Consider the following 139,702-nt stretch of genomic DNA (forward strand, 5'->3'; position numbering starts at 1 on the left):
AGTCAAACTTTATTTGTTGATCAAGGAATGGGGAAGGGGAGCTCCTGCTCAAAGCACCTTCTCCCTAAGGCATAGGGCAAAGGGGGATTTTAAGGGCTTTTAGGGCAGGTAAGTGGAGACTGGGCCAGGGATTCCTGGAGAAAGGTGGGTTCTTCCAGCGGGGGCTGGACCCTGCACAGTCTTGTCTTTTGCACCCAGCACTTTTTGTGCCTAGCAAGGTGCATTGCTCCCCCTGGGTGGAGATTTTCGCAGGGTAACGAGGCAAGATTCAGTCAAGGCAGCACTGCTCGGTTCAGCTCATCCTGTGGCTGGTTCGTGGTTACTGGCTTCCAGCCTTCGCTTCTGCAAGCACAGCTGCGAGCACAGGTTAATTTTGCGGGCTGTGGGGCTTTCTGAAGGAATTAAGACCATGCTGCTGTGACACTTTCACTATGTTTCTCACACACTCTAGATCTGGTGAGTTGTAGGCACTTAAATAATTGTAAGGTCTGAGTCTCATCTCCTACCCTGACTTCAGCCAACCCTGGAGATTTGCCTCAGGTACCAGAGCCCACAGACCGTCCCTCCCTGCAGCAGGTGTCCAAGATGCAGCCGTCACAGGCCGGGCATCACAGGCAGGGTTGAGCTCCAATAGCCAGTGAGCAGCCGTGTCTGCCCTGCTGCCCACACCCAGCCTCTGCCACCCAGGCCCTACCTGGGATGCCAGTTAGATCATTCCAGAATGCTAGAGTCAGAAGGAGCTTAGAACCCAGATGGGGAAACGAAGCCAACGTCCTCCAGGAGCCGGCACGAGGAAGCTGGATTGAGGCCCTGCCTCCTGGTCGCTGGTCACCCCGGTGCCTCCTCGAGTGCCCTAGCCCTCCTCGCCTGCTCTCTGCTTTTTGGACCAATGGCGTAAACCCCACTTGGATTTAGCTCTTTTCTGATTCTAAAAGTAGCACAGACTGGGTATAGAACTTTAGAAAAACAGAGAAAAGCATCAACGTCAATAAAAACCGTCTGGACTCTATCACCCAGAGATCATTTTGGTGCAATTTTCTTCCAGATTTCTTACCCCCGCAAAAAAAAAACCAGGGTTCATTTGCCTGGCGAGCCATAAACAGCTCTCTGCGAGCGCTCGGGCTTTGGTCAGTAGGGCTTCATTCCTTGGCACAAGTAAGGAGGGTGCTGGGTGTATTCTCCAAAGCATGGTCTCCCTGAGGGAAAGTGACGGGGGGATTCTGGATGATGGAGAGGGGAGAGGGTGCGCCACAGCACATAGAGGAGCGGTCCCAGTGGCACAGACACAGTGAGTCATCATGCGGCACACAGGTCTCACATGCTGGTGATGAGGCTACAGCTCCTTCCGGGCAGGAGGCTTCAGCACGGTCGTGAGAAAGTTCACTGGGGTCCATCTGTAAGTTGCCGGTGTCTGTGTGGTGCCCGTTTTAACCACCTAGGCGACTGCATCCCACATAGGGTTTTTTTTTTTTTTTTTTTTTAGAGATAGAGTCTCACTCTTGTCACCCAGGCTGAAGTGCAATGGCATGATCTCAGCTCACTGCAACCTCTGCCTCCTGGGTCCAAGCGATTCTCCTGCCTCAGCCTCCTGAGTAGCTGGGACTACAGGCGTAAGTCACCACGCCTGGCTAATTTTTGTTAGAGATGGGGTTTCACCATGTTGGCCACGTTGGTCTCGAACTCCTGATCTTGGGTGATCCACCCACCTCGGCCTCCCAAAGTGCTGAGATGACAGGAATGAGCCACCACACCCGGTCCCACAGAGGGTTTAGGAGGACATAGGCTGCGGAGTGGGAGGCTGTCCAACAGGTTGAAGGCCAAGTTGATCATGAAATTCCTATTGTCCCTGGAACTCTCCCTGTCTGTGTACAGAGACTTTTCTGTTTTTATGTGAATTTGTGCACACACCCACATACACACCCATGCATACCCTTACACTCACACACACGCACACTCAGACTCACACACACTCATTCACTCACTAAGATACTCACACACATGCACGACTCATAATCTTCAAACACATCATTCTTCATGTGATGAGTAAATGCCTCAGTGCTGCAATTCCTGGAGGCCTCGCCCACGATGGCTGCTCCTTGGGGGCTGAACCTTCTCCAGGATCTAGAGCCACTGCCCAGCTACTCTTGAAAGGAGCAGGAAGACATGCATGAGGGCATCCTGCCTGCCCCTAACAATGTACTTCTGCCACCAGACAAAGGAATGCGCAGCCATCTCCCTGCACTGGAGCAGAACTGTCTCCCCAGGCCCAGCTGGGCTGAGGGGTCATGACCACAGGCTGGAAGCCCAAGGACGGGAGTCCCTCCATCAGGACATGGGACATGAGGGCACTGAGAAGAGTGTGAGGACAGCTTTGTCCTCAGAAAGAAGCCACCCTTGACCTCATTTTCTGGTACCACTTCCAAATTTCACATGTGCTCAAGTCTTGTTAAGCATCTACTGTGTGCGGGGCACTGGGGACACCAGAGTGAGGAAGACCCCGCCCTTTCCTGTTGGGACACGGATTATTCCTCTACAGCATGGATGCAGCTTCTTGTTAGCTTATCCAGCAGATTATCTGTCCTGAACGCAAGCCCAGTCTTCTGTGCCGGCCAGGCAAATCTCACGGGAGAGTGGGCAGACGTGGGAGAAGCAATCCAAGACGGCTTCCTGGAGGAGGGGGTCTATAAGCCCAGGGCCAATCAGGACCTTTGTGTTTGGAGAACAGGACCCTATTCTCTGCCTGAAAAGGCCTTCCCCCAGATGGAACGGCCTCTCCCTCAGGCTCTGCTTAGATATCCCCTCAGATACCCTGTCACCCCTGGCCTACTTTATCCTCTGATAAGCCCTGACTTTAGGGAGGATGGGGGTGGGGGAGGGAAGGTGGCTCATGAAGGTGCCTGGGCACACAGGAAGTTCTCACCAGTTGCCGACAGTCCATGGGATAGGTCAGCTAGAAGCCTGGCATTGCCTGTAACCCACAGAAAGCAGTGGCAAGGCAGGGGGCGGCCGGCTGACTCAGCCTATGCCGTCTCACGGCAGTTTCCTGGCCACGCATGTCCAAATCCTGGTCTCCAAAAGCATGCGGGAGCTGCGATCCTGCCTGGTGAGCCCTGGGGCCCTTGCAATTCCACTCATTCCCCTTGAGCCCGGAAAGGCTGAGCCATGGCCAGGAGTCATAGAGCACACTGGAGAGTGTCCAGCAGGCCACCATGACCAGGGACACACTCCTACTTTGCCCCGGCTGGTGGTGCCGCTTGTGGGAAGAGAAACATCCCAGGACCCAGAAACTGCTCAAGGCACCCAGAGGCTGTGCTCAGTCCCCCAGAATACTGCAAGGAAGGAGGAGAATAATGCAATAGGCTGAGCTGCACCTATTATTCAGATGAGGAAACTGAGGCTCAGGAGGTGATGAGGACCAGGTGGTCTTGGGACATGGATATTTTGGAAAGTAGGGAAGCTGAGCAGACCCAGGGGCCCAGGGACGTAGGCACAACTCTTGCTCACTTGCCCGATTCTCAGGTGGGAAGAGAGCTGCGCTTTGTGTTGGTGGCGTGGCCTAGCACCCTAACCCCGTTTCCTCAGAGTTCACAGCAACACTGCAGGTCAGGGCAGTGGCCCAGAGATGGAATGGGACCAGGCAGGGGCCACACAACGAATCAATGGCAGGGCCGGGTCCGGGTCTCAGCCCCATCCTGGCTCCCTCCTTCAGACCCCAGCCCTGTCTCCGGCCTCCTGAGCCCCTGGCTTGAGGCTGGGTTGGGGAGGCTTGGGGGTGGGATTCCTCTTCCACAGTGGGCTTGTCTGGGTCTGGGTGGGGCTAAAGTGCTGAGCCGCAGGGTCCAGGGGACACCAAGCCCCCTTTCCACTCTCTGGTTTTCTTGTCAGTCTTGGGGAAAGAGCTTGGGATCTGGGGCTAGCAAGGCTGAGTTCCAGTCCTGGTTGTGTGACCTCAGGTCAGAGATAGCTCCTTGCTGAGCCTCATCTGCAAAACCAGGGTGACAATACTGCCTGTCTCATGCCCGTTATGCCTGGGCACGCTGCCTGGCACACAGCAGCTGCTGGGGAGAGGCCATTATGCCCGGGCATGCCACCTGGCACACAGCAGCTGCTGGGGAAGGGCTGTGAGGTGCTTTCCCTTCCTCCCAGTGCCATGGGCAGCACGGAGTGGGCCCAGCTGTGGGCTCCAGCTCCCGCTTTGAGGTGCTGTGGGACCCCTGTGAGGCTCTTCCCTCCCTGAACCTGTCTCCCTAGATGGGGTACCGGCAGGCGGGGGCCTCTGTGCTCAACCGTGAACCAACATGAGCATGGGGTGGGGGTGGGAGGCAAGGTGGGGGGCCCAGGGCGGGAGGTGGGGGGCTGAGGGTTCAGCTGGGACAGGGAGGCAGTCACAGGGTCTTTGGATTGCCCCCAGTGAGCAGGAAAATAGGGTCTGGAGGCAGAGAACATAAGGCCAATTCCCACTTCAGCTAGGACAGGAAATATCCTCTCCATGGGGTGTAGGCCAAGTAAATAGCTTTGTAATTTTACTTCATCCTCTCCGTTTACATAGGGTGTACCTCAGGTAACCAATGGAATGCTCTAGAGGGTATTTAAACTCCCAAAAATTCTGTAACGGGGCCCTTGAGCCCCTATGCTCGGGCTCCTCCCACACTGTGGAGTGTACTTTGATTTTCAATAAATCTCTTCATTCCTTCCTTGCTTTGTTTGTGTGTTTTGTCCAATTCTTCGTTCAAGATGCCAAGAACCTGGACACCCTCCACCATGAACGCCATCTCCCTGTCCCATTCCACTTCCTGCCTCTCTTTCCCCCGTCTCTGTGTCTCTAGCTGTGACTGTGTCTTCCTGTTTCTCCGTCCATTCTCTTTCTGCTTCAGTCTCACTGCCTCCTGTCTTTGGCCTTGTGTTTTCTCTGTCTCCACCTCTCTGCTCTCTCAGGCGCTGCTTCTCACCCTTATTCTCTCTCCTCTCAGGCATCCCGAGGTTCTAGTGTTATCGGCGCCCTGGGTTCTTGTAATCTGCCAGGATAGAAATCAAGAGCAATCACCAGACATAGCAGCAAAGAGAAAGAGCTTTGTTTAGCTTGTGCACGAGGGAAGTCAGCAACGTGAAAGGAAAAGGGCGGGCTGCTCCCCAGGGGAGTGTGTGAGTTAGATTTCTAGGGCCTTTCTATAGGGAAGGGTTTCGCCAGGGCATGGACAGGAGGAGGGGTTTCTCTAGCATTTGCACAGTGGCTCAACACGTTTTTTCAAACATTGCATGTAACATCAGCATTTTTAATCTCCACCCTTGTGTGTGATTTGCAGCATTAAATGAAGAAGTTAAGTCTAACTGCACATGCGGAGCCCCAGGGAAGTCCCTAGCCCGCTAAAGCAGAGACTCGTGGTTAATAGCTTCCTGTGTCTTTGGCTGCTGACTGGTTGGAAGTTAGGTGAGCTACAGCCTGATAAGGGGTTTTCGTACTTTTTCTTTAAACCACATCAAAACCAGGAAACCAGTCAGCCTACTTGTGTCACTAGCCCTTATTTCCTGTTGTAGATGGTGACCAGCTTGTCCTGGTGACCAGCTTGTCCTGGTTTGCTTGGAACTGTCCTGGTTTTCAAACGTAAGGTCCCACATCCTGGACACCCCCGAGTCCTGGGCAAACCAGAATGGTCGGCCAGACGGTTGCTGTGACTGGGGTGGGGCATATCCTGCCTGCTTTTCTCTGGGCCTTGCCCGCTAAGTGGTGTCTAAGGAGAGGCCCTGGGGGTCCAGCTGTGGGATGGGCTTGTGACTCGTCCCTCCCTGCCCTTCCCACCCACTCTTGCCCTTAGTGCTGGTGCCCCTGGGCACCTGGGCATCCCGGACACTGTCCAGGGCATCCTGGCTGGATGGTCCATTTTCATGGGCCATGGTGCAGGGCTCAGGCTAGAGGCGAGTGGGGGATGGGGGGTCCGAAGCCCCTGCTGTGCCTGATGTGCCTTCGGTGTATCCCCTGTCCCCAGGTGGCTCTGCACTTGATGTCAAGGAACACAGCCATTGCCCCACAGCTTGGTCCTCTGACAGTGGCCCAGCCATGGCTCCAAGGGTATGCGCCCTCCCTGGGCATTCCCAGGCCTTCCCGTTGGCTTTGTTCTCTGTCCTGATCAACGTCCCCCCCGCAGACCCCTCCCTTCACGCAGAAGTTGGTGGTGAGGGGATGGCCCTGTGCTTCGGCCCCTAGATTCTCCGTGCAGCAATCACAGCCCAACGAGAAACTCCTCACTCATCAGGAGCTCACAATTACCGCAACCTCAGGCTTCTAGACTTTGGCTCGGGCCACGGATCACGGCCTCGGAATTCCACAGGTCCTCATGCATGATGTAGGTGAGACGTGTTTTAAGTCCTCTCTCGGTGCCAATTTGTTCAATATGTTCACCGAGTTCTAACCACCTTGGATACAGGTTTTTCAAAGCTCAGAGCATGTTAGGCTGGTGATGTAGTATAGCTGTTAAGGGCATGGACCCAGATGGCCTGAAACTGAATTCGAATTCTGCCCTGTATTAGACCTTTTTTTTCTAAGCCTCAGTTTTCTCATCTATAAAATGGGTTCAATGGTATTACCTACCCCATGAGGTGTTGTGAGTATTCAATGAGATCATCATAGTGCCTGGCATGGAAAAATAACAATTTTTTATTGAGTAGTTATTTTATGCAAGGCATGACTACATTTAACCCCTGCACCCATGGGATTCAGAGAGGTCAGGTAATTGGTCCAAGGTCACACAGTTAGGAGGAAGCTATATCCCTAACCAGCAGGCTGTCCTGCCTCTGCAGTAGTAATGACTAACATTTACAGAGCACTTGTTATGCACCAAGCACTATTCAAAAGGCTTGATATGTTCTAAAGATTTTACTTTTAATCCTCACAATTCTAAGAGGTAGCTACTAATATTATTCCAGTCAGTTAGATTAGGAAACTGAGGCACGGGTAGGTAAAGTCTCTTGCCAAAGGGTCACCTAGCTGGTTAGTGGTGAAGCTGGGATTTGAACCCAGGAAGAAGTCTAGCTGCAGAGATTGTTCTTCTTTTTCCTTTTTTTAGGTGATGCTTTTAACCACACTGTTTTTTCTTTTAAAACAGCCTGTGTCTTTATCTTGATCCTCTGAGGGTGCCTAATGCCCTATAATTATGAGCTGTGATTATTATTATCATTATGATAGACAAGAAGCTGGAGGAAGGTGCAGGAGGCTTTGAGGGGAGGGGCATGCTGACCGCAGAGCGTGGAAAACTAAGAGCAGAATTCAGGTGCGTAGGCTGGACATGGCCCCACGGCTCAGCAGGTGAAGGGGTTAACAGCTCTTCTTCATGGCTGAAGGAGCTACGTCCTTTCTGGAAAGACTTCCATCAAGACAGGGAGAACAAACAGAGATGTGACACCATCAGAGTGGGCCCGTGAGGACAAGAAATTGACACAGGGGACGTAGCCATGAAGTAGTGACTGCCAGCGCCCCTCTGATGTTTGCTGAGAACTTTGTTCCTCTTTCCATAGCCTCATGGCCGCAGTCCCATTTGATTCTCAGAATGGTCCCTGTCAGGCAAAATGACTGCTCTGTTTTATAGATTAGCAAACTGAGGCTCAGAGGGGAGCTGTGACTTGCTCAGTGTCACACTGGCTCCTGTGCTGAGTCCAGCCCCAGGCTGGAATGCTCACACACCCAAAAGTGGGCACTGCGGTCCTGGTTTCACAGGCCTGGGGTGTAGAGAGAAGTCAAACACGGCTTCCCGTGTAAACTGCAAGTATTGAGGCCGAAACAGGGTTTAACTATCAGGGCCTGGCAAGTTCAGTTTTCAGAGCTGCTGAATCTTTATCCCAGTGGTAGAATTACAGGAAGAAAAGGCCCATGGAGGCTTGCACTTACGCCCATTTTTACCAGAGACACGCTGTGTACCCTTAGGCGAGACCTTGCTCCTCTCTGGGCCTCTGTTTGCCACGTGGGGCTTGAATTAGATCAGTGTTTCTCAACGTGAGGACTCATTTTCTCAGCATGAGATGTCAGGATGGGGAGGACCCTAGAACAGGTAGTGTCTCAGGGTTGAGCTGATGCTCTGCAGAACGTGGGCTCTGGACTTGAACTGACTGGCTTGGGTTCAAATCCCAGCTTCTCTACTCACTCCTGGTGTGACCCTGAGGAAGTGTCTACACCTCTTAGAGCCTCAGTTTCCACATTCATAAAATGGGGATGCATGATTGGCAGCTGAATTCCCTGGTGAGGAGAAGACATGGGCTGGCGGCAGGGCTCTTGGGCTCTCATAGGGCCGAGGACAGTCGCAGGTATCCCACAGTGCTTCTTACACTTGCCAGCAGTGACCTTCGGGCTAAAGCTGACTTGGGCGCCCCCATGGTGCTGTTGGAGGAGGGCCGGTGGGTGGTAGAGATGTGCGCCCACGTGGAGCTGCTGCTGTGTGGACCCCACGGCTTGACTCGCTGCCGTTCCTGCTGCTTGGACTCAAAGAGGTGAGTGCTGCATGAGGCACCCTCACCCTCCAGTTCCTCCCCTCACTGTCCCTGTGCCATAGGCCCTGCCGGACTCCTCCCCACTGAGGGGTGAGTGACCGAGAGCAGCACAGACAGGGACAAAGCTTCAGGCCAAAGGCTCGTGATGGGAATGGAATTATCTCAGCAGCAGGCCCACAGGGAGCTGCACTTCCATGCACAGATCACCGGTGCCGGGTGGGGGTGGGGGCCAGGGAGGGTCCTGAGGGGTGGGGTGACTCATGGGTGTCACCTGCATGAACCTTGGGGGACTGAACAAAGGATGACAAACATGGTAATAAAGATAAAGACAAAAGAGTATATTTGGAAGAAGGGGTCAGGGGCCTCCTTGCTTCTAGTGAACAAGGGCCCTGAGCTTTAGAGCCCTTTGCATTTTATTGGGTAAAGGAGATAGGGAGAAGGCGGGGTGGTTGTCGGTCAGTGACTTGATTTACAGCAGGCTTTCAAGACTGCATTCTTCGAATAATAGGCTCTAGATGTCCCAGTAGATAACCTCAAGGAGCATGGCGCCAGGACCCTCAGCAAATCTTCTGGCAGTAGGCGCAGTCGTGAGTTTGCCCACATCCTGCATTCATGATAAACAGTTTGCTGTTCAATCGTATAGCCTTCAGTGGAATGCTGAGTTGGTCTCGATTCCTTTGGCCTTTTTAGCTCCCAACACTTGGGAGCTCCTCTTTGCCTCAGTCCCGATCCCCTTTGCAGGATCTGGTCCTCACAGCCATGCTTGTGGTTGATGGACGCAAACTCACAGTCTCTGTGGACGTGAAGAGATGAGCAGGATGGCTGCAGGCGCGGCCCAGACTTCCTGGGGAGCAGAGGTTAGGCAGCGGGCAGGCTCCGCAGTCACAGCTGCTCAGGGAGTCCTCTCATTGCAGTTGCTCCCAGGAGGCTACCTCTCTTTCTATCCCTCTTTCCCTGTGGATCCAAGGACTGGCTCCCAACCTTGCAGGGCCAGAGCTCACTCCCTCCTTGCTCCCAGGGAGTCTGGTCACATTGGCGGAAACAGAGGCTCAGAGAGGTTGAGACTTGCCCTCAGCCACACAGCGAGTGAGCAGGGCTGAGTGCTGTATTCCTGTCCCAGGCTGTTCCAACGCAGTCCCTCTTGGGAAGAGCCTCAGAGACGCCCTTTCTCTGCTGTGCCTCCCTCACCAGGTCCTCACTTTTCAGGAGGAATGTTCTTGTAAGTGAGGCCCTTGGGGATTCAGGCACATTCCCTCTGAAGGATGAAGGGTTGGTGGTGGAGGGAGATCCCCTCTGATGCCTCCTCCTTCACCAGCCCAGGTGTCAGACCTCAGCCTATGAATTGTCAATGGGATTCCAGTGGGATTCCAGTGTGACCTCCTGGTGCCCAGCACTGATGGTCAGCTCCAACCCTGGCCTTCCTGGTGGGGTTGTGGTCGATAGCACTGCCCTGCCTGCCTGAGCCCCATGGCCGACCCCTGAGCTAGCTCCACTGGCTTCAGGACCCCACACAGTGCCCAGCAGGCCACTCAGTCATCCACACCTGAACGGAAGGGGAGGCGTTGGTCTAGTCCTTCCTGAATGAACAAAGGCCCTGCGAGGGGTAGGGACTGGTGAGTGGTCACATAGCTGGGAGGTGGCCGAGCTGAGGTGTTACTTACCCAGCTTCCCCCGGCAGTGCCGGAGTGCTCATGTCCTGCAGTCCAGCAGCCTGCACGTGGCAGGGCTCTTGTGATCACCAGATCCTGCAGAGACCTTTGGACTTGGGAAAGGGGGAATGAGCTAGCCTTGCCTGGTGTGGACACCGAAGGCAGAACCTGGACTCAGTGCCTCAGATACTGGCTGAGGCCCCCCAGCTCATGAGGGCAAGGGAGAGGTATTTGGAGGGTGATGAGAAGGTTGGCCAGTGTGGGTCTGATCTCAGTCTCTCTGAAGGCAGCTGGCCGGGAACCCACTGGAGACATAGCCCAAAAGAGTGCAGCAGAAGGCTCTGATTATTTTACATAGATTAGCCTGATTTTGGCCTTCTATCCCATAACATAATTTAATATGAAAACACTGCTTAACAGCTGGGCGTGGTGGCTCATGCCTGTAATCCCAGCACTTTGAGAGGCTGGGGGCAGGCAGATCGCTTGAGGTCAGGAATTCCAGACCAGCCTGTCCAACATGGTGAAATCCCGTTTCCACTAAAAAATAAAAATTAGCCAGGTGTGTTGGTGCATACTTGTAATCCCAACTACTTGGGAGGCTGAGGCAGGAGGATTGCTGGAACCCAGGAGGCAGAGGTTGCAGTGAGAAGAGATCGCACCACTGCACTCCAGCCTGGGCGACAGAGTGAGCCTCCATCTAAAAAAAAAAAAAAAAAAGAAAGAAAGAAAACACTGCTTAAGTACTTACAGGTAAATTTCTTTACCTTTCTCTGCATGGGATTGACACCCCGTGTCTTCCCAACTTGCTGGCTTGGCCAGGGCATTCCTAGATGTTTTGGGGGCCAGTGGGTGTCATGGTTTATGGGGGTAGGTTCTAAGTCTTGATGACTTTACTTTTTTTTTTCCCCCCCAAAATGGAGTCTCGCTCTGACACTTGGGCAGGAGTGCCGTGGCACAATGTCGGTTCACTGCAACCTCTGCTTCTCAGGTTCAAGCGATTCTCCTGCCTTAGCCTTTTGAGTAGCTAGGATTACAGGTGTGCACCACCATGCCCAGCTAATTTTTTGTGTTTTTAACAGAGACAGGGTTTTGCCATCTTGGCCAGGCTAGTCTCAAACTCCTGGCCTCAAGTGATCTGCCTGCCTCTGTCTCCCAAACTGCTGGGATTACAGGTATGAACCACTGTGCTGGCCGACTTTACACTTTCTAACTCTGGTCAGGATTAATAGGGTTGGTCTGGTCTTGTCCTTCCTTTCTTTCTTTCCTTTCTTTCCTTCCTTTCCTTCCTTTCCTTCCTTCCTTCCTTCCTTCCTTTCTCTCTCTGTCTCTCTCTTTCTTTCTTTCTTTCTTTCTTTCTTTCTTTCTTTCTTTCTTTCTTTCTTTCTTTCTTTCTTTCTTTCTCTCTCTCTCTCTGTCTCTCTTTCCTTTCTTTCTTTCTCTTTCTCTCTTTCTTTCTCTTTCTTTTCTATCTTCTTTTCCTTTCTTTTTTTCCCCTCTCTCTGCCCAGCATCCTGGGTGTCAGCTGGTGGGCACCATTGTGAGGCTGATAGAGTAGGAAGTGGTGTGCCCATTGTGTAGATGGGGAAACTGAGGCCCAGAGAGGGCTTTGGCTGGACCCCAGGCCTCCCACTTCTCAGCCCTTGCTTTCCTCCCCACCCATTTGTGGATGAACCACCATGAGATTGTCACCCTGAGATTGTCTTGTCCAGGGAATGCTGCTGGTGTGCTTGTGATCCTGAACCTAGCCTCAGTGAGGACTCTCAAGGAGTGTCCCCTGGGGACTTGGGCGAGGGCAGGCCATGCCAGCCCCCTGCCCATCCACAGCGGGCCTTATGCTGCAGATAAACGTCGCTGTTTGCTCCGGTTCCCAGAGTCTGAAGCTGTGCCATCTCCCCCGCTGGCAGCTCCGGTTCCCAGAGTCTGAAGCTCTGCCATCTCCCCTGCTGGCAGCTCCCGGTGTCGAAAGCCCTCCTGTTCACTCATCCGCTTCTATTTATGGAGCAGCTCTTGCGTGACAGGCTCTGTGCTAGGCTGTGGGGACCCCACTTATCATACAGCCAGCAAGAGCCTTTCACACCGCATCCTGGGGGCCTCAGGCCATCTCTGGCAGGGAGGGAGAAGGTGAGGACAGGCATCTCCTGGTGCAGATGAGGAAAGTGAGGCTTAAAGACCGACTCCCTTGGGTACTCGGTGAAGGGGCACAGGCCAGGGGAAGGGCCTAGGCCCTGTCTCATCACTGGGGCCCTTGCCATCGTCTGTCCAGGGGTCTCATGCAGGGGTCTCTGAGTCTCATCACTGGGCCCTTGCCACCATCTGTATGGGGTCTCATCGCTGAGGCCCTCACCACCGTCTGTCCAGGGGTCTCTGAGTCTCAGAGAAGCAGCCTGCCCCAGCCATGCCTGGTCTAGTCTCCAGGGATTAGCGGATTAGCTAAAACCTTAGGGCTTGAACTGGGCTTAACGGAGGCGCCACTCTGGGGCCCTGTGGGTGCTTGGCACTCTGCACCTCTGATTCTTGTCTTGGTTGCCTTGGATCCCACCCTGGCTGGCGGCCGACTCCTCTGCTGTAGTCCAGTGGGTGGGCTGAGTGGCGGGCAGGCGGCCAGCCTTGTGCATTGTGGACCTGGACTGGGGGTAGGTGGGAGAGAGACCTTTGTTCTGCTGCTGCCCCAGAAACGAGTCCCTGTCCCTGCTGGGCTGAATCAAGGTCCTGTTGTGGGACTTGGGTGAGACCGGGTCCCTCGCAGGGCCTCAGCCTCTTTGTCCACACAGAGGGGCTATTCGACTGCACTGTGAACTGTAATGCTCCATCCAGGGACTGCTGACCTTGGAGGACGGGAGGGATGTGGGGAAGGGGTGGGTGGATAAAGGGGACCTAATCATTTGGGCAGGGGGCTGAGCTGCACGCAGTGGGGCTCCTCGGACGTATGACAGAACTCCCATTCATCGAGCACCTGTACATTGTTTGTGTGACGGTCTCAGCCATCTGGGTTGGTGGGGGCACCATCTGCTCCCTGGGACATCACTGTAAGAATCACGGTTCAACCTTCTACTCACGACTCCACAGAGTTGGCTCAGCCAAACCCACTGGGACCTGAATGGCTGTAGGAAGGGTTGGGCGGGGACCAAGCATTCTGGGGCCTGGCAGGTCTGGACCGAGGGTCAGAGCATCACTGTGACTCACTGTGTGACCTTGGGAAGCTGCCACATCTTTCTGTGTCTTGGTTTCCTTGTTTAGGGGAATGTTGAGTCCCCGTGGTGGGGCGGGAGGGGGGGAGATGTGGTGACAGGTGTGACACACTGTGGATTACGTAGTGTTTGTGGACCGGGTGTCCTTCTGGGAGAATTACGTGAACTCTCAGGAGGGTGACATGGGGTTGGGGCGAGTGCCACATGAGTGTCAGGCAGCAGGAGCTTCCTCCACCACAGCCCTGACCATAGAGAATGTCACCAAGGCTAAGGATCCCATTCATCACAACCCTAAAACTGGTAAAGTATCTAGGATTAAATCTGGCAAGAAAAGTACAGAATTCATATGAAAAAAGTGAGGACACCTGACTGAAGGATGTTGAAGGAAAATCATAAGAAATGGGAGAAGAGTCCATGTTTTGAGAAGAGCTAACATGGCCAAGAGATTTGTTCTTCATACATAAAACCAGTGTCAATTCAGCAGCATTTTAAAAATGTAAGTTGACAAGCTGATCCTCAGTTTGCCTGGAAAAGAAAGTGGAGGAGAATGGCCAAGAAAGTTTTGAAACAGGAAGAAAGATGGGGTGCTGGCACGTACCAAATGTATTCCAAAGCTGGAGTCACAGAGCATGGTGCTGATGCAGGACCAGGTGGGGCTCAATGAAACAAAAAAGAGGCCAGGCACTGCATGGAGAGTGTTTCCAAGCTCTGGGAAAAGACAAACCATTCAATGATGATCCCATATTGTGGTCTTTGGGTAGTAACACACAAAAATTAAATTAGATTCCCTACCTCACACCATGCAAAAATAAATTCCAAATGCGTTAAGGAGGTTTTATACATTTATATCTTGTGTGGGTTTATGCACTAACAAGTGTATATATATTCATATATATGTATGTATAAAATATGTGTATAATCAAATTAATAGAAGACAAGCCTGGCCAACATTGTGAAACCCCGTCTCTACCAAAAAGTACAAAAATTAGCTGGGTGTGGTGGTGAGCACCTGTAGTCCCAGCTACTTAGGAGTCTGAGGCAGGAGAATTGCTTGAACCTGGAAGGTGGAGGTTGCAGGGAGCTGAGATCACACCACTGCACTCCAGCTTGGATGATAGAGTGAGATCCTGTTTCCAAAAAAAAAAAAAAAAAAAGATTAGTAGAAGAAAATACAGGAGTATATGTTTATAAACTTGGAACTGGGGATGTCCTTCCCAACAATGCACACAACTTAGATGCCATAAAGAAAAACATTGAGTTGATAATATTTTCGAGAAAATCTGTTGAACAAAAGACACTTAAAAGACAAGTGATTGGGAAAAAACACACACCAGCTAGAGGAGTGAGCCTGGGAGGGGCATGAGGGGGTGGGGGAAGTGGGGTTTTTCAATGGATTCGCTTTTTAGCAAACCTCAATTTTATTTGGCTTTTTAAAAACAAGAATGGTTTACGGAAAAACTGCCCTAATGATGCCAGGCTGGATGTGTGTGGCTTCCAGGTCCCCTGATTGCTGGGAGGAGCAGGGAGCAGCAGGGATATGAGGTGACCCCTTGAAGCCCATTCCACTGTGAGGTCCATCAGAGATGGGCTTGGGCCAGGTGCTGGAGGAGCCTTGGGTGCTGGTGTGGAGGCCTGGCAGATGGCCAGAGTGGCAGATTCTGCAGCAGGGCAGGCTGATGCAGGGTGCCCTCCCTGGAGACAAGCATACTTCTGATCTGTCCACCCTTCTAATGCCCAGCTGGCCCTGTGCCAGCATCTCCACTTCCCTGCCCCTGCCTGCCAGGAATTCCCTCCTTTGAAGGCTCCAATTCCTGCTGCCATTCCGGCTGGGCCAGTCTGCCCTATTCTGGAGCTCAGCCCCTCCCAGAGGACTAGGCCTCCTATCACTTGTCTGGGGCCAGAGGTTGACAATAACCTCGAGGATCATTTACCCAGCACCCATCGTATGTCATGCTCTGTGCTGAGAGCCTTGTGCACACAGCTGCTGTAGGTACCAGGAATAGGCACTGTTTGTAGCACCTCTATAAGCTCTCAAGACAATGCTAGAGCAGGAGGGACCTCAGCTATGGCAAAGATTACACGGACAAAATATGAGTGACTGAAGTTTGCGAAACAATACTTACATACCTGGAAAAACTGAAGTCCAGAGAGGGTGTCTGACTTGCGCAATGTCACACAGTAAATTGTCAGTATGATGTTGAAACACTCCACGGTGGGTAGGGTTGGGACGTCTGATCTATCACCTTGTGTGACACAATAACCATAATCCTGTCCGTATTTTATGGCTAGGGAGACCAAGGCTCCTAGAGGATAGGGTGCTGACCGATGTCACACATAGTTTGGGGACAGAGCTTAACTTGAAGCAAGAAAGACTTCTCATGTACAGGAGTCAGACTGCTTGGGTTTGAATCCTGGAGCTGCCATTTGTTGGCTGTCACCTGCAGCAAGTCAGTTTGCTGCTTGGAGCCTTCACTGTCCCCATCTGTGAATGGGGTCTCCTGGGGCTGTTGAGAAGGTGCCTGGGCACCCGGCATGGGATTAACCATTGCTAACCATCAAATGCTCAGAGGTCAAAGGCTAGCCCACTCTCTCTCTTTGGGGCCAAAAGACACTCAGCCTTGGTCTGGGGGTGAAGATAAAATTTTAATCTGTCTCAGGGTAGGGGTTCTGGTGAGGCTTGCTCTCCGGGCGGGGCCACAGAGCCATGCACTCGCACGCGGTACAGGCAAGTGAAGGCTGGGTTCCCCCAGTTGCTTGAGATCTTCACCTTGACTGCACCGAAAGCCCGGGCCGGCTGGTTCTGGAAGAGAATCAGTCACAGAGGCAGCTCACCCATAGACTCCCACCCTGCCTGTCCAAAGGTGGGAACTTTCCCATTTCATAGGTGGGAAAACTAAGGCCCAGAGAGGAGGATGGACCGTCCCAAGGCCTCACAACAAGTCGATATTCAGGAGTTCTTACTGAAGATGCTGAGGTCAGAAGGACGGACACGCTATGGGTGAGGAAATGTCCCGGCCTTGGTGCTGTGGGATCTTGGGCAAACCTCCACCCTTTCTGGGCCTCAGTCCTCCACTCCTGCCCTGCCCCCCCGCCCATAAGATGGGAGTGGTAATATCTGCTTCCCAGGATTGCCGTGGGCATGAAATGAGATTTGGGGGCCAGGTGGCCTCTGGAAGCGAATCAGTCACAGAGGCGGCTCACCCATAGACTCCTGGTACATAGTAAGTGCTCTGTAAGTGAGGCCCCTCCCCGTTTTTGCCAAGCAAGAGGGGGTGGAGCCTGTGTTTATTACTCTCCCTATCTAGTGCAAAAAGTGGGGCAGGCTTGGCCTTCACTGGATGGTTTCAACCTCCCAGGGAAAGACAGAAGGGGAAACTGAGGCTCCAGAGAAGCAGGGCTTGGTCCAAGCTCACACATAATTTGTGGTTGGGCCGAGATTCAGGCCAGTATGAGTTTGATTCCTAAGCCTGAACATTCGCCCTGTCAAGCCCCAGGGCCATTCCAGTGGTCACTCCTCCGGACCTGCTTCTGTCTCCAAACCCCTCTCCTTCAGGCCTCAGTTTCCCCACCTGTGGTTGGATCAGGTGCTGATTATGGGGTCACCCACTAGGGAGACTCTGCCTTTGGAACCAGCAGCCCCTGCCCAGTGGGAACCTCTTGCTCAACGTCTGCTGTCCCTGGGAAGAAACGCAGCAAGACGGCTCCCGGGCGCATCAGGGGAAAGGGGACACAGCCACAGGCGGTGGGATCTCCCTGGAGTCCCACTTGGTCCTGGGTAGCGGCTCCCACTCTCTGAGTCTCAGTTTCCCTGTCTGTCAAACAGGTTAGTCATGACTGGGCACCTCCTGGCGATACTGGGGGATGAAGAGGGGGCCCTGGGTACAGACTACACACTGTGCATTCAGCAGGTGCTCAGCACAGGCGGCTCTTCGCGGGTACCTGGAGTGGGAACATCTGGATGATGCTTTCTGGCTGAAACTGAAATGCCCCCAGGAACACCTCCTCCTTGGGGGAGCCCTCCATGCCCTGTGGAACCAGAACCAAGGTGATGGTGTCAGATACAAGCAGGGCCTTCAGAGGGTGTCTCCCCTCTCCAGTGGAGACTTGCACATTCCCCAGGATGGGAGCTCACTACCTCTTTGGGCACCGTTTCACTGCAGCACAGTGTAATGAACAGGAAAGAGCATTGGCCTGGGAGTCAGAGGCTGAGGGTCTATTTCTAGCTCTGTCATTGACTTGTAGGATTTCCCTGATCCTTCTCTGGACCTTATTTTACTAAGATAGTTCAGATGATGCTTCTGACCTTCTTAGCAAAATGGGGGCTCCATGGTCTCTGAAGATTATCTTGGCTCTGAAAAGCTGGGTTTGAAATAGAGTAGCTGTTTATCCCCTACCCCTGAAGGCTAAAATCAGACCCCAGCCCTGGCCACTTCCAGCCTTAACCAAGCTGCATCCAGCCCCTCCAGCCTGCATGCGTTGTGCAGATACTGCTTACCCCAGGCCTGGAATACCACTGTTGGAAGGTTGTTCCCTTAGCTAAGCATAGCTCCCTACAGGGCAGTGCTCACGTAGATGACGAAGTCCTTGGGGGCAGTGTCCAGGCTGCCTGATGGCGAGATGGTCTTGGGGATGTGCTGCAGTGTGAGGTTGGACAGGTAGACCTTCTGAGCCAATTGGATGGTCACCTGGCCGCGGTTACCCTCAAAGGCCCAGCAATTGCCAGGTGTCACGTTGGGCTAGAAGAGGCAAGTACAATAAGGGATATGCTGGGTGGGTAGGGGGGTCATCCCACCTTTGATCCCCTGCACTTCCTGGGCCCTCCTGGGTAGGCCAGTCCTTTCTTGTCTCCAAAGCTTGGCTCAAGTGCCACCTCCTCCAGGAAGCTCTTCTGACTGCCCATGCAGGGGTAAGCCTTACCTCAGTTCAATGCAGTAAGGGAGGGGCCTGCTTGGGGCCTCCCAGCCTCCACCCGCTCCCCATTGGCACCCATTCATTCATTAATTTACTCATTCATTCATTCATTCATTCATTCATTCATTCATTCATCCCTCCCATTATTCTTTACATGGTCTCACAATCACCCCATGACTTAGGCACCATCACTATCCCCATTTTGAAGGTGAGGAAACTGAGTTGGGGGAGCAGGACAATGACTGGTCCAGGGCCATGCAGAGCTGGAAGTGCAGCCCAGGGAATCTGACCTTGGAACATGCCATTAACTACCACAATCTCCTGCCCCACAGGAGGGGAAACAGGCCCAGGGAGAGAAAGAGGTTTGACGGAAATCACCCAGGAAAGGCGATTACTCGGTGGGTTCTGAACCTTTGGAGCTGTGGCACGGACAGTCCTTATCTGAACAGTAGATGCTAGCCCAGGGGTGCAGGGGGCTGTGGGCGTCAGGGAAGGCCTCCTGAGGAGCTGGGGCCAAGGGAGTTGAGGAGCCAGCTGGGAAAGGGAGCTGAGGGAACAGCACGGGAAAGGAGCAGGGGCGAACCAGGCTCGATGCTGTGGGGACCTGGAGAGCTCAGTCAGGCCGGAGCTGGGAGAGGGCCCAGGAGGAGCAGAGTCTTGCCTGGGCTGCCTTTCACTACTGCTCCAAACCTGACGGTAGCCAGCGCTTTGCAACCCAATCACTGCCCCCCATACCCCTGCCCCACCTGGATGTGGGCACCACCCTGCACTCCCGGGCCCTGTGCTTGGCCTGTGCCCCTGGGTTCTCTCTGCCTGCAGATCTGCTAGTCCTTGGCTGCCTCCACCAGGAAGCCCTTCGCCCCGTCCGAGCTGAGCAAGGTCAACACCCCAGCTTGACCTCGAGTGCCAAGATCTTGGAGCTCCTTAAGGTAGAACCCGCGGATGAGTGGCTTGTGACCTTCTGGCATCACCCAGGGTCGGCCACTGGGATGAGACTCTCAGCTGGTGTTCACTGAATGAAGGCACCTGCTTTGTGACCAGGACAAGCCCTTTCCTTCTCTGGGCCTCATTTTCCTCATCTGTGAGGCAGGATCCTAGAAGGGTGAGGAGTTCAGGTTTGAACTCTGGCTCTGCTACATACTAGTGACCAGCTGTGTGGCTGCAGTCAAGTGACCTGGCTCTTTGAGCCTCAGTTTCCTCTTCTGCAAAATGGGTCTATGATGGGTCCATGCCCAGTGTAGTCCTGAGGTTTCTCTGACCCTCAAGTCTTAAGGGCTGAGTGGTGGGGTCTCATCCAATGCCAAAGCAAGCTGTCCCTCTGCTTCACTCCTACCCTAGCCCCAGCAGCCCCTGCTGTCTGTTCTCACCTCCTGCCCCCTGCCTTCTTCCCAGCCCCTGCCTAGTCAATAGCCCCCTCCTTCTGTTCCCTGCCTTTGCCCCTGCATGTCTCCTGCTCCTACCTCTAACCCCGCCCCTGCCCCCACTCCCTTTGCTCCCACCCCCTACCTCTTCTGCCAGCTCCTGTCCCCAAACCCTGCCCAGACCACTCCCCTGCCGCTGTCCCATCTCCCGCCATCCCTCCTGCCTCGAGGATCACGTCTGGGGGCTGTGCGTAGTTCCACAGCTGGATCCAGTTCCAGTAGGAGTGGGCCTTCTCATGGTTATAGGTGGCTGATGTGTGCTCAAAGTCAATGCTGGCCCCTGTATAGGAGAAGAGGGTCTCAGTCAAGCAGCCGGGCTTCTGCCTGGTGGAGGGGCCCACTGACGGGCCCTCACTATGTGCCGGGTGAGCACTTTGGATGAGTCACTGGTCCTGTTCTCCTCTAGGAAATGGGATTACAGCCATGTTAATAATGGTAATCATGGTGGCTATTTATTTATTTATTTATTTATTTTGAGACAGAGTCTTGCTCTGTCCCCAGGCTGGAGTGCAGTGGCGTGATCTCGGCTCACTGTAACCTCTGCCTCCCAGGTTCAAGCAATTCTCATGGTGGCTATTATTAGCAGAGCCATGGTGGTGGCAATGGCCCCCACGTCATAGGGCTGCTGTGGCGCTGAGATGAGCCATCAGAGCACATTTCCCAAAGTGCCTGGCACAGGGTGAGCGCTCCCCATGTAACAGTCTTGTGATGACGACCGATACCCATTGTGCGGAGGAGGAAATTCCAGCTCTGGGAGGCTAAGTGAGGCCCCGCATCACTCGGGGGCTGGGCTGACACTATCTGACCCCACGTCTCACTGATCCTGGGGTGCCCGAGTTGGCGGTGCTGCCTGGTAGGGGTCTGCGCCCGAAGCCTGCAGCCCATACTTCGCCTCCTCCCGGCTGTCCCTGAATGGCTCTCACCCGCCTTCTCACAGCCTCCCTTGGTCTGGAATACCTTCTCTCCTCAGCAAGTCTCAGCCCAAATGTTCTCCCGAGTGGGAGGCCTCTCGGCCCAGGTCCCCTCCCTCCTCGCCACCTGCCTTATTCTTCCGGAAGCACTGATTCTTTTTTTTTTTTTATTGAGACAGTCTGGCTCTGTTGCCCAGGCTGGAGTGCAGTGGTGCAATCTCGGCTCACGGCAACCTCCGCCCCCTGGGTTCAAGCGATTTTCCTGCCTCAGCCTCCCGAGTAGCTGGGATAACAGGTGCCCACAGCCACGCCTGGCTAACTTTTTTATTTTTCGTAGAGATGGGGTTTTACCATGTTGGCCAGGGTGGTTTTGAACTCCTGATCTCAGGTGATCCACCTGCCTCGGCCTCCCAAAGTGCTGGGATTACAGGCGTGAGCCACCGCACCCAGCCAAAGCACTGATTCTTGACTGCGGGGTGGGGATGGCTCTGTCCTGCTGACCTGTGTGCCCAGCACCGGGTTTGGAGAAGAGTGGTGGGTGGGGGCGGTGGAGAGCTGAGAACAGCCCGAGCACATAGTAGGGGCTTTATAGATCTTCTGTAACGTGGGGGGGTCTATGGATTCCTGTGCTCTCTCCCACCCCACCCCGTCCCCCATACCCCACCCTGTCCCCCATACCCCACCCCTATCCCCCATACACCACCCTATCCCCATACCCCACCCCGTCCCCCATACCCCACCCTGTCCCACCACCCCACCTCTACCCCCATACCCCACCCCGTCCCCCATACCCCACCCCTATCCCCCAGACCCCACCCTGTCCCCCAGACCCCACCCCTATCCCCCATACCCCACCCCTATCCCCCATACCCACCCTATCCCCCATACCCCACCCTATCCCCTATACCCCACCCTGTCCCCCATACCCCACCCCTATCCCTCATACCCCACCCCTATCCCCCATACCCCACCCCTATCCCCCATACCCACCCTATCCCCCATACCCCACCCCTATCCCCCATACCCCACCCTATCCCCTATACCCCACCCTGTCCCCCATACCCCACCCCTATCCCTCATACCCCACCCCTATCCCCCATACCCCACCCCTATCCCCCATACCCACCCTATCCCCCATACCCACCCCGTCCCCCATACCCCACCCTATCCCCCATACCCCACCCTATCCCCCAGACCCCACCCCGTCCCCCAGACTCCACCCCTATCCCCCATACCCCACCCTATCCCCCATACCCCACCCCGTCCCCCATACCCCACCCCTATCCCCCATACCCCACCCCTATCCCTCATACCCCACCCCTATCCCCCATACCCCACCCCTATCCCCCATACCCCACCCTATCCCCCATATCCCACCCTATCCCCTATACCCCACCCTGTCCCCCATACCCCACCCCTATCCCCCATACCCCACCCCTATCCCCCATACCCACCCTATCCCCCATACCCCACCCCTATCCCCCATACCCACCCTATCCCCCATATCCCACCCTGTCCCCCATACCCCACCCCTATCCCCCATACCCCACCCTGTCCCCCATACCCCACCCTATCCCCCATACCCACCCTGTCCCCCATACCCCACCCCTATCCCCCATACCCCACCCCGTCCCAGACCCCCTTGAGAAAAAACAAACTTGTAGCAAGAAAACCAGCTTGGAGCCGAGGTCAGCTCTGAGGATGAACTTCCCAGTGGCAGATGGAGTAGCACACCAGAACTGAAACCCACCGTTTGTAGAGCTTCTGAGGATGCTTGAGGCAGTCAGATGGTGGGGAAGAGGGTCACCTACCTGTAGACTTCAGGGCAAAGTCTGGCTTTTCGATGTAATCGCCATGTATCATCTTCATTATTTTCTGGGCCACTTTTTGCTGAGAAGGCAGAAAACACAAGTTGTCCCCTGGTGTGTTGTCACGGACTGTGATCTCCACGTGTCCACGGGAGGTAACAGGGGGCTGCAGGATGCTGTCCTCTCCCTAACAGCCTGCCCCTGCCTGTGGAAGCCTGTGGCTCTGTGAAAGCCCAGGAGACACAAAGCCATCCTGACCCCACCCGTGGGTTCACTGGGTGCTTTCAAGTCCATGTGACCGGATGTCATACGAGGGTCCCGGAGTCTCAGTGCGGTTCAGACAGAGGCTCCGACGTCAGGCCAACCTTTACTGTTGTGGGGCCTTGGGCAAGTTACTGCCCCTCTGAGACTCGATTTTCTCGCCTGTAAGATGGGGACAATAATCGTGGCTCCCTCCCACTGTAGGTCCATAAAGCCCCTACTATGTGCCAGGGCTGTTCTCGGCTTCACATATGCTCACCCTTTCCCCTCCTAGCACCCCTAAGAAGTATCACTATTATCATCCTTGTATTAAAGATGAGAATACTGAGGCACAAAGGTGTGGCTTGTTCAAGATCACCCAGCTGGTATGAGGCAGAGCGATCACTGTGGTTCCAGAGTTCAGGCCCTTCACCATTCCACTCTGCTGCCGGATGCAGATGGCAAAGCACTTAGCACAGTAGGTGCACAATAAATACCAGCTGTTCTTTTTATTAGACTCTTCCCAGTGGTGGAAGATTCTGTTTTCCAAAAACGACTGCAACAGGGTCTCCCATTCCAGGCTCTTCTTTCACGGTGACCTCCCACTGAGAGTTGGGGTCTCAGCCCACCAGTCTGGGCTTATGACTACGGCAGAAGTGATGCTGTGTGACTTCTGGGGCTAAGTGCTAAAAAACGATACAGCACTGCTTGGTTCTCTGGGCACACTCACTCCTGGAGGCCAGCCGCCATGTTGAGAGGAAGCCCAGGTCACACGGAGAGGCCACAGATGGGTGCTTTGATCAACAGCCCTGAGTCCCAGTTGACAGCCGGCATCAATCTCCAGTCACGTGAGTGAATCCAGATGATTCCAGCCCCCGATGTAGAGTCACCTCCAGCTTTCAAGTCTTCCCAGCTGAGGCCCCAGATACCATGGAACACAGACAAGCCATCTCCACTGTGTCCTGTCTGAATTCCTAACCCACAGAATCTCTGAGCACAAGTGGTTGTTTTATACCACTACGTTTTGGGATGGTTTGCTACGCGGCAATGGTAACTAGAACAATAGCCAGGGTGTTACAAGGCAGTGATTATGATTCTATTTTGTTGATGTGCAAACTGGAGGCTCAGAGAGGTTGATGACCTGCCTGAGGTTACACAGCTCCAAAAGGCAAAAAATCCCCAACTCCTCCCTTCGTTGGCTGGAGACAATAATCTCACCTATTACTTTTCAAAACTGGGTCGCCAACCCCAAGGAATTTCCCTGATGGCCCCCACCCTCTCTCTGCCCCAAGGCTGGGCGCAGTCTTCTTCTCTGGGATCCACAGGTTCTGGACTCTGCCTTGAGGGCAAGGACAAGCTCTAGTTGATCCCCGATCCTGGATTCCCAGCACGCTGCAGGCACTTAATGATTGCGCATCGATTAGTGCATGCCTTTGGATTCTACCTTTATTTAAAGGCAACAGACATTTAGGGAGCACTTACCATATGACAGACATTAGTCTAAGTTTACATGAATGACCACGTCTAATCCTTACAACTCATCTTCTAGATGAAGAAACTGAGGCACAAAGATGGTAAGTAAATTGATCAGAGTCACACAGCTTATAGGTGGTAGGGATGAAATTCAAAGCCCAGCAACCTGACTCTAGAGCCAGTCCTTTTAATCGCTATACCTTACTGCCTTTGTAAGTCGTAGCGGGGCCTCCCTCCCCACTGCAGACGAAACACCTGGCAAGAGCCTCACTTGATAGTGAGTGACTGACACGGTCCCTCCTCCTCAGTCTGTCTGAACAGAGCTTAGAGGGGAGATTCAGGGGCACTGGAGACCTAGGACTCTGGGACAATAAAAGATAAAGATGAGTTTTAGCAAAGTTTTCCTGAATCTTCCACAATGGGATCCTTTGTGAACTCTTTTAAAAATTCAGCTTCTGGGTAAAGATGATGGATTGAAGACATCATCTAATTTTACTTTCTCCCAACGCCCCATTACAGCTTCAGTAAAAGGATTTAAAAAGACCAAACCCATATGAACAGGAAGCATAGGAGAGGAGAAAACCAGCCTGCGGCGTATGGTTGTGCATGTTGCGCACTGCAGAAAGGTTCCCAGTTAAGGGGCCCTGTGTGGGGGCTGAAACCCAGCTCTTCAACTGTTCTTTGATTTGGAGGAAGGTGCATTTTGCAATTCATTTGCCCAGCACAGGTAGCTTTTTCCAGGCTGCAAAAAGGCACAGTGTGTCCCAGCAGTGGCCCTGGAGACAGCAGTAATATTCTAGAAGTTGTCCTACACATTGTAGGATGTTTAGCAGCATCCCTGGCTACCCACTAGGTGCCAGTAGCATCTCCTCCTCACATTGTAACAACCCAAAATATCTCCAGACATTGCTAACTGTTCCCCAGGGGGCAAAATACTCCCCAATTGAGAACCACTGATTTAGCAAAAATGAGAAATCTGAATCTGAAACTGGCCATCCTCAAAAAGCTCAGGATTTGTGGCCTTGGGTGCCTCTGAAATTGGGGTGGAGGATTGGGTGTTAAGCCATTTAAGAGGAATCTCCAGATTCCCTGGGGACTCCCTCTTACTCTGAGAAGCTGAGTGACTTCTCTGCTCCCCAGCAGAAGACTAGAAGTTATTCTGGAGAGGGTAAAACAGAGGGCTTCTGTTGGGACAGGTGAAGGTTTCTTAAATAGGACACCCAAAGCACTGCACATAAAAGGTAGATGCACTTGACTTAATTAAAATTAGACATTTTTGTCACCATTGAGAGTGAAAAGCTACACTATAGCCTGGGAGAAGATATTTGCAATATATACATCCAATAAAATATGTTTACCCAGAACACATAAGAACTCCTACATATCAATAAGAAACGGCACTCTCCCCCAAAAGGCAACAGACAAAATCCAAATGGCCACTGGATACATGAAAAGACACTCCACATTATTAACAACCAGAAATGCAAATTAAAGCCATAGTGAGATACCACTTCTCACCCTGCAGAATAAAGTAAAAAAGACTTGGCCGGGCGCGGTGGCTCACGCCTGTAATCCCAGCACTGTGGGAGGCCGAGGCAGGTGGATCATGAGGTCAGGAAATCGAGACCACAGTCTCTACTAAAGACCGAAACCCCGTCTCTACTAAAAATGCAAAAAAAATTAGCTGGGGCCGGGCGCGGTGGCTCAAGCCTGTAATCCCAGCACTTTGGGAGGCCGAGACGGGCGGATCACGAGGTCAGGAGATCGAGACCATCCTGGCTAACAAGGTGAAACCCCATCTCTACTAAAAAAAAAAATACAAAAAACTAGCCGGGCGAGGTGGCGGGCACCTGTAGTCCAAGTCACTCGGGAGGCTGAGGCAGGAGAATGGCGTAAACCCGGGAGGCGGAGCTTGCAGTGAGCTGAGATCTGGCCACTGCACTCCAGCCTGGGTGACAGAGCGAGACTCCGTCTCAATAAAATAAAATAAAATAAATAAAGTAAAAAAGACTTATGATACCAATTGGTGAGGATGTGGGACAACTGGAATTTGCATATACTTTTCACAGGAGTGTAAATTGAAAAACTATTTGGCAGCATCTAATAACATGAACACACTCATACCATATGATCCAGCAATTCCACTCCTAGTTATATCTACTCCCAAGATCGATAAGTATATATGTTCACCCAGTGATAGGAAAAAAAATTAGAATTGTTCAGGAGCTGACATTCAAATAACAGGAGCTTCAAAAATGAGAATAGAGCAAATGGTGCTGGGGGAAATCACCAATTTAGTCACATGAATAAATAACATTTCTTAGGCCCGAAGGCCAGGAGTTTCCAGATTGACAGGTTCCAAAGGGTGGCCAGCCCATAGGCACATCTGTGGAAGCAACAAGGACCAGATGAACTAAAATTCTACAGAGCAGAACTTTATTCTTACAATCAGCAGAGTGATTATAAGGACTGGCTCATTTTTTTGTCTGTTTGTTTTAAATTTTGACAATTCTAGGCATGGGCTAAGGATCTGGGCTTAGGCCAGACACTGGGCTGCTGCTACTAGTGAAAGAGAAAGAAGCAAAGTTTTTAATGGTGACAAAGAGCTAAAGTAACAAAATTGGGGACTTGAGGAGCCTTAAATATGGCCAGTTTTTTTCACAAGGTCTTAACTGAATTTCAAGACTATAGGAGGCTATAGGCCACTTCAAGTGTTTCTGAAAGGCAGAATAAAACTTCACATCTTCACAGTGCTTTGGAAATGAAGTCCCTTTGAGGGAGGGCACCTCAAAACACAACAAGCAAGAGATCAAAGTCTTAGAATAGTGATTCTCTCTGGTATGTGTCAGAACCACCTGGAAGGCTTGCTGGGACACAGATGATTGGTTCTCGTCTTCAGAGCCTCTGATTCAGAAGGTCTGAGTGAGGCCTATTAACTGGAATTGCTAACATTTTCCCAGGTGATACTCGTGATGCAGGCACGTGGGCTGTACTTGGAGCTCCATTGCCCTAGAAGGGGTGGTGGTGAGTCAATACCGTGCTTCAGCTGCATTTCACCTGGGGGCACTAAACCAATTCTGGGCACAATTAGCAGCCAAGAATCCACGTTTGCCACTGGCAGAGAAGGCTGCCACCAGGTCCAGAGATTTTTGCGTTCATGCAGGGGTGAGAGACAGATTTGGAGACTTGTGAGGCCTCAAACATATGGTAAGTCTTTGCCACTAAGACAGTTGCCAAATTTTTGAAGTTGCATGGGAAGGAGTCTAAAGAATGAAGCTTAAAACCTCTGGATAAATCTTTTAAAAATTGTGATCCAGGTCTGTCTGAACTAGCTTAACACATGTCTAGATAGAAGTGACCAGTCTATTTCATCTTCCTTATAAAGAAAAGGGGAACTTTCTCTAGTGGAATTATAATTATTTGGAACAGCTACAGTTCTTTCATATACAATATTCAGAAACCACTAAAAGTTACTAGACTTGAAGAGGCAAGACCATATGATTGATACCCAAGATAAAAAGCAGAAAACAGAGGGAGGCCACAGATGATCCAGATATTAGAGTTAGCAGACAAGGATTTTTAAAATAACTGTTGTTAACGTGTTAATTAAAATAAAGGAAAAGATGGACAACATAGGTTAAATGTTGGAGAATTTCACCACAGAATTAAAGTCTGGAAAAAAATCAAGTGTATATCCTAGAACTAAACAATGCAGTATCTGAAATTAATAACTAAGGCTGGAAGCGGTGGCTCAAGCTGTAATCTCAGCACTTTAGGAGGCTGAGGCAGGTGGATCACTTGAGGTCAGGAGTTCAAGACCAGCCAAGTCGACAGGTGAAACCCTGTCTCCACTAAAAATACAAAAATTAGCTGAGTGTGGTAACACGCACCTGTAATCCCAGCTACTCAGGAGGCCGAGGCATAGGATTCACTTGAACCCAGGAGGCAGAGTTTGCAGTGAGCCAAGATTGCGCCACTGCACTCCAGCCTGGGTGACACAGGGAGACTCTATTAAGAAAAAAAAAAAAAAAGAAAAGAAAAGAAAGAACTAAATGCATAGATTTAATAGTAAATTGGAGAGACAGAATGATGCAAGATTATTAGTAAACCTGAAGAAAGGTTAATAGGAAAATATCAAAACATAAGCACATACAGAAAAATAATGAAAAACAAACCAGGTAATAGCATAGGAATCACATGAAGCATTCTAAAGGCCTTCAAAGCATAGGCCTAGCATAGGTGTAATTAGAATCCAAGGAAAGGAGACAGATAATGGAAAGAAGAAATATTTTAAGAGATAAAAGGTAAAAGTTTCCCAAAACTATTGAAAAATATCAACCCACAGATTCAGTAAGCTCAGTAAACCCCAAACCAGTTTATATGAGGAACATTAGAGACAAAAAAGAGTGTTCTACAAGCTCCCAGGGATAAAAAATAGATCAGACTCAAAGGATCAATAATAAGACTGACATTAGACTTCTCAATAGCAACAGTATAAACTATAATACAGTGGTGGGCTTCCTTCAAAATTCTCAGGAGAAATTATTTCATATTTAGAATTCTATACCCAGCCAAACTATCAACCAAGTGCAAGGATAGAAAAAGATGCTTTTAAAAATATAAGCACTAAAAAATATACTTCTTTCACTCTTTTCCTGGAAGTCACTGGGGGGTGTGCTCCATCAAAATGAGAGATAAAACCAAGAAAGAAGACTTGAGGTATAGGAAACAGGACATCAAACAGAGAGAAATTAGATGTTTGGGGCAGAATGGCCAGTGTCTCACCTCATCAGACATGGCTTCCATCTCCTGGAGCTTGGCAATGAGCAGGTTCATGCTACCTCGGAGGTCCTGGATTTCCCCACTGTGATGTCTCACCTTCTCCTGGTACAACCTTATCAGGAAGGAGTGATAACAAGAACGGGTTGATTTGTGATGCTGTTGTTGTTACCCTCAGATTTTCCCTTTGCTAGTTGGCTCTCAAAGAATGAGTTTCAGATTTTCCTACTCTCTTGGTCCCATCCCTCGACCCATTCACCAGGTTATTATCTCTAAAACATTACTTATTCTCTTTTTTTCTGCTTGGAATATCCTTATGCCCAGCTCATTCCTTCCAAATATTCCTATTTTGTCTGCAATTAAGGATGCTGCCATCATGTGGTGTCTTGGTTAAAATTTCTTCTCAGCTACCATTTGCCGAGTACTGACTATGGGTCAGGAACTATTCAAGACACTTCACATCTTCTTTAATGCCCATAGTTGCCAAGAGCAAGATGGGTGTTATGCTTCATCTCATAAATGAGGAGTCAAAGGCCCAGAGAGAAGAGGTGACTTGCCTAAGGTCAGCCATGTAGAAGGTATGGGAGTTAGGATTTAAACCCAGGTTGGTCTGACTGCAGAACCTACATTTGTAGCCAATACACCTCAGATTCTGGCTATAGCTCTGCTTTTAGGTAATAATATGGTTACTCAGAAGATTCCTCTTACCTCAAGCTCTGCAGTGGACCATTTATGCTGTCATCCTGGTGGAGTATTGAGAAAAGTAAGGGATCTCCTTCAGATGGCTTAATCTGGCCCCAGGAGAACTTCATCCATCTATTTTCCCACAATTATAAACCCATACATTCATCCACTTTCCTGTTGACTCTTCCATCCATCCACCTACCTATCATTTATCCAAACTCTAATTTACTGTCCTTTTTATTCATCTATCCACATTTTTATCCATCCAACCACACCTTCATCCATCCACCCTTCTACCCAAGCACCCTCCCTTATCAATCTCTTCTTCCAACTCCCCAACCTCCCCGATCTGTTTACACTCCAACCCATATACCACTATCCATCTACCCACTCTTTCATCCATCCATCTATCCACCAACCTACCCATCCACTCATCTATCCCATCTGCTCTTCCATCTACCCATCATTTCATCCATCTATTCACCTATTCATGTATTCATCTAGCCTCCTATCTCTTTCCTCCAGTCCTACATCCATCAAATCCAACCTTCCATCTGTCCATCCTCCCATCCATTCTCTCTCCATGCACACTCCCATCTGGCCATCCAGTCATCCAACACTGACAGTGGCAACCCTCTTGCTGGCACCAAACTAAACATTGCTGGGGTGAATAGGACCTGGCTCCTTCTTTCAAGAAGCTGCCAGTACAGTTGGAGAGACAGTCATGACCACAGAAAATTATAGGAGGAAAGAGGAATGTGACCACTTCTGCCTGGGTGTTTCTAGAGGAGGTGACATTTTAGCTGGACCTTGATGGATATGAAGGGGTTTAGAAGGAGGAAAAGAGGAGAGGGAGGTACAGGCCTTTTGGATCCCCTTTCTGAGGTCCTCTGAGACTTTTTGCGGACCTCAAGTAGGAGTTTCGCCACTTATTTCCTCCTCCTTCCTCCTCAGAAACCCGAAAGCAAATGAGTATCATTGCTGTTAAGCAGAATGACAAGCTGCCTTAAGTACAGAAATGTGTTCCCTGTTATCACCACCCCACTTTAAGTGGGGCCTTGAGAAAGGAGAGATGGGTCATCTTTGAGAGTAAAAGACAGGAGAGCCATCTTGGAGGAGGGACTATTGCATCCAATCTTTGAAAGTCACCTCTGGCAGAAGAGATGGGTTCTAGGTGGGTGGCACGATGAAGACAGAGATTTGGATCTGGATCTGGGTTAAGTCAGGAACTGATTAGGGGCCTGATTTGGTGAGAATGAGTGGAGCTATGGAGGTGATATTGACTGGTTAGGGTGAGACCAGTGAGCCGTGGGGCCTGAGGGGGTTGCACACTCACCTGCCAGACTTTCATTTTCGATGGTAAGTGAATAGAAAACATCCAGAATCCTGTGAGGCCATGAGAATAAGAATGAGCCATTTAACATGCAAGATGAAGAGCTTAGGCACTGGAGTTAAGGCGTCTGGGCTCAAATCCCAGCTATGCCACTTGCCAGCATTGTGCAACACTGGGGGAGTTACTTAATGCTCTATGCCTCAGTTCCCTCCTCTGTAAAAATATGAATAACAATAATATCCACTTTGTGATCAAATGATATCAAATGTGTAATATGTGGCACATCAACCAAGTCATCTGTGGCTCTCCCTTCCCTGTTCCAACTCTACTGGGGACAACTGGCAAAGAGAAGAAGGCACTCTGCATTTTTGATCTCCATGCTGGCTGAAAAGCCACCATTCAAGCCATTATTTAAAAGTCTTGACGGGCGCGGTGGCTCATGCCCATAATCCTAGCACGTTGGAAGGCCGAGGCAGGCAAATCACTTGAGCCCAGGAGTTCAAGACCAGCCTGGCCAATGTGGCGAAACCTGGTCTCTACAAAAAAATTCAAAAATTAGTCAGGTGTGGTGGTGCACGTCTGTAGTCCCAGCTACCTGGAGGCTGAAGTGGGAGGATCACTTGTGCCAGGAAGTCGAGGCTGCAGTGAGCTGTGATCCACTGCACTCCAGCCTGGGCAATAGAGTGAGACCCCGCCTAAAAAACCCAGCTTTTACTGAGGCAGGAGAATCGCTTGAACCTGGGAGGGAGAGGTTGCGGTGAGCAGAGATCATGCTGCTGCACTCCAGCCTGGGCGACAGAGACTCTGTCTCAAAAAACCCCAAAAACCAAAAACCAAAAACAACCTTTAAAATTTATTTGTTGTTCTTGATAAAACCCTCAACGAACTAGGAATAGAAGGGAACCTCCTCACCGTGATAAAGACCATCTATGAAGAACTCACAGCTCATATCCTCTTTAATGGTGAAAGACTGGGCGCTTTTCCCCTAAGATCAGGGATGAGACAGGGATGCTTGTTCTTGCTAATTCTATTTAACACGGTACTGGAGATTCTAGCCTGGCCAATTAGTCAAGAAAAAGAAGTAGGCCAGGCGTGGTGTCTCACACCTGTAATCCTAGCACTTTGGGAGGCCGAGGTACGATGGTTTGAGGCTAGGAGTTCTAGACCAAACTGGGCAACACAAGACTCCATCTCTACAAAAAAAAAAAATAAATAAACAAATAAACAAAAATAAAAAAATTAGCTGGGGGTGGTGGTGCACGCTCATAGCCCTAGTTACTCAGCAGGCTGAGGTGGGAGGATCACTTGAACCCAGGAGTTCGAGGCTGCAGTGAGCTATCAATGCACCACTGCACTCCAGCCTAAGTGACAGAGGGAGACCCTGTCTTAAAAAAACAAAAAAGAAGTAAAGCTCGTCCAGATTATCATGCAGAAAAGAGTTAAACTACCACTATTTGCAAATGACATGATCTTGCATTAGAATTCTAAGGGATCCGAGATTAGGTGTCTTGCATTGTGTTGTAACTAAAAATTGGGTTCAGCAAGGTTGCAGGATATAAGATCAAGGTACAAAAAGTCAGCGGTATACACTAGCAATAGATAACCTGAAAACAAAATTAAGAAACCCATTTCGAATAGCATCACAATAAAGGTGTTATTTAGGCCGGGCGCAGTGGCTCACACCTGTAATCCCAGCACTTTGGGAGGCCAAGGCGGGTGGATCATGAGGTCAGGAGTTCAAGACCAGCCTGGCCAAGATGATGAAACCCCATCTCTACCAAAAATACAAATATTAGCGGGGAGTGGTGGTGCGCACCTGTAATCCCAGCTACTCAGGAGACTGAGGCAGAGAATGGCTTGAACCCGGGAGGTAGAGGTTGCAGTGAGCCGAGATTGTGCCACTGTACTCCAGCCTGGCAACAGAGTGAGACTCTGTCTCAAAAAATCAAGGTGTTATTTATCGAAGTCCTCGTTGTTGGATTTTAAAGCAAGACAGTTCTCTAGGATTCAGTGTTCATTTTCCCATGGGAAGCTGATTCTCCCTGCTTCCCCCAACCCCAGCCTCCACTCCAAAGCCAGTATATTTCAGTGGAGGGAGGAGATTCCTTTGCTTGGGAAAGCTAAGCTGTGTGGTAGGAGGTTGGGGGCGGGTGGCTGGAAAGAAGCCATGGAAACCCAGAAAGCGGGAGTAACAATGTTTATAACACGGTTTGGGGAGAGCTTTATAATTTCCGAAGCATTTCTTGGCTTCCAAAATATTTTCATGGTCATCACTTAATTTCATAATTTTCACAGCAACACCCATCAGGCGGATGGGGAAACTGAGTCATGTGGAGGGGCAGTGTCTTGCCCAGTGTCCTATAATCAGTGCCAGGGCCCAGGAATACCTCGACCTGGGACTGGGCAGGGCCCTGGGACGCACCGAAAGCACAGAGGAGCAGAATGCCTGTCTTCTCCATGAGCTTCTGGCACAGCAGCTTGCATCTGGAAGGCAGGGAGTGGTGGTCAAGGTCAGGTGGGCGAGGCGCTGCCAAGTGTTCACCCTCCTCTTTGTCACTCTCTTTCTCCGTAGGCATGCTGTTTGCCCTATCCCTTCTTCTCTCCCTGGTAAATGTGTCCTTCAGGATTCAGCTCAAATGTCCCCTCCTCCAAAGACCTCCACAGGCAGCACTCCCAACCCTCCAAGCTTGCATGTTTTGGTGCCTGCCTTTCCCGCCTGAGTGGGAGCTCATGAGTGGCAGGGCTGAGCTAGGCTCAGAATAGATGTTAAGAAAACATTTAAAATTTAAACTTCAAATGAATGAATGAATGAGGTGGATATCTCTGCTGGAGCTGGGAAGAATTTCCAAGGACAGGAAAGGAAAAGGGAAAGAATGGGGCAGGCCGTCAGGGCAGGAAGAACAGCATGTGGTGGGCTGGGTGCGGTGGCTCATGCCTGTAATCCCAGCACTTCGGGAGGCTGAGGTGGGAGGATCGTTGGGGTTTGAGACCAGCCTGGGCAACATGGTGAAACTCTGTCTCTACAAAAAATACAAAAGTTAGCCAGATGTGGTGGTGTGTGCCTGTAGTCCCAGCTACTTGGGAGGCTGAGGTGGGACGATTGCTTGCACTTGAAAAGTAGAGGCTGCAGTGAGCCGTGATGGCATCACTGCACTCCAGCCCTGGTGTAGAGTGAAACCCTGTCTAAAAACAAAAAACAAACAAACAAAAAAACTTAACAGCATGTGCAAATGTGTGGAGGCGGGAATAGGAATAGGAATGGTGTGTCCAGGGAGTGAGAACCCTGGCCTTGCTGCCCAGTGGGTCCCTGGCAGGAAGCCAATTGAGAGCAGCTTGGAAAGGAAGGGTGGGACAGGATTCCAGGGCCCTGCAGGCTGAGGGGCTGGAGCAATGGGGGGCCACAGTGGTTCTGGGGTGGGGGTGTTTGATAACAGCCAGGTTTAGGATAGCTTTTCTGGTCTGGCTACCAAGGGGTGATCCAAACTGATGGAGGGGCTGTTATGGTCCCCAGCTGCCATTTCCCCCTCCCCATCACCCTCCCGCTGCCTTCCCTGCTCACCTGCACGTGTTAAACAGAACCTGCTGGGCCTGAGTTCTCAGGGAGCAAGCAAAACAGGTGAACCAGGCTGTACAGGAGACAGAAAAGCAGTGAGTCACTGTGCCCTCATCTTCGTTCCACTACAAGGACCTGCTGACCTTTCTGGGGCTGGGGGAGGCCCTGGAGCTGGGCCACTCTCTCAACTTGTTGGCTGAGCCCAGGACAGCACCGGGCTCTGCTTATGGGTATGCACTAGCCTGGAATGAGTACCGGTCACTACAGGTGGACACTGCTTGCCACTGGCAGTTAACAGACGTTTTCTTTCTCCTTCCTTCCTTCCTTCCTTCCTTCCTTCCTTCCTTCCTTCCTTCCTTCCTTTCTTTCTTTCTTTTCTTTTCTTTTCTTTTCTTTTCTTTTCTTTTCTTTTCTTTTCTTTTCTTTTCTTTTCTTTTTTGATAGAGTCTCACTTTGTCGCCTACGCTGGAGTGCACTGGCGTGACCTTGGCCCACTGCAACCTCCACCTCCCGAGTTCAAGCAATTCTCTTGCCTCAGCCTCCTGAGTAGCTGGGACTGCAGGTGTGAGCCACCACGCCCGGCTAATTTTTGTATTTTTTAGTAGAGATGGGGTTTCACCGTATTGGCCAGGTTGGTCTCTAACTCCTGACCTCGTGATCTGCCCGCCTCGGCTTCCCAAAGTGCTGGGATTACAGGCTTGAGCCACCGTGCCTGGCCAATAGACAATAGTGACTCAGGAGCACAAAAGGCCTGGAAGGTAACAATGCCCATTTCTAGACACTGGGAGCTTGGCAAGAGTGGGGGCCTTGTCTGGTTTATCCCAGAATGCCCACTATGGAGCTAGGCAAAAAGTACGGACTCAGAATGGACGGGAAGGTGAGAGGACACGGGGTGGATTGAAGAAGGAAGAAGGGAATGGCTGTCTGGCTTGGAAGATGGATGAATCGGGAGATAAGCGAGAGAATGGGAGGCTGAGAGGATGGGTGGATAAACAGAAAGAGGGATGATTGGGTGGATGTGCCTATGAAATAAGGTCTGGGTGAATTGATGAACTCAACAGGTGGATAAATGGGTGAAACCAGCAGCCAGACTGGTGGTAGAGGAGGGTTGGCAGTTAACTCCTCCTCCAGACCGTAAGCCTCCCTCCCGGTTCCCCTCTCCAACCACCAAAGACATTGGCAGGAATGACACCTCCGATGGGTGGAACTCCAGAGTTCAACCTGCGGCTCCCCTGCAGCCCAGAGCAGGCCTTGCCACCCCCAGGTGGACCCTCTCCCCAGGCCCATGTTGATGACCAAGGCGATTATTCAGTATATACGTACACACACATCCCAGCATGCACTGAGTCAGGCCTAGGGCTTGGGCATTGATGCGCACAGGCAACAGGAAGTTGTCATCTGCAGAGAGCACAGAACTGTCATGTCACTGCCAGCCTCTGGATTTGGTGCTTGCAGAGACCTGGGGAGCATCCAGAGCTTGGTGCAAACATCCCTGCCCTCTGCCCCTTGCTGGGTAGCCCCAGGTTGCCCGTTTGACATCCCTGAGCCTCAGCCCCTCAGCTGCCCATGAAAACACCAGGGCACCTGTCCTTGCTCACTCATGTTTGAGGAGGTGTCCTCTACCATTCTGCTGGTGTTCCGGCCTCGCTGGGCAATCCTGGGGATGATAAGATTCACGGTTGCATTTTACAATTATGAGGAACGTAGTGTCCTTGGAATGTGCATACCGCATTCCAGACTGGGGAGCTGAGGGGCAGAGAAGCTTTCCCAACACCACCAGCCTGGGATTCAGGGACAGACCCAGGTCTGGCTGACCCCAAATCCAGGTATCTATCAAGGAAAAGACCCAGGTTGCAGTGGCAGTCACAGGTGGTTGTCGCCATGTCCCAGAGGTTGGCAGAAGCCTGGTTTTGTTCCTTTGTCTGCTCCTACCCCATGTGATTTTAGGCCATTTTGATTGGTCAAAGCCTGCCGTTGTGCTCCCATTCCCTGTGCTGTGATTGGTTCAAGCGTGAGGAAGTCTGCAGGGGTGAGGTGGGGTGGGGTAGGGGGGTGGTTATGCGGTAAGGGACTTGGGGGAAAAGTTAGGTTTAGGATTAGCTAAATGAGAACCACAGAAAACGATACTTATTCTCCTTCCCCTAGACGGCCACATTTCTGCGTGATATCTGAAACTGTGGTGGCCATCTTGTGACCATGAGAGGGGACTAAAAGAGCAAAATGATGACAGGAACCTGGGTCTTGGGTGGCAGAACCGAGGAATTAATGCACTCCGGAGCCCCCTGCACCTTGGGACGTCTTGATATGTGAGATTTAAAATTTTCCCTTATTAAGTCAAAGCTCCCTAAACATTTTTATCATACCCTCAGTGTATTTATATTGGTTTATTAATAAATTATGTATACACCCAATTATACTAATACATTATTTACCCTTCCCAAATGTACAGATTTAGTGATAACATTCCTGAAGAATACAAATTAAAAGAGGATGAAAGACATACTTTCTAGCATGGCCATTTCTTTTCTCACCTTTGCGGATTGTTTGGTATACTCTCTTGGGATATACACCCAGATTTGGGTGCCCAGAGATAGGCATCATTTTGAGTTGGAATTTCTGTCACCTGCAGCCGGAGGCCTTCTGACAGATAAAGATGGCGAAATACTTGTTTCCTTGTTTCATATCAGTCTCCTGCACTAGACTGTGAGCTCCATGAGGGAAGGGAGCACATCAGGCTGATGCCACACCGTGTTCCCTGTCCTCTGTGCATTGCCTGGCACACAGTAGATGCTCAATATACGTGCTGAAAGGACGGCTGCCTTGCCACTTCCTGGCTGGGAGACTTTGGGAATACCACTGCCAAACCTCTCTGGTCTTGCTGGCTGCCTCTGTACAGTACAGTTGACAATGCTGCTCACCTCCAAGGACAGGGTGGAGGGGCAGCATTTTGTGAACTGCAAAGGGCTGGGCAAAGGGAGGGGGTGCCCTCCTCACCTCCGGGGTCTGGGATTGTGGGCCACATCTTCGAGTGGGGCACCTGGGTCCCCAGGGCTCCTTGAGGACCGTGGCATCGATATCCTTCTCTAGGACTGGGGATGGAGGCGGGGATCTCTGGGAGCTGGTGAGAAGGAAGTGGCTGATGCCTCTGAATGTCCTCTGAAAAGTGCCAGTGGAATCTACCAGGATCAGTGGAGCAGTTGGCACTGTGACCTCACAGAGCAGGTGAGTGAAGGGACAGGGGGTGGGGGCTAGTCTCCAGCTTGGCTCTAGAACTTCCCCCAGAGGAAGCCATTGTGACCCACTTTCCTTTTTTAAGATGGGGAAATTGAGGCATCAAGACAGGAAGGGCCATGCCGGGGTCTCAGGAGCTAGACAGGGGCGAGAGCTGAAGCTCCAGTAACCCAACCATGCTTTTCCGTGTTCCCTAGACCCCTTCCTTGCCCCAAGCTTCCCAGGTTTTTCACCCTCTTAGGTTGCCTGTGAATGCATTTTGTAATGCTGAGCTTCTCACTGGTGGACATTGTGCATAACACAAAATACATGGCATGTGTTGTTGTTTTAATAAAGTTCTACTTTTTGGCTGGGCGCGGTGGTTGATGCCTGTAATCCTAGTATTTTGGGAGGCTGAGGCGGGTGGATTGCCTGAGCTCAGGAATTTGAGACCTGCCTAGGCAACATGGCAAAACCTCTTCTCTACTAAAAATACAAAAAATTGGCTGGGCGTGGTGGTGTGTGCCTGTAATCCCAGCTACTCAGGAGGGAGGCATGAGAATTGCTTGAACTCGGGAGGTGGCAGAGGTTGCCATGAGCCAAAATTGCGCCACTGCACTCTGGCCTGGGCCACAGAGTGAGACTGTCTCCGGAAAAAAAAAAAAAAAAAAAAGTTCTACTTTTTTACTGGGAAAAAAATAAAAGCATAACCAAGTGGAAATGTCAGGCTAAGTTTTTTCTGTTAGCCCTGCCTGTAGGGAGCTTGACTATTTGGACAGCAAAACTAAAATGAATTCACTTTTGCCCCCTGGTGGCAATTGCTTAAAATTGCAGGCTAATGACCAATGGGAAGTGGTCCACATACTAAAACTTGAACATGTAAATATGTTAAGTCACAAGGCAAAGGGGAGCTAAAGCTAGAAGAGGAATTTAAGTTGCTAATCAGTCGATCTTGAGATGGGGAGAATACCCTAGATTACCCATGTGGGTGCAATGTAATGAAAAGGGTCCTTATAAGTAGAAGAGGGAGGCAGGGAGATGGCTGCACAAGAAGCACTCAGCTCAACATGCTGGCTTTGAAGATGGAGGAAAGGACCAGGAGCCAAGGAATAAGGGCGGCTTCTAGAAGCTGGAAAAGGCAGGTGGACAGTTCCTCTCCTACAGCCTCCAGCAAGGAACGCAGCCCTGCCAATACTTCCTTGATTTTAGCCCAGGGAGACCCATCTGAGACTTCAGACCTCCAGAATGGTAACATGATAAATTGTGTCTTAAGTCACTAAGTTTGTGATAATACATTACTGCAGCAAGAGGACACCAATGCAAACCCCCTGAGAATATTCAGTGAAGGGGAAACTCTGAAATGCCACCACTACAATTGTTACAAGGGTCTTTCAAATGTATACTCATTCATTTATTCATTCAACAAATATTTATGCATCCTAGTATGGTCCAGGTGCTGGAAACAGGGCTGAGCAGAACCAGCTCCCATCCCTGTAGATGCAGGCAAAGTGGCTGGCAGAACATTCTGCATATGGCAGGTGCTCACCAAATGGTACTTACCATTGCTGTAGGGAGCTGGTTGAGATCTGAGATGGGCTGGTGAGAGTCTCCCTCTTTTATGTCTACTGGCTGTCACCCAGATGGCTCCTGTGCTGGAAATATTTAGGAAAAGGAAGTGTCCAGGCCAAGAGCAAACACCAAGAGCGGCTTTGGTCAATATTTGCACCTCTGTCCATTGAGTCTGCTGTTTGCATCATCAGCTATGGTGAGGGTGCAGGAGGGCCCTGTCTTATGCACTGGTGGACAGACCAAGGCCAGGAGCAGGGTGTCAGGGAGCTCACAGCAGGCTCTTCTCATTCCTCTTTGCCTCTAGAATAGGGGCAGGGGAGCACTGGTTGGGAGGCAGGGCTGGTTCAAGTGAGCTCCAGCTGCTCAGGGGAGGGCTTGATGGTGTCTGTGGTCAGCTTTGTAGGCACTGGTGGGGGCCTAGCACAGGGTGGCCCTAGGAGCTGGGCCTGATATTTGAGCTGGTGTGGGGTCAGTGGGAGTCAAGGAGTGCCCTGGAGTTGGGGAAAGGCCCCAAGGCATCCTGTGCCAATGAAGAAAAATGGCAAGGCCATCACCTGCTGTGCCCACGTGTATGCACAGACATATATGTACCTCCCCATCCCAGGAAACAGTCCACTCACATACACACATGCACCTAACACCACACACTCACAGACCCACAAACACTCAGTAGGCCAAGCCCACACATGCATACATGTACACAGAACTCCCCACTTCTGTGGTCCTGTCGGATTGTGTGAATAGATACGTAACACCATAAACCAAGACGCCAATGCGCCCATTTCACGTCCACACCCACACTTAAGAGCACACATTTTCCCTGCACATGTGTACATGTGACTATGCACACACAACCACACACATGTATCAACACACACAATCCTCATCCACACACGTGCATGTACAAATTCCTTCATGGGCACACACAGTTCCTTAGATCCCATATAGTCAAGGCAGAGGCTGGCGTTTGTAATGTAGAAAGAGACGGTGGACGAATCCATTGTGAATGGAATGTGCATTTGGAGAGGGGCTGGGGTGTTAAGCTGCGGGGGTGGGTCACGCACACTTTCTCTTCTGTTCCCTACTGAGTTAGGGCTCAGTTTGTCACTGGGATCAGGGCTCAGCATGTGATCAGGGTCAGAGCTTGGTAACTGGGGTCAGCACTCAGTGTGTGAATATGTGACAGGGTCAGGGCTGTCAATGAATGACAATGGTGCTCAGGTAGCCTTCTGCCCCTCCTAAAAGGGTCATGTTTCTGAGACAGCTTGGAGGTACCAGGCTTGAGGGGTCATTGTAGCCATCCCCCTGCCTATGGGAGGGGGGGTGGGGTCCTCATGGGCCCCATCCTCCCAGGCCTTGGCTGGGCATAAGGGTACCCTCCTAGAAGTGGCTTTCCTTCCAGAGATCTCCTGGCCCCTAAGGCCATAGCTGCCTAGCCCCAGGGGCTTGTAGTGGTTGGGAGCTGGGCCCGGCTACTGGCTACGTGGCAGCCCCAGCACACATGTGGGATGAGACACTTTGGCAAAGGCCATGTTTACAGGGAAAACACTTGCAACCACAAGCAAACTTGCCGCTCCCTGGGTCCCTTCCCAGTGGACCCTGCACATTGGGAGCCTTATAAAGTAGCCTCTGCATCTGCCTGCCTGGGGCAGAGGAGGGCTACCCTGGGGCTGAGAGTTCACCTGTCTCAGGAACCACCTGAGGTAGGCACGGGGTTGGGCTGGTACTCCACCTCCGAGGAGTCTCAGCTTCTTTATCTGTTCAATGGGGATGCTACTTCCAGCCACCCCCTGCAGAAGTGTCCTTCCATCCCTGGCCTTTCTGTGGGACCTGGGCAAGTGCCACCATCCTGGGTCTCAGCTGACCCACCTGAGCAGCAGTCCCTCATTCCTGCCTGGCTCCCTCTCCCTGAGTCAGACACAGATCTGCCTACTTGGCCAGACTGCGTCAGGAGTGGATGGGGGCCATGTGAGAGGCCTACTCTTAGGCCATTTCTCACCTGGCCAGGAGGGGATGAGGACAGGAGCCACCCTGGATCTTCCCCTGGCTGAGTTTGGACAGCTGGACACCAGGCTGGGCTGTCACACTGGGCTGGGCTCCAGCATCAGGTGACACAGTCCTGGGTCTCTTCTTAGGACAGGAAACTACCCTCAGTCTCCCCATTTGGGAGGCTCACCATCCTTCTCTGCCATGGCTTGGGTCCTGCACCTGGTCCCAGTCCACTGTGTGGCCCTAGGCAAGACCATTTCTTCTCTGGGCATTGGGGGTCATTTCCAGAAAGGACTCTCCCATGATTCCTGAAGAAGCAAGCAAGGCAGGGTGATGGTTACCAACGCAGAGATGCAAAAACGATGTCTGTGGGCCTGGGGTAGGGCTGGGATCACCAGTCAGGGCTTGTTCCCTCCAGGCTGGAGCGGGCTTCGGGCGGCTCAGGGGTGGGCTGTTCTGGCTGAGCTCCCTGATGCTCGTTTCTACCCCAGCCCACAGATCCTGTGGCCAGCGGCCAGGGCAGCCATGGCTTGGGCATGTAGGCTGGGCCTGCTGCTGGCACTGCTGCTGCCTGTGGTCAGTGCCTCCACGCCAGGCACCGTGGTCCGACTCAACAAGGCAGCATTGAGCTACGGTAAGGGGTGTGCCACCCAGCGAGTGCCTGCGAGCCGGTACATGCGTGCACAATCCTAAGTGTGTGTGCTAATCCATGAACTCAAAAGCCCCATGATCATGACCCAGATTTTAACCGGAAATTGTGTCCCTGGCACCCAGACAGTGCCGGACACACGGCACTGCTCAACAAATGCTTATTACATAAATGCGTGAGGGGGAATACGTCACGTGGCCAGTGTGCAAGTGTGCACACATGATCTGCTCACGTGCTTTAGTGATGTGGGCATAGGTCGGTTTGAGGGGCTGTTTTTACCTGTGTGTGTCTACTTATGAGTTTGAAATTTCATAGAGTTGTGCCCACGTGTGTACTTAAGTGTTGGGGAGGGTGCAAGCCCGTGACGCTGCCTGGATGTGTGTGCACAGGTATGGATGTGCACCCTGGGTGTACAGGTTTGCGTATGTGGTGTGTGCACGCACACGTGTGCTTGGGAGAGATCTGTCCAGCACCGTGATGCAGGGAGTGTTCTAAAGTATAGCCCTTCTGAGCTCCGTGTGAGAGAACCATCTGCTCTCTGGGTCCCACTTGTGTGAGGGCTCTGTCTTATGGCTTTGCTGCTAGATCCTTCCAAGTCTTGCCCCAATCCCCTACGGAGGGCACAATGAGGAAACTTAGGCCCAGGGAGGCACAGACATTGCCAAGGTCCAGGACGCCAGCACAAACATGTTTATTCACCTTCAGCTGCCTCTCGGTGAGAATTTGGTTTCCCACCAAAGCCGGAGATCAGAAGCTGTTTCCCCCAAGGCCAAACACAGATGATTGTGTGAGAAAGTCAGGTCAGACAGTAGATGGGACTTTCAGTGGCCCAGGACACGAAGCAGGGGCTCAGGGAAGTAGCAGGGTTCCCCCACCCCTGGGTACACGCAGCCTTCCAGGACCTTGTATCCGGGCTGATGGGCAGGCAATGAAAAGGGTCAGTGATCCGTGCCAGAGCGTGACATGGAGCCATTCATGGATGCCCGCAGGTAGGGCCATGAGGTCCGCGCCCTCTGCTGCCTTCCTGCCCTCTGCCTGTCCTGTGCAAGCCTCCTGTGTTCCCAGGGAGCCCTCCCCCGCTTGCCTGCCTGTGTTTGTTCTTGGCAGAAATCCGGCTGGAGGCCCAAGCTGGATGCATTGCTCCCCAGGCTGGGCTTAGTGGCTACTTCCAGTGTCCTCCCCACCCCATCCTGCAAGCCCCAGAGTTCAAACCCTGTGTCAAAGGAGCACTGTAGATGGAGTCTGAGGTCTGGGTGTGAGTCCCAGCTCAGCTGCAGATGGTTAGGTGGGAGAGGGGTGCTGGGAAACGTGGAAACCGGCGCCTTTATGCTTCTTGTTGGGGGAGACTAAGACCCAGAGAGGTGCAGGGACTTCCCGAGTTCCCACAGTGAGTCTGAGCAGTGGGCAGTCCTCTTGACTCCTCATCTGAAGCTCACTTCCAGCACCATTACCTCTTATTTTAATTCAACTTCCGTTTAATGAGCACCTCTCTGGGGCCCAGCAGCACAGGTGAGTGAGGATGCCCAGAGGCTCGGGAACCAGGTCCCTTGTCCAAAGCCAGCTTCCCCCGGCCAGGTGCCCTCACCTCTCTGTAAACTGGGCATGATAGTAGGAAAAGTAGAGCACTCAGAACAGGGCCTGGCACTACAGGATCATGACATAAGTGATCGCTGCTATTATTACAAAAATAAATAGCAATGGTAGTAGCTAGCATTTGCTGTGCACTGAGTGTTTACAATGATCCTACGTGACAGATAACATTAGAATAATTGCAAATGTATAGATGGGGAAACTGAGGCACAGAGTAGCCACAGAGGCAGTGAGTAGCAGTGAGCACTGGGGTTTGAACCCAGGATCTAAGAGACTCTTGAGTCCTCAGCCTCCAGGTGAGGCTGTCCCCTCCCCTCCTAAGGGATGTCCCCCCTGCTCCCGTGGGTGCTTCCGCAGCAGGCCAGGGATGACTGGGACATGCTCCTTCTGCTTGGGAACTTAGGGAAGGCTCCCAGAGGAGGTGGGATCTGATTGAAACCTTGTAAGAGGGCAAAGGATTTTGTTGCTTTTGAAGGATGGGGTGAATCAGCAGGATTTTGAGAGGCAGAGTGGGTGAAGGAGGCCATGCCCAGGTGGAGAAGGCCTGGTGCGAGTGGCACACCCAAGGTGGGCTCATGGGGAGTCAGCTGCCCTCCGCACATGCTTGGAGCAAGTCTACCCCTTCCAGTCTGAGTACCCTCTGCCCAAGGTGCAGGGTAGATGGCAGGCAGTGTGTTCTTGCTACTTGGTGGTTCTCGAGGGCACCCTAACCTGTCTACCCTGGCCCCACAGTGTCTGAAATTGGGAAAGCCCCTCTACAGCGGGCCCTGCAGGTCACTGTCCCGCATTTCCTGGACTGGAGTGGAGGGGTGCTTCAGCCGACCAGGTGAGTGCTCCCCTTGTCCAGAGAAGGTGCTCCTGCCACCAAGTGGAGTGTTCCTGCTTGCCAGGTGGGTGCTTCAGTCCACTGGGTGTGTGCTCCTGCCTGCTGGGCAGGTGCTCCTATCCACGGGGCAAAGTGTTCCAGTCCACCAGATGAGCACTCTTCACTGAAGGTGAGTGCTCCCTCCCACCAGGTGAGTGGTTACAAGATGATTTAAGAGACGGACTCAAGGTAGAGATGCCGGGGCCTGGTGCCTCTGAATTAGTGAATTTCTGCCCTCAGAGGCTAAGACTGGCTCCTGGGTCCCCAGGGCTGGCAGGACCCTCTGTTTCTAGAAACTGGACACTGAATTTAGACACGAATCTGAGCCTCCCTTACCTCCACGCCACCCTGCTTAATGCAGAGACTAAAGACACAGGGAGGTGGAGCATCCCAAACTTAGACACCCCCAGGGCTGGTCAACAGCTGCCTTCCACATAGGAACTCGGGCTCACTACTGTCGGATCTTTGGGTTTCCAAGGGAAAATATACATCTAGAATCCATCAAATTTGGAAAGATAGCAACTAATTAAAAAACATTTAAAGGCCAGGCTTGGTGGCCCACACCTGTAATCCCAGCACTTTGGGAGGCTGAGGCGGGTGGATCACCTGAAGTCAGGAGTTCAAGACCAGCCTGGCTAACATGGTGAAACCCCATCTCAACTAAAAATACAAAAATTAGCTGGGCGTGGTGGCGGGTGCCTGTAATCCCAGCTACTTGGGAGGCTGAGGTGGGAGAATCTCTTGAACCTGGGAGGCAGAGGTTATAGTGAGCTGAGATCGTGCCATTGCACTCCAGCCTGGGCGACAAGAGAGAAACTCCATCTCAAAACAAACAAACACAAACAAACAAACAAAAAACATTTAAGACTTTAAGACCCTGGAACAGTGGGTGGGTGGTTAAAAAAACAAAACAAAACAAAAACACATCTGGCTTGGGGGCCACTAGTTTGAGATCCCTTAGGTAGAGCTGAAATGCAGTTCATGGCACGGTTAATAAAGGTAGAGAACTGGACATAAAGACCCAACGACCAAAGATGCCTAAATCACTTGTGGTCTGGCCACACAATGGATACCACATGGCTGTTTGAAAACAGCACCCATGGTTCTCATTTGTAGACACGGGATCGAACCCAGGATTGTTGCGTGTACAGAAGCAGCTTCTGTAAAGGGGACCTGAACTGTACTGTGCAGAAATGACTTTCATTTAGGAAATAAAAGACATTACAGGTTAGCGGGAGAGTGCTTGGAGCTTTGAAGTGGGGCGTTTCTGTTGCTGTAGGCTACGAGCTGCAGACATTGACTAGGATACCAGAGAGGATTTCTGCCTTCTGTGGTTCCTGAAGTTTTTCTTTTCCAACCTTTCCAATTTTCCAGGCAGGTGTCAGAAACTGTCAAAAACCTGAGCAATCATCTCACCCAAGTTCTACCCAAAGCGGGGGCCCCCTCTGCATGTTCTCCCTACCAGCTGGTGTCCCACCTTGGTTTGCATGCCCCGTGGTGATGGAGAACTCACCACCTCCCCCTCACCTCATGGTTCCAATTGTCAGAAAGCCCTTCTTTATAACATCGTGTGGGTATGACTCAGAGCACCCAGCTCAGAGTTGATCCCATGGTTTAATGGGGGCCATCCCGTCATCTTGATTACTATCCTGCAGGATCCGGATTCTGAATGTCCATGTGCCCCGCCTCCACCTGAAATTCATTGCTGGTTTCGGAGTGCGCCTGCTGGCAGCAGCTAATTTTACTTTCAAGGTGTTTCGGTGAGCGGATCTCCTTGTTAGGGGGTGAGAAGGGTTTCAGGGATGCTTTGAGGGGGCACAGTGAGGGGATGGGGGGTAGCAGCTCCTCCGGGACTCTCATCCAGGCCTCTTGACTCCCTGTCCAGTGCTCTGTCTCCCCTCACCCTTGGAGGGGAGCAAGATAGTGAGAGCATTTCTGAGAACCCTGCTCAACAGCTCTGCAACTGGGCAGAGTCACTTCACTTGTTTAGCCCTCAGCTTCCTCATCTGTAAAACGGGATGAACTTCTGCAGAGTGCCAATGGGTTCATTGCTGTGGTTATAATGACTGTCCTCCCTTTCCCAGGGCAAGGCATGTGAGAGACGCTCAATAAGCATAATGATCAGAGTTATTTTTGTGTGCCTGGCATCTTATATGTTACTGCATTTAATTTTCACATCGTGAGCTGTGCAGTCAGAGGGGTCTATTATCTTGCTCCTCTACCCTGACACTATGATTTTATGCATGCTTCCTATGGGCCAGGCTCTGTGATTATCTCACAGGAAACTCAGCACAGCCCTGCGACATAGGTCCCACCAACCTTATGTCCATTTTGCAGAAGAGGAAACTGAGGCTCAGCATGGTAAATGGCTGGCCCAAGGTCTCACAGTGAGAGGCTCTGGACAGCCAGTGCTCACACCCACTGCTGCAACGTCCATGACCCCAAGTGGAGTCTTGGGGCCGGGGGCTGTGGGCCTGCCCCAGGTAGAGCCATCTCAGTCTGGGAGCGGGGGGCCTCCTGGGCCAAGTGGAGGGCAGGCAGGGGCTGGGGAGTTTGTAAGATCTCTTGTCAGTCACGGTAGGCTCTGCCGGGCGGTGCTGCTTGGACTCAGGACTGTCCTCCCTGCAGCGCCGCAGAGCCCCTGGAGCTGACGCTGCCTGTGGAACTGCTGGCTGACACCCGTGTGACCCAGAGCTCCATCAGGACCCCTGTGGTCAGCATCTCTACCTGCTCTTCATTCTCAGGCCACGCCAACGAGTTTGATGGTAGTAACAGGTGGGTGCCTGGTGAGGGCAGGGCCACAGGAATCCTGGATGCCAAAGCTGTGCTGCTGTTTCCTGAGCTGCCCACTCAGGACTTTAACCAATGGCCACAAGGGCCTGAGAGGCCCCCATTATTGTGTTTGTTTTATGATGGAGTACACTGAGGCTCGGAGAGGGGGAGAGGCATGCCTGAGGTCACACAGCAAGTGAGCAGCCAGAACCTGGGATCTTTCCATCTCCTTGACAATACACTTTCCATTCCCTTTCCACCACTTGACAACACACACTAGCTATTAGCACACTCTTTGGGGAGAGATTTTGGGTGGATCAGACTGGCTGTTAGGACCTCGGAGACCCACCCCTCCTTACAGTGATGGAAGCCAGGCAGGGGCGGGACCCGCCAAGAGCGAGCTCTCTCAGGTGGCGGCTCCCTTCTGCATAAAGGCTGACCGCAGCTCCCGCCTCCAGAGCACCTGTGTGTGCTGAGCACTGTTCCAGGCCCTTTCGGTGGATCATTTCGTTTGATCCTCACAGTATCCTACCAGGTAGGTGTTAAGTATTTCCTGCATTTTACAGGAGAGCAAACGGAGGCCCAGAGCAGTTAAGTGACTTGCCTAAGACCACCAGCTGACAAATGGTGTAGCCAGATTCAAGGCCAGGCAGCCTGACTAATCCCATGGCTTGCAAATCCCCCTAGATGATGTCTGCACCTTCCCAATGTGAGGAGGGCTTGCTGAGGTGTTGAGCATCTTGGAGGCTTAGAAGAATGCAATGTTTGCATCAAGACTGAGCTTTTTCCCCAGAGAGGGGTGTGGCTGTATAAACCCATTCACACTTGTGTCCCATGATCATCATGTGTGACTCGTGACCCCTCGCTGTCCTCCCAGGCAAGGGATGCTTACAGCTTATTGAAGGGGAGATGAAAGCCAAGAGCCTTTGGAAACACAGACGCCACCCTCCTACCTCCCCAGGGAGCTGGTTCAGCGAGGTTGGGCTGTGGCTTGGATCGACATTTTTGCAAATCAAGGAACCATTGGTGCCTATGGAGCACTGTTGAGTTGTTTAAAGGGGAAACGGAGGCCCAGAGCCAGGAAGGTATTTTGTTAGGTGTGTCACAGAAAATTGGACCCAAAGCATGAAGCAGACCCAGGATCCCAGCTCTAGCCCCTAACCCAACCTTCACTAGGCTTAGAGTGGCCACGAAGCCAGCTGGCCAAGGTCACGGCCACGTCTAGCTTTTGCAACGCCCTCCCGGTCTCACTTGCCACATTCTTGGCCATTTCCAAACCTTGAGATAAATGACCCTCTCTTTTGAGACTCAATTTCCTTATCTGTGGGGCCAATTATGCCAGCACTGTGTGTGGCAGGTGGCAGGGCGTCGAATGGGATTGATGGACCTCCTGGCTGAGGACAGAGACTTCTCTTCCCAGACACGCGACTGTGCTGAGCGACGGGACCTAATATGTTTGGGGGCCCAGGAGCTCTTTCTCTGTTTCCCCCTCAGCACCTCCCACGCACTGCTGGTCCTGCTGCAGAAGCACATTAAAGCTGTCTTGAGTAACAAGGTAAAGGGCTTGCCGATTTCTCAGAAAGGAGGGCATGGCTTCACCAAGAAGGCACAGTGAAGAAAGAGTGGGATTTCAGGCAGCGGGTACTTTGCTTGGGATTAAAAAAAAAGAAGCCCCTTCATGGTCCCCATGAAGGCAGGGAAGAGGCTGGTGCCAGGGTCCAGGGGAGTGACGGGGAGATAGAAATGAGGGCAGAGTTTATGGGGTTGGAGGAGAGGGAGGTTCATTCTCTTGGGACAGCTCCAATTTCATGCCAGAGGGTGGAGTGGGGTTCATGGGCCTGTGGTGTGTGAAAAGAAGACAGAACGAGAGTGAAGGAGGGTGTGGGCATGGGGCCAGCTGTAGCCTGGATGGGTCCCTGTCCTTTCCAGATGTGCACTGTCTCTGCTTCTGGTTCCACATCTGTACTGAAAGAGACAAAGCCCCTCCTTCGTGGGGCGACTGCAGGCACAAAATGCATTAACATTTCAGAAGAGTTCGGGACAGTGGTTGACAGAGTGGGTGCTGCTATTATTATTGCTGTCTTAGCTCTTGTCATTGTCTGCATGGAGCTGACTTGGTGAGAGAGGGTAGCCCAGGGGCTAGGGTCCCACTGCCCAGGGGGAGCTCATTTTCTCCCTGCCCTATCCCATCCCAACCCCACTTACTGCTTTAAGGGGCAGTAGTAGAGACGAAGTCAACCTTCTGCGTGCCACCCCACGCCCCCCAGAGGGCGACTGCAGCATGCCCACCTTACAGATGAGAAAACCGAGGCTCGAGGGGCGAAGGTGGGGCAGCTCCTCTTGAGAGTCCTATGGGATGCCCAAGTGGACGGCTTGACTTTGCCTGTTGGTCCAGCCTCTTCCTCTCCTTGTAGTCCCCCTGCTGCCCTCATAGCCAGCCTCTTCTGGGCAAGGGGCTTCAGGCAGCACTGCAGGAAAGAAGACCCACCCTCTCCTCTTCCTCTTGACCTCGCCCTGCGCAGCCAGCTCTTGCCTGGTCGAGGCTGTGAGTGCCCCTGGCCTTGCAGTTCCTCCTCTGCCCCCATCTTCTATCACACGGATCCCAGCATAATATACTTATCTGGCTGCCCATGGTGCCCAGGGGAAACCTCTGTAGCTCCCTGGCCTGGCATCTGAAGCTTGGCTGGTCTGGCTTGCTGATCACTGCCTGCCCCTGCCTGGGCACCACCCTCCCACCAGCTGAGCTCCAAGAGTGAGCTCTGAGCCCCGTTGCAGCAGACTCCCTGCCTCAGTTGCTCAAGCCCAGCTGTGACCACCACTGCTGGGCTCCACGGCCCCTGTTCTTTCTTCGTGCCTGGGGACCTATGCTCACACTGCCATCAGCCTTTGGGCTGCTTCTCCTCTGTTTCTTCGGTGCCTGGAAGGGGTCCTAGGAGATGCCCACTGGCCGGTGGAGGAAGGGGTTCCAGGCATGGCGTACAGGTTGGGGAGGCTTTTAGACAGGGACTCTAGACCCCTCCCAGCCTTGTGCCCTCCAGCCTGAGGGCTGCCCTAAACCCAGCCTCCTTCTCTCTGTCTTACCACAGCTGTGCCTGAGCATCTCCAACCTGGTGCAGGGCGTCAATGTCCACCTGGGCACATTAATTGGTAAGATCTGGGAGCCAGGGGAGGGGGGTGGGGCCTCTGGGACCCCCTGGAGCCCCTAGGACCCTCCAAAGGTTCCACTCTGGATCACGATCGACCTCTAGGAGGGTCAGTTGTAGGGTGACTGAATTGTGAGCTCCCAAAACAGTATAATTATTCATGAAATCTGGGAATCTCCAAATTCTGGAACCAAAACCAAGTCTTTGATTCTAGAATCTGCATATCTTAGATCAAAAAAGCTGAAAAAAATTACAATTTTGAAATCATGAGTCTTAACATTGGAGAATCCAAGGACCATTGACACTTACAATCTAGAATCATTCTAGAATCTAGAATCCTCATTCCAAAGACCAGCTCTTGCCTCGGCCTCCCAAAGTGCTGGGATCACAGGTGTGAGCCACTGTGCCCGGCCTTGCCCTTTGAAACTTCCCTGCAAGAGTATTCTGAGGCTCAGAGGAGTTGGGCTCTGAGCTGTGCCTCCCTGAAGGCTGCTCGGAGGGTCTGTTAGGGAAGCTGGACTTCTGTGATCTTGCATAACTGGCTCCAGTGGGGTGTGCCCTTGGAGCTTCCATAGGAGACAGTGTGATGAGGTGGGGAGAGCATAGCTTTGGGGTCAGACTGACAAGGTATTACACTCCTGGGCAAGACGGAACCTCACCAGACTGTGTGTGCGTGTGTGCATGCATGTGTATAAAATAACCCTACAGGATTGTAACGAGGATTGAATGAGATACTCTAAGTCCAATGTCTGGACATTGATAAGTGAGAGCTCTCTTCTTTTTCTGTGGTTGCTTCTCACCTTTGTCAGGGGATATTTGTGCCTGAACTGGGCCCTTCTCCTTCCTTCTAACTTGGAGTCACTAGTCTTCCACCGAGGGGAAAAGCAGAAACCATACCTGTTAGAATTGTGTCTAAACTAAGAGTCAGCAGGCTGTGAGTAGCTTAATCCTGGCCGTGTGCACTTTGCCACTTACATTTGCTTATTCAGAGGCTTGCTCGGCTAATTTTGTGGCCTGGCTCTGGCTAATCAGGATAATCAGACAATAAATAAACTTTTCTGGATAGATGAAACGTTGGTGAGCAGTGCTAAATATGTCATCTTTTCTTCTCCACCCTGGTTTCATGAAGGCCTCAACCCCGTGGGTCCTGAGTCCCAGATCCGCTATTCCATGGTCAGTGTGCCCACTGTCACCAGTGACTACATTTCCCTGGAAGTCAATGTAAGTGCCTCCTGGCCAGCCCAGAGCTGGGGGCTTGCTGCCCCTGGAGTCCTTGGTGTTCCAGAAAATTCCTAAAGGAACGGGGGAGTGGGAAATGAGAGGAGGAGCTGGAACAGTGTCCCAGCCGGGGGCACGCCACACAGGCAAAAGTGTGAGCTAGACATATGGCATCTTGCAGGGGGTGGGGGGGCAGGGAGTGGCATCTAGGAGCCCAGGTGCTGCCATGGAGCCACCTCCCTGCTGAGGCCCTGCTGCTTTTCTCCCATTTCCCCCTCCTACCCCCACAGGCTGTTCTCTTCCTGCTGGGCAAGCCCATCATCCTGCCCACGGATGCCACCCCTTTTGTGTTGCCAAGGCATGTGGGCACTGAGGGCTCCATGGCCACTGTGGGCCTCTCCCAGCACCTGTTTGACTCTGCGCTCCTGCTGCTGCAGAAGTCCGGCGCCCTCAACCTGGACATCACAGGGCAGCTGGTGAGGGCCTGACCTGCAGCCCAGGGCCTGTGGGGCAAGAGCTCCCTGTGGCCCAGCCTAGGGAGACCCCCCAGAGGCCATATTGTGGGTGGGTGGGACTGCTAGAGTTGGCGCCACAGGGTGGCTGCTGGAAGGATTAAACAGGGGCTATGGGGAGCGATTGCTCGGGGGGGACAGTGGTGATCTATCTTGGGAGCAGCTGCCCTAAAACCTGTTGTGGCCTGGGGGGCTGATTTCAGAGGTCGGATGACAACCTGCTGAACACCTCTGCACTGGGCCGGCTCATCCCGGAGGTCGGTGATATTTCTGATCATTCCAGGGGTTGAGACAGGGGATGGGGGTGGGGGTTCTCCGGGTCATGGGATCTCTGCTGGGTCTTATCTGTCCCAAGTGAAGTTCAGCATCTGTCCTTAAACCTACTCCTCCATCTTGGGGAGGCTCCACCTTCTGCCCAGACATCACACTCTGTCTCTCCGGGCCTTCACTTGAGCAGTGTCTGCTGTTTGGAAGGTCTTTCTCCTCCCTTTCCCTTATCCTTCTTCAAGACCAAGCTCAGGGTCACCTCCTCGGGGAGACCCAACCCCCTCGTCTGGTCCAGCAGCCTGTGGGGGACCCACCTCTGTGCCCAGTCACATGCGGCACCATGGTGGCCCAATCAGCATTGGAGGAGTGACTGACCAGAGAGCCTGCCAGCCGCTGCCCCAGCAAGGCCTCCTCTGCCTCTGCCTCCCCAGGTGGCCCGCCAGTTCCCCGAGCCCATGCCCGTGGTGCTCAAGGTGCGGCTGGGTACCACACCTGTGGCCATGCTCCACACCAACAACGCCACCCTGCGGCTGCAGCCCTTCGTGGAGGTCCTGGCCGCAGCCTCCAACTCGGCTTTCCAGTCCCTCTTCTCCCTGGATGTGGTGAGTGCGGTGGGGCTGGCCGGAAGGCGGGCAACTGTCACGGAGACCTCCCTCCCTGCTGTGCTGTCCCCTCGTCTTTGCTCTACTCACACTAGTGTCTTCGCTGTTCCTTGAACATGTCAGGACACTCCTGCCCCGGGACCTTTGCATGTGCTGAGCCCTTGGCCTAGGACTCTCCCACCTTGGCTCTTGGCATGGCCAGCTCCCCCTCCTCTTCCAGGCCTCAGCTTAAATGTTGCAGCCTTGCTGGCCCACCCTGAGTAAGAAGGTCCCTTCAGCCTTCTCGGCACCTCCTCTCTGTGTTTGTGGCCCCTGCCACTCTCTGAAAGGATGGCTTCTGGTTACTGTGTTTACGGACCCCGTCTCCCACAGCTGGCGGCTCGTTCCCAGGGCAGGGAGCTGGTCTGTCTTGTTCACACTGTGTTGTTCCCAGCGTTCAGCGTGGGGCCTGGCGCATAGCGGGGGCTTCACAGCCACCTGCTGCCTGAATGAGTCGGGGGATGGGTGGGAGGCTGGGTAGCTGGTGCCCCCCTCGTGCCTCTGTGCCCTCTGACCCTGCTCTCCCTATACGCCCAGGTAGTGAACTTGAGCCTCCAGCTCTCTGTGTCCAAGGTGAAGCTTCAGGGGACCACGTCTGTGCTGGAGTAAGCGAGCCCACCTGGACCCAGCAGCCTCAGTGTGTTCTTGTGTGCAATGGGTCCACCACTGCCCTGGGTCACAGTGTCAGCCAGGGAGCCTGGGGGTGGGGAGGTGCCAGACCCTGTCCTGAATTCTCCTGCTTCTCTTTCAGGGATGTCCAGCTCACGGTGGCCTCCTCCAACGTGGGCTTCATTGATGTGAGTGTGGGGCTGCGGCCTCTAGAGACCCCCCTCCTGGGTGGGGCATGCTTTGAGCCTGGGGAAGCCATGTCTGTGTGTGTGTGCGGACCCGTGTGCTTGTGTCTGCCACTATAGTCAGGCTTCCCCAGGCTGCTTGGGGACAGTGGCCGGTCAGTCCATCTGCCTGATACTCTGCCTGGCAGTCGATGTTCTGTCACCCAGCCCTCAACCCAAGAGTCCATCGGTCAGTTGGACAATGAATGTTAGCTGTCCTTTCAGCCAGGTGATGTGACTGGGTCATCAGCCACTATACATCCACTTGTCAGCTGGCATGCCATCAACATGCCCCCCTTCTGCCCAGCTGTCAGTCTGTCTGTCTGTCGGTCATCTGTGTCAGGCAGTCTGCTGGCCAGTCCACCTGTGGGTCACACAGTGCGTGAGTGTCCACAGTCAGTGCTGTCCCTCAGCCTCCCATCCGGTGAGCACTGCCACTGGGTGTGATCCTGCGGAGGCAGAGCCAGCCCCGGAAGTGTTGCTGGGCCCCACTTGAACCCAGGACATAGGTGATCTGCCCTCCTCCCTCTGCCTCAGCCTTTGCCACCCATCCGTTGTCTATCTGTCTGTCTCTGTGTGTATTTATGTATGTGCCTTACTGTCCATCTCTCCTGGCCCCTCGGCTGGGACGGGCTTATCTCCCTGGCTCCGTGGCCACAGACAGATCAGGTGCGCGCACTGATGGGCACCGTTTTTGAGAAGCCCCTGCTGGACCATCTCAATGGTAAGCCCTGCCCTCCACCCCAGCAGGGCCCCTCTGGCCCCCTCCGTACCCCACATCTGCTCAGTGCTCAATCCCAGCCCCCTTCCCACTTTCCAGGCTCAGAGGGTGAGAGGGGGCCTCTGGAGTCTAGCAGCCCATGTGTGCATGCCCCTTGGCACACATCTGTGTAGCAGCTGTGTGATCTTCACCAAGTTCCTTTTTCTCTCTGAGCCCCAGCTTCCTCTTCTGTAAAATGGGTGTAATAATAATGGCATCCATCTCCCAGGTGCCTGTGAGGACTCAGTGCCGTGGTGCATATGAGGGCTTCAGCATAGGCTGGCTCCTTTCTTCTTTCTCGCCTGCAGCTCTCTTGGCCATGGGAATTGCCCTCCCCGGCGTGGTCAACCTCCAATATGTCGCCCCTGAGATCTTTGTCTATGAGGTGAGAGCCTTTGGGTGTGACCAGAGGGGCCTTCTTCACTCAGAGGGACTGAGTAAGGTGGGGGTCACCTCTCTCCCTCCCTACCTGCTGCCGCAAAGGCTGTGCCATGAATCCTTAACTGCAATGAAATGAAAAGTCCAGGATGCCAAGAGACCCTGGGTCGAAGGTTTCATTCTTCCTTTAGTCCTCATAAAATATCATACCAGGCCACACTCGGGGAACTGGGGCTTTCACTTATCCCATGATCCTGTGCCCTGGGATGGGCACAACCCCTTTGGTATCTGGGGCAGACGACAGTGAGACCCCATCTGCTTTGTAGACAAACTGTGCAGCCTGGGTGGGAGTAGAGAACTTCCTGAACTTTCTAAAATTGCTTTCCCTGGATCTGAAATCATGGGCCCAGGGTGAGATTCAGTCATAACACTGCCCAGGGTGAGATCTTACCTGGGATATAAAAGGAAATTCACTCAACAAGACATGTGTAAGACAGAAAGCTGAACCCAGGTCTCTCAAGCCCAATGTCTCAGGTGCTGTTCATACCCCATGAGTGTGACCTGCTGATGTAATTCCAGGGAGGATGCCCTTGTTCCTTAAGAACTACTGTCTCAAGGCACTTGGGTGATCCGCCCCCACGAGAAGGAACAATTGACACACAGAGGAGCAGGGCTATGTGGGAATTTCCCTAGGACTTCCCAGAACAGGCACGGTTAGTGGCTGACCCACCTTGGCCCTTGACCCAGCCACTGGGTCAGAGGTGACAAGTCCCTAGTCCAGTACTGTCCGATGGAACTTTCTGCAAGGATGGAAGTTTGTACTGTCCAAAGCAGCAGCCATGATCAGTCACAGGTGCATGTGGCTACTGAGCACTGAAGTGTGGCTAGTGCAACTGTGGACCTGACTTTTTTATTTTATTTCATTTTAATGAATTTCAGTTTAATTAGCCATAGGACTAATTAGCCATAGTCGCCAATTGTGGTTGCCTTATTGGACCACATAGCCCTACACTATGAGCTACATTGTGGCAGGAACTGGGTCTGGCTTTTTCTCTGCTGGTTCCCAGCACCTGCCACAGAACTTGGCTTGTAGTAGAGGCTTGATGAAGATTTACTGAATGAATGAATGAATGAATGAATGAATGAATGAATGAATGAATGAATGATCGGCAGCCCTCCAGAATGCTCCTGCAGTGGAGTGTAGCATAGGGGAGCTATGGGGGGGGCGTGCCTGACTCTGCTGGAGAGACTTGGACTTGGAGAAGATGCTCCATGGTTCTGCGCTCCCATTCATAAAGCATCAATGATATCCACCATCGGAGCAGCAACCAGTGCCTTCCTGGGGGGTCTCACTGCCTCCTCACAGTGCCCTTGTGAGGTGGAGCCTGTTACTACCCCCAAAGTGACAGACTGGGAAACTGAAGCCCAGAGAGGCAAAGGACTCTCCTCACAAACCGAAACAAGAATGGCAGAGCAGAACTCAGAGCCAGGCTACGGGGGCGGCTGGGGTCCTGCCTGTGCCTGTGCCTCCTCTGACCCTCTGACCTGGTCCATCGTTTCCTTTGCCCTTCAGGGCTACGTGGTGATATCCAGTGAACTCTTCTACCAGAGCTGAGGCAGGACCACTGGGAGGCCTGAAAGTGGGCCAGCTTACTGCTCAGGCGAACTTCTTATCTCAAGTTACTGGGGAAATTGAGACAAAACCATACTTAGTAATCACCAACAAGCTGGACTGCCCAGCTGGGCTGTTTTATCTTCCCTGAGTGCCTGGGTCTCCCTCCCTCACTTCTGCCCTATCCCTTCCTCCTCCTTTCCTCCACCCTCTTCCCTCACCTCCCCACTCCTTCCTCTGTCCAACCCCCAGGGGGAGCAGACTGCTCCTACAGGCTGTATAGACCTGCCCTCTTGCATTAAACAACTTCTCTTGAGCTGCAACTTTCAGCCAAACACAGCAAACTCTTTGTGTACCTAAGGCCAGTTCCCTACATGCAGTCTCCAGGTTCTGTCTGTCCCTGGAGCCACCAACGCTGCCTGGGAGAAGAAGAAGACATAACCACATCTCTGTCGATTACATCTCTGTTGATGACATCTCTGTTGACCGTATCACCTCTTTGCCTGGGGGAGCTCCTATTTTGAAAAAGGACCCTGGAGAGCCACACGGATGAGTCTGAAGTTAGAGCACCATGGTGGCACTTTGGGCACAGTGCCCCTTGCCTGGCGGCTTGCCCCATCTTGTAACTAGAACCTCATAGGAGCCCCATGAATCAGGCAGGCAGAGACTGGAGTTCCATTTTATGGATGTGGGGACTAAGGTCCACTGAGGAGGGGAATGCATGGTGTCTGAGAGCTGGATGGTGACACAACCTTCCTTCAATCCAGACATGAGCTGTCTGTGTCCCTCTCCCATTCTCTGGCTCCCAGAGCTGGACCTTGTCCCTGAGCCACAAACTTCAGGTAATGGGGAGTTCATTGCTCTCCTAGGCAGCTTCCCCGTCTTTGGTTTACTCCAGTTACGAGCAAGATTTTTGTCCTAAGGAGGCAACATCTGCTTCCCAGGCCTCTGCCCTTCTGGTCACACTGAACATGTCTAACCCCTTTTCCCTCTGAATGCCCTTCACACCCAGTGAATCACACAGGACAAGATGACCTAAGAAATGCCAAGGGATGTAAATGCCAGCAAGTCAAAGTCATGTGATTTTCTAACCCTGATAAGTTAATCTCTTAGCCAGAGATAGGATTCCTTCCTGCCTAGATATATGGGATTTATGTTCTGTTTATGTTTCCTTTGGGGAGTAAAAGGTGCCTCAATTTTTACCACCAGTAGGCAAAGCCTTTGGTACAGTGTGACCCTAGCCACTCTTCCTGTGAGGGTTCAGGTTTCAGGTTCATTCCTAAAGTTTCCAGTGTGAGAGATTGAAGGGACTGGACCAAGCCAGGAGGCTTGGTGGTGGAGAACAGGTTGGGGGTGGTACTGAGAGAGTGGCAAGGGGCAGGTTGGAAAATCCACCCCCATGAGTTTGCTCAGGACAATGTGACTTGTATTTCATTTGGTTATTTGGTTAATTAAGTCATTCATCCTACTTTTATTGAGGGTTAAAATAGGCTCAGTTCTAGAAGTAAGGAAGGGAGATCCAGGCACTCAGAGTGCTCTGGAGTATGAAAGAGACAAAAATCTTAAGATAGAGCCATAGTCTATAAAGTTAATAACCTAGGGAAAGATTAGGAGCTCAATATGTCAGTCCAGTGATCGATCGATCGATCGATCTATCTATCTATCTATCCTTCCACCCACACACTCATCAATCCATATAACCATCCATCCATTTGTTCATCCATCCATTCATCCATCCATCCACCCATCAATCTATATAACCATCCCTCCATTTGTCTATCATCAATCCATCCATCTATGCATCCACCTACTGACTATCCATCAATCCATATAACCATCCATACATTTATTCATCCATCCATCCACCCACCCATCAATCTATATAACCATCCATCCATTTGTCCATCATCCAACCATCCATCCATTCACTCACTACCCATCAGACCATATAACCATTCATCCATTTGTTCATCACCCATCTATATGTCCATCCATCCATCCATCCATCCATCCATCCATCCATCCATCCACCCTTTTATTCAGTCATTTTTTCCAACCAGCCAGGCTTTGTTTGTACTCATGATATACCTATTTCAATAATACATATTCTTTTAGGAGAAGGGGGGATGAAAATGCCTGAGTCAAGCTCCCTGCCCTGAAGGAAGCTGGTGGTCTGTCCAAAGAGAGTTGCCCTAATCCTAAGGGACACCCTTTGGTCATTCAGTTAGGTGCCTGATGGGCTCTGGCTGCTGAGAGGGACAAATGGGTGTAGCAGTCTGAGTCCAGTTAGAGGACAGAAATCACACAGGAGCTCAAACAGGGGAAGTTTAACATGAAGAGTTATTAACTATGATAAAAGAGTCACTGCAAGACATAAGGAAACTCTATATGGTCCTCTAGGGCTGAGGGAGAGTACCCAAGGAAAGACAAACTCGGAAGGGCTTCAGGCCTCATTGGAGAAGACATTGCTCAGCCTGCTGGATAGCACAGATGTTGGCTGGTGTGGCCAGGCTGGAGATGACCTGAGCTGGCCTAGAGTTTCTGGGCAAACAACAGGCAACTAAGACCTTGGGAACCAGTGTGCAAGCAGCATGGGGGGACGAAAGAGGGGAGCACTGGGGTGTGACTTGCACATGGAACAGCTCAGGGTGTGGCTCTCTGGGCTACAGGTGACTGGATAGAGGTAACATGGGGCTACTTACAGAGGAGTCTGGGCACTGGCATGGGCAGGAGGCCTTCAGAGGGGCTGGGCCAGATGGGTGGGGGTATGGGGAGTAGCTCTGATTTCCGTTTGGAAGGGCTGGCCCCAGGCTGAAGCTGCAAGTTTGCAGAGGGATTGAGTTCTGGACCCATGGCTGGGACAGGCTTCACCTGCACACACTCACATAGCCAACCACAACCCACACTGGAAATTGCAGGAAGCATCTTCCTCATGCACTGCCCTCTCCTAAGAAAGGTTGACATCATGCTCACTGTAAAGGAGAAATGCTTAAATGAGTTCCATTGCTTATCATGGAACATACACTGAAAGGTGCTTTCGGAGCTGAGGGGCGGTAATAGATTGCTAACTGACACAATGGGGCAGAGGAGAAAAGGTCTGTGTTTTCCCAGCTCAGGTTCCTTTGCAAATCTCTCACTTGTCCACTTGCATGGCCCACTCTTTGCCCTGAATGTCTACCCTGCATATTTCCTTGCTAGGCTCTTTGCCCAACATGGGATGTCTTTACTGGAGCCTGCTACCCCCACGCAACAGCTCAGATGCAGTCTCCCCTGGCCACAGTGTGGGGTGACCTGCCTGCCTTGTTTCAGTCTCCAAACCCCTCCTCCCCAATCACTCTGATGCCCTTTGATTGCACACCATGGTTATTGGTGTCCATGGCTTCCTTCTCCACCGCACCTCCCTGACCCCTCCCAGAGCCCAGTACACAAGTGCGTAATAAATGTGTGGCGAGTGATTTGTTTGGACACATAGATGGTGGAGCTCTGGCCCAGGCTTGCCTCAACCCTAAGCCCTGGGCAGGCCATGTGGACAGCCCTATCCTCATAGGCAGGTGAGGGCTGCTAGACTTGGAGTCCCCTGTGTTGGGTCCCCAGAGGGTCAGTGGGGAAGGGAAAAGATGACACTGAGCTTCAGGACCGGCCCGGTCTCCAATGTCTGAGAGTTAGAGGGAGGAAAGGAGGCTAGGGAAGGCTCCCTGGAGGAAGGATTCTCAGCTGCTCCTGGAAGCATGACTGAATTTAGAGCTGGAGGCAGGGAGGGTGTTATAAGGAACCAGGCAGGGCGATTCTGGGGCCCGGGAGAAGAGAGGAGCCCTGTTGGGTATGCCTTGGAAGGTGTTGGCCTGGGCTCTGGAGCCCTTGGATCCACATTCAAGCCCCAGCTGTGCCATTCACTCGCTGTATGACCTTGAGCAAATGACTTGATCTCTCTGAGCCTTAGTTTCTCTAACTATAAAATGGAGAAAATTGCTGAAGCGCCCGCCTCATAGGGTAGTTCTGAGGATTAAGTAGGTGAGTGTAAATAAACACTTAGCATGATGCCTGATACAGGGGGGATGCACAGTACATGGGTCCTACTGTTATTGGCAGCAGCATAGAGTTCTACTCCCTCATCCATCATAAAGAGGATTAAATAAAAGTGGCCCAGAGAGGTTGAGGGAGCTGCCCAAGGCCACACAGCTTGCGAGGGCAGTGGCTGGGACTGGGCCAGGTCCCTGAACCCATTCAAGGGGTTTCTCCTGTTTCTCCCGCCCCATGTCCTTTCTGCTCTCCACCCCAAATACGCCCCTTAATACCCAGATGGCTCTGGTGGGAGGCAGAGAGAGCCAGGAAACTGCAGTCAAGACACACCGGGGTGGATTTGTGGGCAGTAAGAGGATGTAAGTCCTGTCTGTCTGTCTGTCGGGGGCGGGTCAGCAGGGATAAGACGATGCTATCTGTGGACCTGGCTCCTGCAGCTCAGGGCTTGGATCAGGGTAGAGATAGAGACCGTCTGGCTACCCTGGGTCCTGCTCTCACCCTTCCCGGCCTGGCTTCAGCCGCGGCTTGTGACCTCAGGCAGGCCCTCACTCCCCTCGCCTCAGTGGCCCCACGTGCACACGAGCACAGTGGCTTCCTCCATCTTCCTGGACCTGTGGAGTCCGTGTGGGGTGGGAAAGAGAAAACCCCAGGCCCCCAGCAGCCTCCTGGGGACTGTTCCTCAAGCACAAAAGCCCTCAAGCGGCCTCCGAGCCAAGCCTCCCCAAGAAGCTCATGATGGGCAGAACAGAGGCTGAAAACCCCCAGGCCACCTGGTCCCAGCTCTGTGGCTGGCGCCCCCGTGCCTCTGAAGTCACCCCCGCATTCATTTCTCCCAGGTTTGGACCTTGAGAGAAAGCACCCCCCGACCTTGTACTGCATGATAGCATCTTCAGGGGTTCCCTTTGAAGACACCTCACTTGGCCATTAGCTCCTTGTGCCCGCTGTGAATGAACCTTGGGGGACACAAACCCCAGTGGGCTCAGCCAGCATCTCCTAAGCCTTGTGCACTTGCTGGCCCCTGTCTGAAACACCTTTGCTCCCGTCTTGCAGAGCTGTCTTTGCTCACCCCCCGACATCAGCTCCAACAACCCTTGCTCACGGGTCTCCGGGTTCTGATGATCACCTTGTTCTTCCATCTCTGTCCCATCTCTCTGGTTTAGTGGCTTTCATCACCCTTGCCTCCCTCGGGAAAAATAGGCTTTGCGGTTGTTGACTTGCACAGTGCCTATCTCCCCCTTTGGCCTCCAGAAACTCTCTCAGGGCAGGAAGCCCAATTGCCTGCTCACTGAGATAAACCCAGTGCCCTGCACAGGCGTGGCACGCAGTAGGTGCTCAATAAATGTTTCTTGAAGAAACAAATGCATGCCCTCTGTGTGCCCAGACTTGTGGGAGGTGCTGGGTCTAGGAGAGGGTACAGTGTGAGCACTGATGGCCACTTGCGCAGCCACATCCTGCCCCTGGTACCCGCTCTCATGCGGCCACCGGGATTCCCAGCCACTCTTGTCTTCCATGCTATTTACATTGGAACAGACTGAAACGTCACGTGAGCAGTGGGGCTCCTGTTCTTCAAGCCTCTAGATAATTATCTGGGCCTTATTAAGCCCTTAATTATTCCAAGCCACCAATCAGGCTCCCGAATATAAGGGCTTCCTCAGCTCAGGGTCAGGAGGAAGGGGTCAGTCATCTGCAGAACTTCCCTGAGCTCAGCAAGGTAAGGACAGTCCCCTACCTGTGGAACTCTCCCCAGAGAGTGTCTTATCCAGCTTCATCATTTTACAGATGAGAAAACTGAGGCCCAGAGAGGGGAAGAGACTTGCCTGAGGTCACACAGCAAATGGATGGCAGGGTCAGGGCTTGGATCTATGTCCTCACCTCCAATCAGTGCTCCCCACCTCACAGGTGACCACTGGGCATTGCAATTTTCCGATGCTGTAGGAGTTCGGAAAGATCAAGGAGACAGCAGATCAAATGGGTCTCCCTTGGGCTCCATCTGAGGTTGAAGGGAGACTAGGGAGGGGAACCCCAGGCTCTGCTTTGTAGGAGCTCAGAGCCGAGCTGGGCACCCAGGAGTGGGAGGGCATCTAGGAGTATGTGCCAGGCAGAGAAAGGGAGGAAGGGTCTTCTGGTGGGAGAAACCATGAGCAAAGGATGAGGGTGGTTGGGGGTAGCAGGAAACACTCATCACAGGTAGGGTGGATTATTTGCACGGTCAGGTTTAATTTGTGATTTTTGAGGACAGGGGCAGTAAGGGGTTGAGGGAAGCTTCGTGGTAGATAAGGCAAGGGCTGAAATTAGGACTTGAGGGTTGAGCCGGTGATAGATGGATGGAGGGAAGGCATTCTAAAAGGGAGGGACAGCTTAGGACATGCACATTCAGAAACAAAACCCTAGCATTAGCCATTTGTCCCAGAGACACCTGCATGACCACATTACCTGAAGCCACTTATTCTGAGAGGGCAAAAAAAAAAAAAAAAACAACCCTGCACCGAGTGACCATAACGCCTGGCATCAGTTCTGGCCTGGGGATGGGAGACTGGTGAGGCTCAGTCACCCCATCTGTGAGATGAGACTGGGGCTGGAGGAGCCCAAGCCCCTCCCAGCTCTGTTGCCTGGCTCAGAATTTCACAGCCCCTTTGGGGATGATTTTCAAAAAGATTTGACATGGGGTGTGCAGGGACATCAGCATATGTCATGGCACACACCTGTGCATTCACAGGGGTCGAGAAGCGCTACTGTGGATCATTTTAAACCCAGATGTATCTTCCATGTAGTGAATATTGACTATTGGCTTGAACGCTTCTTGATACTTAAGTTCCTTTTCATCCCTCAGGTCTCAGCCTAAATGTCTCCTCCGTAGAGAGTCTGTTCCTGACCCCTTTATCCCACATCCCACGCTATTGCTTCTCATTCCCCGCCAGACTTTAGGATTTAGGAGGAGCAGGGCTGTCTCTGCCACAGAGACAAAAAAGACAAGCCCAGTCTGCTTGGCACATAGAAGACACTCAATATATGTGAGCCGAATGAATGAATGAGTGAATGAGTGAATGAATGAATGAGTGAATGAGTGAATGAATGAATGAGTGAATGAGTGAATGAATGAGTGAATGAGTGAATGAATGAATGAGTGAATGAGTGAGTGAATGAATGAATGAGTGAATGAGTGAATGAATGCAGGCATGGGCTCAGACTGGGAAGGCAGGCCCATGGTAAGGGCCCATCTCAGTTTGTGCATTAGGGGAGCCCTCAGTGACTTAGCCTGCTGAGAGCAAGAGAGTCTGGCCGGAACCTCCCCTCTCTGGGTGGAAACAGGCCCTGCTCCCAGGGGCCCTGCCTTCATTCTTTTCAGCCAAAGCTCAAAACTGAAATATACGCTTGGTCCCTGGTTGGGAGAGTTTCAGGTCTTGGTAAGTAAGAGGGAGAGATTTCTATGGGCCCAAGGTTGGGATAGGACTTTCCTGGGAACCTGAAAAGGTCTGGGGTGGGAGGTCCTTACTCAGTTCACTGTTCACTGGCCATGATACCTAATGTCTGTGCCTCGGTTTCTCTATCGGGGAGGCGATGTCTCAAGGGGCCTTTCAGAGCTCAGAGTTGAGCTTTCTGAGTTCCAAATGGAAGTGAGCTGAGCTGGAAGAGGTCGGGGTGGGGCACTGGCTGTAGGATCAGGGTGGGAACACAGGACTCCCCACTCCCACAACATAGTGTGGGGCTCAGGGAAGGTCTGGAATTCTCTCTGTGGCTCCAGCATTGAACTGCCCTTGAACCCATGAAAAACTGCAGTTGAACCTTCCTCTAACCCCATCTTGCAGGCTGGTCAGAACACATCATGCCCATGGGGAAACTGAGGCTTACAGAGGGAATGAGCTACCTGGGCGTGGCTCCAGAGGCCCTGTGTTTAATCTGGGGGTTCCTCAATCCCTTGGGAGAGGGCAGTGCTTATGTTTGCTGAACTGGCTGGAGTCCAAAGCCTCTTGGACCCCAGAAACATCCAGGGGGCTCAATCTGCTCAGAGACAGGAGGTCCCCTAGGGAGCCAGGGTCTGGTCTGGTGGGCTGCACCCAATTCAGGCCCCTCGGCACAGGTGGCGCCATGCTGCGGATCCTGTGCCTGGCACTCTGCAGCCTGCTGACCCACGCGCGAGCTGACCCTGGGGCACTGCTGCGGTTGGGCATGGACATCATGAACCGCGGTGAGATTGTGGGCCCGGGCGTGCGGCTGGGAGGTGGTGCTTGGGGTAGATGGTAGGTAGTCGCTGCTCATGGTTGCACATCCTGGGGCATCCTGTGAGCTCAAAGTAAACTTATAAGCAAGAGTGATTATTATTTTCCCACTTTACAGAGGGGAGAAACCAAGGACCAGAGAAAATGGGATGATTTTCCCATGCTCCCTCTGCAAGTTAGAGGCAGAGCTAGAAATCCTGCTCCCTTGGAGTCTCTCCTTGGCCCTGATGGCAGGGGTGTTTAGCCACAAGTGGGCTGTGGGAGTGACAGACAAGGGTCAAATCCCAGCAACAACTTGCTGTGTGACCTAGGCCTGGGAGTGGCTGGTCCACAGGACAAAATCAATACCCTAGGGTTCAAGAGGTTCACTTCATGCCCCCTGCAAACTGCTCCAGCTTCTCTGTCATGTCTGTCCTCACCCTCCAGCCATGCTGAATCTGTCCTCTTCCTCCCACTGTGCCATCTTCTTTCCCAACCACCTTTGCACTTTGCTGCGCCCTCTGCCCAGACTGACACCTTTTATCCCTTTGCTTCCTGCCGAAGATTACTATTCCCCCTTCAAGGACCAACTGATCTGTCGCTTCCTCCTGGAAGCCTTCCCCAGCTCTTCTCTTCCTGCCTAAATGCTCGTGTGGCTCCTACAGCTTGTTACTGTCGTTCCTGGTGACTCCATCTTCCCCCATTAGGCTGGGGCGCGGTGGGACTCATCTCTGGGTCTCTGCCATCGTCCAGCCCAGGGTGGGGCACAATGACTGTGAGTGGCCTGGGATGCCTGAGAGACTGGCCCAGGGATAATCTCTCCAACTAAGTGTCTCCACTCCAGAGGTCCAGAGCGCCATGGATGAGAGTCATATCCTGGAGAAGATGGCAGCTGAGGCAGGCAAGAAACAGCCAGGGATGAAGCCTATCAAGGGCATCACCAAGTAAGTTGGGGGTGAGGGGAGCTGGAGGGTGGTGGTTAGGGCAGAGGGTGGTGGGGAATGCTGTGCCCACGATCTCAGGAGGCCAGGTGAGGGAGCTGGTGAGGGACGTGGGGTCTCTTCCCTGCCTTGTGCTGTCTTGCTGTGTGGCCTTGGGTAGGTCGCTGCTCCTGCCTGTGCCTGGACCTCCTCAGCCATTCACTGGGGAAAATTTCTGCCCTGTAGTGAGCAGGGTAATTTTGAGGAGGAAATGAGGTTGGAAAGTCAAATTTCAACTCTGCATGCAACATGAGCTCACTGAATGTACATGAAATTAAATGAAAATGTCCTCAAATGGTAGAGCTGGAAAGGTGTCAACAATCATCTAATGACAAGAGGAAATTGGTTCCTCTGCCAGTGCCATGAGGGATTGATCAGTAGGGGCTGCCTGAAACGATGCACTTGGGAGGGCTCTGAGGCACTATCTGCACTCAGCAGGAACTAGGACTGTGATCAACCAGCAATGTCTGCCAAGAGCTCAGAATGGGCAAGTTGGGGTATGTGTGCTACATATTTTGTTACCCTGGATCTCAACTGGTGGTTCTCAACCAGGGGTGATTTTGCCTCCAATAGGACATTTGACAATGTCCAGAGACATTTTTGGTTGTCACAAGTTGTGGGGACTGGGGGAATGCTACTGGCATTTAGTGTGCTGAGGTCAGAGATGCTATTAGACATCCAATAATGAGCAAATCAGCCTCATGACAAAGAATTATCCCGCCCAAAACATGGATAGTGCCACTTTTGAGAAACCCTGATCTAAGCAAACCTCCCATTTTGTTGATGGGGAAATTGAGGCCCACATAAGGAAATGACACAGCCCAAGGTCACACAGAGTCAGCCATGTGTCCCACCTCCCATATAATGAGTACTTTCTATATACAAATTGACTCATGTCCAGCCTTTTGTTTGCATTTCATAATGGCCCCATGAGGCAGGCTTACCCCCATGACATGGGATGGGGGGCTGGGGTTATGGAAAGACCTCCCAGTAAAGTGATGGAGAAGTGGGTGGAGGTCCTGGGTCTTGCCTGCTCAGATCTTACTGGTGTGGCTGCCCGTCCCTCCCAGTTTGAAGGTGAAGGATGTCCAGCTGCCCGTCATCACACTGAACTTTGTACCTGGAGTGGGCATCTTCCAATGTGTGTCCACAGGCATGACCATCACTGGCAAGAGGTGAGTGTGGCAGGGGAGGGGCAGCGGGGAGAACAGCCTTCCTGTCTCATCCTTACATGCACATTTATTGAGTGCCTACTGTGTACCATCTGAGTGTTGTAATCTGGGATGATGTAGACTTGGTCCCTACCTTTGTCAGGAACCAAACCTAAGCACAATCACAGACTGAGTGACTGGTCTAGGGCAGAAGAAGCATTGAGCAGTGGTGGGGGATGGTCAGAAAAGGTTTTGGGGAGGCAATGACAGCAAAGCAGAATTTAAAGGATGTGTAGGGGTTCACCGAAACAAGCAGGGAGGGAGAAAAGCTGGTTGTGTAACCTGGGGCAGGTCCCAGCCCCTTTTCTGTCTTGTAGGAGTGGTCTCCTACCCTTTCCCCCTCTCAGCTGCTGAGATTGTGAGCAAAGAGAAGGCAGGGAGAGTGGACACCATGGCAGAGATGCCCATGGTGCCTGCCTGCTCTGTCCTCCAGCTTCATGGGAGGGAACATGGAGATCATTGTGGCCCTGAACATCACAGCCACCAACCAGCTTCTGCGGGACGAGGAGACTGGCCTCCCTGTGTTCAAGAGTGAGGGCTGTGAGGTCATCCTGGTCAGCGTGAAGACCAACCTGCCTAGCAAGTGAGGGGCTCTGTGGCTGGGGAGGAAGGCTGGTCCATATTGCTATACCCCCCAGTATATCACTTCCTGAGCCATGGAGCCTCCTTAACCATGCCCCTTCATATCCTGTGCCTAAACTCCTGCCCTGATGCACCTGCTCACCTATCCTTGTTGCCTGTGTCCATCTAGCATGCTGCCCAAGGTGGTCAACAAGTTCCTGGACAGCACACTGCACAAGGTCCTCCCTGGGCTGGTGAGTGGCCCAGAGAAAGCCACCACCCCTCGTTGCTGGGACTGCCTAGGCAAGGGCTGGCAAATGCATTTCATGTTTGGTGCTGACCTTGATTGGCTGATAGTGGCTGGGAAGTGTTCTGAGACTGGCTGGCTCAGTGGAAGAAAGTGCCACAATCATCTAGTGATGTCTGCCATGAACAGGGGAGGAGAAAATGACAGCCTGCATGCACAGCTTGCCAACCCTGCTTTGATGTCCAGTCCCAGGGAAAGAGTCCCTGCTAATTTTTGCAGACTTTGATTTGGTCAACAGATCTGCACTCTAGTCCGGGGTCTGCCATTGACTTTCTGTGGGACTTGGGACCTCAGTTTTCTCACCAGTTCCTATCCCACCAGGGCTCTTGGGATGCCCCATGGAGTACCATTCAGCTGTGTGGAGGCTCTCCATGCAGGGACCCTCTCAGCCCAGTGCCTTCTCTGCTTCCAGATGTGTCCTGCCATCGATGCGGTCCTGGTGTATGTGAACAGGAAGTGGACCAACCTCAGTGGTGAGTGTAGCCCTGCTCACACCTTGCCCCTACCTGGGGACATCAGGATAGATGGCTTTTATGTCCCATTCCCCATCCGAGTGCCTGCTTCCAGCCCAGCCTTGGGACTAGAGGAGGCTTGAGGTCATGATGTTCAACCCCCCACTGTCCCAATGGGAAGCCTGAAGTCCTCAGGGAATCTGGGTTCCTTTTCTCTCATCTCCCTATCCAATATTGCATCCCAAGCCCCACAAGACTCCAGAGACAGCAGCCCTTCTCTGCTCATCCACAAGCCTCATGCCTATATAGTAATCCCGCTGGTGGTAATGCCTGAATCACCTTTGCTGAGGGGATATACTGCCTCCATCATTTTGGGGTCCCAATATGGGAGAGAGGAAACCTCCGTGACTGGGACTGAAGAAAACTCATTCATGTCCCCAGCACTGTGGACTGGGAAAAGTCACTTCACTCTTCTCAGCCTCAGTTTGCTCAGCTGTGAAATAGAGCTGATAATCCTGACCATGCCAGTCTGTTGCAAGGTCCAAGCAGTGACGGCCCTTGGTGAACTCTCAAGCTCTGTGCTGGCTGAGTGATGTGATTTTCCAGGCCAGGCACCATGGCCTCCATTCTACAGATGAAGTTACAGAGGCCCAGAGGTGCTAAGCAATTTGCCTTGAGTCACATGGAGGGACAGGCGTAGGTAGCCGCTGGCTAGTGCCAGCTTCTCTGGGCTGTTCCTGGGGTTGGTGCCTCTTTTAGTGGAACCTCCTTTTCACACAGACCCCATGCCCGTGGGCCAGATGGGCACCATCAAATATGTCCTGACATCCACACCGGCCACCACAGCCAGCTACATCCAACTGGACTTCAGTGTAAGCGACAGGGGCCACCTGGGGGCTGGGGTCTCAGGCTCACTGGTCTGGGTAGTGGGTGCTGCTTCTGCCAGGACAGGTGGCTGGACTAGGGCTGTGGAGGGAGGGAGGCCCCTCAAGCCCTGGAGGTCAATGCCATGAGTGTGTTTGTGGGCCCTGGGCCTCTCCCTCTTTCTGCTCTAAATGTGAACCTTCAGTGCCCCAGCTGGCTTCTGAGGCTGCTGACTTCACACTCATGTTGCCCGCTAGGCTGTTTGCTTCTCCTAGTGAGTGGCTCACCCAGTTGTACCCTGCCATTGTACAGATGAGAACACTGAGGCCTAGCGGGAGGGTAGGACTGGGCTAGGGTTCTGCAGCGAGTTGGTGTCAGAATTGGGCCCTCACCCAGATCTCCAGAGCTCCAGGTGAAGGGGTGAGATGCATCTTCCAGGAATGCGAAGTAAAATGCTAAGACATCACCTCCCTGTGAAGTCTTCCTCCAGCAGGGTTCTTACATGCTCCGTGTCCATTTCCGCCTGCCTCTTTCTTTTGAGAACAAGGCAGAAATCATGTTCTGAATAAATGAAGGCCCCAACCACTCAGAGCAACTGAGGCTACCAAAGCAGTGCTAGGAGAAAGTGCCAGTGGTTTAGTGACCGACTCCCTTATCCTCCCAGGCCTCAGTCTACCCACCTGTACACTGGGAGGGTTGGCCCACTGTAGCCCGTTGTGGTTCTATTAAAAACATTTATTGATTTGCTGACTTTGGGTTTGGGTGGAGCCCCACTTGCTCAGAGGACTGAGACACTCCTGGCCACCGTCCCTCTTGGCCAAGGCTGAGTGTCTCTCTCCCGCTGCCCCACAGCCTGTGGTGCAGCAGCAAAACGGCAAACCCATCAAGCTTGCTGATGCCGGGGAGGCCCTCGTGTTCCCCAAGGGTCATGCTGAAGGTTCGTCGCAGCTGCTGCTCCCAGACACCCTCCTTTCCACAGAGCTTGCCCTTCTGCAGAAGTCCTTTCATGTGAATGTCCAGGATACGATGGTGAGCTGTTCAGTTCCCCATCCCATCTGCCTCTGTCCATTACAATGCAGTCCCTGCCTAGTTTTTCTATTATGAAAATTATCCTGGCCTTGTGGGCAACACTAGGACTGGAAGATGCAGGACTGATTTGAGTTTCTCTCAGCAGTTCATCTCACTACCCACCATCCCTCTGTCCATATAACTACCATCTACTCATCTGTACATCCATCTGTCCGTACAACCAACCGTTTATCAACCTGCATCTCTAATATCTTGGCCATCCATCCACCAGTATCAAAGTCTGATACTGTTGAATGAATGAATGTATGTACCTGCCTTTTACCACCCAGACACCACTACATCCACCCAACTTTACCTTATCCATCCTCCTACTCATCCACTCATTCAGCCATCCATCTATCCAACCATCCACCCACCTGTCCATTCTTTCCCCACTGATCTATCCATTCATCTTCCCAACCATCTGTTTACCATTCATCCATGTACCTTCTCATCCATCCTCCCACCCATCAGTCCATTCATCTATTTTCTCATCCATTTATCATTCTACTCCACCATCTTCCCATCCACCTATCCTCCTATCCACCATTCCTTTCATTCATCCACCACCCATCTTTCCATCCACACATCATCCATCCATGTATTCTTCCCTAGATTTCCACCTACCCATCCATCCATTCATCATCCTCCCACCCATTTACCCACTTATCTGTTTATCCATTTCCCCATTCATCTGTCTATTCATCTCCAAATAGATCTACCCATCCCCTTTACCCATCACGTCTACCACTCTCCCATCTATCTTCCTGCATTTTCATTCAACAACATTTTCTCAGCATTTGACCTTGTGCTAAGAGTTACGAGCACTGAAATGTGTAAGTCATCACCTGGGCTACCCAGAAAGCACAATATTTAGTTAAACCCAGAGTGGTAAGTATTGTGATGAAGGGAGCCTCAAAGGGTACACTTTATTACGTCAGTGGAGATGTTTGTTAGGATGGGCCAGGGAGGACTCCAGCAACCCTAACCTTGACTTTTATTTTGTAGATTGGTGAGCTGCCCCCACAAACCACCGAGACACTGGCTGGCTTCATTCCTGAAGTGAGTGCCCCACCTCCCCATCACCACTGCACCCTGTCCTGCCCTATTGTCCTCCAGTCTGTCCTCCAGTGGGACTTGGGAGACAGCTTCTCGCGCCACATGTTCCTTGTCCAACGTTGAAACATCTTTTCTTCTTCATAAAGTACTTTTTGAGTCCAACGTAGAAAACAGCTCTACTTTTGTGCATTGTACTTTCTATGTCCATTAGAGAATAGCCAGATTGTATATTTTGTTTCTTTTATTTCCTGATAGACACATCCTGGCCTTTGCATGTTGTACTTCCTGTGTCCAAGGTAGAAATTACCCATGTCTTGAGGGAGCCCTTATTTCAACTGAAGCCACCAGTCTAAGGACTGGCCCTAAGTGAAGTGTTCTGGCTTCTGTAGGTGTCTGTAGCTTATCCCAAGTCAACGCCCTTGACAACCCAGATCAAGATAAAGAAGCCTCCCAAGGTCACAATGAAGACAGGCAAGAGCCTGCTACACTTCCACGGCACCCTGGAGATGTTCGCAGCTTGGCAGAGGGGCAAGGCTCCAATGTCCGTCTTTCTCCTAGAAGTGGTGAGGGAAATCGTTCCCTTCCCCGTTTATTCCCAACCGCTTGGATATTCAAGGCTGGAGATGGGATTTTTAGTTGATAGCCAAGTCATGGATCAGAGGGTTCTCAGTTAATTTTGATTATGTCTGATCCTTGACTCTGCCATTGAACCTTTGAATGGCTGGAAAGCCCAGCAAATGGAGGGTCAGTGGCTTAGTCCTTCCTTTCTCTTTCCTCCCTGCAACATTCTTCAGCAACTACAAAGGCAGTGAAGGGTGCGCTGAAGGGACTATGGGTGCCTAGGGAGATCCCAAATCCAATTTGGGGAAATCACAAAGGGCTTCCAAGAGGAGGTGATAGCTGAGCTATGTTTTGAAGGTTGAGTAGGAGCTTGCCAGAGAAGGGTTGGGGACAAAGAGTCTTACCAGGGAAACTGGGGACAGAGGACACCCCAGGCAGAGTTTCCAGCATGTGCAAAGACCCGGATCAATAGTATGATGTGTGCAGGGACCTACTGACGGTGCCAGGTATTTTGGGGGGTGCTGCCCTGGCTCAGGACAAGGAGGGATGAGAAGCCTGGGCTGGGGCTATGGGGAGATGGCTGGGTTCAGTTCCTGAGGACGGACAGAGAGAAGATCCCCTGCTTTGTCTTGGCAGTTGTGGTGGTGCTGGGAGGGTGATCATCTCTGGCTTTGCCAGCCCTGATGGTGGGGAACACACTGCCTTTTCCCTGCTTCCTCCCCACCATGTCAGCACTTCAATCTGAAAGTCCAGTACTCAGTGCGTGAGAACCGGCTGCAGATGGCCACCTCTTTGGACAGGTAGGACCCTGCTGCCCCATGCTGGCATCCCTGTTACCTTCACATTTGGCCTTCTGCTCCAGCACACCCCACACTACCGGGCTGATCCACCCAGCACACCCCCAACTACGAGGCTGCTCTAGTTACTCTTCCTGCTCTAGAACCCTCAATGGCTCCCCATTGTCTGCATAATCTTTTCCCAAATCTTAGCCTGGTACTCAAGGCCCTTCTCAAGTTCTTTCACCTCTACCCTCACTCTTCCCCTAGGCTCTTTTACAGTGAATCTGGTCATCACGCCCCCTTTTCCATTAATAAGCCTTTACCCATGCCATTCCAATGTCACCTGAGAGTCAGGGTCCAGCTCAAATGCCACCTCCTCCACAAAGCCTTTCCTTATACTAATAGCAGCTAACATTTATTTACGGAGCTCTCTCTACATGTGAGGCACTGGCTGCATACATTATATTCATTATCCTATTTTATTCTTATGCTTTGGGAGGAGGGTACTACAAACATCTTAGCTTAACATTCAGTCCCTATTAATTCTTGTACTTGCCTTAATAATGAAGCACCTCAGGATTCATTCTGTCGGGATTCCTTCAGTTGCAAGAGAGAGAATTCCAACTTTAACTGGCTTAAACCCCAAAGGGAATCCCTTGCTCATATAATTGAAAACTTTAGGGGTAGTTCTTTCTTTTTTCTTTTTTTCTTTTGAGACGGAGTCTCGCTGTGTCGTCCAGGCTGGAGTGCAGTGGTGCAATCTCAGCTCACTGCAAGCTCCACCTCCCGGTTCACGCCATTCTCCTGCCTCAGCCTCCAGAGTTGCTGGGACTACAAGCGTCTACCACCACGCCTGGCTAATTTTTTGTATTTTTAGTAGAGACAGGGTTTCACCATGTTAGCCAGGATGGTCTCGATCTCTTGACCTCATGATCCGCCTGCCTTGGCCTCCCAAAGTGCTGGGATGATAGGCGTGAGCCACCACACCTGGCTTAACTTTAGGGGTAGGTCTGCCTTCAGGTGTGGTTGGATCCAGGCACACAAACAAACTCCTTGAGAATCTATCTCCCTCTTCCTCTTGACTTTGCTACTCACTTTGTTGGAAATTCTCAGGCACTTCTCCCCTCAGGGTGGCAGAGTGACCCTGGCAAGCGAAGCCTCTTGTCCAGTGGTTCTGACAAAATTACCAAGGCTTGGATGTAGTTTGGGTCACATGACCAACTCTAAGCCAGTCACTTGACTGAGAGATGGAATATGCTCTGATTGGCCAGGCCTGGGTCATAGACTCACCCAAGGGACTTTGGGTTCAGTCCATCTGAATGACTTGGAATCAGAGTGGAAAATGGAGGATGTGTTACTGGAATACAGAACAGAAGGACAGAGCCACCAGATGGTCATCACATGGCCTGTTCTGGTGCCAACATATGTTAGTGCCTCCTGGAGATTGTGCAGGGGAGGGGGTCGGGGGAAGGGCTCCTGCTCTGTGTCCTGCAGGGACCTGAGACTGCCCAGTTGGGCTGTAAACCTCTGCATAGCTGGCCTTGGGCAGGAGCAATAGACACAAATGGGGGTCCCAGAGGGAAGAGTCACAACCAGTCTACCGGTTTGAGCTTTGAGAAATCATGTGCTGTAATGAAAGGTGGTGAGTGTCCCATCACAGGCAGCAGGCAAGCAGACTCAGGAGCACCTGGTCTGAAGACTGTAGAGGGAACTCCTGCATCAGGGAGGCATTGGGGTGCTTGGGACCCCCTTCTCCAGGGCCAGGGCCACTGGCTCTGACGGTTCTTTCCCCTCCCCACCTGGCTTGCTTCCCCACTCCCCCACAGATTACTGAGCTTGTCCCGGAAGTCCTCATCGATTGGCAACTTTAATGTAAGTGTCCCAAGTGCTCTTGCCTGGTCCAGCGTGAGGACAAGACTGGGCCTATTCTCCCTTGGAACTGCAGGGCCGAGGCCCTGAAATGGAGGCAGATGAACAGAGCAAGGCCACTGTGAGGCCTGGCGCACCTGACTTGCCATGTGAGCTCAGAAAAGTCCCTTAGCCTCTCTGAATCCCTGTTTCCTTTTCTGGATAGAATCTGGACATCTCCCTGGATTGGTTTTAAAAACATTGTCATGAATAGTGGCAGCCTGGGTTGGCCTTGGTTGGCCAAGCTGTTATTTTTATTAGTCTCTGTAGCCTCAGGGCCCGACACAGAACCTGACGCCAGTAGGTGCCAACACCGCCATCACTTACTTTGCAATCGTATGCTTTATCCAACCTCTTTTAATCCTCATGGAAACCCTCACCTGGGAGCAGGTGTGATTACAGTTCACTTTCAAAGATGGGGAAACTCAGCTATAGAGAGGTGGTAAGTGAGTGACTCATCAAAGCTACTGAGTTTCTATTGGATCAGGAGTGGGGTCCACAAAGCCACCTCTTGTATCCTGAGTTTTCCTGTTCCTGCACCATGGGCCAAAGCCCCACATGTCATAGGTACTAAGCAGAGGTGATGGGCATGGGTCTACCCAAACAGAGCCAAGGCCAGGCCCAGTTTTGATGCCAGCTGGACAAACCATTTGGTGTCTAATATTCACTTCCGTGGTCCCCAGGCCTAGCCAGAGAGGACCGAAAAGATCTGTTGAATGCTACTGGACTGAATGGAATGTGGATATTTTCTCTTTCTTCCTCTCTCCAGGAGAAGGAATTAACTGGCTTCATCACCGACTATCTCGAAGAAGCCTACATCCCAGTTGTCAATGGTGAGGGCTCCAAAAGGCTTTGGACCATAGTGCCAAGAAGCACTTTAAGCAAGAAGGGACGCCACCTGGGTGGTCTCAAAGCCCTATCACTGGCTCCAGATGGGGGAAGCTAAAAGGGGGTAGAAGATAATTGCTGAATCTTTGAAGTGAATATAGTCTTAATGTCACCTGTCTGAAGACAAATGTCTCTCCCACAATCTGGGCTCTGACGCGGCCCCGTATCATAACCCTACATCTTGACCTGGGATGTAAATACATGGCAAATCAGGCTTATTAGCTCTTTGCCTGTACAGCTGGCAGGCATCATGAATCAATCACTGCACTATTTCCCACTATCCCTACCCCAGGCTGCCACTCTTTAATCAACTGCACAGCAGTCAGACTGATATGACTCTTACTCTATTTCTCAGATGTGCTCCAAGTGGGGCTCCCGCTCCCGGACTTTCTGGCCATGAATTACAACCTGGCTGAGCTGGATGTAGTGGAGGTGAGAGGAGGGGCTGGGGAAGATCATGTCAATCAACACTGTCAGCCAATGAGTGATGAGCAAGAGGCTACCTCTCTCAAACTGGAAGGGGTAGAGCCTGGGAGGGCAGGTGGCCATCAGTATAATCCTGCCCTTTAAAACCTAGAACCCTCCTTGACCAGGGATTCCATAGAAGGATACTTGGACTCTGCTACTTTCTTGTTCTGCCATCTTGGGCCAATTACTTCACCTCTCTCTGTGTCTCCATTTTCCGGTGCTTAAAATGGAGATGATAATACAGATATTGTCCTCATAGAGCTGTTATTATGCTTCATTGAGATAATTTACCTAAAGGCACATAGTAAGTACTCAATAAATATTAGCTTTGCATTGCATGCCAGCCTTTGAGCTTAGAGTGGTAAATGTACATTTTTCTTATTTGATCTCTCTGCTCTGGGAGGTGGGGGTGCTTGTCCTCACTTAACAGTTGAGAAAATTGAGAGTAAGAGAGGTGAAGAGACCTCCCCAGGGTCACAAGGGAAGTCTACTTCAACCTTTGCTTAAACGCCACACTGGTTTCCATGTCCTGGCAAGAGGCCCAGTTCCATTCCATCCCTGGGCCTAGGTGGTCCCTGGTCATTGCTCACCTATCCCTTTGCCTGTTGTCAGAATGCCCTGATGCTGGACTTGAAGCTTGGCTGACCATGGCAGGACTTCCCTGCCAGCTGCCTGCTTACCACCAACCGCCTGCACCCCATGGAGGAGCCCCCCTGATTGGAGCCAGGTGGGCCTGGCGCCCTACCACTTGTGGCTGCTTCCTTTGACAAGGAGTGAATGGATCAGGTCCGGGCTGGAGCCTTGCCAATAAACAGAAGAAAGGCTCTTACAAATATCTGATGCTTCGATCTCTTTATTTTTTTAAGTGACAAATCTGTGTGTGGCTATTCTTTCCCTTTGGTGGGCTTTGGGGTCTAAGACCAGCTTGGGATCTAGAGGGCAGCTGGTCACAGCTTGGGGGAGTTCTTGAGCACATACTGAGTACCTGTTCAATGCCATGCCCAGGGCTTTACTTACACCATCTTATTTAATCTACACAATAACTCTATGGGTGGAGGGCAAGTGTCATCCCCACCTTATAGATGAGGAAATTGAGGCACAGAGAGGCCAACTCCCTTGTCCAAGGTCTTACAGTTTAGCAAGTGGCAAAGCTCTTCCTACCTTAGCTATGTGCAAAATCTTGGCAGCTTAAAGATGGCTCTATTCACTTGGAACCTATTACCCCAGGAGCCTTCCCTGTGTCACCTTCTTTAATCCTCACAGCAGTTGACAGGGGTGGGAACTGTCCCCATTGCACTGATGAGATTGAGGCTCAGAGAGGTGGAATGACTGGCTTAGGCCACCTGGCAAGTCAGGAGGCAGAGCTGGGATTGGAATTCAGGCTGTGAAGCCAGCTTGCCTGGGTTCAAATCCTGCCTCTGTCTCCTCTTTGCTGCGTGTCCTGGGCAAGTCACATCACCAATCTGCGCCTTCGTTTCCTCACCTGTAAAATGAGAACGATGACAGTACCAACCTCAGACCAACCTCAGCAGAGTTGTGAGGATCACATGAGTGAAATCATAAAAGGTGCTTAGCACAGTGCCTGGCACACAGTAAGTGCTCAACAGATGTTAGTCACGGGTGGGTTTTTGAGTCAGAGAGCTGTGCACAAGTGTTTCTGTGTTGGCGTGTGGGCAGGTAACCATGTGGCCCTGAACCAGTGCACGTATCAGTGTATGAATGGCCTGTGGATGAGGTGACCTGGCGGGAGGGTCTGTGCAGAGGCAGGGCCAAGAGTGGAGGTTTGTGTGCATCTTCAAAGACAAGGCACTCCTCCACAGGAGGAGGTGGAGAGAACCTCCTGGCACAAGCCAGGAATATGGCAGGGTTGGGCTTGCAACTCTTCACTTCGAGTCGTCTCCCAGCACGATGTGATGGAACAGGCTGAAGAGTTCCTTGTGCCTGCTTGTCTTCACCTCGAAGGATGCGGACTCTGAGTTGGTGGCCAAGGCGAAGGGGATATTGTGTTTCCGCAGGTGGAGGATGAGTTTCTCAGCCCCCGGCATGAGCACCACGGTGGGGAACACGTCCCTCGGCCTGGCTTGCCTTTCTTCCAGCAGCTCCTCCTTGGACACCAGGAGCCGCAGGACGTCCACGACCACCTGTGCCACCTCCAACGCCTTCTTACCCATAACCAGGGACTTCACATCCCAGGTGTATTCCTTTTCATAGCAATCACATATGTCTTGAAACACCACTGAACGGAGTCGTTCAGTATCCAGAAGCAGGCCGTCCACGTCGAAGAGGAGGTGGGCAGCAGGCCACAGGGGTACAGCCATGACACCTCTGCCTTGGGTCGCGTCCAGGCAACCAGGAGGTGTGCGCGCACCCACCAGCCCCGCGCATGCGCACTGCGAGTTCCCGCAAAGAACTTCTAAGCCCGCAAATCAGTGTCACTTGCTAGAATGTCTTTTTAAAAAATCTAGGCTGGGCGCGGTGGCTCAAGCCTGTAATCCCAGCATTTTGGGAGGCTGAGGCGGGCAGATCAGGAGGTCAGGAAATCGAGACCATCCTGGCCAACACGGTGAAACCCCGTCTCTACTAAAAATCCAAAAATTAGCCGGGCTTGGTGGTGCGCGCATGTAATCCCAGCTACTCAGGAGGCTGAGACAGGAGAATCACTTGAACCCGGGAGACGGAGGCTGCAGTGAGCCAAGATCGCGCCACTGCACTCCAGCCTGGGTGACAGAGCAAGACTCCATCTCAAAAAAAAAACGTATAACTTTAGGGAAAAAATGTATCATGGGCCTCCTATGATCAGCTGGTGCCCTGGCCCTGGAAATTATGGGGATGGTGGCTACGTGTGTCCATATGTCTGCTGGGGTGTGTGTGTGTGTGTGTGTGTGTGTGTGTGTGTGTGTGTGTGTGAGAATGTCTGTCTTCCTGGGGTGAGGCTCTGGATGTGGAAGATTGGGGGCGTCTTTGTGAGTGGGTCTGTGTCTGGGCACATACATGTGTCTGTGGGTGGTGTGGTGTAGCCAGAGGCCTGATTAGGTCAGTGCTAACCTAGCCATGGGGCCCTGGCAGGTACACCCTGTCCCAGCCTGGGCCAGGCCCATGCCACAGAGGAGGGAGGGCCCCTCTTGCCTCGTCCCGGATGCCAGGGCAGTCCTCTTGTCCCTCACCATGAGCTCTAATCCTGTTACTCATCATCTCCCCAGCTCTGGGACAATGGCAGCCTTAAGGGAGGCCTGGCAGGTACAGACGCCGGGTAATCCATGGGCTGCTGATGCCTGGCCCTGGGCATGCCAGAGACACCCCTCCACCCCCAACCCCACTTTTGGATGTTCCCACAGCATATGGCTCCCTAAAGTCTTGCTGCCACCCTCTCCAGGCTCAGTGTGCTGATGGGGAAGCCAGGGCACAAGCTGTTAGGGTTTGAAGACCCGGCTTCTTGACAGGCCTTCGGTACTGTGTGGCCTTAAACAAGCCACAGCTCCTCTCTGAATCTCAGTTTATTGATCTTTACAGTGAGGAAGGGGTTAGATGCTCTGACCTCTAATCTGACGTCAACAGTCTTTGAGTGGTCAGTTCCTCCAGATTCACCCCGAGCAGAAAATGTGGGCTGGACCAGCAAGGGAGCCCTACTCCATGACCCCACTCCCTGGGGAGGCAGTGATAAGCAGTGTGCTGGGCACTGCTCCCCTCCCAGACTCCTCCAACCCCAGATAAGGAAGTGGAGGCCCAGAGAGATGAAGTGACTTGCCCAAGGACTCGTGGCACACGTGGAGCTGGGCTTGAACCCTATCTTCCTGAGTCCAAGTCTCTTCCTCGCTCCTTCACACCACACTCAGCAGTGGAATGCAGTGTCCTTCTTTCAAGAAACTGAGGCTCAAGCCCACAGAGTGAGAAAAGGGCAGAGCCAGGTCTTCGGTCCTGGGCTCACAGCTATTGACCCCTAGGGACTTGCCAGACAGCATCACGCTAGGAAAATGAAGACCACACAACGTTCCCTGCACCTGTGTTCATGCCAGTCCCCACCTACCTTGCATTCTCCCTTCTCAGCCCACTCTCAGCTCGAGTAGCATGGAGAGGCCTCCCAGGGATCTCACCACCATCTGCACCCTTGGCCCCCCTCCCTTGATGCCCTAAAGTTCGTTTCTAGGATACCTGTCCTCACGGCCATACCAATTAGGTGAGGGTGGCCACCTTTAATATGAGCCCATCTTGCAGATGGGAGAACTGTGGCTCTGTGAGTTAAGTCACTCAATTGTGAGTGACAGAGCCAGAATTTGGACCCAGAAATTTTGACTCCAGAACCTTCACTCTAGGAACTAGTGCCCCAGGGTATTTTTCCTCATCAAGTCCCTCCCCTGCTTAATCCCTTCCCTGGCTCCCCATCACCCTCACCAGGGATCTCAAAAGGGCTGCATATCGCATTGCCTTGGGGGCTTGTTAAACGTCCCCCTAGGTGCTTGTCAGTAGAGTCAGGGTTGCCAAAGGTGAGGCCAAGAGATATGCATTTTAATGAATCCCTTCCTGTGGGAAGGCCCAATCCCTGACCCGGCTTTGGTGCATGAGGGGATATAGGGATGCCTGGGGAGCTTATGGGGGCGTCAGAGTCCCCTGTGGTGTGGGGATCAGGAAGGAGGAGGAGAGACGAGGCAGGCCAGAAACTAGGTAGCATTTTCCTCTCTTCCAGGAGGCTAGGCTGGGCGGTGGTAAGACAATGGGTGTTAGACAGGCTGGCTGGACTCCTGTGTGACATCCAGCAAGCTGGTTACCCTTGCTGAGCCTTAGCTCCTTGAGTGTAAGAAGAGGAAATAATAACAGCACTGACCTCACTGGGTCTTTGTGATGACTAGATGTGCTCACATACAGCAGGTGCCTTGTGCACGGTATGTGCTCAATAAACGCTAGTGTTAGCTTTCTTTCCTCTTCCTTCAAACAAATGCCTTAAAAACATTGGGGATGCCCAGCACAGATGAGGCTGTGGAGTAGCAGCAGTGACCATGTGCAGTGGCATAATGCTTGGGGGAACTGTAGCCATAGAGAGTATGGCTAAACATGTACATGCATGCTGTGCTCCAGCAATTCCACTCCTTGTTATTTACCCAAAAGAAATGAAGAATAAAAACATATGCCCAAGCTGAGTGTGGTGGTTCATGCCTGTATTCCCAGCACTTTAGGAGGCTGGGGTGGGAGGATCACTTGAGGTCAGGAGTTCGAGACCAGCCTGGCCAACATAGCGAAACTCTGTCTCTATGAAAAATACAAAAATTAGCTGGGTGTGGCAGGGTGTGCCTGTAGTCCCAGCTACTCGGGAGGCTGAGGCAGGACAATCGCTTGAGCCCAGGAAGAGGAGGTTGCAGTGAGCTGAGATCACACCACTGCACTCCAGCCTGGGTGACAGAGCAAGACTCTGTCTCAAAAAAGAAAAAAAAAGTCCACCAACAAGAGTGTTCATAGCAGCTTCATTCATAATAGCCAACACCTGGAAAGCCCAGGCGCCTCTGGACATGAGAATGGATAAACACACTGTGGGGATTCACACAGTGGAGTAGCACACAGCAAAGAAGAGCCAGTCACTGCCTCACACAATGGGAGCGAGAAAGCCGTGCACGTACAGCACACTACAATTGCACTTAGTGACCCCCAGGAACATGCTGGACTCAGCACTGGGTTAGCAGTCAGGACAGTGGTCACCCCCAGGTGGGCAGTGACCTGGAGGGGACACAAAGAGGGCTTTGAGAGGGCTCCATTTGTAAAAATTCATCACACTGTGTACTTGTGATCTGTGCCCCTTTTTGTGTACATGTTTTAGATTTTAGTAAAAAGTTTATTTTTTTAAAAAGTGTGGTGTGGTTGAGTAACCTGGCCCAGGGCCTAAAGTCATCAGCATGAACATTGTAGGGTGAGGGCTTTAGAGATGATTGAGGTAAACAAGGCAAATGTCATCCTTCTTCTCCATCTCAGCAGGCAGAGGTTCAAGGCCCCACGCAGAAGACAGACCCACAGACTCACAGAGCCACAGACACAGTGACAGCTTGGCATGTCACAGATTCTGAGAGAGGAAATCCCAGGGGAATGTGGGAGCTCAGAGGTGATACGTCATGCAGCTTGGGGCTCATGAAGGCTTCCTGGAGGAAGGGATGCCTGAGCTGGTGCCTTCAGAGGAATTGCCAACGAAAGCCAAAGTCAGTAAATCCATACAGTAGGTTCCAAGGCCTCATCACACATCGTTGGCCCCTTTTCTGTTACCCCCCTCCAGTCACATGGCCCCACTGCTGTTCCTGGAACACCACCCTAGGCCTTTGTGTGGGGGTCCCTCTGGTCAGCAGGCTCTTTCCAGACAGCCATCTGACTCCTTCCCTCTTCTCCTTCGGGTCAAAAGTCACCCCTGATCCAATACGAGGCCTTCCTGACCGCCCTATTGAAAATGGCACCCACTCCCCACACTCCTGAGCCACTTCCCTGCTTTATTTTTGTCGTTAGCTTCTAACTTACCGTATTTTTTCTGAGATGGAGTCTCACTCTGTCGCCCAGGGTGGAGTGCAGTGAGGCAATCTTGGCTTGTTACAACCTCCGCCTCCAGGTTCAAGCGATTCTCCTGCCTCAGCCTCCCATGTAGGTGGGATTAAAAGTGTGCACCACTATGCCTACTTTTATATATATATATTTTTTTTTTGAGATGGAGTCTTGCACTGTCACCCAGGCTGGAGTGCAGTGGTGCGATCTTGGCTCACTGCAAGCTCCACCTCCCGGGTTCACACCATTCTCCTGCCTCAGCCTCCCAAATAGCTGGGACTACAGGCAACCACCACCACGCCCAGCTAATTTTTATATTTTTTGTAGAGACGGAGTTTCACCATGTTGGCCAGGCTGGTCTCAAACTCCCGACCTCAGGTGATCCACCCGCCTTGGCCTCCCAAAGTGCTGGGATTACAGGCGTGAGCCACTGCGCCTGGCCCCAACTTACTGTATTATGTGCTTATTTGTCCCTTTCAGAGCTGTGCTGTCCAACACGACAGCCAATAGCCACACAAGGCGATTGCCTGAAATGTGACAAGTCCAAATCTTGGTGTGCTGTAAGCAAATTTTGAAAACTTAGCATGAGAAAAAGAGAGTAAACCCCATTCATAAGTTTCTGTTGGTTATATGTCAAAAGAGAATATTTTGGATTTGATGGGGGTAAATACACTAGACTATTATAATTAATTTCACCTGTTTCTTTTTACCTTTCAAAGAATGTGACTACGAGAAAGTTTTAAATTGCATTGCATTTCCACTGGAATGGAATCCTGGCTCCTTCGGGCAGCGGAGTTTGTTTCTTTTATTTACTGCGATCTCCCCAACATCTAGCAGACAGTGGGTGCCTCACAAACGCCTGCAGTGGACTGAATGAAAGCGTGCATTTCTCGTTGCTGTCATCTGGACCAGCCTCGGAAAGGGGACAAAGCTCTGGAATTCTGGGGATACCGAGCCTTGGTAGGTGGGGGTGGAGTTCACGCCCCTCCCCCAAGTGTGCCCAGAGTCCCTGTCTCCAGGAACGCAGCCCTCTCCATGTGAGGCCTGGGGTGGGGGTGGTGGAGGGTAGAAGACCCAGCAGCTTGAGGTCCCTTCCTTCCCTCCCTAGGCCTTTGCTGGCTGAGGAAGGGTGGGGGGTAGGCAGGGTGGATTCTGTGCCACTGGAATGGCTCTTGGGGAGCCTTCGAGGGAGCCCAAGAGATGGCTGAACGGGTAGGTGGCAGGGCCCCACACCTCACCCCTGGCTCTGAGGGAGGTGGCTGCCTGTGCAGTCCCCAAGCCTTCACTCCCACTCCTGGGCACCGACCCCAGTCCCCTTACTCTCCTCTAAGCAGGAAGGCTTAGCCCAGGCCCTCGGGGAAAACCGCAATTTGCTTCTGACATGACATATTGATGGGTTTCTGGCGGCCGTGGCCCCTTTGTGTCCTCAGAGCCGTGTGGGCATATAAGGGCCACCCCTCAGCTCGGGTGGGTGGAGGAACCGACAGGAGGCCGGGAGCCCCCATCCACTGCTTGTGGAGCTGCAGGAGCAAGGGTAAGACAGCTTGAGGCAGCCCTGGGCTCGTCCTGCTGCCCAGCCATTGACCCCACCACCTTCTGCCCTCCCGTATGACTGATGGGCATGGAAAGAGCTCACCTGAGGAGGAACTCACCCTAGGAGGGTACCAAGAGGGTGGGTGAAGAGAAAAACCATGTTCCAGATCTGGGGCCGAGAGAGAGGCAAAGACTTGTATACATTCATAGCCGGAGGGGTGGGCTGTGATCCCTGTGTATGGAGAGAGTTCCAGGAGCGCCCATGTTTCTCCCGGCCAGTGACATGCTGCTGAATTTCTATCTGCTGCCTCCTCAGCAGGGACCCCCTTCTGACACACAACCACGCACAGAGGCCTTAGACGAGGTCCCTGCCTTCATGGAGTTTACAGGGAAGAGAAACGAGGACACAAACAGATGCAAAACTGCAAATGGAGATCAGCACCTTAAAATAAATATTCTGGGTGATGTTTAGTGACAGATGGATTTCTTTAGACAAAGTGAAGGAGGGAGGCCTCTCCAGGGACACAATGTTTATCTGGAACCTGAATGATAAGGAGTCAGCCATGCAAAGAACAGGGGAGGAAACTTCCTAACAAGGAACCGCATGTGCAAAGGCCCTGGGGTGGGAAGGGGCCTGGCATGTTTAAGCTCAAGGAGGTCAAAGAGGCAGGCAGGGATTTTGTGGTAATGGCAAGAAGCCTGGGTTTCAACCCAGGGCAGTGGGGAGCCACTGAAGGGTTTAAGCAGGAGTGACGGGTGGGCATAGATGGATATGTGATTGGGTGGGCAAATAAGGAACTCCTTAAAGAAAAATCCCACTCTCTGAACTTAGCAGATTAGCCATGCCCCCACCGGCCACCCCATTCCCTTCTTCAACAAGATTTGGGATGGAGGTGGGGGAAAGAGAAAGACAGGACATGTTAAGTCTAAGTGTTGGGTGTCCCCAATCAGCTAGACCTTCTGAAACAGCCTCATGAGCCAGTGGGAAGCAGGTCCTGGAAACAAAGCTCTCATCCTGCCGTCCTGAAGGGGAAGCCCCTCTGTCTACAGCTGTCACTCCAGACACCCGGCCAGGCTCACTGGGCCACTGAGGACTAAGACTTTTCTGTCAGATGGACTCAGGCTTGAATTCTGACTGTGTCTCTGATTAGTTCTGTGGCTTTGGTCTAGTCTCCTATCCCTTTCGGTCTCAGTTTTCCCATCTGAGAAATGGAACCCAATGAGGGAGAGGCTTGGAAAGTGCCTTGGAGATTTGAGTGCATTGGCAGCTGCACCGTGCCACCTGCGTGTTGGCCCTGCTTACGTTTGGAAGGAGAAGGCTTTCCTGGGAGTGAAGCTGGATTTGGGCTGTGCCAGGTGGGCAGGGAGGAGGAAGGCTGACAATGGGAACAGAGAGGGGAAAGGCTGGAGCAGGACGAGGGTCTCAGAGTTCCTGCTTCTGCTCCTTACAGGCGTGCAGCCAGCCATGCTGGGCCTGTGGTCCTTGCTTCTGCTCTGGGGCCTGGCGACTCCATGCCAGGGGCTGCTAGAGACGGTGGGCACGCTCGCTCGGATTGACAAGGATGAACTTGGCAAAGGTGAGCCCCAGGTGGGCAGTCTGTGAGGGGGCTGCGGCAATGTCAACGACTCAATCTATGTGCTTAGAGCATCTGTTTTAAGAGCAGATAAGAGCAGGCTGTGATTCCCAGCTGCTTAGAGAGCACATTCTCCTGGGAGTAGCTGTGCAGGAGTGAACGTTTCCCTTGCAGGCTGGAATGGGTGATGAATTCCCTCTTCTGGGAGGTGGACTGGGTGATATGGGCTGAGGCTGTGTGGGGACTGCGTGTGGCTCAGGGACAGGGACAGGGTGAGATTGAGAAGGTCGAGAGGAGGGCGCTAGCTGGGCCAGTGTCTGCCTCACATTACTAGGGTAGAGGAACTGTACTTGGCATTTGGTACTACAGAGCCCAGTGGCCCGTGGTGACAGTCTCAGGGATGGAGTAGATGGGTCATGAGCAGGAAATGCTTCAGGGAGGCCCCTGGCCTGCCCCTACTTCTACAGGGCTGTTCCTCCATCCTGCCCTTCCCACAATCTGCACTGAGTCAGGCCTGGAGTGCCCAAGAGAGGAGCAGGGACCATCTCCTCCAGCTCAATTGAGCCCTGGTGGCTACAAGCTCCCCCTTCTTTGCCCTCCCTTACAGTGCTGCAGGGCAGTCCAGGATCAGGAGCCCAAGTTACACTATTGACCCCAACCCAATTTGCTGTGTGACTTTGGGCAAGTCTCTGCCCTTCTCTGAGCCTTAGTTTCCCTACTGGTAAAATGAAGGGATTGTCATGAGATTTGCTAATTCATTCTCCAAACACTGGATACCTCCCATGTGCCAGGCAGGGAGGGTGGCCACAGGCCCTGTAGCGGGAGTAAGAGGCTGTTATGGCTTAGTGGGTTCCACCAGTTGAGTGTAACCGCTGGGTTAATTCCGTTTTAAAAAAGAAGCCTACTCAATCTCAGAGGAAGGAGGCAGCTGCCATGGTCCTGGGGGTGAGGGTGCAGTTTCTAGTACCTTCCTACTTCCCCTCTCTCTGCAGCCATCCAGAACTCACTGGTTGGGGGGCCCATTCTGCAGAATGTGCTGGGATCGGTCACAGTCGTGAACCAGGGCCTCCTGGGCTCAGGAGGGCTGCTTGGAGGAGGCGGCTTGCTGGGCCACGGAGGGGTTTTTGGCGTTGTGGAGGAGCTCTCTGGGTGAGTCCCACCTGCTGCACGCGCTACAGGAAGACTTGGCTTTGTTTCCGGGAATTGAGGAGAGATTGACTCTTTTTATTTTGTCTGATAGGCAGTGAGGGTGGTGTGGGAGGGTCGTGATCCAGGTCTAAAAATGATGACTCTACTGCATGCCTGGCAGGACAAGAACAGCAGAAGGCCACTGTGGTTGAGGGTCCAGCTCTGGGTCAACACTAGTTACTCACTGTGTGACCTTGGGCAAGTTGCTTAGTCTCTCTGGGCTAATCTAGCTATCTGCATGGCTCCCTTTCTCACCTCCTCCAGATGTCCGCTCAAAAAAGGTCTGCACTGATTAGCCCTTTCTTATCCCCATCATACATTTTACAGGTTTGTTTTATGTCTCCTTTGCTAGATTATAGGAGGGGTAGGATTTTTGTCTGACTTGTTTGCCACTGTGTCCCTGGGATCATAAATAGGGACACAGTGGATGCTCAAAAAGTTTTTTGTTTTTTTTTTGAGACAGAGTCTTGCTTTGTTGCCCAGGCTGGAGTGCAGTGGCGTGATCTTGGCTCACTGCAACCTCCGCTTCCCAGGTTCAAGTGATTCTCCTGCCTCAGCCTCCCGAGTAGCGGGGATTACAGGCGCCCACCACCATGACTGGGTAATTTTTGTGGTTTTAGTAGAGATGGAGTTACACCATGTAGGCCAGGGTGGTCTTGAACTCCTGACTTCAGATGATCTGCCCGCCTCGGCCTCCCAAAGTGCTGGGATTACAGGTGTGAGCCACTGTGCCCAGGCTCAAAAAGTGTTTTTGAATGAATGAATGAAGAGCATCACATTATACCTAATATGTGCTAACTCAATGACCACCTATTCAGGCTTTTCTGTGTGTCTAGCACTGTGCATTGTAAATGAATCATCTCACTGAGCCCAAAGGTAGGACTATTATGAACTGCATTTAACAGCTGAGGAGATAAGAGGCTCCCGGCAGTGAAGTGACCTGCCCAAGCTCATCCAGCTAGGGGAGGAGAGGGGAATGTGTCTGTGTGTTTCATCGCAGCCCACACTGCCTGGTCAAGTCCAGTGGAAACCAGTCTGTGGCTGGTGGGTGAATTAGAGGAAGGTCAAACGACAGGGCCCAGGCAAGGCTGAAGCCCAGCGTATGGAGAAGAGTCACTGGACAGGAGGCAATGGGGTGCTGGGAGTGGATGGGTGTTCACTTCCCTAAACGGAACATAATGTCCGGAAAGCGGGCTGGTAAATGCTGATGTTGCTTGAGGTTTGCTGTGTGTCATTCTGTGGTAGGTGTTGTCAATGTCCCCATTTTACAGATGGGGAAACTGAGGCACAGCAGCACTGTGACTCACCCAAGCCCATCCAGTCAGCTAGTGGCAGAGCTGGGGTTTGAACCATCTGCCTTTTACTGGCTGCAGTATTAGCAGCTACTCATGGGGTGGTTGCCAGGACAGTGAGTCAATCTGTGCCAAGCAGCTGAAAGAGAGCCGGGCACACAGTAAGTGCTGGATAGATAGTATTATTATTATTATTATTATTATTGATACAATATTCACTCTCCCTCCCCTGTGAAATTTGCCTTCTCAGTGAGGCTGGAGTCTCAGACATGAACCTGGCATTGTTCATGCCTCGAAGAGCTTCTCATAGGTGGTGGAGTCTGACAGTGAAGATCCCATGGGCTCAGGGCAGTGATGGAGGCAGCCCAGGCAGGGTGGGACAGGTGCTCAGAGGGCATCTGCCTGAGGCAGAAAACCAGGATGGAAGGCTTCCTGGAGGAGTGCATGTGAACTGGGAGGAGTCAGCAAGCTGAAGAGGGATGCAGAGTGGAAGGAGGGTCAAGGGAAGGGTGTTTCAGACAGAGGGAACAGCCTGGGCAAAGACCCAGAAGACAGAGAGTAATGACTTGTGAGGGGCCGTGTCTCAGAACCCACGTGGGTTGCATTTGTGAGTGTGTGGGGGTACAGTGGGGCGCAATGTCAAGGCCAGAAACCAAACCAAGGCTGAGACTGTGGGGATGGAGTGGGGAAAAGCTTTAATTCCTCGAGCCTCCAGCGGTGATGATGATAGGACATTTGTTGAGCACACACTGTACCAGGTTCTGCACTCGAATTATCTCACTTGTCTTTGCAACACATCTACGAGGTAGGAACTAGTATCGCCCCACTTTACAGATAAGAAGACTGAGGCCCAGAGAGATTAAGTGATGGGCCAAGGGCTCACAGCTGGCTCTGTGGGTTTGAGGTGAGATAGGGAACACCACCAAGAGCCACTCTGGGCGCCGCCTGGTCTGGGATGGTGGAGGCACTGGGGGTGTCTGGGAGTGGGCAGCCCTCTCCCTGACTCCCATCCCAATCTGAAGATTGAGGAGCTCACGCTGCCGAAGGAGTCGCTGAAGCTGCTGCCGGGGTTTGGGGTGCAGCTGAACCTGCACACCAAAGTGGGCATGCATTGCTCTGGGTGAGTGTGTCCTGGGGACCTCTACCGTCCTGCTTCCACCCCCTGCCCTGTTGGAGACTCCTACTCTGCTGTCCCCCAACTCCCTCCCCCTTATCCCCCATTTCCTTTCACCCTATTTCCTCCCCAAGGGACTCTCAATCCTACTGTTTCCCCCCTGGATCCTATGCCATTGCCCTTCCCCAGGGACTTCCATTTCCCTCTTCCTCCAGACCCGAACCCCACTGCCCAGGCTCACCGGAGAGGGTGGGGGAAGAGGGCACAGGGAAGTGCAAAATGGGGCTGGGAGGCGGAGGCTGAGAAGGGGATGCGGTGCCTAGGGCACTGGCAGGGCCACCCTCAACCCGCCTCTGCTCAGGACCCAGCCGACCCCGGTGGGTGGGGCCAAGGATTGGGCCTGGTTGCCTGGCCAAGCTCCCAGCGTTCTTTCTTGCAGCCCCCTTGGGGGCCTTCTGCAGCTGGCTGCCGAGGTGAACGTGACGTCGCGGGTGGCACTGGGTGTGAGCTCGCGGGGCACGCCCATCCTTATCCTCAAGCGCTGCAGCACGCTCCTGGGCCACATCAGCCTGTTCTCGGGGTGAGTCTGTAGGCTCCAGCCTGCAACCCCGACCCGCTCACCCGCTCGGGATCATCTCGCACTCATCTGGGCGTCTCCCGGGTCTCCCTGGAGCTGCCAGCTGCGTGGACCTGAACTCATCCTACCCCTGCCTGCCCCGCCCACTGGTTTCAACCCGCTCCACAGACCGACAGATTGAGTCCCATCACCGACAGGGACTTCGGCTTAATCCATAGCTTGCGCCACCCACTCCTGGGCATTCCCCTATTCTGGTTCACCGGATCCTGCCGTCCCCTCTCCTCCAGAACGGGCCCAGGGTCTGCTGGGATCCCTCCATCTGCGGGATTTCAACCCCTGCTCTCAGCACATGAGAGGCCCAACTCTGCCTCTGACTTGCTGTGTGACCCCAGGAAGACCCACTCCCCATCTCCCCATTCTGGGCCTTCGTGTCCCTATCTGTACATGTGGAGCTGGATTTGATTATTCGGAAGGCGCTATGACGTCATCTCTTCCCAGGGGCTGGCCAGGTGGCCCTCCCTACACCTTGTTGAATCAGGTGGCCCTCCGTACACCTTGTTGAATCATCACAATTTTTTTTTTTTTTTTTTTTTGAGAAGGAGTCTCACTCTGTCACCCGGGCTGGAGTGCAGTGGTGCCATCTCGGCTCACTGCAACCTGTGCCTCCCGGGTTCATGCTATTCTTCTGCCTCAGCCTCCTGAGCAGCTGGGATTACAGGCGCCCGCCACCATGCTAATTTTTGTATTTTTAATAGAGACGGCAAGTTTCACTATGTTGGCCAGGCTGGTCTTGAACTCCTGACCTCAAGTGATCCGCCCGCGTTGGCCTCACAAAGTGCTGGGATTACAGGTGTGAGCCACCATGCCTGGCCTCTGAATCATCACTTTCATGGGACCATGGAGGCCCAGAGGTCTCCTTGCCCAGGATCACACGCACAGATCTGGCGGGGGTGGAGAGGGACTGCTCTCTGGCTGGGTCCAAGGCCTCTGTCAGCACTCTGAGCCAGGCCACAGCTGCCTCCCACTTGTGTCTACTGTTCTGTGTCCACCTTCCAGGCCCAATCCCAGCTCCTGCCCCATCTTTGTTGGGTAACTCTGAGCAGTGAGGGGTCATCAGGCAGTTCTGCGTTAGCTAACAGCTTGCTCCTGTCTCCACAAGGGCCCTAAGAATGGGATTCCAGGCAAGGGCTTTGGGCTCCTTAAATTCCAGTGGTTCTGTCCTGCTCCTCCGGGATAGAGGGGGCCTGGGGAGGAGTGGAGCCCAGGACAGTGTTGGTGTCCTGTGGTTGGGGCTCTGTGGTTGCCACCCTGCACCCCCATGGTCTCCAAACAGACCTGAGCCCATCTACATGCACTTATCCTCAGGTGTCATTCATTCATTCATTTATTAATCTAACAAATACTTGAACCTGCACTCAGGGAGCTCAATAGCAATCATTGTCCTAGGCCTGAGTGTCTCTTGTTTACAAATATTAGAGGGACAAAGGAGACAGACATTTGTCAAGCACAGATTGTACACCAGCCACATACACACTCCCATAACCCAGGCAGCAGCAACTCTCTAAGGTGGGCACTGCACAGTTGGGGAAAATGAAGCCATTCCCTGGGTCCCCTGGGGAGGTGGAGCCAGGATTTAACTCAGGTCTCCAAAGCCTCAGCCAACCCCATCCCCAAGAGAAGAGACAGGAGAAATCCAGAGCCCCTAGTGTACCCCCGACCGTGTCATCCAGGCGGAACCGTCCACCTGGCAGCCGCACCCACACGTGTCTCCCTCTGCTCAGACTGCTGCCCACGCCACTCTTTGGAGTCGTGGAACAGATGCTTTTCAAGGTGCTTCCGGGACTGGTGAGTGTGGGGGCCGCGGGCCAGCATGCCCTCTCCCTGGACTGGGCCTCTTTCTCCCCCAGTTTTGGGTAAAGTTGGGTGCCAGGCGGGATTAGGCTGTACTTCCCTTCCACACCCACCAGGTAATCCCATCCGGGTCTGCTGACCGGCCTTCCTGGCGCGCCTGCTAGTCTGGGGGTGGATGACACGATCCTTTCAGATCCTCAAGCCCGAGTGTGTGGCTCCAGGTGGCCTGGGTCCCCTGCTCCCAAATCGGAGGCTCCTTCTTACCCCCTGCTCTGTTTCTGCCATTTGTATTAGTACTTACTTTATGTTTTTCTTTAAATTAGCTTGAAATGCAAATTGAATCACTTGATGGTTTTAAACTGAGCCCTGTGTTTGGCAATCATGTCTAGAAAAACATGTACCTATATTCATACATCATATATAAACATATGAAGATTAAAGGATGTCTGTCCATGGCCTGCCCCAGACCATCCTGGTTTCCACACCCGAGAGAGCTGGTCTGGCCCAAGCCCCATATCACCGAGGGAGAGGGAGGGCCACATACACAGCAAAGGGCAGTCAGGCCTCCTGGCCCCACCGCCTGGCTGGCTCTCCCTGTGCGTACTTGTGAACGCCGGTGGGGGCGGCAGAGGAATGGGAGCCTAGGGTTGGCAAAACTGCCCTGGGCTTGAGGAAGCCAGTTTGGAAAAGAAGCTTAGCAGGAGGAGGGGCCCCTAGGCAGGACCATGTCAGGCAGGTTTCCCCCAGGGCGTGAGGGTGCACTTCAATTGCAGCCCCTAACTTAGTCTCTGGGGCAGTTGGCCAGCAGCTAGGTTTTGTGTGACACAAAGAGGTTTTGAAAATGAGCATTCATTGCCCACATTCAGCATTGAAGATTTCTCGTAACAGTCCAGATTTGTGGCTTCTATTGTGCAATCGGTCAGCCTGGCTGCCAAATACCTCCCTCCTGTAAGTGGGAAGTACCTCTGGTACCTCCCGTCTGGTGCCCAGAGGGTTTGCTTTCTCCACCCCCAGCAGAGTCCCTCTCGTCTCCTCTCATTTCTGTGACTTGCCTGACCTCAGAAGTTCTGGAGTTCGGGGCCCCCACTTGACATGCAACAGCCCTCTTTTGTTTCTCTGAAAGCAGCTGTGACCTTGGACAGGTCACCTTCTTCTCTGGCCTCAGCTGGAGGATGAAGGGCTGGAATGGTCCTCTCTGAGGCTCCCACTCCAGTGGGCTATGGGACTCAGGCTCTGTGATTCCCAGACTCGGATTCTGAAAGTCAAACCGCTTGCTCCCTGTTCTCCTAGCACAGGACTTAGGAGTAAACACGTGGTGATATGCTGGATGGACACCCCAGATCCAGGCCTGACTCTCTGGGTGGAGGCGAGGAGGTGCCCCGCTGTGGGGTCTTGATCCTAGGCTTCCCAGTGCCCACATAGGATGGCAGGGGATGGCCTGTGACTTTACGGGGAACCAAAGCCACTTTTGCCTCCTCAGATGAAGGCCTTGTCCGCATGCCCAAACCAGCCTCTGAAATGTGTCTCCCATGGTCCCCCAGCCACCTTTGGGGGTTTTCTAATGGGGCTCTTGTAACCAAGGAAAGACAGCTTGGGGGCCCACTCAACCCTCTGACACCTCAAGCTCCAGCCCCTCCCCTGCCTCCCACCTGTGTATCTCCTGTCTGTCTCTGCCTTCTGCCTTGGTCCCCAGCACCACGTAGCACCAGATAGCAAAGCATTTAAAGAACGTGCAGCTGTCCTCGCAGCGAGCTCTTCTTTGCCCTGTAACATCCGTCTCTCTGACACAGCTGTGCCCCGTGGTGGACAGTGTGCTGGGCGTGGTGAATGAGCTCCTGGGGGCTGTGCTGGGTAAGTTAGGGCGCAACGCCCTCCTCTTTGCCCCTTCTACCCCTCTCTGTACGACCCCAATGGGGTAGGGTACTAAGGGGAGCCGAAAGGGGCAGGATCTCGGGGTCCTTCAGTTCCTCCTCACACTGACAGGCTGCCCCTTTGAGGAGCCTCATGGAGGAGGCCTGGGCTGAGGCCGCCTAGCAGGGACTGCAGACCCAGAACCATCGGTTCGCTCTATGTTGGGTGCTGCAGACCAACATTTATTGAGCACCTAGTGTGTGCTTGGCACTGTCAGAAACAGGGGGAAGATATGATGACTACCTGATCAGACTAGATGACCGAGGCCCAGAGAGCTCAAGTAAGGAACCCAAGGCCCCGCAGCCCCAGCAGACCCCAGTCTCTCTGTGCCTCATGGAGACACTAGTGCCTTCGGTGTTCATAAAATGGGTTTGGGAAAATATAAAAAGGCACAACCAGGAAAAGAATAGAAAACTTGGGGCCGGTATGTCTCTGTAGGTGGTGTTATGTAAGACAGGCAGGGTGGCAGTGTGTTAGTGGCACCAACTCTGGAAAACAGGAATCCTGGTTTTGAATGCTGTGACTGTGTGGCCTTGGCCTGGTGACTTCCCCTGTCTGAACCTCAATTTCCACATCTGTAAAATGGGGATGAAGTCGTGGCCAAGTGAATGCTTAGCAGAGTGCTAGGCACTCAGCAGACATCAGTAAATGGAAATAGGGGCTATTAGGATTGGGAATCGGGCTTATGGGGTCGTTCTCACCCCTCCCTTTCCCATGCAGGCTTGGTGCCCCTTGGGGCTCTTGGGTCCCTGGAATTCTCTCTGGCCACACTGCCTCTCATCTCCAACCAGTACATAGAACTGGACATCAACGTGAGTAACCAGAGGGGCCTCTCCTGCTGCTGGGGGAGGCTAGATAGGGGATGTCGGGTTCAGGGGGGTGGGTGAGCACCTCAAGACCCTCCTCGGCCCTGTTTCCTGCCCCTGCAGCCTATCATGAAGAGTGTAGCTGGTGACATCATTGACTTCCCCAAGTCCCCTGCCCCAGCCCAGGTGCCCCCCAAGGAGGACCACACATCCCAGGTGACAGTGCCACTGTACCTCTTCAACACCATGTTTGGACTCCTGCAGACCAACGGTGCCCTCGACATGGATATCACCCCTGAGCTGGTGAGTGTGGTGCCTGGGGGATGGGATGGGGGGGTCCCTGCCCTGCTGTGCCTTGGCATTGCTAGTGCTGACCTACGCGCTGATCAGCCCTGCTGAGCCCTCTTCTCTATAATAAAAGGGAGTTGAACACGTTTAGAGTGTGTACACTGCTATTGTCCACTCCTGTACTTAAGGGAGACGTTGCTAATCGATCGTGGTCCTCTACCTGGTTAAACGTGACTGGGACCTCTGAATCCTTCTCAACTTGGCACTCCAGGAGGTCACTTTCAATTGGTCAGGACTGGCATATGGAATGAAGCCCACTTTCCGTCCCTGTATCAGATGAGCCTTTCTACAGTCTAAGCACTAAAGTGTGAACCACTAACATTTCCACTGCTTTCTCAAGAGCAGATTTGAGTGGGCCAAGAGCAGATTTGAGTGGAAGAAAAGAAAACTAGGCAGGGTGGCTCATGCCTGTAATCCCAGCACTTCCGGAGGCTGATAGGGGGAGGATCACTTGAGCCCAGGAGACACCCCATCTCTACACAAAATACAAATATTAGCCAGGCACGGTGGTGCATGCCTGTGGTCCCAGTTACTTGCGAGGCTGAGGTGGGGGGATCACGTGAGCCTGGGAGGTCAAGGCTGAAGTGAGCTGTGCTTGTGCCACTGCATTCCAGTCTGGGTCACAGAATGAGACCTTGTCTCAGAAAAAAAAAAAGAAGAAAGAAAGAAAGAAAGAAAGAAAGAAGAAAGAAAGAAAGAAAGAAAGAAAGAAAGAAAGAAAGAAAGAAAGAAAGAGAAGGAAAGAAAAAAAGGAAGGAAGGAAGAAAGAAAGAAAGGAAGGAAGAGAAAAAAAGAAAGAAAGAAGAAAAAGGAAGAAAGGAAGAAAGAAAAAGGAAGGAAGGAAGGAAAGAAAGGAAGAGAAGAAAGAAAGAAAGAAAGAAAGAGAAAGAAAGAAAGAAAGAAAGAAAGAAAGAAAGAAAGAAAGAAAGAAAGAAAGAAAGAAAGAAAGAAAGAAAGAAAGAAAGAAAGAAAGAAAGAAAAAGAAAGAAAGAAAGAAAGAAAGAGACTCGGGTTGGATTGTACCAAGAGTTACCTGAACTTTTGTTCTGTAGCTTCTAGTACCTCCCAACTTCCATTCTGTCCATTCTGGCCCCTCTCACATCCTGGAAAGCCCAGACCCCAGAGGCCCCACCCAGAGGCATTTATTTTGGTCTCAGCCTGGGCTCCCCACTTGTAGCTCAGGCCCAAGGAAGCAGGGGTTGGTCACTCACTTCTTGCAAGTGAGGTCCAGACAGCACTCTGAAGGCCTCTGGGAGGCTGGAACAGGACCCTGAGCTGCGGGGAAGGTGTCTTCTAGTTGGGGGATGGGGGCAGTCATAGCCAGGCAGAGACTCTGAGTGTAAGAACGTGCCTGTCTGAGCGGCCTGCGGACGTGGGTGTGTGTATAGAAGCATTGGGTGTGTGCATATGAGCATCATGGCAAGAGAGAGGAATGTCAGAGGCCTCGTCCTGGTGCTGCGTGTATGCTTATCCTGTGTGAACAGGGTTGTTGTGAGAAGTGGGCATGTGTAGTTCAGGGCAGGGGGGTCTCAAACATCAGGGCCCCCGGAGGCTGGGCCATCATCAATTAGCAGCCTGATGGGACTGTAGTGAACTGGCGGCCCTGTGCCCCATTTCTCAGGTAATTGCCACTCAGCTGACGCAAGGGGAGGAGGTACAGGTTCAGCGTGACCAGATTTTCCAACTCTTTAGCCAGAAACTGAAAAATTTACATACAACTTCCTGATTTATAAATACTAGAGACGAATTCATAGTTTTTGAAAATACTATTTGGGTAAAAGGCAAAAAGATCTGGGGTCAGATCTCTGGGTCTTTAGATCATGAGCCCTGGCAGAGTTAGTAAAAGGTTCTGAAGTTAGCCTGCCTGTGTTCAAATCCTGGTGTCACCACTTACCAATTGTGTGAAGAGCCTCAGTGTCTCCATCTGTTAAATGGGGGCAATGGCAGCACTCACCTCTTTGAGCTGTTGTAAAGGTGAAATGCGCAAAGGTGTGCAGAGCCCCTAGCTTCTGCCTAGCATGCAGTAAATGCTCAATAATTGCTAGCTGTTAGAACAAACTTGAGTGTTTGCAGTGATATGTGTATGAAATTGACAGGGTAGGGGGAAGAGTGGTGAACAAAACTGCTCTGTGTGTGCCGAGGGATTCCCGTTCTGTCTCTGTGCTCACCAACTTTCTCTCCCATTGGGGGTCCAGGTTCCCAGCGATGTCCCACTGACAACTACAGACCTGGCAGCTTTGCTCCCTGAGGTGAGTGACCCTCTCATGGGTTTTGATCATTGTAGCTTTTTCCTGATGACCATGAATGGGCTCCAGAATCTTTCTCAATACAGCTCTCCAGGCAACTGCAATTGAACAATTGAGTCCAAATTCACACTAAAGTGTGAATGACGAACACAGCATCCTTTCCTGATAGCAGATTTTGCTTAGAGAGTAAAGGATTAGCGTTTGACTGCCCCAGAAATCAACTGGGCATTTATCCTATGGAAATTGTTTCTGTAGCACACAAGGGCAAAATTCTTTTCAGGTTACTGAGCTCCCTTCCTCCAATTGGCTTACTTCATCCTGACCTTAGTCTTCAATGTCCCCAGAAAAAAGACTCAGGGTACTGGTCTTGGAGAGGAAAGAAAAGGGAGAGGGTCAGGTGGGTCTCCCTAGTGGACATGAATACATGACTTCAAGGTCTGGCCTCAGCTTTCCCATCCTTCAATTGGGGCTGGACCAGCCGCTTTCCAGCTGTGAGAACTGGAATTCGTACTGAAGTTAAAATGTCTACTACAGGGTCCTTATATAACAGCAGATTCTGAAACAGGTTGGAAAGAGGCCTGGGGGCCTGGGCTCTCACCAGAGAGGATGGAAATGGAAGCTGGTTTTGGGGGTACAGAGGACAAACTCTGAGTCCTTGAAGGTGGTGATTCAAAGCAGTCTGGATGAATGAGGTGGGGGCCTCGGCTTTCCAGAGTCCCCTGGCTAAAGGGCATAGGAGCCTCATGGAAGGGATGCAATTAGAGTCAGACATTCAGAAGAACCTACAGATGGCAGGAGTGGAGAGGGACATGGGGCAGGCAGAGATGACTGAAGCAGGGGTATCCAGATGTAGCAAGTGGGGCCTGCCCCTCCAGGGGAGGGCTAGTCTCTGGAGGCTGAATCCTTTGGCCTCCATTTGCTGGCCTTGCAGCTTCAGAGCCCCATGTGGCTTCAGATTCTGTGGCATGTGAGGGTGGAATGAGGCCATTCCTGGTCCTGATGATCCTGCCACTTGGGGATTCTGGGCTTGAGGAAGCCTAGACTCAAATTCCAGCAGGTAAGCGTCCCAAGGGACGTAATTATGTGTTCTAAGCTTCTGTGGTTCTGTAATTTCCTTAGTTTCATGACGTTGCAATCATGAGACCCAGAATTTCCTGATCGTGTGACTCATTTAGGCAGTCAGCGAATATCCGCTGAGCACCTACTGTGTGACAGGCCCTGCCATGGAACACGGGCACACCTGCAGCTGGGGCTGCACAGAGGGCAAACAGTGAAAGGAGACAAAAGCTTCTGCACTTGAGGGGTTGCCATTCTGCTGGAGGTGACAGACAGTGCACAAATAAACAAAAACAGAAACAGAAGGTGGAAGGCATGGAGTGGTGAAGGTGGCTTAGGAGTGCTGGCTGGTGCTTTTAGACACCACCAGCAAGGCCTCGCTGAGGAGGTAACACTTGAGTGAGGGAACTTTGCAGTTCTCTGGGAAGATATTTCCAGGCAGAGGGAGCAGCAAGTGCAAAGGCCCTGGGGCCTGCCGGGAGCATCCCTGGCAGCTGGAGGAGCAGCCACGAGGCCAGTGAGTCTAGAGGGAGAATGCAGGGAGGGGAGCAGGTGAAGTGGAGAGGCGGGGAGGGGGGATGGAGGACACAGAGCCTGTGGCCTCAGCGAGGATTCTGACTCTGCGTGAGACCGGAAGTCTGATGTGGCAGTCCCGCAGGTTGGTGTCTCCACCCCTGAGTGTAGCCTCGTGGGGGCTGAGACCAGGCCTGTGTTGTTCAGGCTGCAACCTCATTGCCCAGCACGTTGCCCGGTGCCTGGTAGGTGCTCAGTGAGTGTTTGCTGACTGACTGACTGACTGTAGTCCTGGGGCATCTGAGTTCTGCCCCTGCATTTCTCTAGGCCCTGGGGAAGTTGCCCCTGCACCAGCACCTCCTGCTGTCCCTGCGGGTGAAGGAAGCTCCCACAGTCACACTCAACAACAAGAAGGCCTTGGTCTCCCTCCTAGCCAACATCCATGTGCTGTTCTATGTCCCTCAGGGGACCCCTGAATCCCTCTTCGAGCTGAACTCGGTGAGTGGTCAAGGGGTGGGTGGGGGTCTGGCACTGGGGTTCCGAATGGGGCTGACCGTCTCCAGGACTGTGGAGGTGCCGCCCCCGATTTCAGGGTGGGAGCCCCACATAGCCCAGCACAGGAAGCCCCCCAACAACCATTGTCATCATCTGGGCTGAGCCCCAAGACCCTGCCTCAGTTCCTGCCTGCTCCCTCCCGTCATGTCTGCCTGGGCCTGTTCGGGCCGCCCACGCTGCTTCTTGGGGGTCTCAGGCATTGCTCCCCATCTCCCCAGCCTCTCTCTGCCCAGCTATCTCCCTGATGACGCTCCAGCTTCCTCTGACCCTCCCTCTCCAGTCGGCTTCCTCCACCCCACCTCTGCACACATCTGGACGGAGGCAGGCCCCTCCCGGGACCGTCTGCCCTGGCTCCCCATGGCCAAACACCTGAGCCTGACATTCATTGTCCTCCTGTCCCATCCTCGCCTTGCACATCCTTGCCCCCTAAGCCTCAGCTACTCAAGTCTACCAGGTCCTCCGCCTCTGGTTTGTCTGTGCTGGGTCCACCACCTGGAGTGCCATTTCCCCCTTCCCTCCACTAGCTCCTCATCTTTCATGATTCAGCTGCTACCTCACTGGAGAGGCCTTCCCTCACCGCACAGCAGGCGTGCTTGAGGGGCTCTCCAAGCCCCTGCAGCCCCAGAGCTTCCTCTCCTACAATACCAATTGCCCTCAATTTTAATACTGTGGTTCTCTGCTGTTCAAGAGAAGAGCAAAACCTTCAAATTACCTCCTCAGAGCTCAGCAAGGACCCTGACACACAGTAGGGCCTCAGTAAGGTTAGTAGACCGAACAGATGGATGGAGGCAGACCTGTCTTCAAGCTCCTTCTGCCGATTGCGGGTGACCTCTGCCTGCTTTGCCCATGCAGGTCATGACTCTACGTGCCCAGCTGACTCCCTCGGCTACCAAGCTGCACATCTCCCTGTGCCTGGAACGGTAACGTGGGACCCTGGGGACAGGATCTTGCTCTTGTCTTTAGGAACAAGAATTAGGGGCTGGCAGGATCCACCTCCCATTTCTTGGGCATCAACAAAGTTCCAGGTGTTTTCCCAGCATCCTCTTTGCCTTCAGCACCTGCCAGGGAGGAGACAGTGTCAGTCCATGTTATAGACAAGGAATTGGGGGCTCAGAGCAGCAGGCTCGAGTGGGCTTCTTCCACGGCACCCCTTGCTGCTGAAAACCTGCCTCTGGGAGATAAAGCTGCTGCCGGGATGTGGAGTCCAAACTCCTGAGTTAGCAGCCCCAGAGGCTAACCAAGAGACAACCGGCCTTGAGTGTCAGGAAGTGCGTTGTTATTCATGTGGACTTCTTACTGCTCTACTCTCCTCAGCCTCGTGGTAACTAGGCATCCATCATGATAATCATAATGACCAAGATGATGGTCCTTCATCACATGCACAGTACTTTACAGTTTGCAAAGCACCATCTACATGGACAGTACTTTATAGTTTGCAAAGCACTGTGCTGGCCCAGGCTCACACAGCAGGCTGTCCCTAGAGCAGGTCTGCAGTCTGGGCCTCAGTGATGTCACCATGGCGGGGCCCCGGCCTGTCTGTCCCTCCCCTGGCAATAGGGACTTTCCTGGAGATTACTGAGACCTGGTGTCCTGTGTCACAGGCACCCATTGCTCCTCTGACTCCATCTTAGCACCCCCACAACAGGCTACTGCTGCCCCTGCCTTCCATTGTTGCCTCATTGCCGACTTTGACAGAGGGCCTTGCCTGCTGCCTGGGTGCACCTCCACTTCCTGATGCTAGTTCACGCGTCCGCCTTTTAGGAAGTAGAGATGGCCCTGAATCTGCACTTGGGCCAGATATGATCCATCAGTGAGTTGCTGCCTTGAGTGGGCACCTGCTGTATGCAAGGCACTCTCTGTCCAGTGCTCAGTCTGGGGGAGGGCCACTCTTCTGAAGGGTTCAGCCATCTGCCCAGGGTCAAATAGCCGGGAGTCAGGCAAAGGCGCCAAGGCCAGAGGTGGTGGTCATGATGCCTCAGAAGGGAGGTTAGGTCCCTTTGGGTCCATTTTACAGGTAGGAAAACGGAATCTCCAAGTCAAGGCTGGATAGAGGGAGAGTGTTGGGCCTGTAACCCTGTTTCCTGATCCTGAGAGCTATGGTGGGGCAGGCTGGGGGTGGGACAGGGGTGGTTGGGGGTAGCGGGGGCCCCAGCATCTCTCTTCTCTCCACCAGGCTCAGTGTCAAGGTGGCCTCCTCCTTTACCTATGCCTCTGACATAAGTTCCTGGGAGGGTGAGGGGCTTGGAGGTGGTGAGAGTCTTCAGGTGTGGTGTGGAAAGGGGGTGGCCATGAGTCATGGGCCGTATGGCTGAGCTGACCTCAGGATTGGGCTCTGCCCCAATAAGCCAGAGTGGGCAAATATCAGGGCGTGTGTGGGTGTGTTGGGGGAGGTGGGGGCAGTGGGGAGAGAGAGAGAGAGTGGGGAGCAGTGGGGGCAGTGGGAAGAGAGAGAGAGAGAGAGAGAAACAGTGATCGTCTTAGGAAAGTGAATCTCATGATCTTCCACCGTCTTGGCACCTCACAAAGTTGTGGACATCTAGAACCTCACAAGGGTCCATCATTCTGGAACTTCACCCAAGTAATAAGTTTCCCAAACTCAGAAAGTTCCATTTCAGAAGTCACAGAGCCCCGAGGTTCCTGCTTCTTACAGAGTTCTGAGGTTCTGGAATTTCACCATGGGCTCAGTTTCTAGAACATTCTCGGAGTCCCTAAACTGACAGGAATCTAAGGTCAGAGCCCACAGACTGGAGCTGGGCACACTTCCTTCCCTCTTTCTTAGGCACTGCCCACCTCCAGGCCCCACAGACTCTTACAGGAAAGCACTTCTTCCAAGCTCATGGGCCCTGGGGTAAAGCCAGCCTAAATCACAGAATCTCTTTCGGGATCGCTGGTGGACAGCCCAGGCCACCCCCAAGTGCCCTGTGCCTGCCAGGAGCTGTGGCCTCAGGCTTGGGGGAGGCTGAGGCGGCTGGGTCCCTGGGTTTCTCTCTCTGGGAAGGGGGTGCTGCTGCCTGCAAAGCCATACCCCAGAGCACCACCTGCACCGCCCTGTGTGTTCTGTTGCAGGAATCGCGTTTAGAAGAATGGCTCAGTCATGTGGTCCGGGTAGTGTATGCACCGAAGCTTAACGGTATGGCAGCTTTTGCTCTCTTGGACACGTGGAGTGTCCAAATATGGGATTGTCTAGTCTGTTGCCTCTCTTTATGGTTCTGATGGGGGCACTGAGGCCAGAGAGAGGTCGGTCCTCATCTGCAAGATGCAGATACTGAGGCACCAATTTTTCCATTTCAATAACATTGATCAGCACCTACATCATGCCAGCCTATGGGCTTCAAGAGCTGATCTGACCTCAGTCCTGCCTTAAGCTCCCACAGTCTCGTAGGAAATAATCATATAAACAAATGTTTAGAATATAGATGACCCAGAGTGTGTAAGGGATTGATGAAGCCTTTAGGAGGCTGGATACAGGGGCACCACTGACACAATACAGAATAGGGACAGTTTTGTTTGGGTGTAGGAGGATAAGTAGGAGTTTGCCAATAAGAAGCTGATTCCCTGAGAAGAGAACTGGCTGGCTAGTGAAAGTGATGGAATAGGGTCAGCAGGGTCCGAGGGTCCCTAGAGTCCAAGACCTCCCCACCAACATACCTTTGTTTTCAACGATTCTCTCTTCACAGTGGCCCTGGATGTTGGAATTCCCCTGCCTAAGGTTCTTAACATCAGTTTTTCCAGTTCAGTTCTGGAGATCATAGAGGTGAGTCTTCTCTGCAGATATGGTGCAGATGGGCCTTAAGCTTGTCTCTGGAAAGCCCTACTTGGAACTCATGAGGGGAATGCTTTGCTTCATCCTTTTGTCTGTCCCTGACCCATTTTCTAAATTTCTCAGTGAGTTACAAATTACCTAACTTAGGAATATATGACGTGTGTGCTACCACTCCTCCATTACTTGCCCATGGCAGGCATCATCAACCAATCACGGAGTTCTTTCCCACTGGATTCAGACACATGTCTGGCCTCTAGAATGGAACCTAAGATTTACTCACAGAATCACAGTTCCCCTGGTCCAACAGCAACAAATACATATGCTGTCTCTCCCTTATCTTGTGTCTGCAGCAGATATGACCAATGGATCATGACATTTTTTCTTGTGGAATATTGATATGGCCTCACAATCCTTTTCAAACCAGCACAACTCTGGGTGGTGGAATAGCTCTAGGAGGGGAGCAGAGCAGAGAGTTCTGTACCCATTTCTCAGATGAGGACCAAGGCTGAACTAGGTCAGATTTCTGGCCCAAGATCACACAGTAAATTAATAGCAGAAATGGCACTTGAACTTGAGTCTATTAAGTCCTCAAGTCAGAGCCTGTCCCACACTGGATGTCATTTGTTCATCATTAATTTATTCATTTAATGAGTACCTGCTGTGTTCCAGGTACAGCACCAATCCCAGGGCAGGGGGGTAAAGATGGCTGCAGGGATGGGGCATTGCAGAGACTCAGGGGCGTAACCAAGAGTGGTTCTTCCTTACAGAATGCTGTTGTGCTGACCGTGGCATCCTGAGGCTGAGACATGGCCACCAGCCCTCCCTGTTGACTACTAGAGACCACCTGTCCACTCTGCCTCAATTTCCCTCCCAGTCTCTAGCTGGTGTTGGTGACAGTAAAATTGCCCTCTGGCCCTGCAGCACTACTCCAAGTTTGAGGTGGAAACTGCCTGGGTAATCATAGAATTGCCTCAGAGAGAGCTCTGGGACCTCAGTAGCAAGCCCTGAGCTTTCAATAAATGACTCCTCTATCTCGGTATCTCCTGGCTGGTTTATTCCCCAGTCACACAGGACTTGCCTTGGCCTTTGCCTCCAGTGCCCTCCTTAGCTCCAGGTAGGAGCTTCTGGGAGGTGAGGGGACTCAGGGCCTTGACATTGTAGCTTTGAGTCCCTAACTGACCTTGTTGGCCTGGACAGCCTCTGTGTCCTGTTCTGCCTTCCTCTGTCCCTTCCCTCCCACCTCCATCTCTCTCTCTCTTTCTAAATACTTTTACCTTTCTCTCTCTCTCTCTCTCTCTCTGAGTCTGTGTTTTTCTCTGTTTCTGACTTTGGGATGCTTATCAGGAGTGACATCTGAGCTGAATTTTGAAGGAAGAATAGGAGCTTTCCAGGGAGAAGAGGCACTAGCACCCCAGGAAGCAAGGATGGGTGAGACTTGTTCTTGCCTTGTGGTCTGTCGGGGTAGGGGGTCCCTACTGGCTGCACATCAGACGAGCTGTGCCAAACGCCCTTGGTGCAGATGGGGAGACTGAAGCCAGAGCAGGGCTTGGCTGGCCCCGACCCACACACTCTTCCCACTGCTCAAGATGGGCCTCTTTGGTGAAAAATGCCCCCAAGTTGGCACTTATGGATGGCCTGAGTGAAGAAGTGCCAACCAAGTTTCGATCACTGGCTCAGAGGATTTGAGGCTAGGTGATAGGCAGGGTAGACTTGGAGCTCATCTGAAGGTTTGTCTACCACTCATTCATTCAGCCGACCAGCTAGCCATCCATCCGTCCGTCCATCCATCCATCCATCCATCCGTCCATCCATCCATCCAGCCATCTTCCTCCCTTCTTCCTTCCTTCCCTTCCTCCTTCCCTTCCTCTTTCCCTTTTCTCCTCCTTGCTTTTCATTCATCCACCCTACATTTATTGGTGCCTGCTACATGCCAGTGCCGGGTGACATGCTCGGGTTTATCTTCCTGTGTCTGATTTCCAGACACTTCCAGTGCTACTGATTCCCATCATGGTTAAATCAATGGCTTGAGTTAGCTGCCCATGTTCAAATCCCAACCTGGCTTCTGGTTGGCCATGTGGCTTCAGGCAAGTCATTTCATCTCCTTGAGCCTCAGTTTCTTCATCAGTAACTTGAGGATGTTCTATTATGGCTTTGAGGATTAAACCAGCACTCAGGATGGTGACCCATCCATAAGAAGCCCCCAGTTCCCGTTAGCTCTTATTACAGTTGCATTATTCTATCTCCTCTCCATGCACAGCTCCAGCTGTCCCTCCTCATCTCTCACAAGGAACACCCTTCCCTGACTCCCACCCTTCTCTCTTCCATCCCATTCCCGTCCTGCCCATCCTTGACCTCCTCTGACCATCTCTCACTGTTACTGACAGCCCTGCAGTGGCTGGATTCCTGGTGCCAACAGGAAAGTCTCCAAGCTCCGAGGCTTGGCATTTAAGGCTGCCTGTGACCTGACCTCAGCTGATTCCTCCTGGAGCATGCAGAGGGAGCAGAGCTGTCTCTGTGCCTCGGGCTCCTCATCTGCGAAGTGGGACTGTTATAGTACTCACTCACGGGTCATCTGGGGATGAAACCAGACAATCCTTGTAAAGTTCTGAGAAGAGTGCCTGGCACCTGAAAAACAAGTAACAAGGTGCAGCCAGGCCTTTGCACGGCTCTTCCCTCTTCCTGGAACATTCCCTCTCCTCCAAACGTACCTGGCAAACCCGTGCCATTCTTCATACACAGGACGGTGCCTCCCCATGTGGCGGCAGGGCCCGGTACTGTATGGGCCACACTGGGCGCTGCCTCAGTCTCACTCTGCCACTTGCCCAAGAGCTCCTCAAGGTCAGGGACAGTGTCTGCTTCATCATGGTGAGTCCTGCAGCTGCAGAGAGCAGACGTGAGAGCAGTTGACCTCTGATGAGCGCTTACAGTGTGCTGGACGCTAGGTCGGATGCTTAACATTCCTTAGTGCACTGAACTTCACAGCCCCCGGGATGGGTGGGTATTATCACCCTGTTCTACATACAAGGAAACTGAAGCTCAGAGAAATGGAATCAGCCAGCTTCTAAGTGGCAGAAGCAGGATTTGAACCAGACCCCTCTGACTCGAATTTCAAAGTCTGCGCTTTCACTGCTATGCCAGAAAGTTCTTGCTGTATTTATTGCACGCTTACTAAGTGCCAGACGCTGTTCTAAGTGCTTTAGGTACGTCATGTCATCAGCTTCTTCAATCAGCCCTGCTTTCTAGGAACTGTCTTCACCTTCATTATACAGTTGAGGAAACTGAGGCATAGAGAAGTTAAGTGATATGCGCAAGGCCCCACAGCTAGGTAATGACAAGGTCAAGGTTTGAACCTAGTACCCACCCCTGCCTCTGGACCCCAGTCTCTGAACTCCGCCCTTACGGTGAGGAATCAAGCAAGACTGAAGGAAGCCCCTTGCAGCCCTGGAGGGCTGAGAGTTCTTGGCAGGGGGGCAGGGGCTGAGTGGAGGGTTGGTGGTGGGTCTGGATCTGTTTTCTAATCTCAGCAGCCCAGTGTGACTCTCTCACCCCTGTGTACCTTGGGGGTGAGTCACTTCCCAGGGAATCTGGGTGTCCTTCCAGCCGTCCCCCACTATGTCCTTCCAGCTCCAGACAAAGGTGCCTTTTGGAAGCTAAGCCCAAGTGATCTCCCCGGCTCCAGGGCTGCCCTAATCCTCTCAAGGCGGCCAGGAAGGACCCAGGGGACAGGTTGGCCTGAGGACTGAGAATGGCACAGAGCCTTGGGTGACTGGCACCACATTCATGTGTGCACCGCACTCTACAGTCTATTGTGTGCATTGCTTCTGCCCTCTTACGAGTGGGGAAAGGAACAGTTGCCCTCTTTGCATTGTATTCCATTTAAAATGGTAATATATTTGTATCACAAGCATTTTTATCACACTAAGTGCCAGGCAATGGCGAACCACAAAGACTTTAAACAGGGAAGACCCAGGAGCTGAGTTACTCAGATGAGTAGCATCATTTTGAAATGTCCTTTCTAGTTTCCCCATTTTACAGGGGTGCAGACTGAGGCACAGAGAAGGAAAGTCATTGTCACAAGTTTATGCTTCTAGCAGGCCGGGCAAAACTTACCCCTACTCAGTGTCTGCTTTCATCAAGGGAAACTAAAGGGGGCTGCTGTTTACGGAAATCCGAGGCTCCAGGGACATTCCACGCATTTCTGATGTAATTCTCAAAACCCTCCTGGGAAAGTGTGATTATGCCCTTTTTGCAGGTGGCCCAATGGAGGCCGGGGAGAGTGACTGTTGAGGCTGAAAGGGCAGGTGGGTGTGGGAACGCAGGAGTGTGTGACTCTTGGAGTCCCTATTTCCCATTCCAAGAACCCCTCCAGCCCGCACAGGAGGTAATGAGGTGGTCTGGGCTGAAGCTACTTCCTCATGCCCTCATGGCCCTCCAGACTTGCTGCCATGTGGGACCCAGGATGGTAAGGATGCAAATGCCACTCACTGAGCCCAGCTGTGTGCAAGACCCTGTTCCCAGAGCTTTGCAGGTCAGGCTGGTTCCAATCACCATCTTACAACCAAGGAAACAGCAAGAACCGGCAGCAGAAGCCAAGCCCAGCAGCCAGCTCCAGAGCCTGTGCTCTTAATGTTTCCATCAATGCACGCACTGCAGATGGGGAAACTGAGTTCCAAGGCGGGGTTGGCCCAGTGGCACAGAAGAAGTGAGGGGTGACATCAGCCGAGCTTGGCAGGACCTATAGCAAAGATGCCTGGCTTCAGAGCCCCCACTGCCTCCAGGGAGGAAGGAGGAGGCATCTCCTTGGGGAGTCGGGGGCGAAGCACGTTTATTCCCGTTTTGACTTGAAAGCAGGCCTTGGTGGAGAGAGAAATGTTTCCCCGCCTCTCAGAATTAGCAGACGGGCAGGGTTGGCGCAGGGAGGAGGTGGCATTGATTAAACATGGAGGTAGGGCCTGGGTTGGGGCTGTGGGGTGGGAAGCAAGGAGGCCTCAGGGAGCACTCAGTCCATTGGAGAGCAAGAAATGAGTTCATTCATTCATTCACTTGTTCATTTGTTACACTGGCATCTATGCCTGTGCTGGCCTAGGAGTGGGGCACATGGCTGGTTCGCTGGAGAAAGAACACCTCACTGCGGGCCCCAGGGGTCTCTGGATGGGCCAGAGGAAGTGTAGGGGCTGGGGGAAGCTTCCTACAGCTGTTGACCTTTTGACCCTTAGAATCTGAAGAGGGTTTTGTAGACAGCAGAGATTGCATGTGCAAAGGCCCAGAGGCAGGGAAGCCAGGGGGTGATGAGGAGGGGATGGAAGGAATGAGCAGCTCTGTGTGAAGAGAAGACTGGGATGTGTGTATGGAAGGCCTTGGATGCCAAGTGAAGTGGTCTGGGCTGTGTCCCAGCAGGTTTTGGAGGGTGCAACTGGGAAAACGCAGACAGAACATTCTGGGGTGGTGGAAATGTTCTATATTGTGATAGGAGTGTGGGCTGCATGACCGTAAAAAATGGTCAAAACTCAGCAAATGAGCATTTAAGTTTTGTGCATTTCACTGTATTTAAAGATATAAAGAAAGAATCCGAATGGCATGCAGGGGGAAGTGTTTAGTGGTAATGTACTGATGTCTGCAACTTTCAAATGCGTAGAAAATAAAAGATGGACTAACAGATGGATGCAAATGCGACAAGAATGTAAATGGTGGGTATCGTTGGTGGGAACAACGTGGCAACCATGTGTGTCCGCTGTACAATTCCTTCAACTTTGCTGTAGGTCTGAACTTTTCATGAGGAAATAGTTGGGAAAAACCTTGTTGTATCTCGTACGTAGTAAACACTCAATAAACAGCAGCTATTGTTATTACTTTGGGACTATTATTTCAGACCCCTAAGAAATGAGTGAGGAATGTTTTTCTGATAAAAAAAAATGCATATTCGTGCACCAGTCCCAAGTTTGAGGAGTTGGATTCATATTCGTCTCCCTTAGTCCTAAAATCAGCCCTGTGAGGCTGGTATTAAACTCACTTACCAGATGGAAAGAATGTGAGGCTCAGAGGAGGGAAGTGGCTGGTCCAAGGTCCTACGGTGAGTTGGGGGCTGAGCAGGGTTTGGACCTGGGTCATCCTGATGCTGAGTCCAGCCTGGGCACCTCCTGTCTACCCAGATCATCTGGAATGGCTAGTGCCTGCCTTAGAGTTAGAAACTAGATGCATCTGGGGGTGCTTCCAGTTCCCCAAGCTTGGGGCCTAGCTGGGGTCTCCGGAAATGTGTTCAGCCCAAGGGTTGATAAAACCCAGCTCATGTGACACCATCTGGGGCTGAGTGCAGGTCTTGGAACTAGCCACAAACCACAAACCCTTGTGGTTTTGGGGCTCAATGCCCAATTTGCAGAGCAAATCTGAATTCCGGTCTCTTGTAATTACATGGTATTTCCCTCTCCGGGGTCTGGGCTCAGGCTCAGGCTGCTATATAAGACTGATCTGTGACCAGACTCAGCCAAAAGCAGAGGGGCTGGGGAACGGGACCTCTCAAGACTCAGCGGCAGGGACCTCCTGGGGGTAAGGAGGTGCCCCTTCTCTACTCAGTGTCCGGCAGGGGAGGCAGAGGCCTGGGAAGGTAATAAGGAGAGAGTCCCAGCCTGGAGATCCACCACGATGGCCCCTCTCCAAGTTCAGGTGTCTTGTCTGTAGCATGGGCCTAGTCAGGAGAGTCTCTTGGGAATCAACAGAAAGGCCTGGGTCATGCCAATTACATGCGTGAGCAGAGCTGCACTCGTCTTTCCCAGGGATGTTGGGTACCGAGGGTCCTTGCTACCTCCTGGAGACTCCTCAGCTGCTTGCTGATGCCACAAATCCTTCCATTGGTGCCTATCTTTTTAACTGAAAAGGGTGATTCCTTTTTGAACACAGCTCTCTAGAAAATGAGGTTGGGATGAGGTGAGGAAGCCAGAAAAAAAAAAATTCTTGCATATAGTAGTCCTTTATATTCTAGTGTAAATGAATGCCTCTAATATTCTTCTGGGAACAGATAGGAGTGGGGAAAGAATCTGGGGACTCTGTGAAGTCCAAGAGAAACGAAGACAGAAAAAAAAGGAGAAGGTGCCTAAACAGAGGTGGCTGAAACCAACAATTTTTTGGCTCAGATGAGAGGCCATGCCCTGTGCTGATTCTCTGAGGCTTGTGGGTGTGTAGCTGGGGCTGATGGAGTGAGAGAAGTGGGTGAGGGCAAGAAAGGAGCAAAAGGAAGCTTCCCAGAGGCTATGCAGCTCATTCCAAAATGCATGTTTTACCTCACCAATCTCATAACATTCCTCACCCACTTCTTAGGTGTCTGAAATAATAGTCCCAAAGTAGTAACAATAGCTGCTTTTTATTGAGTGTCTACTATGTGTGAGATACAGCTTGTTTGTGATTTGGGAGCAGAGGTTCAAAAAGGTAAAGTCTCTTTCCTAAGCATTAGGACCCAGATATCTCTGACTCAGAGTCGTTAATATTAACCACACGGTGTAGAACTGACTCCTCCAAAGAGATGGGAAGAGTGTTTGTCGGTGAGCTGGATGGGTGGAAGGGCGGCTAGATGAATGTGTTGATGAGTAGATAAACTGATGGAAAGATGAATGGATGGATGGATGGATGGATGGATGGATGGATAGTTGGTTGGATGGATGGATGGATGGATGGATGGATGGATGGATGGATGGATAGTTGGTTGGATGGATGGATGGATGGATGGATGGATGGATGGGAGGATATATGCCCTGCCAGCTGTTTGGATGACAGATGGATGATAGATATATGGGAAGATGGATGGATGGTTGGATGGGTGGACAGATGAATAAATGGAGGGAGGAGAATGAGTAGATGAGTGAATGGATGGGTGGATGGATGGATGGGTGGTTGGATGGATGGTTGGTTGGATGGATGGATATATGGCTTGCTGGGTGTTTGCATGACAGATGGATAATAGATGGATGGAAAGATAGTAGGGTGAATGTATGAATGGATAAAAGAATAAATAAGAAGGGGAAGAATGAGTAGAGGAATAGATGAGTGAGCGAATAGATAGGTAGATGCTGGAGAGAGTTCCTCAGAGCCTACCTGCTCCCAGTTTGGTGTTTTTGTGGGAATCCCCATTACCCATCTACCTGATGCTCAATTTGTCAATCCCACCTTGGGAATTAATCAGACATCCATTCTCTGAAACAGTGTGTTTAATGGGTCTGCTTTATGTCACAAGATTCATTTCCATCTGAAAAACTCAAAAGGTGGTATCTGGAATTCTGGACCATGCCTTACTGTGTGACTTTGGCTGGCTTCCCCTGTCTCTGGGTCCCAGGGTCCTGAGATAACTCTTGGCTAGGGCTGCCTAGTGCCACCTGCCAGCCAGGATGGTGGCGCCTAGCCACATCCGCATCTGCACTTTCTCTTCCGCAGGGAAGCAGTGCCAGCATGTGGACGGCGTGGTGTGTGGCCACACTGTCTGTGGCGGCTGTGTGTGGCACCCGCCAAGAGACAAACACAGTCCTCAGGGTGACCAAAGATGTGCTGAGCAGTGGTGAGTCCAGCCCCGAAGGGGTGAGGGTTGGCACAGGGCAAGCAGGGCAGCTCTGCCAACTCTGAAATACCCAGGGACCTCCTCCTCCTGGCAGAGTCCACATTGGGTGGCTGGGTGAATTCTACTCTCTGGGCCTTAGTTTCCCCTTTTTCTTTTGGCTATCATTTCCTGAGCACCTACTATGTGCCAAGCACCATGCTGGTGACTTTATGCTTATTCTTTAGAGGCAACAGAGAACAGTGATTAAGGGCCCTGGATCAGTCTTTGTGGGGTTCAAATCCTGACTGTACGACTTTAAGTTCGTAACTTGAGTTCCCTGAGCCTCAGTTTCTTCATCTGTAAAATAGGTGTAATTATGGTCTCCATCTCAGAGAGCTGATATGAGAATGAAATGAAATGACCTTTTGAAAACTTAGGACAGCTCCTGGGACTTAGAAGTCCCTCAAAAGTGGGAGCTATGATTATTCCTGCTTCCAATTCTTAGGAGCTCGCTTTTGTCATCTGGTATGTGAGGACATACTTTCATACTTTCTCCCTCAACACTCATCCCAGGCTATCACGAGCATAAAAAAATGAGATTGTTTCCTATCTAAGTGATCTCTGAGTACCTCACAGGCCTCAATATTTCAATCCACCAGATGGGGACACTTCTGGCCTTGGCTATTTCCCAGGAATCAGTTGTGATAATACATAAGAAAGTTGGGGTTTTTTTTTTTTTTTTGGTTTTTTTTTTTTTTTTTTTTTTTTTGAGATACAGTGTTTCACTCTTGTTGCCCAGGCTGGAGCGCAGTGGTGCGGTCTCGGCTCACTGCAACTCTGCCTCCCCGCTTCAAGTGATTCTCCTGCCTCAGCCTCCCGAGTAGCTGGGATTACAGGTGCCCGCCACCACACCTGGCTAATTTTTGTATTTTTAGTAGAGATGGGGTTTCACAATCTTGGCCAGGCTGGTCTCGAACTCCTGACCTCATGATCCACCTACCTCGGTCTCTCAAAGTGCTGGGATTACAGGTATGAGCCGCTGCGCCTGGCCTGAAGTTGATTTTTTAAAGCTGTAAAGAGCAGAGCACTTAGAAGGGAGGGCGATGAAGAAAATCCATGAAGGGCTGGCTGGCTGATGTCCAAATCTAGTTAAAGTGAGACCACACAAAACCCAGCAGAAAATGAGCTGGCCAGGATGCTAGGGCTAGATCAGCCTGGAGAAGTCCTCCTGTTCAGCCTCTGCACTTCCCTGATGGGAAAAGTGAGGCCCAGGAAACTGAGCAACACTGCGAGGTGCTGCCTGGGGGCTGGAGGTGGAAAGAAGGGAGGAACCCTGGACTGATGCCCTTGTCTCTCTGCAGCTATTTCGGGCACCCTGCAGCGAAGCAATACTCTCCACTCAGCCCTGAGAGAGGTGCCCTTGGGTAAAGCTCGTGGTGATGGTGGTGGGCCTCTCCTGGGCGGTCTGCTTGGTGGAAGCGGAAGTGGAGGTGGTGGGGGAGGTGGTCTCCTGGGGGGCCTGCTTGGTGGTGGGGGTGGAGGGGGTGGCAGTGGCAGCAGTGGTGGAGGGCTGCTGGGTGGCAGTGGTGGGGGGTTGCTGGGTGGCAGTACTGGGGGGCTGTTGGGTGGCAGTGGTGGTGGTCTTCTGGGTGGTGGCCAACACCATTACAATGACTACAGACGCACTGAATTACCCCGAGGTGTTGGTGGTATTCCCTACAATGACTTCCCTGTCCGAGGACCCCCCCCAGTATATACCAATGGCAAACAGCTTGGTGGTTATTACGCGTATGGTCACATTGAGGCCAAAGACAGCACTGCTCAGCTGGGGGGCCAATACCGATATGGTGAGATCCCTGAGACCGACGAAAGCATCAGGGACCTCCAAAACAGCGGCTATCGCAGTGCCGAGAATGCATATGGCAGCCACAGGGGCCTCAGGCGATACAGGTCAGCTGAGTGGGCGGCCCCTGTGGGCAGGCTTCACCGGCGAGAGCTGCGGCCTGGAGAAATCCCACCTGGAGTCGCCACTGGGGCGCTGGGCCCAGGTGGTTTGCTGGGCACTGGAGGCATGCTGGCAGCCGATGGCATCCTGGTAGGCCAAGGTGGCCTGCTCGGTGGAGGCGGTCTCCTTGGTGACGGAGGACTTCTTGGAGGAGGGGGTGTCCTGGGCGTGCTCGGCGAGGGTGGCATCCTCAGCACCGTGCAAGGCATCACAGGGTAAGGAGGGAACAGGTTCTCTCCAGAAAGCCCCCGTGCACCTCCAAACGGGGATGAGCACTCCCTGAAGCTGGAGTTGTGGGAGGGAAGGTCTTCAGAGCCCCACACGCTTCAGGGCTTGGCCTCAGGACTGGACGTCTTAAGAGCCCCAAGTTGCATGGTTTGGGTCTTGGCATGAAACAGTCCTAAGTTTGACCCAGTTCAACTTTTCATGTTTGTGTGTCACTTTGGGCCATTGGTATCATCTCTCTGAGTCTCAGTTTCCTCATCTATAGAATGGTCATAGTAATACAGTGTAGTGGAAAAGATCCAGAGGATTTTAAAACTATACATATATATCATAAGTTCTGTTATGCTCAGCCTGCTCCTCATAGTCAATATTTAATTTAACAACTATTCAGAGCTCCTACTATGTGCAGGGTACTGTGTTGGCACTGGGGACGTGACCCAATGGTAAGCCAAGAAAAGACACATTCTCTGTCTCCATGAGCTTGCAGGCTGATGGGGTATGTGGGCATTGATAAGAACCCTAAAAATAAACATACAGTTTCGACAGTGGCAAGAAGTTCATGGAGAAATAAGAATCTCAATAACAGGGCAGCTCACCTACCTAGGGAGGTCAAGGGAGGCTTCCTGGAGGAAGAGGACCTTAAGTTGAAATCTGAAAAATGTATAGGAGGGAATTAAGCAAGAGAAACTTACATGTATCGGAGGGAACCAGGCAAGAGGGGCAGGGATGAGCAGAGGGAAGGAATGGCATCTTGACATGAAGAAACGATTTAAAGGAAATACATGGAATGCACACAGCGGGCCTCTGGGCATTGGGATTACGGGTCGTGGCATTTTTGCCTTAATTTTTCTGTTTTCCACATTCTATCCTTGAACTGCGGGTGTCTAGACTTTAGAGTCAGGAGGAACAGTTGGGGAGCAGAGAAAAGGGGTGTAGGGGAGGGTGCTCGGGTGAGCGGGTGGTAGTTGGGGTGGCGTTCTTCCCACCGCTCTGTGTCCCGAGCAGGCTGCGTATCGTGGAGCTGACCCTCCCTCAAGTGTCTGTGCGGCTGCTGCCCGGCGTGGGTGTCTACCTGAGTTTGTACACCTGTGTGGCCATCAACGGGAAGAGGTGTGTGCCCTTGGCCCTGGAGGGGTCCCCACCACCCTATGGCCCAGCCTCTGTATCCATAACACAGAGGCTAGGAAGACCTAAACTTTTGCCAGCGCATGCCCACAGACTTGGACCAGAGGCCGTCTGTCAGCTGTGAAAACAGCCTAGCGCAGTGGTTAAGATCTGGGAGGCTGGGCCAGGCGTGGTGGCTTACGCCTGTCATCCCAGCACTTTGGGAAGCTGAGGCAGGCGGATCACCTTAGGTCAGGAGTTCGAGACCAGCCTGGCCAACATGGTGAAACCCCGTCTGTACTAAAAATACAAAAATGGGACGGGCGTGGTGGCAGGTGCCCTGTAGTTGCAGCTACTTGGAAGGCTAGAGCAGGAGAATTGCTTGAACCCAAGAGGTGAAGGTTGCAGTGAGCCGAGACCTCGCCGTTACACTCCAGCCTGGGCAAGAAGAGGGAAACTCCATCTCAAAATAACTAAATAAATAAGTGAATCTGGGAGGCTGGAGTCAGATGATAGCTTGGGTTCAAGTCCTGACTCTCCCATAAGCTGTGTGACCTTGGGCCAGTTCCCCAATGTCACCTCAGTGTCTTCACTGGCAATGCGATAATGAGGTCACCCCCTTTTCCAGGTGACCGTGGCTGTAAGTGGGGAAAGACAAGCAAAATGCCTCCTGGAATAGGGCCTTCCATGCACGAGGTGCTGACTAGAGGAACTCAGAGGGTGGGCTTCTGTGTGGACTTATCCGTGTGGGATGAGGTCGTGTTCACCAAGCTAGGCGATTGGGGGTCACCTTGGAAACCAGAGTGTGTGCTGAGCCCCGTTCCCAGGCTTTGAAGCTCATGGGCTGATGGGGAGATAAACTTGTTCACATGTGACTTGAGGGACCAGGGAAGACTTCTGGTTCGGGTTCCTTAGAGATGAACAAGTTTCATAACAGACAGCAGGAGCAGCAAGGACAGGCCTGGGCAAGGGAGGGCTCCTGGTGGCTGGGGGTTGACTCATGGTCTCCCTGGCCCCTTGGCCTCCTCCAGTCTCATTGGCTTCCTGGACATCGCAGTGGAAGTGAACATCACAGCCAAGGTCCAGTTGACCATGGAACGCACGGGTTATCCTCGGCTGGTCATTGAGCGATGTGACACCCTCCTAGGGGGCATCAAAGTCAAGCTGCTGCGAGGGTGAGTGCCAGCGAGCAGTGGAGTGCCTTGGGGGTTGCTGGAGTGGTCTGTCTTTGGCACACAACATGCCATTCACTTACCCACAGGCACTGAGGTGGGCAGGATGATGATGCTGTGGGGTGGTGAGTACTCACGCTGAGCCAGCTGCACTGTCACCTCTGTTCCTGACCTGGTACATGCCTGATGGGAATTCATGGGCTGCACCACCAAACCCAGGATGGGGCCTTCGACCAGCCTGGAAAAGATGTCATTGTGACACACATTCTTTCCAGCTTTGAAAAGGCTTCGATCTGAATGGTCAGGAGCATGCCCGAGACTCATATCTCAGTTCCACGGTTCCTTGCTGTGTGATTTTGGGTAGTTCTGTTGCCCTCTCTGAGCTCCAGTTTCTTCATCTGTGAAATGGGGTAATCCTTTTTCCTTCGGGAATTGAGATAAGGAATGGAAAACAGTGCATCAACTGGGACATCTTGAGAGCTGATGAACATATGTCCAACAGGGGTTGTGTGTGCATTGGTGCCCCAGATTGCAGGAGCATTTCCCGCTTAGTTCTGCCGAATTCAACCCTGGTGAGGGGATGAGAGTTTTCCTATGACATGCTCCTTACAAAATGTCCAAGTCTCCACCCTCTGGCAAAGTGGTGTCAAGTGTCCGTGTACTGGCCAGCAGTACAGGTGGTGGTCCTGGATGAGGACACACTCAGAGTGGAGTCTCTTTCTCTTCACTCCCTGCCCTCTTCTTTGGCTTCTCTCTTGAAGGCCTCCGACCCCGCTTCTTCCTCTCCATTATTATCCATCTTCTGGCCCAGTCCCCCCAGCCCTTCAAACTCATTGTGCAACTTGAACCCCAAACCTTCTGATTCCTGTGGGCTTCTCGGAGGCTTTACTTCTGCTTCAGAGAGAATGAAGGCAAAGAAAATCAGTTCCCAGGGCCCAGGCAAGGAGAGGAGGGTGAGGGAAACCCATGGAAACCTCACAGATTTTTAAATTCACATTTTCACTAGGAAGTATATACTTGGTAATACATGGTTCACAAACATAAAGTGACAAAAAGGCACAGAGTACAGGGCTTCCTCCTATCCCGCCTCCCTCTGCCTCCCTCCCACCAAGCTCACCAGTTATTCATCTCTCAATTCTCCTTCCAGTTTCTTTGTACACGTGAAACAAATATGAACATAGAGTCTCATCTCCCCCCTCCTTTTATGCAAAGGGGCACATACTATAAACACTGTTTTACACTTGGCTTTTTTTCATTTTCCCTATTGGAAGAATTTTCTGCATCCAAACATTGAGAGCTTCCTTGTTTAACTTTTTACAGCTGCGTAATATTCCATTGCCTGCGTAATATTCCATTGCTTATTGGGCCGGTCCTCTATTGATGGATATAATTTGCCTAATCTTGTGCCCTGACAAGTAAGGTCACAATGATTAACCTTTTATATATGTCATTTTGCAGGAGGGTTGATGAACCTGTTGGATAATTTCCCAGAAGAGGAAGAGTTTGTGCCCTGAATGTACATAAAGCAAAGTCCAACTATCCCCTCAACACACACACACACACACACACACACACACGAAAGTACGCATGCATACACACACATATATATTCTTAAGGCCTTGATCATCTAAGGAGAGGTGGAACCAGGATAAGCCCCTCAAGGTGAATCCACTTAAAAGGGAGAAATGCATAATTAGCTTTGGGAGAAACATTCTAATTAGGGCTTTATCTCAAGAAATTCCTTGCTTTGCTGAATTGGTGCAGCACTGAACAATCAGCCACAACCTCAGAAGGGGGGACCCAGGCAGTGTTCGGAGGCGAGAGACGGAAAGCAGTTCTCAAGAGGTTCAGCTGTCAGGGACACTTTGGTGTAGGATGGTCATGCTTCCTTCATCTCCTTATCACTACAAGCCCCTGGAAACAAATTTTTAGACCAAAAATCTGTCTGTCCATCTATATGTCTTGTCTATCATCGATTTTCCTCCTTAACTAACAGCTTGGGAGGGTTAGTTAAGAGCTGGGTGCAGTTGTGTGCACCTGTAGTCCCAGATACTCAGGAGGCTGAGGCAGGAGGATTTCTTGAGCCCAGGAGTTCAAGGCTGCAGTGAGCGGAGATTCTACCACTACACTCCAGCCTGGGCAACAAATTGAGACTCTGTCTCAAAAAAAAAAAAAAAAAAAAAAAAGAAGAGCTGTGTGGGTTACTTCTGTGGACCTCGGCCTCCTTGTCTGTAAAATGGATCACCTCTCCCAATTGTTTTAGCACCAACTATCCATCCTCTCTTGTGGACCACATGAGCACATTTTACTGGCCAGTATTTCTCCTTCCCTTCCCTCCATAAACATTTATTGAGCACCTACTATGTACTAGATACCGAGTTAGGTGCTTACATAAATAAACACATTCGTTTTCGCTTGGCGAGGACAATATAAGGTTGCAGCAAATGGCCCATGTGAAGGTCAGATCAGCAGGTGGGACTGACTTTTGCAATTGAAAATCAACAACATTACAGCCTGGTTCTGACCCATTGTAAAGCTCCAGAAACTTCGTTTATCGAATGAGTGAATGCATGAATTCATGAAAAGTCCAACAATTTGCCTGGGTGGCCTGTCTAGTCAGTCCAAGGTGAATGTACTCTGTCCTCCCAGCTTTCAGAACAATTTTCCAGCACTCCGAGGTTCTCACTGTTCAGAGCCTGGACTAGTGACCCGCAGGATGAACAGCCTTGGTGAGGCCTGCATGGCTGCGAGCCTTGACCTCTTCCCGCTCCTGTCTCCTTAGGCTTCTCCCCAACCTCGTGGACAATTTAGTGAACCGAGTCCTGGCCGGCGTCCTCCCTGACTTGGTAAGAAGCTGTCCCAGGATGGGAGCAAGGGGCACAGGCTTCTCCTAGACCAAGGGGCCATAGTCCAGCCTCCATTCCTGGTGGCCTGCAGGTAACCCAGAGGGACAGAGAGAGCCAGGGCCTGGGGCATATTTTTGGAGGGTCTGGGAAGGACCCTGAGGAATACGAAGGGACAGATTAGTGAAGGGTTAAGGAGAGGGAGCTTGAGAATTGCATAGTTACAGGTTTGAATCCCGGCTTGGGCACTTCCTAACTGGGTGACACGTTGCGTCACCTTTCTGAACCTCAATTTTCCCATCTGTAAGTGGGAATTAGAGACAGCCTTCCCCACAGGGCTGTGGCGAGGACAGTGCCTGGCACAGAGCAAGCAGTCGGTAAATTTTAGCTATCGTTACTCTTGCGTCCCTGACTCCCTTGCTCTGACTCCCTGCAACGTCACCAAGGCTTTGTGCCGTTTCTCCCCTGCAGCTCTGCCCCATCGTGGACGTGGTACTGGGTCTTGTCAACGACCAGCTGGGCCTCGTGGATTGTAAGTCCTTCCTGCTTTGCTTCACTGGCCAACATCTACAAGTGCCTGCTCTGGGTGCAGCCCTGGGGAAGGCACTAAGGACCGGGTCCTTTCTGGGAGGAGGGCTCAACATGGTGGGAGCCAGAGACCTGCCCTTAGTTAGGCCCTGGAAGTGACATGTGGCTAATGCCACAAGGGAGGTGCCACCTGGCTTTCACTCTTGCTCCCAAACACCCCCCTGAGTACCAGAGAGAGGAGCTTCCGCCAGGGTCTGGGAGGTAATGGCTCTGTCCTGGGAGTCAGGAAGCTGGGTTTGAGCCCCAGCTCTGCCCCGGCCGCTGTGTGAACTTGGAGAGACTCTTCCCACTTTTCTCATCTCTCAAATCTCTCAGTTCACAGAGGGGTTGGAGAGTGACTAGCAGGCGACACACTGTGGAGACTGACCAGGGACTCAGAATCAGGCTCCACCACCATCTCGGACCCTGGATTTCTGAGTGAACATTCCTGAAAGCAAGCCCGCCCTGTATGGCTGTGCCATTTGTGCAGTGCACCGTTCCAGGGACCTCCTTTCACATGGATTACAGTGGAACAGCAGTGCCTCGAGTTGTGCAGTGCACAGCCTCCACAGCCACACAGGGCAGCCCTCTCTGATAGTGCTCCCGTTTCTCTGGGACTTTAGGCAGTCTGAGAATGGCTTTCCAAGACAGGAAAATCTCCTTCCCTTTGTGGCCAGAGATGAGGAGGGAAGAGCCCAGAAGCTGGAACTGTTCATTACACAGTCAAGGAAATGACAGATTCAACTAAGCACTGCATTGTGGAACCCTAAATTCCTTCCCTGGTGCACAGCACTTCAGAGTTTACAAAGCTTATCAACATCCAGGATATCATTGCATCCTCCCCACCCCCGCCAACATAGTCCCAGAGGTTACAGTAAACCCATTTTACAGAGGAGGCAACTGAGGTTCAAGGAAGTGCAATGACTTGCTTGGGTTCACACAGCAAGGAAGAGGCAGAGCTGGGATTTAAACCCAGAACTTTTGCTCTTTTCATGGTGTCTGGAGCTGGAGCCTGGGCCTAACTTGTCCACCCCCAGCCCCAGTGTACAAAGAGGGAAGGCGTCTGGATGGTGAGGGGACCTCCCCGTGACCCTCTCCTTTGCCCGCAGCTCTGATTCCTCTGGGGATATTGGGAAGCGTCCAATACACCTTCTCCAGCCTCCCGCTTGTGACCGGGGAATTCCTGGAGCTGGACCTCAACGTGAGTGTCTGGGGTTCAGGGCAAGGTGTGGTGGCCCTCCTCCCAAAGGCAGGAGTATCAGCGAGGACCTCCCAGGGCTTCTGCTGAATGCCTGGGAAGCAACACTTGATAGGACCCTTTCTGATTAGAAGAAGGCCTTCTCAGAGCTGTGTTAGAAAACATAATCATAGCCAGCATTCCAAATGCTTACTGTGTGCCAGGCACGTTCTGCATGCTTTGTGACGATTAACTCAGCCTATCCTCACAGCAACCCTATGAGGGAGGCACTTCTTATTGAGGAAACTGAGGCACAGAGAGGTTAAATCACTTGCCCAAAGTCACACAGCTAATAAATGTGGACCTGGGATCCGAACCCAGGTAATCAAACTACTAGGTGCTAAAAGAGCTGCTGCTGTGGGACTGGGTGTGCTGGAGGAATAAATGTGCCAGAGGTATGCTAGTAAGCATTTAACCATCAGCTCTCCATGATTTTATAAAAAACTCCTGATTTGTAGCATTGGCCAGTTTCCATGGTATCAAAACTCCCACCATGGACAGCTTCAAGTTACTAACGTGATGTCAGTGAATGCAGAGTTGGGAAGAGATGTGTGAAATCTGACCTTGTGAGCTGGTATGAGCTGGCTTCTCCAGCACTGGCCTGCATCCGGCCCCTAATTTTGTATGGGGCACACACACATATGTACTTTCCCTAGGCTTCATGAACACAGACGCCTCCATACTTGCTCCAGCAGATACAGAGATGCAGGTGCACATCCGCGCACCTGTGTATGCATATATATTTCCAGCCCCTGTGCATGCACACCTAATATATTCATAAACATACATCCGTTCAAGAGAGATTCATTGGTCACCCATTGTATGCCAGCCTCTGGGCTGAGTGCTGGAGGTACAGTGATGAACAAGACAAATTATCTGCCCTGATGGAGATTAGAATGTTTTGGAGAGGACAGACCATAAAAAAAAAATCACTCAAACAAATATACAGTTCTAAATCATGAGCATGGTGATCAAGAATCCGAGGCCATCAGAGCTTAAAGCAGGGGATATGTGATCCACCCAGGGAGGTCAAGGAGGGCTTCCTGGAGGAGGTGACATTTCGACTGAGAGCTGCCAGATGAGTGGAACTTAACAAGAGAAGAATGTGGGGAAGGGAATATCCTGTGGGAAGGCCCCATGGTTGGGGGGGTGGTGCTGCGGGGAGACTGGCAAGGCCCTGGTAGCTGTACAGAGGGAAGGTGAGAGGCAGAGTGGCTTGGAGACTGGAGAGGTCTCATGGAGCGGATCACCCAGAACCTTATAGGCTGTGGAGAGGAGTCTGGTCTTTGGAGGGTAGATACACATTGTGCAGATGCATACACATGCTAGTTTATCACTGCAGGGCTGAGTTTGGAGAGGATCTGTCATACCGTGGCTGTAATTGTAAGTGACCATGAAACAGGAACTGCAAAATGTTCCATTGCATCATAAACTGGAGGAGAGTTGGGACCATACATCAAAGAGTCACTCAGACTCAGTGGGTTTAATCAAAAATGTCTTCCTGGAGGCAGATTCAGGGCCTCACTCCAGCCTTCAGTTCCCTTCTTTCCATCTTCTCCCTCCGCATGACCCCGTTCTTCTCTTCTCCCCCAGACGCTGGTTGGGGAAGCTGGAGGAGGGCTCATCGACTACCCACTGGGGTGGCCAGCTGTGTCTCCCAAGCCTATGCCAGAGCTGCCTCCCATGGGTGACAACACCAAGTCCCAGCTGGCCATGTCTGCCGACTTCCTGGGCTCAGTGCTGACTCTGCTGCAGAAGCAACGCGCTCTAGACCTGGACGTCACCAATGGCATGGTGAGTCACAGCCCCGCCGGGGGGAGGTGGGGGGCAGCACCTGCCAGTGACCCTTCTCAGTCCCCACACTTGGGGAATTTGCTGTGAAGTGAGAACTGTAGATGGTCCACCCCTTGACTCACCTCCAGCTCGTGGGTGTGCATCCGTTATGTCAGCGCTGGCCAAAGTGTGGGGCTTGGGAGGATTTCAGGTGGTCCACTGACCAAATCTCACGATGAGAAAGTTGCTCCCTATTCAATTTTATTTAATTTTATTTCAATTGTTTTTTAAAAGCATAATATATATTCACATATATGTACCTCAATATAAATATTTAGAATGTTTTCATTTGGTAAACACTAATACACAAGTAACAAAATGATACATAACAAAATACCACCCTTAGGCATGCTCTAGAGTCATTTTCTTTCCAAACCTTTTCTTTCAAAGACTTTCAAGCCTTCAGAAAAGTTGCAAAATGCTACAACTGATGGACATATATCCTTCACTTAGATCCACTAGTTAAAATTTTGCCACAGTTGCTTCATATCTACCTATGTGTCTGCTCACCCTCCTACCAACCCACTCCTCCATCCATCAACCCACCTATCCACCTGCCCATTCATCCACCCATACTTCCATCTATTTATCCTTCCACCCACCCTTCCATTCATTCATATATCCATCTACGTATCCACCAATCCCTCCATCTATCTATCCATCCATCCACCCACCCACCCATCCACCCATCCACCAATCAAACCACTCACCCATTCATCCACCAATTCATCCATCTATCCATCAATCTGTTTATCCATCCATCCACCTATCCACGCACTCACCCACCCATCCACCATCAATCCATTCATCCATCCACTCATCAACCCACCCATCCATCCATCAACCCATCCATCTATCCATCCATCCACCTATCCACTCAACCACCCACCCATTTACTCATCAACTCATCCATCCATCTACTCATCAATCCACCCATCTATCCATCAACTCATCCATCTATCCATCCATCCACCTATCCACTCATCCACCCACCCATCCACCATCAACCCATCCATCCATCTACTCATCAACCCACCCATCCATCCATCAACCCATCCATCTATCCATCCATCTACATGTCCACTCACCCACCCACCCATTTACCCATCAACCCATTCATCCATATCCACTAATCTATCCACCTATCCATCTATCCATTTATCTATCCATCCACCCAACCATCCGCCCATCTATCCACCCATTTATTCATTCCTCCATCCATTCATCTATCCATCCATCCATCCACCAATCCATCCATCCATTTATATATCCATCCATCCACTCACCCATTATCAATCTATCTGTCTGTCTTTCTCTCTGTCTGCCTGCCTGTCTGTCTACCCATCTATCCTATCTGTTGTTGAGCAATTTGAGTTTTCGGAGACATCATGACATTTCATTCCATAAACTTCACTGTGTATCTCCTAAGAAGACATTCTCCACAAAACCATCATACAAATGATGCCAACATTTGCTTCCATTAAGAGAAAAGTCTCCACTTGGTGTCCATATGTAGTTAGCCCTCTCTTGCACTTGTCATTGTCCCCTTTTTAACTAAGAGACAACAGAGCTCATGCCCAAAGCTCTCCACAGACAATGATATCCATGCAGAAGGTAATGGCATTGTTTTGTTTTTATTGTATTTGGTTTTACAGTGGCCCTCTCTTTGTGTCAAGTGTACTGGCTTTCCATTTTGAGTATTTGAGGTCTTAAGAAGTAAGCTAATTTAAAGAATGCTAAGTAAATAATAGTACAAGTAGTTCAAGGATGTGGCAGAGGTCATGAATTCAGTGGACACTGAGTTATGCAAATGGACTTGATGCTGCTCTCCTTGTTTTAATAAGGAATAACATTTTTTTTTTTTGAGACAGAGGCTTGCTCTGTCACCCAGGCTGTAGTGCAGTGTCGCAATGTCGGCTCACTGCAATCTCCATCTCCTGGGTTCAAGCAATTCTCCTGCCTCAGCCTCCCGAGTAGCTGGGATTACAGGCATGCGCCACCACACCCGGCTAACTTTTGTATTTTTAGTAGAGGTGGGGTTTTCATCATGTTGGCCAGGCTGGTCTCGAACTCCTGACCTCAAGTGATCCACCCGCCTTGGCCTCCCAAAGTGCTGGGATTACAGGCATGAGCCACCGTTCTCGTCCAAGAGTAACATTTTTAGAGGAGAAATATTCAGGTTTTGCCTGCTGTTCTTTGAGACACTCCTTGGTTAGCTTAAGTCAGCCCAGGCCACTTAATCACAAACCAGCTACCATGATCTATGTATGGCGATGATGGCTGGATAGGCAGGACCTCCCTAAGGGTCTTTAAGGGAGAGAAAATGCCCTGCTGGCTGTCGTGAAGCAAGTAGGAGTTTAATCACTGTATTAGCAATTTCTGTCTGTACCGATAGCCTCCAAGACTCACATGGCCCTTCTTCTTGTCCTGTAGTTTGAAGAGCTTCCTCCGCTTACCACAGCCACACTGGGAGCCCTGATCCCCAAGGTACGTAAGGTGGGCAGTTCCCATTGCCTTCAGCCTCATTCTCTATCTTGTTGTTTGAGAAACTGGATTGGAAGGGAAGATGCTCAGTGCTGGGGTGGGGTGCTCTCCCCACAACCCCTGCTTGGGAGTGCGGTGACAGTGACAAGGGCTTGCAGGCTAGATCCCCATGGGTGGGGAGGGGGACACAGAGGGTTGAGGTGTAAAGACCCTGAATTCTATGGGTGGTCCAGCCTGCATAGGCCTAATCCTAGCCTGGCCACTTCCCTTGCTGTGTGACTTTGGGGAAGAGTCTTAACATCTCTGAGCCTTAGCTTCCTCATCTGTCAAAAAAGGCTACTGATACCTATTCCATAGGTTATCACAGGAAGGTAAATGAGATGATGCATATAAAGGTGTCAACACGGGCCAGGCACACTCAGGTGCACAGTAGCTTAGAGGGAAGAGCCAGCCCTTTGGAACAGGCAGACATGAGTCAGCACATCCCAGTCATATGACCTTAGGCACACAATTCCTCTCTCTGAGCCTCAGTTTTCTCACCTGGAAAAACGGGGTAACCACGTTCACTTCAGAGGGTGGCTATGGACCTGGAGTCTGCACCAAGGCAAGGAGCAGGCATTTGATCAACGTGAACTATTATTACTGTTGTTAATAATTACAAATTATTTCTTTTAAAAAAAGAGCAAGTGTGCTTTTGTCTAATTAGTGACCATATAGTGTTAGAACAAAGTTCTTTCTCACCCCAGTTCTTGTCCCATATCTTGTTCTGGGCCTATTACCTTGCACCTGGGAGCAAAGTGCTCTGTACCTAGTAAGGGTCATGCAGGTGCAATCTATAGCATTTTTAGACATTTTTCACCTCTTTTCTGCCTGCCCTGTTTAGTCCTGGGTGGAATTCAAAGGCTGGAGGGGAAGATCAAACTCAACACGTGGTCACTATTGCCCTCATGTGGCTGCAAATCGAACACCAGACTCATCATTCTCTAAGGTGGTAACAGTGGCAGCTCCAGCTAGTAGGTGGACCCCTCAATCGACTGGACCTTTTATTTACTGGGTCACTTTCTATGTGCACTGCACTTTACAGCTTATGAAATTGTTTTTTAGAGTATACTTTTTCTTTCTTTTTTTGAGACAGAGTCTTGCTGTGTTGCCCAGGCTGGAATGCAGTGGCACAATCTCGGCTCTCTGCAAACTCCGCCTCCTGGGTTCAAGCAATTCCCCTGCCTCAGCCTCCTGAGTAGCTGGGATTACAGGTGCTCACCACCACGCCTGGCTAATTTTGCATTTTGAGTAGAGACGGGGTTTCGCCATGTTGGCCAGGCTGGTCTCGAACTCCTGACCTCAAGTGATCTGCCCACCTCAGCCTCCCAAAGTGCTGGCAGTACAGGCACGAGCCACAGCGCCCAGTCAGAATATACTTTTTCATTTGGTTCTAATTGTTCCCTCTATCCACAGGACCAGAGAGGAGGAGCACAGCATTTACAGATGGGGAAACAGAGGCTCAGAGGGGTCACATGATGAGGCGGTAGCAGAGCTGGGGTAGAAGAGGGACTCAGTCCTCAGTGGCGCTGGGCCTGCAGCAGGGGGAATTCAGGCTGGACACAGCAATGTGTCCTGGAGACCCGGGCTGCACAGTCACCAGGGGAGGGGACTTCTTTCTATTTCTTTTGAAAGCAATATTGTGGTTTTGCCCATTTCTCTATGGTCAGTTAACATAGTTAAGAAGTGTATTCCTTAAAGCATGTATTTTTGATAAGTCAATTATTTGGCAAATGTGGCAAACTGCCATTTTGTGAATTGTCCCTTTAGTAAATTAGTTTTCAGGGAATCAAACTGCAGCAAACAAGCTCAAGTCGCTCCAGCAATCTGGGCCCAGGGGCAGCCAGTGGCTTGCCTGAGACCTCCCTGTGGGATTCCCCAGGTGTGGACTTCTCATTTCAGGAACAGTGTTCAGAGGCAGTGGGAGGGCCTGGGCTCCGAGCCCACAGACGTGCCCTGGAATCTTCACTTTCCTCCTGGCCTTGGACAATTTCCTTGGCATTCCCCTCTGAGGCCCCATTTTCTCATCTGTAATGTGGAGAAAAAAAATTACCCCATGGGTGGTTGTAATGATTGAATGAAATTAAGAATGTCCATTCAGCACCTGGCCGGCATCCCCGGGAGACCCCATTTCACTCAGTACCAAGTTTGGAGCATTCCCAGGTGTGAGGCATTGAGCCTGAATTTTGCCGGCATGATCACAGTTATTTCTCATAGTGACCCCATGTGCAAGGCTCAGAGAGGGCAGCTCCTTGCCCAGTTCTCACAGTGGGTCAGTGGCTTTGCCTGTGGTTCGTTGAACCCAAGCAGCATGTGATCCTGGTGCTCTGTGTTTAGAGGTTGGCTGATAACCCCCTGGGTACCTCCTATGCTAAGGGCCCACCCACCTGGCCTGGTGCCTGCCCACAGGTGTTCCAGCAGTACCCCGAGTCCTGCCCACTTATCATCAGGATCCAGGTGCCGAACCCACCATCTGTGACGCTGCAGAAGGACAAGGCGCTGGTGAAGGTGTTGGCCACTGCCGAGGTCATGGTCTCCCTGCCCAACGACGTGGAGACTACCATCTGCCTCATTGACGTGGTGAGTGTCTGGAGGTACTGGTGGCCCCAAGCTGGGCCTCAAGACAGGACCACGTGGTCTCCTGGAGCCCAAAGGCCCCTTCAAATCCCCTCTATTTCCACCTCTATGACTATGGGCCCAACTGTGGGGCCAGAGGCGCTAACCCAAATCTAGCCTTTACCACTTCCAGCTACATGACTTTGGGCAAGTCACTCTCTGTCTCTGGACTGGAATCTTAACTCTCTTGCCAGCCTTGCACAATTTCCTTGGCATTTCCCTCTGAGCCCCAGTTTTCTCATTTGTAACATGGAGAAAAAATACCACATGGGGTTGTCGTGATGATTGAATGAAATTAAGACTGATTTTCTCCTCTGTCACAGGGGGATGGCAGTAGGGCCATCTGAGTAAGATGCTCAGAGCAGTGCCTGACATACCTGAAAGGCTGCCAAAGTGTTAGCTGATATTATTCTCACAGGTTATATATACCCCAGTGTGTGGCCAAGCCAGTCTTGGTCATTCATTCGGCAATATTTATTGAGCACCTACTATGTGTTATGCTTTCTACTTGACGCTGGGGAAAGGGGAAACGAGACATGTGGTGCCTGCTCTCTTGTCCCTGGTACCTAGCAGGGGACAGATACAAATACAACAATTTTCACAATTATTTCATAGAAAGGAATCCTCTTAAAATGTGAACCATGGCTGGGCACGGTGGCTCACACCTGTAAACCCAGCTCTTTGAGAGGCTGAGATGGGTGGATCACTTGAGGCCAGGAGTTTGAGACCAGCCTGGTCAACATGGTGAAACTCTGTCTATACTAAAAATACAAAAATTAGCCAGATGTGGTGGTGCACACCTGTAGTCCCAGCTACTCGGGAGGCTGAAGCACGAGAATCACTTGAACCCAGGAGGCGGAGGCTGCGGTGAGCCGAGATTGCGCCACTGTGCTCCAGCCTGGACGACAGAGCAAGACTCCATCTCAAAAAAAAAAAAAAAAAAAGTGAACCATGTTTCTCTTCTGCATTCCTTCAGTTCTGAAATAAAAGCCCATCTCCTGGCAATGGCCCACAAAGTCCTCATTACCATCCCCTCATGACCTCTGAGCTCCTCCGTGTTCCTCCAACATGTCAGGCACTGTCTGACCTCAGGACTTTTGCACATGCTGTTTCCTCTGCCTGGGATGCTCTTCCCCCAAGTATCAGGTATCTGCATGGTCACTCCCTTACTTCCTTTTTTTGTTTTTTTTTCTTTGAGGCGGAGTCTCACTCTGTCTAGCTTAAGGCCTAGCACATAGTAGATGCTCAGTAAACACTGCTCAGAGGAATGTGTTAAGCTGTGTTAAATGCCATTTCCCCCTCCATGGTTAAGGCTTCAGGCTTCGGATTCAGACACTTGGGACTTTGGTCCCACCTGCTGTCTTCCTGCTAGTCCCTCCTACTCCAGAGCTTGAGACCAAATGAGCCACCTCTAGCTGGGAGCCAGGTGCTCCAGGCGGGAGCATGCCAAGCCACAGAGTGTGGGGGTTCTTGTCCGGGCCTTATAAGACGGGAGGTTTAAAGGGTCGATTCTAGCCCATGAGTGGGAATGACTGTCCCAATCTATCCTCCATCCATCAGCCTCTACTGTGTGGAGATTTTCCATCAGCAGCCCAGAGGTTTGTGTGAGCCAGCCCGGCACCCTGCAGTGACTCCTGCTGTCCCAGGGATGCGGCCCTGACTCCTCCCCAGCCCACAGCTCTGCCTGGTTTGGCCCCATTTCACTGCAGCCTCACGAACCCTTTTACCTCCTTGCTCTCTGGCCTCTTGTCTACCACTCTAATGCCAACCTCTTTCCTGCCTCTGGGCCTTTGCCCATGCCCTCCCCACTGCCTGGATTACTCTCCCACCCTCTTTCCATCTGGCCAAGTCCTACATACCCTTCAGTCCTCAGTTCAAAACACCATCTCCCATGCCAGCTTACACCCCTGCCCGTGCACCCAGAGCCCCCAGTTCTTCATCAGGCCAATCATCGTGGTCTTTGTTATCTAATAACATCACCTGAATCTGTTGGGAGCTTACTGTTTTCTCACAAAGCCAACTTTTAAATTCAATTTATTTTGGGTGGGAGACAGGGAAGGAAAAAGGGATTTTCCTACAAAAAGTCCTCTACTTGGAGAGAGAGAGAGAGATGAGCCTGAGCCTTTTATATCCTCTCCTGGGGGATGAGACAGTTATGATTGGCAGTGGTGATACCCAATCTCATCATCTAAAGCGAGTTTCGTAGGCTACGAGCCACTCCCCACCCACTCTGAGGCATTGCAGAGACACCTGGTAAACACCCGCTATAAATCATGGGGATCCTGTGACATTTGCCTTACTGAGAAGTGTTCACTCAGCCCTTACTGTGACTCACTTGCAAACGATAGTTAATGTTGGCAACTTATTATTGCAAACTCCTTCCCTCCAGAGGGGGTGCAAATCCATTACATGGTGAGTGTTAGCCAGGAGTCTCATGCTTGTAAAAGGAGGTCTGACCCAGGCCTCGGGGAACAACCTGCCATCACGCTCAGGATTAACGAAGCCCTACCTAGCACAGGGCACACAGTGAGCCCTCCGCAAGCACTGGCCAAGACATGATGGCAGTGACGTCTTTCTCCTTTCCTTTCCCTCCAGGACACAGAACTCTTGGCCTCATTTTCCGTAGAAGGAGATAAACTCATGATTGATGCCAAGCTGGACAAGTAAGGGGCTATGCTGCCTTGGGGTCCTGGTGGTGCTGGTGCTGCTCACGGAGGAGCCCCCAGGGAGCGGGTAGAGGTCTCCTGTGTGGCCATCAGGGCTGGGTAAATCCAAGGAGCTACAAAGGTGACAATGGCTCATGCCTGCCAAGACCATTGTCACAAGCCAGGCAAGGTGGGTGAAGCTATGAACTTAGAAAGAAACTACTGCCAAAATCAACAATGTCAGTAATAATAATGATGCTAGGGGGTGGGCACAGTAGCTCATGCCTGTAGTCTCAGTGCTGTGGGAGGCCAAGGCTGGAGGATTGATTGAGGCCAGGAGTTTGAGACTAGACTGAGAAACACAGCAAGACAACATCTCTACAAAAATAGAAAAATTAGCTGGGCATAGGTTCACACCTGTTGTCCTAGAAAAAATTAGCCGGGCCTGGTATCATGTGCCTGTAATCCCAGCTACTCAGGAGGCTGAGGCAGGAGCTCAGGAGCTCGAGGTTGTGGTGAGCTATGATTGTGCCACTGCACTCCAGCCTGGGCAACAGAACGAGACCTTGTCTCTAAGTAACAACGATGATGAGGAGGAGGAGGACGGGGAGGAGGAGGGTGCTGGTGATGAGGACGTACCAGGCTCTGCTCTACGTACTGGAAGTGTATGTATTATCTTGTTTCTCCCCTCCGATGGTCCCAGTGGAAGTGAGGGCTATTATTCTCCCTTTGTAGGGAAAAAACTAGGGCTGGAAACAGTGGATTTACTGACCCAGGGCCACCCAGCAAGTACATAGAGGGGCTGTGAGCCAACCCAGTTTCGTGTGACCTGCTGTATTGGCTGGGTACCATCATGCGCTTTGGAGCCAAGCAATATGGGTTCAAATCCTGACGTGACCACTAACGGGCTGTGTAATATTGGCCAACCAACTTCACCTGTGAGCCTCAGCTTTCTCATCTGCAAATGGGGATAATAGTCACTACCTCATAAGAGTCATAAAAAGAATAGTTATTATTCATTGGATGCTTTCTGTGTGCCACGTATTTGGCTAAGTCCTAGGTGTGTCTTCGTTTAATTCTTTCTTTTTCTTTTCTTTTGAGCCAGGGGCTCACTCTGTTGCCCAGGCTAGTGCGCAGTCATAGCTCACTGCAGCCTTGACCTCCCCAGCTCAAGAGATCCTCCTACCTCAGCCTCCCAAGTAGCTGGGCTTACAGGCATGCGCCACCACACCCCACTAATTTTTGTATTTCTAGTAGAGACAGCGTTTCACCATGTTAGCCAGCCTGGTCTTGAACTCCTGGGCTCAAGTGATCTGCCCGCCTCAGCCTTCCAAAGATTTGGGATTACGGGCGTGAGCCACTGCACCCGGCCTTCCTTTAATTCTTGATACCAGCCTATGGAAATAAGTACTATCATTATTTCCATTTCAAGATGAAATGAGGTCATCTGAAAAATTTTTAGCACGTGACTAGATCATCGTAAGCTTTTCTTTTACGACCAATATTTCTTAAGCCCACAAATGGCAGTTACTCATGATTAAGATAGTGCACATCAGAGACGTCCAGGAGTTCCCAAGGAGGCAAGAATCAGCCTGTGGCCTGGATAAGGAGTAGGGGCCAGCTGTGCAAGAGTTGGGGGTTTCCTGCAGAGACAGCAGCACAGGCAAGCTTTGCAGAGAGGAAAAGGGCACAGATACTGTGGGGTGCAGTGCCTGAGGGGGTGAGAAGGCTGGGTGACGAAGTTAGGAAGAAGAAACCATGTCTGAAGTGGAGAGTCTTCTTTCCGTAGAAGGTGCCTTTATTTCCCTCCTGCTGGACACTGAGCTGATGCTTCTGAAAAGCCCCGAAGGATTTCCGCCCCACGGGCAAGCCTGGTCTGGCGTCTCTCGGGTAGGACTGTCAGTTGCAGCAAGATTCACGTGCAGCAAGACGGAGGCCCTTACAGAGCAGAGCGAGACCTCAAACCCCGGCCTCAGCCTCCCGTCTCAGAACAGCACAATAGCGAGAGTGCAGGTTCAGGGTGTGAGACCTGGGCTATCCCTCCCTGGCTCTGTGGCCGCAGTAAGCTACCCTGGAGCCTCAGGCTCCTGCTCCACTGGATGGCTGGAAGGATTACACGAGACAGTGGCGATCACTCATGCGCATATGGCAGGGCCTCTGGAGCAGCGCTTTATAGAAATACCCCCTTTAGTCCTAGCAGCCACCCACTTTGCAGATGAAGAAACTGAGGCATAGAAAGGTAAAGTACTTTGACTAAGGTCACAAAGCTAGTAGGTGGTAAAGCTATGATTTGAGCCTTCTCTGTGTGGTGCATGAAGCCCTGGGCATGGTGTCTGATGTGCAGTTAGCGCTCAGCGTGTAAGAGCCAGCATTGTTCTTATTAAATCGCTGCAGATGGAGAGTGATCGTGAGGATAGGGAAGGGGCTTCTCACAATTTGTTGCAATGCAAGAGACTTATGATTTTCAGGCAATCCCTGCTTCTCACAGGCTGTTTTCTTCTTCTACAGGACCAGCCTCAACCTCAGAACCTCAAATGTGGGCAACTTTGATGTAAGTACCATGCTCAGGTCCCAGGGCGAGATCTTCTGGGAAGGAGCCCAGGACAGGCCTTCCGGGAATGATGTTCCCGTGAGGCCGGCTGGGCACAGGGAGTTTGTCCATTCCAAAGGCTCCCGTCAACACTCTCAGCCCTCATTATGCAAATGGACAGATGGAGAAACTGAGGCCCAGAAGGCAAGTGAGGGGTAGAGGACAGACTTGCAGCTCCTTCTACTCTGCCTCGGGTGCTGTCCCATGTTAACTGGCTGCCCCATGGGGGGCCAGTGGGCCCCAATCGCTCCACTTCAGGGTGGGGAGGCACAGTGGCAGCCTTGTCCTACAGGAGCCCTTTCCTCCTGGAGGTAGGAGCCCCTGACTCCTGTGTGAGCTTGAGCGATATCAACCCACTCTGAGCTTCCGTTTCCCCATCTATGAGTAAAAGTTGAGTTCATTCCTAACCTCCCTTCTTCCCTTCTTGGCCCTGGGTTGTGGAATTCTGCTTTTCCAAGGGTCCAGGAATCGGAGAGGCTCACATTCTAGGTTGGGTCCTGTTTTATCTCTTTGTTCACTCTTGGGTGCCCCACCCCCACCTAAGGCTTCAGAAACACTCCTTCTCCCCCACCCCTCACCTCTACTTTTTGTAAATTGACAACTAAGCATCTGCTAGCTTTCTGGGACAAGCTTGGATGAGATTTCCACGTGTGCAGAAAAAGTCAAACCCATTCATTGTGTTGCTTATTTTATAGATTTCTAACCCAAAAAGCTGCAGCCTGTGAAGCTGGTCTTGGCAGCTTCATTTTATAGGGAGAAACCGCCCAAGGCTTCCCAGCTGGTTGGGGCAGAGTTGGGACTAGAACTGAAATCTCTGGACTCCAAGCGAAGAAAGGGGCTGACAGTGTGAAATTAATGAATATGAAGCTATCGAGATGTGCCCTAGGCACTGAGTTATGCTTTTTTTCTCTTTTAATGAGGCTTTCTCATTTAATCCTGACCACCTTATTATGATTTTGGTATTATTATTACATCCATTCTTCCAAATAAGGAAGGTAAGTTCAAGTGACTTGCCCAAGGCAACAGAGCTAAGAAGAGGCACTGCTGGAAAGTGAGTCCATGCCCTCACCCTGTGCAGACTGGAACGTCCGACATTTTACATACAGGGGCTTAAGTCTGATTTTTATAACCACCCTCTGAGGCAAGGGTTACTCACTCCTGTTTTCAGAGGTGGAAACCAAGGCTCAGAGAAGTTAAGGGAGATAACATATGAAAAGGCTCGAGGCCAGGAGTTTTACGTGATCTACTCACCATCCTCACCGCATCCTTACAAACTCAGCTCACTGACCCATTTTGCATCTGAGGAAGCTGAGGGTTAGAGGGTGAAGGAGCCTGCCCAGAGGCCCATGGAGGCTGAGCTGGGATGGGAACCCGGGGTGTTGGCTCCAGGGCCATTGGGCCTTCCGTGATGCCATGATGGTACCATCGGGGCCAGGCCACCCTAAACCCTGTGCTCTGTGCCTCCCAGGGGAGGAACTAGGCCTCCCTCAATCCCTGCTTCATAGGGGCCTTGGATCAGCGCCCACGCTGGGCCTCAGTCTGCCCATCTGCATAATGTGCAAGTGGACGGGGGGCACCTTAAGGCTACCCGTGAGAAATTCTGGGGTCCCAGGGGTTCTAACTGCCAGAACCTAGACTTTCCCAGAGCAGCTCTGTGTCTCCACCTTGAGCCAGGGGAGCAGACCCAGGGGGCCCTCTGGAGCTAAGCAAACCCCTTGCCCAGGCTCAGTCCTCCTTCTTCCTCTGCAGATTGGCCTCATGGAGGTGCTGGTGGAGAAGATTTTTGACCTGGCATTCATGCCCACAATGAACGGTGAGAGCGGGTGCCTGCACCTCTGGGAGCTTGTGGCTTGGGTACTGGGGGATACTGGCTTGTTAGGCATGCTGGATGTGCATCTATCCTACCTCAATAGTATTTCTGAGCACTTCCTTTGAAGTGTATTGATGAAAGCCTCCAAATCCAAATGAGGCCCCCAAAGTTCCAGCACCTTCCTTATTTACTTCTTTCCTGTTTGGCTGATTGTTTTATTTTTCTGATTATCTATGAAAATTCCAATTATGTATGGACATTGTATGTGTGCAAATTTTAGAAAGTATAAAACGATTAAAAAACTCACCTCACAGAGGCAATGAATCTCAACATCTGAGTATATTTCCTTCTAAACCCTTTTTTCTCCATTTTTTCCCCATGTGATTGAGATATTTTCTGACTCACATTAAAAACTGTATTTAATTTTAATTATAAAGGAACTACAGGAATACATTCTCATTTTGAAAAGTTCCATTGGCGCAGATAAAGCTAAAGTCGCTCTTACCGACGTCCCCAACCTCCTTCCTAGTCCAGAATCTGCCCCCCTGGGCGGCCATATCAAGTTAGGAGGTTTTCTTGCCCGACTTTATAAACAGAGTAGACTGAGCTTGCTTTGCTCTCTGTGGTGTCTCAGGAATGTTACTGGGAAGGCTGCTTGTTGAACTATGGGGGTCATCGGCTACTCACATTCTGGGACTGGGAAACTGCCCGATCCCTCAGGCCACTGGGCCCCAGACTCTCTCCCACTCCTGCTTCCTGGATGAGAAGACAAGGAGGGCTGGCACGTCCCAGCTGATGTCATCAGCTACACCAAAGGGGGTTCTTTTGGAGCCATCTTGATGTCAAACTAACCCTTGTTCTGGGCCCTGTGGCCAGAGGACGCTGAGTCTCACTGGTGGGGAAAGTGGTGGTTCCTCCGTGAGAGACGACGGGGTCAGGAGCTGGGCTGGGCCAACCTGGAAGGGAAGAGATGGAGCCTCTTACATGGCTTAATCACTAAGAGTGGTATGAACTTGGGGGCAAATCTTTTAATCATACTGAAATGCAATTCACTATTTTCAAAATGAGATCTTAGACTAGGTCCATAGTCCCCAAAGTGAGCTCCGTAAAGCAGTCCCACAAAATACCCTGCAAAAAGGGTTCCATGATCGAGCAAATTTGGGAAGTGCTGAAGATACTCCTGCAGGGTAGATGCACGATGTCTTTAGCTTTTTGAAAAGTCCTGCTGGAATAGGGAAGTCTATTAAATTTCGCTTAATTTACTTCCCCAGCCACTCTATCCCACTTCTTTTTCTCTCTTCCTGCTCTCTTTCCAGAACAGTAATTAGCAGGTTTACCTAGGCTCTGACAATCTGAAAACAAACAGCACATCCCATGGCAGAGTCAATGGTTGGGGCTCCACGTGCACCTTTCCATTACTTCACTCGGCAAACATTTGCTGTCTCCTCTATGACCAGGCAGACCAGGCAGACCAGGCAGACAGCTGGGTGATGCTGGGGACACAGTTCTTTTTTATTTTATATTTTATTTATTTATTTATTTATTTATTTATTTATTTATTTATTTTGAGATGGAGTCTCACTCTGTGGCCCAGGCTACAGTGCAGTGGCGTGATCTCGGCTCACTGCAATCTCTGCCTCCCGAGTTCAAGAGATTCTCCTACCTTAGCCTCCTGAGTAGCTGGGATTACAACTGTGCACCACCACACCCAGCTAATTTTTGTATTTTTAGTAGAGACGGGTTTTTGCCATGTTGACCAGGCTGTTCTCAAACTCCTGACCTCAAGTGATCCACCCACCTCAGCCTCCCAAGGGGATACAGTTCTTGCCTTCAAGGAACTCACAATGTGGTGGGAGTGACAGATACAGAAACAGAGAATTAATATTTTATAGTTTCTCTCACAGAGCAGTTCAGAGTTGGGATGGGGGTGCTGCAGGAGCCTAGAGTCATTTGGGGTCCAGAAAGCCTTGCAGAGGAGGTAACATCTGAACAGTCTCGGAGAGGGCTCAGAACTCACCACGGATGCTAGGGTGAGAGAACGTGCGCCAGGCAGGAGGAACTGCAAGGACAAAGGCCTAGAGGCATAAAAGAAATTGCCAGAGCCAGGAGTGGTACCTCACGCCTGTAATCCCAATACTTTGGGAGGCCAAGGCAGGTGGATCACGAGGTCAGGAGTTCAAGACCAGCCTGACCAATATGGTGAAACCCCATCTCTACTAAAAGCACAAAAATTAGCCAGGTGTGGTGGCGCATGCCTGTAGTCCCAGCTACTTGGGAGGCTGAGGTAGGAGAATCACTTGAACCCGGGAGGTGGATGTTTCAGTGAGCTGAGATCACGCCACTGCACTTCAGCCTGGGCGACAGAGCAAGACTCAGTCTCAAATAAACAAATAAAAGAAAGAAAGAAAGAATTGCCAGGCGTAGGCGCCATGGCTCATGCCTGTAATCTCAGCACTTTGGGAGGCTAAGGTGGGGGCAGATCACCTGAGGTCAAGAGTTCAAGATCAACCTGGCCAACAGAGTGAAAATTTGTCTCTACTGAAAAAAAAAAAAAAGCAAAAATTAGACTTGTTGGCGTGTGCCTATAATCCCAGCTACTTGGGAGGCTGAGGCAGGAGAATCTCTTGAACTTGGGAGGTGGAGGTGGAAATGAGCCAAGATTATGCCATTGCACTCCAGCCTGGGCAACAGAGCGAGACTCTCTCTCTAAAAAAGAAAAAAGAAATTGCCAATCTTCTTACAAATACTGCCAGCTTCTGGTGAGACCACCACCTCTCGGACCACTGACGATGTCTGACTGTTTTTTATTTTACAGCTGTGCTGGGTTCCGGCATCCCTCTCCCCAAAATCCTCAACATCGACTTTAGCAATGCAGACATTGACGTGTTGGAGGTAAGAGGAGATGGAAGCTCCATTCTGCTTTCCCTCCCTGCCCTTTGCTCGTCACCTTTGACCACTGCATTCAGGCCAGGAACTGGGAAGAGGAAAAGAAGAGGAGGGAAGGGGAGGAAACAGGGTCCTCTTCCTTCCAAGTATGGGGCTGAGGGAACAAGGAACGGAGCTGTTAAGGATCCTTAAAGACACTCTCACATTCACGGTCTCATTTAGCCCTCACTACAGGCGTCATTGTTGCCGTCTTACAGATGGGAGAACTGAGGCTCACAGCAGTAAGGGGTTTACCCAAAATTGAATGTGACATAGTTCCTTGGAGCACCTTTATTGAGCACCTACTCTCTGCCAGGCACTGTGCAGGGGCCTGGGGATCCAGTAGTGAACAGACATCCCTGGCCCTTGCAAAGCTCTCTCAGCCCAGTGGGGAGATGGCCTTTGGGTAATATTCCTGAAGTAATTGGCTAATTATAATCATGGCAGGTGCTTTGAAGTTCACATGCAGGGGCTCTTGTTTCCACAATAAAAACCACCTGTGGTCAATATCTGAAATTTGGAAAATACGAAAAAGATTAAACAAACATGTATGCATATATATATATATATTCCAGCAATTACTCCTGAGAACATTTTGCTACTTTTCATTCCAGTCTTTCTGAAGTTTTATTTTTAAACATGGCTTTGCTCAGGGAATCAGTAGCATTGGGGTTAAAGAACGAGGGCTTGGAGCCCAGTGACCCGGGGTTCAAATCCTAACTCTGCCAGTTTCCAGCTGGGTAACCTCTCCAAGCCCCCATTTATTTCCTCTATAAAAAGGGGCTAATCCTAGTACCTACCCATAGGGCTGCTTTTAGGAGAAAATGGGATTCTGTGTGTAACGTGCCTTGCACAGGCCTGGTACATAATAAGCATTTCTGGAAGTGTCCACCATTATAAATACCATCACTATAATAAAGGATGCTGCAGTGAACATCTCAATGCACAAACTGTTTCTTGATTCTAGGTTTAGTTCCTTGGAACAAACTCCCAGAAATGGAATGAATGAGCCCTTTGCACCAAATTGACAATTTCCTTGCCAAAGGAAATTGCCCCTCACATTTGTCCCTCACATTCATGACAGGCTCAGACTCAGGGAACAGCCCCCTTCCCACGTTGCGGGGACAGTCAAGGGAGGTGGACAATGACCTTTGATGGGCAGTGCGGGCAGGGGTCAGATGCTGGCTCTGGGACAGTCCCCTGCCCTGACCCCATCTCTCAGCATTGCTTTGAGTCTCAGTTTTCTCATCCGGAAATGGGAAGCAATAATGGCCACCTCATACAGTTTGTGGTGATAAATTAAATTTTATTATAAAATGTTATTTTATAATGCATTTTATTATAAAATGTTATTATTCACTTCAACAAAGGGGTTAGGAAACACCAACAGGATTGGCACAGGTTTACCTTCATCATCATCATCATCATCATCTCTACTATTTACTGAGATATTCAGTGCCCCATGCATAGTTTTTCATGGATTTGGCCTTATCACAGCCCTGGTTGATGTTTGCCCTCACTTAATAGATGAATGACTTGAGTATCAGAGAGGGTAGGCCGCGTGCTCAAGGTCACCCAGCTGGTGAGAATTAGCGTTTCCACGGAAACAGTGTGAAGCAGCTCAAACCAATGGCTCTCAGTGGGGCTTGTACTGCACCCTCCCTGGCCCCCAGGGCCTTTTTGAAGTTGATGGGGATGAATTTTTCTTTCCTGAATGCGTGCAAATTTTCATATCAAAATACATATTGTTTTATTATAAATGACTTACCTTTTTTATCCTTTATATTCTGGTAAAGGAATTATACTGGTTTTTGAAATACATGTATACACAGGTTATAGAATCTGTGAAATTTATTCCAGAATAGTAAGATAGCACAAATGCCTGTGATAAATGCTTAATGGGTAATGGGTTTGAAAGGTTTAAAGAAAACCTCAGTCCCAGGCTTGGCCCTGTAGGCTCCCCTGTAAGTGGCAGCTGCTATTATTATTATTATTATTATTATTATTATATAGGTCTTAGCCATTTATTTTGACTTTTTATTTTGAAATAATTTTAGGCACACAGAAAAGTTGCAGACATAGTACAGAGAGTTCCAGAATACCCTTCTCCCAGCTTCCCCTAATGTTAACATCTTACATAACCAGAATACCATGATCAAAACCCAGAAATTAACATTGGTACAAAATCGTGAAGAATCTGCAGTTGTATTCACCAGTTTCCTTTCTATTGCCTTTGGTCTGGTTCAGGGTCTAGCCGAGGACCCCCTCTTACATTCAGTTGTCACGTCTCTTTAGAGTCCTCTAAGGCGGGACGGTTCCTCACCTTTTCCTTGTGTTTCATGACCTTGACATTTCCGATGAGTCTGGCCTGTTTTGTGCAATGTGCCCTGGAATTGATGGACACTTTTTTCACGATTGGATTGAAGTTTTGTATTTTTTGGCAAGGACACCACGGAAGTGACGCAGTCCCCAGTGCATCCTTTCAGCGGGTACCGATGTC

At 51.7% G+C, this 139,702-nt stretch overlaps 5 protein-coding genes and 1 pseudogene across 5 annotated transcripts in view; 4 read left to right on the forward strand and 2 right to left on the reverse strand.

The window, feature by feature from the left end:
• Positions 1-15,936: 15,936 nt before the first annotated feature.
• Positions 15,937-37,590, reverse strand: SUN5 (Sad1 and UNC84 domain containing 5). The gene is made up of 13 exons (XM_005568714.4): positions 37,420-37,590; positions 36,024-36,082; positions 35,749-35,823; positions 34,432-34,498; positions 33,295-33,356; positions 30,876-30,925; positions 29,564-29,598; positions 28,862-28,970; positions 22,367-22,445; positions 19,809-19,924; positions 17,881-18,048; positions 17,252-17,338; positions 15,937-16,112 (listed from the first exon to the last, which is right to left on the reverse strand). Exons 1-13 carry the CDS (start codon positions 37,494-37,496, stop codon positions 15,966-15,968), a joined length of 1,131 nt encoding a protein of 376 aa, XP_005568771.2. The 5' UTR covers positions 37,497-37,590; the 3' UTR covers positions 15,937-15,965.
• A 4,116-nt stretch (positions 37,591-41,706) lies between these two features.
• Positions 41,707-56,768, forward strand: BPIFB2 (BPI fold containing family B member 2). Its single transcript, XM_005568712.4, has 15 exons — positions 41,707-41,827; positions 44,165-44,258; positions 45,953-46,057; positions 46,926-47,072; positions 48,564-48,624; positions 50,156-50,216; positions 51,342-51,433; positions 51,721-51,906; positions 52,146-52,199; positions 52,641-52,811; positions 53,388-53,455; positions 53,602-53,647; positions 54,344-54,407; positions 54,752-54,828; positions 56,395-56,768. The coding sequence occupies exons 1-15, from the start codon at positions 41,719-41,721 to the stop codon at positions 56,434-56,436; spliced, it is 1,377 nt and encodes a 458-aa protein (XP_005568769.3). The 5' UTR covers positions 41,707-41,718; the 3' UTR covers positions 56,437-56,768.
• Positions 56,769-64,539: 7,771 nt separating this feature from the next.
• Positions 64,540-76,400, forward strand: BPIFB6 (BPI fold containing family B member 6). Its single transcript, XM_005568715.3, has 15 exons — positions 64,540-64,636; positions 65,494-65,593; positions 66,700-66,804; positions 67,274-67,423; positions 67,592-67,655; positions 68,121-68,181; positions 68,941-69,032; positions 69,877-70,053; positions 71,101-71,154; positions 71,541-71,714; positions 72,445-72,512; positions 74,318-74,363; positions 75,169-75,232; positions 75,643-75,719; positions 76,368-76,400. The coding sequence occupies exons 1-15, from the start codon at positions 64,540-64,542 to the stop codon at positions 76,398-76,400; spliced, it is 1,362 nt and encodes a 453-aa protein (XP_005568772.2).
• A 969-nt stretch (positions 76,401-77,369) lies between these two features.
• Positions 77,370-78,073, reverse strand: LOC102146513 (pseudouridine-5'-phosphatase pseudogene; annotated as a pseudogene).
• Positions 78,074-81,847: 3,774 nt separating this feature from the next.
• BPIFB3 (BPI fold containing family B member 3) lies at positions 81,848-103,628 on the forward strand. The gene is made up of 17 exons (XM_065521816.1): positions 81,848-81,948; positions 83,693-83,796; positions 85,247-85,372; positions 86,362-86,518; positions 88,841-88,969; positions 89,403-89,543; positions 91,322-91,385; positions 93,182-93,242; positions 94,023-94,114; positions 94,232-94,411; positions 96,652-96,705; positions 98,599-98,769; positions 99,679-99,746; positions 101,000-101,042; positions 101,893-101,956; positions 102,504-102,580; positions 103,357-103,628. Exons 1-17 carry the CDS (start codon positions 81,848-81,850, stop codon positions 103,384-103,386), a joined length of 1,662 nt encoding a protein of 553 aa, XP_065377888.1. The 3' UTR covers positions 103,387-103,628.
• A 7,394-nt stretch (positions 103,629-111,022) lies between these two features.
• Positions 111,023-139,702, forward strand: part of BPIFB4 (BPI fold containing family B member 4) — a 30,030-nt gene continuing 1,350 nt past the window's right edge. Inside the window, exons 1-15 of the mRNA XM_065521859.2 lie at positions 111,023-111,128; positions 112,469-112,531; positions 112,808-113,327; positions 114,343-114,447; positions 115,473-115,616; positions 118,396-118,459; positions 118,928-118,988; positions 120,133-120,224; positions 121,854-122,054; positions 124,527-124,580; positions 127,026-127,196; positions 129,828-129,895; positions 132,386-132,428; positions 134,217-134,280; positions 137,093-137,169. Coding sequence (XP_065377931.1) covers positions 111,023-111,128; positions 112,469-112,531; positions 112,808-113,327; positions 114,343-114,447; positions 115,473-115,616; positions 118,396-118,459; positions 118,928-118,988; positions 120,133-120,224; positions 121,854-122,054; positions 124,527-124,580; positions 127,026-127,196; positions 129,828-129,895; positions 132,386-132,428; positions 134,217-134,280; positions 137,093-137,169 — 1,833 coding nt within the window. The remainder of the gene's footprint in view (positions 111,129-112,468; positions 112,532-112,807; positions 113,328-114,342; positions 114,448-115,472; positions 115,617-118,395; positions 118,460-118,927; positions 118,989-120,132; positions 120,225-121,853; positions 122,055-124,526; positions 124,581-127,025; positions 127,197-129,827; positions 129,896-132,385; positions 132,429-134,216; positions 134,281-137,092; positions 137,170-139,702) is intronic.

This window comes from Macaca fascicularis, chromosome 10 (assembly GCF_037993035.2).
Source record: "Macaca fascicularis isolate 582-1 chromosome 10, T2T-MFA8v1.1".
NCBI lineage: Eukaryota > Metazoa > Chordata > Mammalia > Primates > Cercopithecidae > Macaca > Macaca fascicularis.

Coding starts and splice junctions, on each gene's coding strand:
- SUN5 (XM_005568714.4), bottom strand. CDS start 37,496: ATGCCACGGTCCTCAAGGAGCCCTGGGGACCCAGGTGCCCCACTCGAA. Junction 28,971..29,563: donor GGTCCACTGCAGAGCTTGAG/GTAAGAGGAATC, acceptor CTTCCTGATAAG/GTTGTACCAGGAGAAGGTGA. Junction 18,049..19,808: donor CCCCAGACGTGATCCTCGAG/GCAGGAGGGATG, acceptor TGCCTCTTCTAG/CCCAACGTGACACCTGGCAA.
- BPIFB2 (XM_005568712.4), top strand. CDS start 41,719: ATGGCTTGGGCATGTAGGCTGGGCCTGCTGCTGGCACTGCTGCTGCCT. Junction 41,828..44,164: donor CAAGGCAGCATTGAGCTACG/GTAAGGGGTGTG, acceptor CTGGCCCCACAG/TGTCTGAAATTGGGAAAGCC. Junction 48,625..50,155: donor AAGCTGTCTTGAGTAACAAG/GTAAAGGGCTTG, acceptor GTCTTACCACAG/CTGTGCCTGAGCATCTCCAA.
- BPIFB6 (XM_005568715.3), top strand. CDS start 64,540: ATGCTGCGGATCCTGTGCCTGGCACTCTGCAGCCTGCTGACCCACGCG. Junction 74,364..75,168: donor CATCGATTGGCAACTTTAAT/GTAAGTGTCCCA, acceptor TCCTCTCTCCAG/GAGAAGGAATTAACTGGCTT. Junction 75,233..75,642: donor CTACATCCCAGTTGTCAATG/GTGAGGGCTCCA, acceptor TCTATTTCTCAG/ATGTGCTCCAAGTGGGGCTC.
- BPIFB3 (XM_065521816.1), top strand. CDS start 81,848: ATGCAGCTTGGGGCTCATGAAGGCTTCCTGGAGGAAGGGATGCCTGAG. Junction 81,949..83,692: donor AAAGTCAGTAAATCCATACA/GTAGGTTCCAAG, acceptor TTGTGTCCTCAG/AGCCGTGTGGGCATATAAGG. Junction 86,519..88,840: donor GTTGTGGAGGAGCTCTCTGG/GTGAGTCCCACC, acceptor GGGAGTGGGCAG/CCCTCTCCCTGACTCCCATC.